This window comes from Haliotis rubra, unplaced genomic scaffold, assembly GCF_003918875.1.
Source record: "Haliotis rubra isolate DU_JTF1 unplaced genomic scaffold, ASM391887v1 Scf47, whole genome shotgun sequence".
Taxonomy (NCBI): Eukaryota; Metazoa; Mollusca; class Gastropoda; order Lepetellida; family Haliotidae; genus Haliotis; species Haliotis rubra.
Genome location: NW_025767157.1, coordinates 1,026,198 through 1,127,485, shown reverse-complemented (window position 1 = coordinate 1,127,485; position 101,288 = coordinate 1,026,198). Strand labels below are relative to the sequence as shown.

Here is a 101,288-nt window from a genome sequence, read left to right as displayed (position 1 = left end):
AAAGGACTGAAGGAGTCCCCCTGGAAAATTCCCCTTCTGATTGGAATAGATTCCGAAGTCTGCACCTGCCCTTGCGAGTACATCTCAAGTTGAGTCGACCAGCAACTCATTAAAGACTTGAGTAAATCAAGTAGTCGCTCAGGGAGGTCAATACAACAAAGAGACTTCAGAATCCATTCATGAGGGACAGAGTCGTATGCTTTTTTGTAGTCAATCCAGCACATGGAGAGGTTGCGGTGATATGTTTTAGCCTCTTCCAAAATCATTTTCTGTACAAGAAGTTGATCCTTGCACCCCCAACATCCCTTTCTCGCTCCCTTCTGCTCTCTGTAAATTATATCATTAGCAGAGCAGTATGATGACACGAGTAGATTTGGACTTTTGATAACACTTCTCAGGCAATCTGGTGAGATGTAACAGACAAACGACCTAGTTACTTTCTCATGCATTGCATGGTCATAATCACGGGCCCATGGTGCCTCCAGGTTACAGTCGCCGGGTACAGACCACAACTGTTTCCAGAACCTTTCATTGGCATCCACGGGAGGCCGCTTATCATGCTCACTATCATCGTTTGTTTTAAGTTGCCTGTAGAAGTGTTTTTCATTATTTCTAAAAGGTTTATTCTGTTTGATGAATTTATTTTTATTTTCCCATTTTTTCTTTCTTTCAGTCCAAACCTTTATTTTGGCCTTAAGGGAATCGACAATTTGGAGAAGTATCTCCAAATTGACTTTTGTCGTTTTGACATGGGACTCCCTGATGATCTTGACTTCAGGCACAGCTCTATCCAGGAAATGTATTTTCTAGTTTCTGTTAATTTTACTTGAAACCGGTTTTTTTGGGTGTATTGTTCTTAGGACTGGATGTGTTTTCTGTGTGAAATTCCTCCAAGGTTCGAGCGGCAGCATAGACACAATATTTCACTTCATGTAACGAACAGTCCGCAGAAAGTTTCATAGAAATAATATCATTTAATAAAATAATTTCATTTTGGGGAAAAGCTTCAGTTCTTTGTTTAATTGGCCTCCGTTCTTCTAAAGGTATGTCAGATATTTCATCATAAATAGAATGAAACAAAATATACACAGTATTTTCGGAAAGATCTGCAACTGGGGAAGAGGAGGAGAAAGAGTGAGGTTCCGAAATTTCGGGGCCAATTGACTCTACGCCGGAAGAGTTTCCACCTGGAAGAGGAGAGAGGTTAACGCGGACGTCCATTAGAAGTTTTGGGTCTGCTGCCACTTGAGCATTCTGCTCATGCAAAGGTTCCTGACGGGCACCAGTTGTGGGTTGAACTGGCTCACGGGGCATCAGCTTTTGAAGCCAACGGAATTGATCTCGGAGATTTTGCTCCGTCAGGAAAGCATACATGGGCATGGCATTGTCCCAATGCAGCTTGAGCAACTTGCCGTTTATGCGTGGATTATCAGGCCATCCTGTCGCTTTCGCACACTCTAGTAGTGTGGTTTTGAGATGGTTTGACCAAGATATTCTTGGTCAGGTTCTGTGCCTTCCCCTGGGGCAAGTCCCATCTCCAGTGTGGTTGGTTTGACTACCGGAGGAAGGCTGACTGGGCTGCGGAGTTGAAAGATGGTTTGCTCCTTGTTTGTCTCTAACCCAGTGAAAAACCAGCTTCGGGGGGTCAGCCCTAACTGGGTGATGTACGTTCAGTTCAGGGAATATAATTCCCCTATCTAGGCCCACCACGGAGAGGCGTACATCATCAGGCTCTTATTATTATTTTATTATTGGATATTTATATAGCGCACATATCCAGGCAACTAGTGCTTGCTCAAGGCGCTGGTAGTTGTTCCCTCGATCATTGGATGTCAATCTCATCGTCACATCGTATTATCAATCTCAACTCCCTGGGGAGTATACAACTCTTGCAGCCACTAGGCGCACCGAGTTATTGTGGCTTTCTCACCCTAACGAGGTACATAACATACTGTAACTCGCAGAGTTTTCCGATATGGCTACATTGAGACACTTTCTGTGATCTGCAACACGTTCTTGAAGTAGAATCGGTAGACGACTTCCAAGCGGGTTTACGGGGCGGTGGGGTAGCCTAGTGGTTAAAGCGTTCGCTCGTCACGCCGAATGTCCGGGTTCGATTCCCCATATGCGTACAATGTGTGAAGCCGATTTCTGGTGTCCCCCGCAGTGATATTGCTGGAATACTACTATGTGTAATTCTCAATGCGTAATCTGGGCCTACGGCCTATATTACCTTTCCGAAATATACTACTACCATCTACCATCTACTAAAAAGGCGTAAAACCAAACTCATTCACCCCAACCGGGTTTGCGAAAGATGTGCTTGCAGCGATCAGTGAAGCTACGGTTTCCCGGTCATTCAAAACCACCGAATGTCGTCATGGTATGAAGGCAGGGTGAAGGGTTGTGAGCCTAACCACAAAGGTTCCTTTGTACAGTACAACGTTCACTTTTGTACAACGCTTTAAAGTACAATACTTTCCAAGGTCAGTCAGTCGTATTTTTCTTTGTAGTGGAGGCCATAGGCCCAGGATACATTTCAGGATTTCAGAGCGCTACATATGTGCATATATAGATTGGTTGACTGAGAAAAAACCCAAAAAACGTTCCAAGGTAACAGGTGACATTTAAACCAAATACAATAATGTTCTATTTATACAAGCATCAAAGTCAATAGGTGTTCCCTGTTGATGAAATTGGCCACCACACTGTCATCAGATATCTCCAGATACTTAAAACCCCATCAGCCATCCACGTGGAAATGGTGTCAACTTTATGGGATGATGCCTCTCTCTTCGTCAGTGCGGAGAGGTGGGCTGTAGAGTTGAAGAGGGGAAGAGGGAACCCCGAAGATGACCCAATATCAGGATGACCTTCAACTGCCACCACAAAGGAAAATATTGATGAAATGAATGATATGGTTGTGGATGATCTTCGACTCACTGCCCCTCACTTACCACATGTCACGGAGCCAATGCATGAACGTCCCGCAGTTGCCGGCTAGGAATTCTATTATTTTAAAAGTGAGATGCTGTAATAGGGATAATCTTGTATTGACAGTCGGTTCAGTCTATTTGTATAGTAATTCAAATCTTGCCAGTGAGGTAATCTGGTTTTGATTATAATCCATTTCAATCAATTCCATTTACTGGCTTAGTTTCTTTCATCTTTAGCTCCAATTATATGTCGTCTCACTCTTTGATCTGGTGCTGTTAAATACATTCCTGGTTTCTTAATAATCTATTCATACTTGAGTCGTGCGATAGATTCACAGAGCCTTCACCGTCTAACCAGAAGAGAGACGAGCGGTTTTTAAAGAGACGCTCCATGTATAACGAGTGTGATGCCAGCTCGTTGTTCTAGAAGTTCTGTGCGATGATGCTCGATTTGATGTGCGGAGCGCGCGTGTTCGTGTGCCGGTAGCTTGGTGTGTGGGCCTAAATGAGTCTTCAGTATCTTTCGTTTAACAGCTCAGTTAAATTTAACTAAATGCTCACTGTGGTTATAACACTGATATACCTTCTGTCATAGAAACAAGAAACACATTTATGGCTGTTTGAAAGTCACGTCTTCAGTCTCATTCACGCTAAACTATCTGTACAGGGGCGGATACAGCTTTTTGATAAAGTGTGTGTGTGTGCGTGTGTGTGTGTGTGTTACACACTTCATTTTCACCCGAGTTTCAATGGTCATTTAATAAACTTTCAGGACAAAAGAGGGGGTGGTGTGTGTGTGTGTGCGCGCGCGCGTGTGCGTGTGCGCGCACCCCCGTCTGGATCCGCCTATGCTGTAAGCTATATGAGTGACTACTTCGTTTCTTAATAATTGTTGCTTTTGTCAAAGAGTGTTTTCCATTCAATAGGATTTATTTCATTTTTAATTATTATATCACGGTTTTTGCGAAATGAAGTTTGCATCAGTCATTTATGTAGTTAGGAATAAGATTAACTGAATGAAGTCGAATAACCTCACCTTACCACAATTATTGAAGTCGAAATGGATGTACAGACAAAATGAACTGTAGTCCAATGAAAACCAAAACATTGAACCTACGTTTGACAATCTCAGACGAGCTGATCTTTCCATGTGCTTTGAGAACCTAAGGAAACGTATGCTCAAATCACAACGAATTCTGTCTAAAGCCTCTCTGTGAAGAATGCCAGAAGATGATGTTGGAGTTGCAGTGCAGCCAAATATTTCGCTTCCAGAGGGCAAACTGTCCTCACTGACGTGCAGTTGCAATTGCAAACATTAACTATATAATGTACAGCGGCTTACCAAGACAAAATCCCTACGTCCTGTGTTTTTTAAAAAGGTGAGTGAGTTGTATAACGCCGCTCACAGACCTACTCTAACCCGGATCTTCAAGGGTGTGTTTTTAGACGCCCTGGCAGATTAACTATAGTAGCATAAAAAGGTGATGTGTAGTATACATGCATAGACATGTACAGATTTCACACTCACTCACTCACACATTCCCGTGCAGTTTAACGGAGATTTGTGCAAAATATTTCTGAACTCTTGACAGGGATACAGCGATGGCTCCAAGTGTCTCTCCGGTTAGTTTAACTTGAAACGAAGCTGAATACGTTAGTTCCATGGCGATGCTATTCATATAATGACATCTCTCGGCCATAAATCAGATTCATTCCTCATCTGGGCCCTCTTAATAACCCCATCACAAGTTAAGGAGAATATTATAATACATCTGGATTAAATCGACCATAAAGTCACATTTGGCAGTGCGTAAGCCGACTACAACTACCTCGGGGCTAGTCTTCGGTAGTCTTCGGTAATCTTCGCTGTAATAAGAACTCTCAATTTGTCAAAACAAATTATCTTGGGCAATGTATTTATCGAAAATACAAAATACAGTCGGCTGATCAGTACGTGCATGTTGTACAGAATATATCACGAGCTTATACAAGAGTAAGATGCCAGGACCGAGCCCTGATCAAGGATACATGTAGATGTATATCTTTACGCAAAAAATAACTGTACTTCATATAAAAATCAATACAAATATATTGTAATTTGATATGAAATACATTTCTGACATCCCCCGACGTGATATTGCTGGAAAGCAGCGTAAAACCATACTCACTCACTCACTGATATGAAATAATGCATCTTTCAATTCATATTTATCAATATTCTAGCCATATGAAGGCGTTATGTATTCAGTGAGTCAATCCTTAGACTGACATTATGAGTGAGTTAGTGACTCTAGTTTTTACGCCGCTTTTCATCAATATCACTGCGGGGGACACCAGAAATGGGGAATCGGTTCACTCCCAAAAGACAGGCCTCCATAAGACAGGCTCAATGAGTACACTAATTAGCTGAGCCATGCTGTCCACCCCTATTTAATTAATGAGCTGACCCAGGATATTTTCTATCGCCATAAGTAGGCTAAAGTAGTTTCTTATCCCCACACTTCTGAATCATGCAGTGATATGAGTTGTACAAGTTGGTCAAACAGTTTTAATCTAGTAGCATCCCTAACACTGTTATTTTTCTCAATACTGCATACATGGCTCTGGAAGCTTGGGCAGTTCGTCGTTTAATACCTTTACAAAAACGTCCATTATTGTTAAACAAAATATTGTGATTACACAATGCCATTTAGAAAGTGGTCAAATGCAACATGTGTTATATTTGGGATTACACTTTCTTAGTAAAGTACAAATTCTAGTACTTTTTGAGTTGAGCCCCATCCGGGATTCGAACTCACACCCTCAGAGTCAGGCACCCAATCGCCAGCACACAAAGTCAGCCGCCTAACCCACTCAGCTACCGCGACTTCCACAAAAATGGAAGTCGGACAACTGGTAGTCTAGACTGCGGGCTTTGTGTACCCCTCTGATAAATGTTAATTGGCACGGCTCCCACGGCCGAAAGCTATGATTACACAATGCCATTTAGAAAGTGGTCAAATGCAACATGTGTTATATTTGGGATTACACTTTCTTAGTAAAGTACAAATTCTAGTACTTTTTGAGTTGAGCCCCATCCGGGATTCGAACTCACACCCTCAGAGTCAGGCACCCAATCGCCAGCACACAAAGTCAGCCGCCTAACCCACTCAGCTACCGCGACTTCCACAAAATATTCACAAACAAATGTGACCTGGTAAATATATGTTGATGTACATATATACGTTGATGCAATATGTCTTATATCCATTACATGAATTAACAAGAAGACAAAGTCCCCCGCAACGGCAAAATACTCTTTATGAATATGTCTACTAGTTATGATTATGTCAAGTGTTTTGGAGTGTATATGGCAAAGTGGAAGGAGAGTATTGAAGGTTATTTTTTAGATCTGCTCCAGAAAGGAGCACTACCACCAAATTCAGTTGAAGCCTAACTTGTTGACATAGAAATGCAACAAGATGACATCCTCATAGTCACAGCCTAAGTCATGTTTCCATGAAACCACAAAAAATAAAATTCATATCTGGGTCCAACCCCAAAAGGCACATCTAGGGATCATGCATAACATATGTACCAAGTTTGATGGAAGCTAGCATGTATAGTTTGGGAGATCTGCTCCGGACATGATGACATCCTCATCGTCACAGCATAAGTCATGTTTCAATGAAAACCGCAACAAAAATTATAAAATATTCATATCTGGGTCTAACCCCCAAAAGGCACATCTAGGGATCATGCTTGACATGTGTACCAAGTTTGATGAAGCTAGCATGTATAGTTTAGAAGATCTCCGGACAAGATGACATCCTCACAGCTACAGGCTAAGTCATGTTTCCATGGAAACAGCAAAATATAAAATTCTTATCTGGGTCTAACCCCCAAAAGGCACATCTAGGGATCATGCTTGACATGTGTACCAAGTTTGATGAAGCTAGCATGTATAGTTTAGAAGATCTCCGGACAAGATGACAAGATGACATCCTCAAAATATAAAATTCTTATCTGGGTCTACAGCTGCTTGACAGGCTATGAAGAGCATGTTTTTAGAAGATCTCCATGGAGCCAAGGCTAAGTCATGTTTCCAAAACATAAAAATTAAAATTATCTGGGTCTAACCCCCAAAAGGCACATCTAGGGATCATGCTTGACATGTGTACCAAGTTTGATGAAGCTGGCATGTATAGTTTAGAAGATCTCCGGACAAGATGACATCCTCACAGCCATAGGCTAAGTCATGTTTCCATGGAAACAGCAAAATATAAATTCATATCTGGTTCTACAAAAAGGCATCTAGGGATCATGCTTGACATGTGTACCAAGTTTGATGAAGTCATGTATCCATGGAAACAGCAAAAGTCATGTTTCCATGGAAACAGCAAAATATAAAATTCTTATCTGGGTCTAACCCCCAAAAGGCACATCTAGGGATCATGCTTGACATGTGTACCAAGTTTGATTAAGAAAACAACCAATGGATTAGGAGATATGCTTCGGACAAAGTGTGAAGGACGCACGGACGGACGGACGCACACACGGACGCATGGACGGAACTCGTTTCTATATCCCCCGCAACTTAGTTGTCGCAGGTGATAATAAAACTACAGTTAATACCTAATCATTTTATCCATCTCACGTATTTTAATGCTCTTTAAGTCTCTTATAGCCCTTTGTCGGCTTGTGCATGCACAGCTCTATAAATTTATGTATACATTATTTGTATGTACAAGATGAGACTAAAATAAACAAACAACAACAACTGCTACTCCTACTACTACTACTACTACTACTACTACTACTACTACTACTATTACTAATGTCTTTTTTATCTGGGCACATACCATTATTATCAAGGGTACAGCTTAATTAAGCCTTATGGAACCAATCATAAAAATGTGTTGTTTTAGGCGGTCTGTCTTATGGGAAGATACCGGGGAATCGAACTCGGGTCTTCGGCGTAACGAACCAACCCCTGTGCAATATGAACATCGATCATGACAACACCTGTGTTTGACAGTAAACAACACTTACGTTGTTAATTAAAGTCAGCGTCTACATGGATATGTTGCAAATAGAAAATAAATTTCAAATTTGCGGTCCTTTATCGTCGATTTAAGACCGCTAAATGTTATTTAAAAACCGAACGCGTTAGGGACGGTCAGATTAGGACGTATGGGCTGATGTGCCTGTGTGGTCGACGTCATGCCCGCTACATCTAGACCCGGTTTGAAAATGGCGGAATACTGCCGCTTTTGAGCTGCTGACGAATTTTCCAGCTTCGAAGTTTCTTCACTGGGATTAGGGTCAAGAAATTCTTCTTCAAATCATTCGCTTTTTAGTTCAAAAACATCAAAGATGCTGCCGAGGTAGAAATAGCCGATGTCCGACATGTTTGTTTACAAACAAAAGGCTCAACGAGTTCATTGTATTCATACGCGGTGTTTCGGTCACTTTAATTAGCGGTCCTTAAACTGCCATTTAAGTACGGTTTTGATGACCTCTCAGCCAATCAGAATCGAGTATCACACAATGTCGTGCTAGAATCAGAAGTGAAACTGCAACACATTTCAACTTTCGCTGAAATACAATACCATCTCTTTAAGGAGTTATCTACAACAGAGCCACACTCTTGACATGTCCACATGTGACGTCACGTCAATACGACAGTCATTAACAGAATCGATACCACAATGACACATATGCGGAACAACATCCGGTCAGAAGTCCAGCTCTACGCCAAATTTCGCTTCCACGTCACCGTAAGGCGAACCGTATATGGTATGGTCGGCATCAGAGGTTCATGAGTCTTCAATGGAACACTACACCGTCCACAGATAAATACATGTTTTATCTCCACGGCGCTGTGGGCGTACGACGATGGACATCCAGGACAAATTTAAGAGACCTTTGCGTTCCATGGAGTGACATGCCAAGACGTGGGAGTACACAACTCATTGTTAATAGCAGTTTGAAACGCGTACACTACATGGAAGACATTGATAGGGATCAGTTCCACCCTTAATCAATCGCAACGAACAGCAAGATTGCCCATGCGGCGTTAAACAATAATCACTCACTCACTCCATCCCTGGAAATGCGGTTGGCTGTCACACCCGATACTGACATCGTTAATTGACTTGTTTTATCACTTCTCTATATATGGTTTTTGAGTTTCCCCATCAGGTTTTTCTAATTACCTTACTTGAACATCGTTTGGGGAAATACTGTAACACAACAATATTCAAATATTTTGCGGAGCCTTTTAAGGATTATATAAATATTTGAATATATTTATTAGATTCGCTTTACTTGATGTATTTTGATATATTTCCCATCGCTTTTCACCCAAAATATGAAATCATTCGTACGAGTGTCAAAGTAAATGATCGTTCCGTTAATTCCATGTGTACAATCAGTGTAATGTGGGTTCAAGGTAATTCGGGCGTGACTAATTGACAACCAACTGTCCAATCGTGAAATGTGATGAATCGTTTAAACAGCAAAGAGAGGCAGAGAAGTGATCTATCATGAGCAGGGAGCTTGGGTAACATACAACGGCTATGTTCATACATGGAACACGGAACAGGCACAAGAACGGACACCGCCTTTTTATTTAAACCGGGACTCCAATGCCTATGTAATATTTCACAGAAAATAACACCAAATAGTCTTATCATTAATCAAACCCATAAGCTAAGATACAAGTGAAAATCCGGGTTAGAATTGGTTTTCAGCAGCACATGCTTGTTGTAAGAGGCGACTAACGGGAGAGGGTGATCAAGCTCGCTGACTTCGTTGACAAATGTCATTGTATCCCAATTGCGTAGATTGATGCTCATGATGTTGATCACTGGATTGTCTGGACCAGATTCGATTATTTACAGACCGCCGCCATATAGCTGGAATATTGCTGAGTGCGGCGTTAAACAACAAACATGAACACCATAAGCTACGAAAGAGAAGCATTATATGTGGAGGTGGCCTTAATAACCTGATCTTGACCATCTTCTGATTCGTCATTTGTGGAACAACGTCAGAATCTCAGTTAGAACCGACCTTCAGCTCACCATGAATCTCGTAAGACTAACAGGATCGGGTGGTCAGATTCGATGACTCGAGTAATGCATGTCATGGTATCCTTGCTGATAATTTGCGTAGATAGGTGTCCACGCCGTCACTCACTGGTTCCGACTCGACCATTTACAGATAGCTGGAATATTGCTGAGTGCGGCGTTAAACAACAAACAAATATGACCAATTAAACAACACAGTAAAACAAACCTCAACAACAGGTGTAATCAGTCATGTGAGTGAAACAATGAGTATTTATAGAAAGTATTGGTGGTGCTGTGTGTGGGTGCGTGCGTGCGTGCCCATGCGTGTTCGCTGCTATTTTGCGCCCAGTTGAGTCTTGTTCGTTGAATGGTTGGGACTGGTTGCTCCTGTAGTCGACGCGTGTGTGATTGTTTACATGTGCGTGCGTGCGTGCGTGCGTGTCTGTTTTCGCTACTATTTTGCGCCCAGTTGAGTCTTGTTCGTTGGATGGTTGGGACTGGTTGCTCCTGTAGTCGACGTATTGTAAGTCCTACCTATTACGCAACTTATTATGCAGTGAACACAGGTTTCTATAACATGTATCACGTGTCTTATATATACTATGACAAAATACTACCGAGTTTATCAACAGCCTTTTAATTCACGACAGCTTTACCCTTTGTTAACCACGAGGTATATTCTCAAACGTGTAACTGCGCAATTTTCAATGCAATTTTTTTGCCTTGTATTCATTCGTACCGGACATGTCTGCCCTATTTCAGCTCAAGGAAGTCTGTTTGACTCGCATTACCTCCAGCGCCGAAACGAACAGAAATGAAGGTATGTTGAGCTAAATAATCTCATGTACACTTCTCCACTTACATAAATGACATGTGACATCATTGAATCGTATCAAATAGCCCATACATACTTGGTTTGACTTAAACGATTGACTTCACTAGTCTTAGTAAATATTACATATAGGTCAAACTTGGTGTTCAGCAACAGTCTTGTAAGAGGCGTCTGGTGAGATCGGGTGGTCAGGTGATTTGGTTTATTCATCGTATCGCAGCTGTGTAGATCCATACTCATGATGTCGGTCATCTGGTCAAGACTCAAGAGTGGGATACAGCTCGTATACTGCTAAATGTGGGGTTAAGTAAAAATAAACAAACAGTCCAAACATAAAAACAAAACCCAAAACAAAACAAATAAAACAAAGCATTGCAACAAAGTCAGCCCTTTGTTGCAAATGCTGAAAAGATTCTTGAAAGTAAATTACAATATTTATGACGATTCAGTGTTTAGTCCCTAATATCGACACCTTCGCTGAAATCTCTTGCATCATCAATCTCTACCACTGTGTGTTATTCATCTTATTACTTATCTTTTACAGATAGTCTGTATATTTAACGGTTAAACTCCGGTTCACTTCTTTGTGGTTGCCATCCAGTTGGTGGGTAGATCGAAAACTTGATTGTTTATAACTTGTAATGAATACTGTCAGTGTGGTATTGTTGTGTCAACTCATTCATTTGTACACATAGAAACATGGGCTCTTGTACAGCACATTCACAACAAGCAAAAGTTCTGAATAGATTACTCTTATTTCCAACATACATCCCGCGTACATGGTCACAACGACTGTCAACGTCACACACCCTAGTGATATCCCGTATACATGGTCACAACGACTGTCAACGTCACACGCCCTAGTGATATCCCGTATACATGGTTACAACGACTGTCAACGTCACACGCCCTAGTGATATCCCGTGTACATGGTCACAACGACTGTCAACGTCACACGCCCTAGTGATATCCCGTATACATGGTCACAACGACTGTCAACGTCACACACCCTAGTGATATCCCGTGTACATGGTCACAACGACTGTCAACGTCACACGCACTAGTGATATCCCGTATACATGGTCACAACGACTGTCAACGTCACACACCCTAGTGGTATCCCGTATACGTGGTCACAACGACTGTCAACGTCACACACCCTAGTTATATCCCGTGTACATGGTCACAACGACTGTCAACGTCACACACCCTAGTGATATCCGATATACATGGTCACAACGACTGTCAACGTCACACACCCTAGTGATATCCCGTATACATGGTCACAACGACTGTCAACGTCACACACCCTAGTGATATCCCGTATACATGGTCACAACGACTGTCAACGTCACACACCCTAGTGATATCCCGTATACATGGTCACAACGACTGTCAACGTCACACAGCCCTGAGTTATATCCCGTATACATGGTCACAACGACTGTCAACGTCACACGCCCTAGTTATATCCCATATACATGGTCACAACGACTGTCAACGTCACACACCCTAGTGATATCCCGTATACATGGTCACAACGACTGTCAACGTCACACACCCTAGTGATATCCCGTATACATGGTCACAACGACTGTCAACGTCACAAGCCCGAGTGATATCCCGTATACATGGTCACAACGACTGTCAACGTCACACGCCCTAGTGATATCCCGTATACATGGTTACAACGACTGTCAACGTCACACACCCTAGTGATATCCAACGTCGTATACATGGTCACAACGACTGTCAACGTCACACCCTAAGTGATAACCCTAGTGATATCCCATATACATGGTTACAACGACTGTCAACGTCACACACCCTAGTGATATCCCGTATACATGGTCACAACGACTGTCAACGTCACAAGCCCGAGTTATATCCCATATACATGGTCACAACGACTGTCAACGTCACAAGCCCTAGTTATATCCCGTATACATGGTCACAACGACTGTCAACGTCACAAACCCTAGTGATATCCCGTATACATGGTTACAACGACTGTCAACGTCACACACCCTAGTGATATCCCGTATACATGGTCACAACGACTGTCAACGTCACAAGCCCTAGTTATATCCCATATACATGGTTACAACGACTGTCAACGTCACACACCCTAGTTATATCCCATATACATGGTTACAACGACTGTCAACGTCACACATAGTGGGAAAATAATCCTAATGATATCCCGTATACATGGTCACAACGACTGTCAACGTCACACACCCTAGTGATATCCCGTATACATGGTCACAACGACTGTCAACGTCACAACGACTGTCAACGTCCACTAGTTATATCCCATATACATGGTTACAACGACTGTCAACGTCACACACCCTAGTTATATCCCATATACGAGTGTGTTTTTTCTGTCGACAAGCAAATGTCAACGTCACGGTGTCAACCTAATGATTATCCCGTATTTAAAAAATCAGCAAGAAAACATGGTCACAACGACTGTCAACGTCACAAACCCTAGTGATATCCCGTATACATGGTTACAACGACTGTCAACGTCACACACCCTAGTGATATCCCGTATACATGGTCACAACGACTGTCAACGTCACAAGCCCTAGTGATATCCCGTATACATGGTCACAACGACTGTCAACGTCACAAGCCCGAGTTATATCCCATATACATGGTCACAACGACTGTCAACGTCACACGCCCTAGTTATATCCCATATACATGGTCACAACGACTGTCAACGTCACACGCCCTAGTTATATCCCATATACATGGTTACAACGACTGTCAACGTCACACACCCTAGTTATATCCCATATACATGGTCACAACGACTGTCAACGTCACACACCCTAGTGATATCCCGTATACATGGTCACAACGACTGTCAACGTCACACGCCCTAGTTATATCCCATATACATGGTCACAACGACTGTCAACGTCACACGCCCTAGTTATATCCCATATACATGGTCACAACGACTGTCAACGAGACAAATCGCAGTCAAGTCAGAGGTTTCAGATACCAATTTCTTTAAAAATACCCCCAAAGAAAGAGATATCCAAATCATTGGTATGAATTGATACAAGAAGGGGTGTTTGGAAATGTCCTATTCTGATTGGGGAATTGTACCGTCCAAGTAGAGAATTGTCCATGTGTTGGAAATATGGACTCAGCAATAGAATATATCTCATCTTGCTTATTTTGGTCTTTCGGAAAGGACAACAATGAACTGACCGTACCAGTCGTAAACGAATTTGCACAATTTAGTTAAGACTCTTTTTTATAAAAAGCACGCAGTTTTGTATAATAAATGCAGATTTAAAAAGTCCTGCTGATTTTATAAAGGCATTCAGTCTTCTGCACACTGAAATATTTCTCAATCTCACTGTGAGTTTGTGTGTACGTGCCTCTGCGGGAATCTGCGAGTACAAGGGGTTATGATTTTACGCCGCTTTTAGTAATGTTTGAGCAATATCTCAACACAGGCTTCACACATTTAACTCATGTAGGTAATCAAACCCGGCCTGTCGTCAGGTGTGTAGATGGATGGGCCAGATGTTTTCCATTCATTATCACACGTTATAAACAACCATGACGTTTTCCATAACCATCCGAGTACGAGCGTTCGTGGCGGCATCCCGATTATATCTCTAGAAACACAATTATGGAAAACAATTACAATAGTACCACTTTCATGTCGATCAGATCACGTGACTTCCTCACCGTCTCCAAGGAGACGGAACATCCGTTCATACCTGTGAAGGTAAAAGCTGGTTTTAAGTCCATTCCTATTCCCACCGCGACACTGTACTTCGTGTGTATTTCCTGAGCTGTGGGATGCCGATTCCCTCCTGGATACAAGCACGGCCATGTCAACAGAGCTCTGCTGGTCACTGGGTCAGAGGCTGCTTTAACTGTCCATCAGAGTCAGGCTCTGCTAGGCCAGGTAGAGTTGTCTCCCCTGTGCTCTTATCTGGCGGTGCTATCGTTAATTCAAGATGGTTTATCTTCTCCAAAACCTGCGATAGGAACAATTATTACTGAATTATTCTTACGTTATCTTCTCATTTACCAAAATATATGTACACAATATTATTATTAAATATTCACAAGTATGACTAAGCTGACCTCGGTATTTCTGTACATGTTTTAATCTATAACAATATGGCATGGGTAACATTAATGTATTTATTACGTAATAATTATGATAGTGATGATTACAATGACAGCAACAATAATGCAATGGTCAAATACAATGAATGCATTAATGAGTATCATTTTATTTTTATATGTACTGAATATAACTCCCTTAGATTAAAATACTTGCCATATGCATATCAGAAACAACCAAACTACTATAAATTTAAGTCCCTGTTATCAACAAATAATGAAACACTTTTAAGAAATTTATGTAAATATATCTTACATGCTTATAACATCAGAGCAATCAAACTCCAATAAATTTTCTTTAAACCACACATTTTTCCATTTTAAATGTTTATAAAAGTGTGTATATATGTTTATATTAAATATTATATTTATACTGACAAGAAATCTGTTTGAACAAATAACACGTGTATTATTGATATGTATGCCCTTTAAAGTGTATCTATATTTGTAAACAAATGTATGTATGTTGTATATGGGCCTGTGGCCTACATACGGAACAAAAAATACTTGACTTGACTCACCTGCGTCTCGGCTGCCTGACGCCGATAGTCTGGTCGAACAATCGCTGGATATAGAAAAATGAAGATAATGTAGAATTGGAACACTATGAATTCACGAGACAAACTTTACTGTATGTTCGCTTTGCGCTGTTATATGCCTGCTAGCACTCTCATTACGGTAAACCATTTTCGTAAACTTAGTATCACAATCCACTAAACCTGCGGAAAAGTGGAATAGTAGGAACTACCTGTAATAAGCTTCGCACATCGAATGGACGCCCATTCTCTAAACAAATATTGCTTCAAGTCTCCAATAAGATTTGCTGTGAACAGCTGGAAAATTTGTCATGCGGAGTAAATCAATATGTATTATTTCATTACCTGATAGGATAGGGGAGCCGTGACGTTTAACAAGAATAATATGGAACTATATGGTTTAACGTCATTATTAGGGAGTCGCAATATCTACTGTAGGCTTAAAAAGATCGATATATAGAAAAGGTAAATTTGATAAAACACTCCGGCATGTTGCATTAAAGTAAAACGATCACAAGAATGACGACCGAGCACAGTGTGATGTTGTAGGTGTTAACATACCTGTTAGGATGACGCCAACAAAGACGACCGAGCACAGTGTGATGTTGTAGGTGTTAACGTACCTGTTAGGATGACGCCGACAAAGACGACCGAGCACAGTGTGATGTTGTAGGTGTTAACATACCTGTTAGGATGACGCCAACAAAGACGACCGAGCACAGTGTGATGTTGTAGGTGTTAACGTACCTGTTAGGATGACGCCGACAAAGACGACCGACCACAGTGTGATGTTGTAGGTGTTAACATACCCGTTAGGATGACGCCGACAAAGACGACCGAGCACAGTGTGATGTTGAAGGTGTTAACATACCCGTTAGGATGACGCCGACAAAGACGACCGAGCACAGTGTGATGTTGAAGGTGTTAACATACCCGTTAGGATGACGCCGACAAAGACGACCGAGCACAGTGTGATGTTGTAGGTGTTAACATACCTGTTAGGATGACGCCAACAAAGACGACCGAGCACAGTGTGATGTTGAAGGTGTTAACATACCTGTTAGGATGACGCCGACAAAGACGACCGAGCACAGTGTGATGTTGAAGGTGTTAACATACCTGTTAGGATGACGCCGACAAAGACGACCGAGCACAGTGTGATGTTGTAGGTGTTAACATACCCGTTAGGATGACGCCGACAAAGACGACCGAGCACAGTGTGATGTTGAAGGTGTTGTAGAAGTGTTAACATACCTGTTAGGATGGCGCCCGACAAAGACGACCGAGCACAGTGTGATGTTGTAGGTGTTAACATACCTGTTAGGATGGCGCCGATGACCGAGCACAGATGTGATGTTGTAAAGGTGTTAACATACCTGTTAGGACAGTGATGTTGTAGGTGTTAACATACCTGTTAGGATGATGCCGACAAAGGCGACCCGAGCACAGTGTGATGTTGAAGTTGTAGGTGTTAACATACCTGTTAACATACCTGTTAGGATGACGCCGACAAAGACCGACAGTGTGATGTTGTAGGTGTTAACATACCTGTTAGGATGGCGCCGACAGTGTGATGTTGTAGGGTGTTAACATACCTGTTAGGATGACGCCAACAAAGACGACCGAGCACAGTGTGATGTTGTAGGTGTTAACATACCTGTTAGGATGACGCCACAAAGACGACCGGTTACAGTGTGATGTTGAAGGTGTTAACATACCTGTTAGGATGGCCGACAAAGACGAATCGGTTACACAGTGTGATGTTGAAGGTGTTAACATACCTTAGGATGACATACCATACCTGTTAGGATGACGCGCCGACAAAGGCGACCGAGCACAGTGTGATGTTGTAGGTGTTAACATACCTGTTAGGATGACGCCGAAGGCGAATCGAAAGCACAGTGTGATGTTGAAGGTGTTAACATACCTGTTAGGATGATGACGCCAACAAAAGACGACCGGCACAGTGTGATGTTGAAGGTGTTAACATACCTGTTAGGATGACAAAGACCGACCGAGCACAGTGTGATGTTGAAGGTGTTAACATACCTGTTAGGATGACGCCCGACAAAAGACGACCGAGCACAGTGTGATGTTGAAGGTGTTAACATACCTGTTAGGATGACGCCTGTTAGGACAAAGAGCGACCGAGCACAGTGTGATGTTGTAGGTGTTAACATACCTGTTAGGATGACGCCCGACAAAGACGACCCGAGCACAGTGTGATGTTGAAGGTGTTAACATACCTGTTAGGATGATGCCGACAAAGACGACCGAGCACAGTGTGATGTTGTAGGTGTTAACATACCTGTTAGGATGACGCGCCAACAAAGACGACCGAGCACAGTGTGATGTTGTAGGTGTTAACATACCTGTTAGGATGACGCCGACAAAGACGGCGACCGAGCACAGTGTGATGTTGAAGGTGTTAACATACCTGTTAGGATGACGCCCGACAAAGACGACCGAGCACAGTGTGATGTTGAAGGTGTTAACATACCTGTTAGGATGACGCCAACAAAGAAATGTTGACGACCGAGCACAGTGTGATGTTGTTGTAGGTGTTAACATACCTGTTAGGATGACGCGCCGACAAAGACGACCGAGCACAGTGTGTGATGTTGTAGGTGTTAACATACCTGTTAGATGACGTTAACAAAGATGTTGACCGAAAAGCACAGTGATGATGTTGAAGGTGTTAACATACCTGTTAGGATGGCGCCAACAAAGACGACCGAGCACAGTGTGATGTTGAAGGTGTTAACATACCTGTTAGGATGGCGCCGACAAAGACGACCGAGCACAGTGTGATGTTGTAAGGATGTTAACATACCAGTTAGGATGGCGAACAAAGACGAAAGACCGAGCACAGTGTGATGTTGTAGGTGTTAACATACCTGTTAGGATGACGCCCGACAAAGACCGAGCACAGTGTGATGTTGTAGGTGTTAACATACCTGTTAGGATGATGCGCCAACAAAGACTGACCGAGCACAGTGTGATGTTGAAGGTGTTAACATACCTGTTAGGATGACGACCGACAAAGACGACCCGAGCACAGTGTGATGTTGAAGGTGTTAACATACCTGTTAGGATGACGCCAACAAAGACTAATCGCGAGCACAGTGTGATGTTGAAGGTGTTAACATACCTGTTAGGATGACGCCGACAAAGAGACGACCGAGCACAGTGTGATGTTGTAGGTGTTAACATGTTAGGATGGCCCGACAGGATGACGTGTGATGTTGAAGGTGTTAACATACCTGTTAGGATGGCGCCCAAAAGACGACCGAGCACAGTGTGATGTTGTAGGTGTTAACATACCTGTTAGATGGCGCCGACAAAGACCTAATCGACCGAGTGTGTTGTAAGGTGTTAACATACCTGTTAGGATGACGTGATGTTGTAGGTGTTAACATACCTGTTAGGATGACCTTGAGACGACCGACAGGTGTGTATGTTGAAGGTGTTAACATACCTGTACCTGTGTGATGTTGTAGATGTTAACATACCTGTTAGGATGACGCCAACAAAGACGACAAAGACGTTAACATACCTGTTAGGATGGCACAAAGATGACCCGACAAAGAGCACAGTGTGATGTTGAAGGTGTTAATACCTGTACCTGCACAGTGTGAGTTGATGTTAACATACCTGTTACAAAGACGCGACCGAGGATGGCACAGTGTGATGTTGAAGGTGTTAACATACCTGTTAGGATGGCGCCGACAAAGGCGACCCGAGCACAGTGTGATGTTGTAGGTGTTAACATACCTGTTAGGATGGCGCCCGACAAAGGCGACCGAGCACAGTGTGATGTTGAAGGTGTTAACATACCTGTTAGGATGACGCCAACAAAGACGACCGACAGCACAGTGTGATGTTGAAGGTGTTAACATACCTGTTAGGATGGCGCCGACAAAGAGGCGACCGAGCACAGTGTGATGTTGTAGGTGTTAACATACCTGTTAGGATGACGCCGACAAAGACGACCGAGCACAGTGTGATGTTGTAGGTTTGGATGGCGCCAGGTGATAACATACCTGTTAGGATGACGCCAACAAAGAGCACGACCGAGCACAGTGTGATGTTGAAGGTGTTAACATACCTGTTAGGATGATGACGTTAGGATGACGCCAACAAAGACGACCGAGCACAGTGTGATGTTGAAGGTGTTAACATACCTGTTAGGATGACGCCAACAAAGACGACCGAGCACAGTGTGATGTTGAAGGTGTTAACATACCTGTTAGGATGACGCCAACAAAGACGACCGAGCACAGTGTGATGTTGAAGGTGTTAACATACCTGTTAGGATGACGCCAACAAAGACGACCGAGCACAGTGTGATGTTGAAGGTGTTAACATACCTGTTAGGATGACGCCAACAAAGACGACCGAGCACAGTGTGATGTTGAAGGTGTTAACATACCTGTTAGGATGACGCCAACAAAGACGACCGAGCACAGTGTGATGTTGTAGGTGTTAACATACCTGTTAGGATGACGCCGACAAAGACGACCGAGCACAGTGTGATGTTTGCTGCAAGGATGCGACCGAGCGCGGTTCTGCAAGAATGCTGACGCGGTTCATGACAGCTCACAGCTCTCATACCCAGTGTCAGCATCATTCCACAAAACTGGAAAATTGGAAAATATTTCAATATCCTTCTAATTAACACCAGTGTTTTTATGTATAAATATTTTATAAAACTAATCTGTGAACACAAGGTTCTCTGGAGGCCATGTATTGTGAGGCGCCAACAGTTGCTGTGTGCTCAACCGTTCATTGAGACTTCCAGCAGTAGTTTGGCCGTGATTGAGATGTTGAGCACTGTGGCTTTGGGCAGAAATGCCGCGGAAATATTTTTGAAAGCAGCGTCACCAAGTAGTCTGTCATATAGACCCTGAAACAAATATACCCCATGTAGCCCATGCAAGTCTAGAATGTGTGGCAAGTCTAGATTACCGCAGTTTCAGGAAATGAAAAACGTCTCTGGGCTCCTTTTTATTATATTTTATTTTAATTTGAAAAATATTATTTTATGTAAAATATGTTCATTTCTGAGACTAGCTGTTAGTATACGTCTCCAACATATGACCCCTGTTAGTTTGAAGAACTATATATCTGGAACGGTTTTACCTAGCATGACAAAATTGAAATTGTTTGGTTACTAGTGGACTTTGTCGGGTAGCTAGGAATTTTTGTTTTGCAGAATGATATTGTAAAATGGCACCTGAGGGGATTGTGTGGTATCTGATGGCGACTGTCTGACAACTGCGGTAGCTGGGGACGATTGTGCGGTAATCGACTGGCATTGTGCCGTGGCATGTGCATACTTTACAGTGTAAGAAGAATAGGGGACTGTGCGGTATTTGAGGAGCTTATGCGGTAATTGACCGCGATTTTGCGCTAAGTGACGGAGATTGTGCGGTAACTGAGGTGCATTTTGCTGTAAATGATGGAGAATTTTCAGTAACTGACATACATGTAGTTGTGCGTTATAGCTGATGTAGATTGTGCGGTAACTGACGGAAATTGTGCGGTAGCTGATATTGTCTGTGCGGTAACTGACGGAAATTGTGCGGTAGCTGATAGAGATTGTGCGGTAGCTGATGTAGATTGTGCGGTAACTGACGGAAATTGTGCTGTAGCTGATATTGTTTGTGCGGTAACTGACGGAAAATGTGCGGTAGTTGATAGAGATTATGCGGTAACAGCCGGAGATTGTGCTGTAAATGATGAAGATTTATCCGATAATCGATGAAAATTAGTCATTGATATCTGATCAGTCGTGAAGACCGGAGACAATCACACAACCACTTACCATTGCTGAACCTGTTAAAATGCCGGACGATGTAGCCTCAGACTCGGGGTACGTGATCTCGGCAGCAAACTCGTACCCCACGGGCAGGTAGCCAGTCATAAAGAACCTGAGACATGCAGAAACAAGGTTAAATCGAGGAAACGAGCAGATTCAGTTAAATCTTGAACATGACTGAACGACTCTAAAATATACGACGAGAATACGCATGAGAGAGCAAATTCACGTCCACAAACTGTAGGATATGCGTTATCTGGACTTCATTGGGGACACATATGCACTGAAATACCAGTAGGAGATGTATACATCTGAATGTAGAACTTATATAAGTTAGATCCTAGGTTTCAGTATGTCATTTCATCTTGTGGATCCTATACCTGCTATTGACAGGTGTTGTGTACATGTCAATGATATGCAAAATGGTTGATTGGTGCCATGAAAACCATTTTGATAGTTACTCATGTATCAAGTGCATAAGGATAGATTAAGGTGAGTGTTTGCCTAAAGAGGGGTTACCATATCATTATTTATCCAGTTATAAATGGATAAATTTCAAAATATAAATCTACGTTTAATTAAAGTGAATTTTTGTGATCCTTAGCAAAGTGTGAGTAGTATACATAGCACTGAATGTTGGACATGTGTACATGGGACTGGATGCGGGATATGTATAGATAGGATAAAGGACATTTTCAGAAAAGATTGAACGTATGGTATGTATACACTAGACAGAATTTGTGTTTGTGTGTGCGTGTACGTGTACCTGCGCGTGTGTGCATACTTATAACGCCGCACTCGACAGTAGTCAAGCTTCCACGATGATAAGGCCAGTAAGTAATCGAGTTCGGACTAGACAATCGAGTGACTAATATTACCAGCAACGATCCACGGTGTCGCATTATTAACCAAGTCACCGAGAACACTCATCCATATAACTAACTCAGTATCCCCTCGAGTTTATTTGACAGAATCAGTGGCAGTTGGCAGGTCTGACACAGATAGGCTCACTGATTAATGGCTCAAAGCCCATGGGATGTAACAGGTGACTATCTTTATGTTATTTCACATGAAGCTGTTCACATCAAGTTACAGGCCGAGTAAGTCAAGTTCGTTGTGTAACGGAAAATCCGGGTCATGAGTGTTACTCCCCATACTCGTCTACACAAACAAATTCGTTTTGTGTTTTGATGTTTTAGAAGCAATAAACTGAAGGGATGGTTTTATAACAGATTAGGTCATAGTCTGTGTTCAGATACTACAGAATGAATACAGAAAGTGTTCAGATACTACAGAATGATCGTAACTCCCATAGACTTACGACAGTCGTAGCGTTACGATCGCTTTGAGGAACGGGACCCAGGTTGGCAAGTCTTAATAGCGTCATCTTTAGGCGGAAGTTAAACATTATTCGCACCTCCATTTTCAATTTTCTTACTTTCTGGATATAAATTATTTCATATTATTTCTGAGATAAAATATCATTCAGGAAAACACATATCCAATACATCGGCGATCAAAACCAAACAATCTGGTTACTGACCTCACGAACATCGATCTAAGCATTTATGATACGATGACATGTATCCACAGTGTCAGCGAGCCTGACCACCCGATCCCCTTAGTCGCCTCTTACGACAAACATGGGCTGCTGAAGACCAAATGTAATAAGATCTCCAGGAGGTGATGCCAAACTGAAGCATGGAGATTGGAAGTGACAGAGATTTATATACCCAAGAAATCCGGCGACGAGGTAGATTATCCAGATACGGTTGAGGTCGCATTCGATGATGGCAGCGAACGCTACCATTCCCACCAGCGACAGAGCATAGATCCCCACCGACGTCCACCTACAGAACGGGGATATAACATATCATGTCCATGTCATACAGATAAGTATACCCTGAATGAATCCCAAATACTACTTAACACAAATCTGAGAAAAACATATATAATTCCCAAAAGCACAAAAAGGCATACGAAAACTTACAGAATGCGTTCCTAGGTATGAAAAACAATTTAAACAGATTTGAAGTTACAATACTGAAAAATAAATATATAAAACTATCTTAATACCAAATACAATCCCGCCTACAAATACCCTCAAAATAGAATCCTGAATGTCCCCTTAGCGAAAGTATTCGAGTTGGTTTTAACGACGAGTTGGTCTTAATGATGTCTATAATACGGCGTGTCAGTTTCACGAGACAGGGAAACACCAACTGTACAAATTTCATACGTTTATCACTTGGGCAAAACAATCCATTCTGACCATGATTCGAACCTACGTTATGACGTCCCCAAGGGACGCAACTCTGCACAGCAAACAGCGGCGCAAAAGCCTGCACTGTATGGCGCAAGGGAAGCGTGCTAAAGCTCTTTGTGTAATTTTACACAACGAAGACATCTCGGAATATTGTAGAAAAGACGTCATTTCTATCCGTATCATACTTGCCACAGACATTTGGGTCATGATGGAGAGTCGCTACGTACTTGAACGCCTTCGTCTTGTCCAGCCACAGCCCCGCCATGATGGCTCCTGCTATACCAGCCAGGACGATCGTGAGACCAATGCGCCCTGTGTTTTCTTCCTCACCCTGGGAACAGGGACAGCATTATCTACTGATGGTCTGACGTTACACCCTCACCCTGGGAACACGGACAGCATTATCTACTGGGGGTCTGACGTTACACCCTCACACTGGAAACAGGGACAGCATTATCTACTGGTGGTCTGACGTTACACCCTCACCCTGGGAACACGGACATCATTATCTACTGGGGGTTGACGTTACATCCTCACCCTGAAAACAGGGACATCATTATCTACTGGGGGTCTGACGTTACACCCTCACACTGGAAACAGGGACAGCATTATCTACTGGTGGTCTGACGTTACACCCTCACCCTGGGAACACGGACATCATTATCTACTGGGGGTTGACGTTACATCCTCACCCTGGGAACAGGGACAGCATTATCTACTGGTGGTCTGACGTTACATCCTCACCCTGAAAACAGGGACAGCATTATCTACTGGGAGTCTGGCGTTACACCCTCACCCTGGGAATAGGGACATCATTATCTACTGGGAGTCTGGCGTTACACCCTCACCCTGGGAACAGGGACATCATTATCTACTGGTGGTCTGACGTTACACCCTCACACTGAAAACAGGGACAGCATTATCTACTGGGAGTCTGGCGTTACACCCTCACCCTGGGAATAGGGACATCATTATCTACTGGTGGTCTGACGTTACATCCTCACCCTGGGAACAGGGACATCATTATCTACTGGGAGTCTGGCGTTACACCCCCACCCTGGGAATAGGGACATCATTATCTACTGGGAGTCTAGCGTTGCACCCTCACCCTGGGAACAGGGACATCATCATCGACTGGGAGTCTGGCGTTACACCCTCACCCTGGGAACAGGGACATCATCATCGACTGGGAGTCTAGCGTTACACCCTCACCCTGGGAACAGGGACATCATCATCGACTGGGAGTCTAGCGATACACCCTCACACTGGGAACAGGGACATCATCATCGACTGGGAGTCTAGCGTTGCACCCTCACACTGGGAACAGGGACATCATCATCGACTGGGAGTCTGGCGTTACACCCTCACCCTGGGAACAGGGACAGCATTATCTACTGGGAGTCTGGCGTTACACCCCACCCTGGGAACAGGGACATCATCATCGACTGGGAGTCTAGCGTTACACCCTCACCCTGGGAACAGGGACATCATCATCGACTGGGAGTCTAGCGTCGCACCCTCACACTGGAAACAGGGACATCATCATCGACTGGGAGTCTGGCGTTACACCCTCACCCTGGGAACAGGGACATCATCATCGACTGGGAGTCTGGCGTTACACCCTCACCCTGGGAACACGGACAGCATTATCTACTGGGGTCTGTCGTTACACCCTCACACTGGAAACACGGACAGCATTTTCTACTGGGAGTCTAGCGTTACACCCTCACCCTGGGAACAGGGACAGCATTATCTACTGGGAGTCTGTCGTTACACCCTCACCCTGGGAACACGGACAGCATTATCTACTGGGGGTCTGTCGTTACACCCTCACACTGGAAACAGGGACAGCATTTTCTACTGGGAGTCTAGCGTTACACCCTCACCCTGGGAACAGGGACAGCATTTCCTACTGGGAGTCTGTCGTTACACCCTCACCCTGGGAACACGGACAGCATTATCTACTGGGGGTCTGTCGTTACACCCTCACACTGGAAACAGGGACAGCATTTTCTACTGGGAGTCTAGCGTTACACCCTCACCCTGGGAACAGGGACAGCATTATCTACTGGGAGTCTGTCGTTACACCCTCACCCTGGGAACACGGACAGCATTATCTACTGGGAGTCTGTCGTTACACCCTCACCCTGGGAACAGGGACATCATCATCGACTGGGAGTCTAGCGTCGCACCCTCACACTGGGAACAGGGACATCATCATCGACTGGGAGTCTGGCGTTACACCCTCACCCTGGGAACAGGGACAGCATTATCTACTGGGAGTCTGGCGTTACACCCTCACCCTGGGAACAGGGACATCATCATCGACTGGGAGTCTAGCGTTACACCCTCACCCTGGGAACAGGGACATCATCATCGACTGGGAGTCTAGCGTCGCACCCTCACACTGGAAACAGGGACATCATCATCGACTGGGAGTCTGGCGTTACACCCTCACCCTGGGAACAGGGACATCATCATCGACTGGGAGTCTGGCGTTACACCCTCACCCTGGGAACACGGACAGCATTATCTACTGGGGGTCTGTCGTTACACCCTCACACTGGAAACACGGACAGCATTTTCTACTGGGAGTCTAGCGTTACACCCTCCCCTGGGAACAGGGACAGCATTATCTACTGGGAGTCTGTCGTTACACCCTCACCCTGGGAACACGGACAGCATTATCTACTGGGGGTCTGTCGTTACACCCTCACACAGGAAACAGGGACAGCATTTTCTACTGGGAGTCTAGCGTTACACCCTCACCCTGGGAACAGGGACAGCATTTCCCTACTGGGAGTCTGTCGTTACACCCTCCTCACCCTGGGAACACGGACAGCATTATCTACTGGGGTCTGTCGTTACACCCTCACACTGGAAACAGGGACAGCATTTTCTACTGGGAGTCTAGCGTTACACCCTCACCCTGGGAACAGGGACAGCATTATCTACTGGGAGTCTGTCGTTACACCCTCACCCTGGGAACACGGACAGCATTATCTACTGGGGGTCTGTCGTTACACCCTCACACTGGAAACAGGGACAGCATTTTCTACTGGGAGTCTAGCGTTACACCCCTCACCCTGGGAACAGGGACAGCATTATCTACTGGGAGTCTGTCGTTACACCCTCACCCTGGGAACACGGACAGCATTATCTACTGGGGTCTGTCGTTACACCCCTCACACTGGAAACAGGACAGCATTTTCTACTGGGAGTCTAGCGTTACACCCCTCACCCTGGGAACAGGGACAGCATTATCTACTGGGAGTCTGTCGTTACACCCTCACCCTGGGAACACGGACAGCATTATCTACTGGGGGTCTGTCGTTACACCCTCACCCTGGAAACAGGGACAGCATTTTCTACTGGGAGTCTAGCGTTACACCCTCACCCTGGGAACACGGACAGCATTTTCTACTGGGGGTTGACGTTACACCCTCACCCTGGAAACAGGGACAGCATTGTCTACTGGGAGGCTGGCGTTATATACTGGGGGTTGACGTTAAACCCTCACCCTGGGAACAGGGACAACATTATCTACTGGGGGTTGACGTTACACCCCCACCCTGGGAACAGGGACAACATTATCTACTTGGGGTCTGATGTTACACCTCACCCTGGGAACAGGGACAGCAGTATTATTATCTACTGGGGTTGACGTTACACCCTCACCCTGGGAATAGGGACAGCATTATCTACTGGGGGTCTGATGTTACACCTCACCCTGGGAACAGGGACAGCATTATCTACTGGTGGTCTGGCGTTATACCCTCACCCTGGGAACAGGGACAACATTATCTACTGGTGGTCTGACGTTACACCCTCACCCTGGGAACAGGGACAGGATTATCTACTGGTGGTCTGGCGTTATACCCTCACCCTGGGAACAGGGACAGCATTGTCTACTGGGGGTTGACGTTACACCCTCACCCTGGGAATAGGGACAGCATTATCTACTTGGGGTCTGATGTTACACCCTCACCCTGGGAACAGGGACAGCATTATCTACTGGGAGTCTAGCGTTACACCCTCACCCTGGGAACAGGGACAGGATTATCTACTGGTGGTCTGATGTTACACCCTCACCCTGGGAACAGGGACAGCATTATCTACTGGGGGTTGACGTTACACCCTCACCCTGGGAACAGGGACAGCATTATCTACTGGGGGTCTGACGTTACACCCCTCACCCTGGGAACAGGGACAGATTATCTACTGGTGGTCTGACGTTACACCCTCACCCTGGGAACAGGGACAGCATTATCTACTGGTGGTCTGACGTTACACCCTCACCCTGGGAACAGGGACAGGATTATCTACTGGTGGTCTGGCGTTATACCCTCACCCTGGGAACAGGGACAACATTATCTACTGGTGGTCTGACGTTACACCCTCACTCTGGGAACAGGGACAGGATTATCTACTGGTGGTCTGGCGTTATACCCTCACCCTGGGAACAGGGACAGCATTGTCTACTCGGGGTTGACGTTACACCCTCACCCTGGGAACAGGGACAACATTATCTACTAGGGGTTGACGTTATACCCTCACCCTGGGAATAGGGACAGCATTATCTACTGGTGGTTGACGTTACACCCTCACCCTGGAAACAGGGACAGCATTATCTACTGGGGGTTGACGTTACACCCTCACCCTGGAAACAGGGACAGCATCATCTACTGATGGTCTGACGTTACACTCTCACCCTGGAAACAGGGACAGCATTATCTACTGGGGGTTGACGTTACACCCTCACCCTGGAAACAGGGACAGCATTATCTACTGATGGTCTGACGTTACACCTCACCCTGGAAACAGGGACAGCATTATCTACTGGGGGTTGACGTTACACCCTCACCCTGGAAACAGGGACAGCATTATCTACTGATGGTCTGACGTTACATCCTCACCCTGGGAACAGGGACAGCATTATCTACTGGTGGTCTGGCGTTATACCCTCACCCTGGGAACAGGGACAGGATTATCTACTGGGGGTTGACGTTACATCCTCACCCTTTGAACAGGGACAGGATTATCTACTGGGGGTTGACGTTACATCCCCACCCTGGGAACAGGGACAGCATTATCTACTGGTGGTCTGACGTTACACCCTCACCCTGGGAACAGGGACAGCATTATCTACTGGTGGTCTGGCGTTATACCCTCACCCTGGGAACAGGGACAGGATTATCTACTGGGGGTTGACGTTACATCCTCACCCTGGGAACAGGGACAGCATTATCTACTGGTGGTCTGGCGTTATACCCTCACCCTGGGAACAGGGACAGGATTATCTACTGGGGGTTGACGTTACATCCTCACCCTGGGAACAGGGACAGCATTATCTACTGGTGGTCTGACGTTATACCCTCACCCTGGGAACAGGGACAGCATTATCTACTGATGGTCTGACGTTACATCTTCACCCTGGGAACAGGGACAGCATTGTCTACTGGGAGTCTGGCGTTACATCCTCACCCTGGGAACAGGGACAGGATTATCTACTGGGGGTTGACGTTACACCCTCACCCTGGGAACAGGGACAGCATTGTCTACTGGGGGTCTGGCGTTACATCCTCACCCTGGGAACAGGGACAGGGTTATCTACTGGGGATTGACGTTACACCCTCACCCTGGGAACAGGGACAGGATTATCTACTGGGGGTTGACGTTACACCCTCACCCTGGGAACAGGGACAGCATTGTCTACTGGGGGTTGACGTTACATCCTCACCCTGGGAACAGGGACAGCATTGTCTACTGGGGGTTGACGTTACACCCTCACCCTGGGAACAGGGACAGCATTGTCTACTGGGGGTTGACGTTACACCCTCACCCTAGGAACAGGCACAGCATTATTCTGCACTTGGGGTCTGACGTTACATCCTCACCCTGGGAACACGGACAGCATTGTCTACTGGGAGTCTGACGTTACATCCTCACCCTGGGAACAGGGACAACATTATCTACTGGGGGTTGACGTTACACCCCCACCCTGGGAACAGGGACAGCATTGTCTACTGGGGGTTGACGTTACACCCTCACCCTGGGAATAGGGACAGCATTGTCTACTGGGAGTCTAGCGTTACATCCTCACCCTGGGAATAGGGACAGCATTGTCTACTGGGGGTCTGACGTTACATCCTCACCCTGGGAACAGGGACAGCATTGTCTACTGGGAGTCTAGTCTTACATCCTCACCCTGGGAATAGGGACAGCATTGTCTACTGGGAGTCTGACGTTACATCCTCACCCTGGGAATAGGGACAGGATTATCTACTGGGGGTTGACGTTACACCCTCACCCTGGGAACAGGGACAGCATTATCTACTAGTGGTCTGGCGTTACACCCTCACCCTGGAAACAGGGACAGCATTATCTACTGGGAGTCTGGCGTTACACCCCCACCCTGGGAACAGGGACAGTATTATCTACTGGGGGTCTGACGTTATACCCCCACCCTGGGAACAGGGACAGCATTATCTACTGGGGGTTGACGTTACACCCTCACCCTGGGAACAGGGACAACATTATCTACTGGGGGTTGACGTTACACCCCCACCCTGGGAATAGGGACAGCATTATCTACTGGGAGTCTGACGTTACACCCTCACCCTGGGAACAGGGACATCATTATCTACTGGGGGGCTGACGTTACACCCTCACCCTGGGAACAGGGACAGCATTATCTACTGGGGGTCTGACGTTACACCCTCACACTGGAAACAGGGACAGCATTATCTACTGGGGTCTGACGTTACATTCTCACCCTGGAAACAGGGACAGCATTATCTACTGGGAGTCTGACGTTACACCCTCACCCTGGGAACAGGGAGAGCATTATCTACTGGGAGTCTGACGTTACACCCTCACCCTGGGAACAGGGACAGCATTATCTACTGGGAGGCTGACGTTACACCCTCACCCTGGGAACAGGGAGAGCATTATCTACTGGTGGTCTGACGTTACACCCTCACCCTGGAAACAGGGAGAGCATTATCGGCTGGGGGTCTGACCTTATATCCCCACCCTGGAAACAGGGACAGCATTATCTACTGGGGTTCTGACGTTACACCCTCATCAACCTGCGAGGGCAGGGAGTTCTGTTTGTTTGTTTGTTGTTTAAAGCCCCACTCATCAATATTCCAGCCACGTGATGGCAGACTGTAAATAATCACTTCTGGACCAGACAATCCAGTGATCAACAGCATGAACATCGCTCCACGCAACTAAGATACGATGACCTGGTCAATCAAGTCAGTGAGGATGGGGAGTGAGTGAGATTATGGGCAAGTGGGGCTGTGAAAGAGGGGCTCGCTGTGCGTGCATTAATTGCCAAAATGTCGTGTTTCGTTAGTACAAACTTTAGATATTCATTTGTTCTTATACTTCAATGAATGAATCATTAATGACTAAATAAAACGAACGTTGGGTTACAAAAGTAGTATACATGACAATACATCCATTATTTCATTAGAATCTATTAGTCTGCTGATACTTCATCTGTGATACAAAGTTAATCAAATCATATTTCAATAATTCCAAACTTGACAATAACTGGTCCCTCGGCGTGGACACGAGTCACGCGAGGGCACCTCCGTGCTGCTAATGGGGAAAAAGATACTGATTCAAGTACATGATTCAAAAGTAATTCGACACCAGGTTCGTAAAAAGATCTTTAGTAGTCTCACAACATCAGGATAACAGTGGAGATGTGGGTTAATATGTGTTCCCGAACATGACACACTAAGTGAGTGAGTGAGTAAGTGCATGAGTGAGTGTATGGGTGAGTATGTTAGTGAGAGGGTGAGTGAATGAATGAGTGAGTTGGTGGGCGAAGGAGAAATTCTGGCAATACAAGCCTACCGGGAAGTAATGGAGCATGATGCCGTTCAGGAGGGTGGAGATGGCGTAGAAGGCACCCGTCAGAATGCCTGCAAAACAACGAAGACGTGCGAGACAGTGCTGGGTAGGCCAGGCAGTACAGGAGGAACAGTGGAACGGCAACACAGAGATAGCAACACCACTTTGGGGGAACTGACACGGGCCTTCATTTACAGAGAAATAATGTTCAGGTTATATATATATACACTGGGCGATATATGTTTGATGGAAAACTCAATTTATTAACAGATATGAAGGAAAGATGAACTAAAACATTCGCAACCATATATCCCCACCATATCTTCAAAACCCCGCCCAAAACCATAGACCTCGCTCATTCACGGACACCGCCCAGACATAGAATCCCGCTCAGTACCGGCCCCAGCCCAGCATCCGGACCCAAACCAGCCACAAACTCCACTCAGTCACAGACCCCGCCCAGCCAGGGACAGCCCTTAGCCGCAGACCTCGCCCTAGCCGTAGACCCCACTCAGCCAAGGACACCGCCCAGCAACAGACCCGCCCAGCCAGGGACCGCCCTTAGCTTAGCCCCACTCAGCCAGACAGACAGCGGACCTGCCCTAGCCGTAGCCATAGACCCCACTCAGCCAAGGACACCGCCCAGCAACAGACCTCGCCCAGCCAGGGACCGCCCTTAGCCGCAGACCTGCCCCTAGCCATAGACCCACTCCAGCCAAGGACACCGCCCAGCAACAGACCCCGCCCAGCCAGGGACCGCCCTTAGCCAGCCAGGGACCTCTTAGCCCTAGCCCTAGCCATAGCCCCACTCAGCCAAGGACACCGCCCAGCAACAGACCCCCCCCAGCCAGGGACCGCCCTTAGCCGCAGACCTCGCCCTAGCCATAGACCCCACTCAGCCAAGGACACCGCCCAGCAACAGACCTCGCCCAGCCAGGGACCGCCCTTAGCCGCAGATCTCGCCCCTAGCCAGTAGACCCCCACTCAGCCAAGGACACCGCCCAGCAACAGACCCCGCCCAGCCAGGGACCGCCCTTAGCCGCAGACCTCGCCCTAGCCATAGACCCCACTCAGCCAAGGACACCGCCCAGCAACAGACCCCGCCCAGCCAGGGACCGCCCTTAGCCGCAGATCTCGCCCTAGCCATAGACCCCACTCAGCCAAGGACACCGCCCAGCAACAGACCCCGCCCAGCCAGGGACCGCCCTTAGCCGCAGATCTCGCCCTAGCCATAGACCCCACTCAGCCAAGGACACCGCCCAGCAACAGACTCCGCCTAGCCATAGATAGATCCCGCCCAGCCACGGAATCCGCCCGGCCATACTCCCCACTCAGACACACACCCCGCACAGCCACGGACCGCCTCAAGCCACATGCTCCTCTCAGCCAATGACACCGGAGAAGCCATTAGATCCCTGATGCAACAGTGACTCCCTTGCAGCAGACCTCTCCCAGAACAAGCCCTTATGCCTTGATTAGTCTGTGAAAGAGTCATATCTGGCTTGTTTACGGATAAGTGTTTGAAAAAACGCCTATACACGCCAGGGGCCTTCTCAACAGACATAAACGTCTATTTACCACCGTAATATAGATTATGGTGGGCCCCTATGTAGCATTACCATAGGATACAGCGAGCAGCATAAAGTTGACGTTGGTGATGAGCGTGTGGAGAGACTGCCTGTAGTTCTGGTTCCGGCTGGACTGACGAGCCAATAGCCTGGCCCTGCTGGGTGGGATTTGGGGTTCTGCTTGGTAACCTAGCAACACGCGAAATCGTAGTCAGCGAGTAGGTGTGATATGAACACTGAAACAAATTGCTGCAAATGATCCCACAATGCATTGTCACCAAATAATACGCTTGATTTGTTGTTGGAAGACGACGTCGTTTCTCGAAAATTTAAAATAGGAAATGAAAATCAGTAATAAGTACAAACACGATTTAGCAGCAAACATACACATGTGAATTTCACAAGCCCTTAGTGTATACGATATGTTTACATGAAAAGTAGAACCGGTGCAATGGGAAACTGTGGAAAGTCTACATCTGCTGCGTCAGGGAAAATTATATCATTCAGGGACTGAGGCAGATTAATGTAAAATAAAAATCAGTTGAACTGTACGGTGCTGTTCCCTTTTGAAATTCATGGAGGTGAGGTGAGGTGAAATTGGGTTTAACGTCGTACTTAGAGAATATTTCGCTCATATGACGACGTGCATGCGCGTGTATGTGTATGTGTATGTGCGGCTGCTTGTACTAGCCCAAACTGAAGCTGGTTTTATAGTGCTAGCCCACTGAGATACCATGCCGCAGTGAAGCATGAATACCCCACTCAGACACATTATACTGACTCCGAGCCGACCAGTCCTTGTTGTACCCATTAATGCCGAGCGCCAGGCAGGGACCTGACGCGGTCGGGGATCAAACCTGCGACTTCATGGAATGCCAGCCGGGCAGACGAATATTTGTTAATAACTAAAATCCTTTAAAATACTTTTTATACATTTCGAGTGAGTGAGTGAGTTCAGTTTTTAATGCCGCTTTTACAGTATATCAGTGCTTAATGGAAATAAGTGGTGAAGGGCTCACACGTTTACCACTTCAGTGAAACACACGTGCATTCGCGATGGTATGTTGCGGACATATTCAACACTAGCTGTGATGCAAGAAATGGCATTCCACTGTATAATCAGTTCATATTGTCATGGCAACATATATCTGTCGTATTAACATTATCGATTTCCTCGGAATTTCCAACTTTTAAATTCGTTACTCAAACGGTTTAATAGTATATTGATGACTGAAAGAATTACTGGGGTTCCGAGCGAGGTATGGCGACATGTGGAGTAATTCCATCACACTGACACGACAGGGGAACTAACATCTGTCTTTCTATAGGCAAGGAAAGTTCACGAAACGCCGTAAATCTAAAGCTGTTTCAGTAGCGCCATGATCCAGCTGTCAGGGGGTCGATACATATTTCGTTAACGTGATATCTGTGCTGGCTGGTTTCGCCACGCTAGTAAATGTTTAATGCATCCATCACCTTGACGTTTTAACTAAGCTAACTGACTGTCGATTTAGTAAATACTTCTGATTGGGCCACCTCATTAAAGGGGCACTAATCCAGAGCGATTGATGTTTCGCCAATCAAACAAGCAATCACCTAGCTGCTAGGTGGTCAGTGCCTGCTCCCTCGACCGTGACAGACACAGGAACTAGGCAACTGTCCACCTTTGCAGAATTTCTTCAACCTAAACAATGGGACAATAAGAACGGTGGATGCCCATCAAGTGCCGTTATTTGAAAATACATGTATCCCCGATAGTTGACTGATTAATCAACTTCTTTATTGCAACTGATGCAACGTGTCGGTGTAGATGCTAACGTTGCATCGATTGCAGTAAAGAAGTTGTCCAGCCATAAAAAATGTCTCTGTTCATCACTAGTTATAACGATTTATACATTTTTTTTAGCATTTTAGACTGAAAAAAGATACATAACATGGAACAGGTTTCTTTGTCAGCTGCAGATAAATGGTATATCGTTCCTTCATGTGGATATTGATGGATGCATTCCTCGAACAAGGTAATGGCCTGATATTATTGTTCTAACTTTAGTCGATTTTAATTTTAATATTTGTATTTTGGTTTTATTCATTTGTTGTAATCCAAAAGAATCATGCCACTTCATTTTTTTCGCCGTGAAGTTCGATGAGACAGACAACATACTCAAGGTCGCACTGAGGGCGTGTGTGTGAAATATGATGCACGTCGGCAATCTATAAAATGTCTAGATATTACAGTCACGTTATAAATTCACTAACAACATATGAAGTTCCGAAAATGCATACAAATATAAAAATAAATTACTTTTTTCAGTCCTAACATATTTTACAACTGGCAAATGAAGTTAAACTTCAAAATAGTTTCATTTGTTGTCATAATAATGAAGAGTGAGTGAGTGAGTTTAGTTTTACACCGTTTTTAGCAATATTCCAGCAATATAATGGCGGGGGACAACAAAAATTGGCTTCACTAATAATGAAGATGGAAATATGAATGAGTGAAAAAAGATTTCATCTTTGTTGATCAATGTCGGGATATCCACATCATACATATACTACCAATTGCGGTTGCGGCCGCCGCAGCAAAGATGGCAACCCAGTAAAGAAATCTGGGATATCATCCGGGTACTCGCGGTGGAGAAACAATAACATTAGCAACAACCAGTCACGGGGAATTGCTCCGAATCAATGTCCCTTTAAAAACACGAAGAGGGTATTTTTGCGTTTACATCATCGGAGGTAAACCCGGTGTTTTGGTGACAGTGTTTTGGCCCTTTTCACGACGGACATTGCCGTTTTCTTTTGGACATCGTCTACCGGTATAAGTCGTCACCTCTCGACTCTTTCCGTAACTTGCCTTCGTCTAGTTCGAAGTGATAGACTCTCGCATGCGGATTGTTTCATACTTTTGCCTTTCTGCGCATGCCTGATTTCACGGACTGTTTACAGAACAAAGCTGATCTAACGCATGTCATCTGCTGTCATATAGTCTAATATGCATTCTCATTAAATATCGCATTGATAACAGTAGTAACGACAGTCAGAACCTTTATCAAAGTGCGCGATTTGGGACGGCCAAGAAAAGCATAGACAATAGTTAGTCCGTTCACTGTCAAACACAACCAACATACATAGGCCATTAAACTGCAACTGAATAGCTTAAAACAACTTTCTTTGTAAGACGTACACTTTGGTCTAAAATTATTTTAATTGTTATATAAAACATTTTAATTTACATTCATAAAAGTCTACCTTTCTTAGCATGGCTAATAATTGATTATAACAATTTATTGATTGATAATTTAATACAATTTTAAGTAAATTATTACCAGAATCAATATCATACTTTATATTGTAATATCGGGGCGGTGGGGTAGCCAAGTGGTTAAAGCGTTCGCTTTTCACGCCAAAGACATGGATTCGATTCCCACATGGCAACAAGGTGTGAAACCCATTTCTGGTGTCCTCCGCCGTGATATTACTGTAATAATTTAAAAGCGGCGTAAAACTAAACTCAGACACTCACTTTAATTGTTATATCAAACATTTTAATTTACATTCATAAAAAGTCTACTTTCCTTAGCATTGCTAATAAGTGAATATAATGATTTATCGATTAATATTTGAATAAAACTTAGGATAAAAGCTGTTTAACAAACGATCATAGTTTCAAATCGCTATTATTGGTTTGTATTACAAGGGGGTAAGCGCAGTAGTTGGAACACTGAAACAAATGCACGTGCGGTACGTGATGAGCGTTAACTTGGACCAACCGTACTTGTTCTCGGTGTTTCATGTAATGTGCATACACCCTTCTAATACAAACCAATAATAACGATTTGAAACTATGATCGTTTGTTAAACAACTTTTATCCTAAGTTTAATAATATTCTGATATTTAAATGTTCAGTTGGCAAGGTAAAATTATGAGGATTCGCAATGTTAATTTCATTTTATTCGATTTACTTTCTTGTTTAAAGAGAAATTCATCGGTACGTTTTCACTGCAAACAGACTATAAAGGTTGTGTTCACGAGCCTTACAATCCTAACAAACAGCATGTCCAATAATCAACCAGATCACCTATCAAAATAACCAAAAGTAGAACGTCAAAACGTCATGTCAATACGTCACGTCAAAACGTCATGTAAAAACACCACGTCAAAAGTCAAGTGAAAACGTCACGTCAAAACGCCATGTCAAAACGTCAAGTAACAGTGTCACGTCAAAGTCATGTGAAACGTCACGCCAAAACGTCAAAAGTCATGTGAAAACGTCCGTCAAAACGTTACGTCAAAACGTCAGGTCAAAACATCATGTCAAAACATGTCAAAACGTCACGTTAAAACGTCATGTAAAAACGTCACGTCGAAACGTCATGTCAAAACGTCACATCAAACGTGTCGTGTGAAAAGGTCACGTCAAACGTCATGTCAAAACGTCACATCAAAGTCACGTGAAAAGGTCACATCATAACGTCATGTAAAAACGTCACGTCAAAAGCCATGTGAAAGGTCACGTCAAACGTCATGTCAAAACATCACATCAAAAGTCATGTGAAAGGTCACGTCAAACGTCATGTCAAAACGTCACATCAAAAGTCATGTGGAAAGGTCACGTCAAACGTCATGTAAAAGCGTCACGTCAAAACGTCACGTCAAAAGTCATGTGAAAACGTCACGCCAAAACGCCAAGGGAGGGTTGTTCACACTTTATTCTCGAGTTCCTGTAAAGTTATAGATTTGCACTAAAAATTAGATATTTTGGATGCTACACTTTTCTGTCGTTTTTTCTAGCAATCCTTTGTATGGATATAAATGACTTTTCCGTGTCCGAAACACTGTAGTTAATGCCATCTTCTCAACCACATGCAAGCTACATCCAATAGCCGTACAGAATGGGTTCGTAGGCTGACTTGATTATTTACAGACCACCGCCATTAGGCTGGAATACTGTGATTGCGGCGTTACACAACAAACAAACAAACAAACAAACAAATCGTAGACTGAGCAAAATAATTCCGCCTTTTCACATTTATCTTTAGTGTCACTATTGTGAAAAAGTATTAAATAGAGTATACATTTTAAAAAACCAATAACACATTACGCACTTATATTCAAACCTGTTTCATCCGGTATGTTGCTGATGCAACTGAGATAATTAGTTTCTAGAATAAAAATTGTTGTATAAATTATACGTCTGAATACTTCTTGCACACACAATTGTACAGCCAATGCTCATGTGTATGAATAATTGTTTGATATGGTGATGTGAACACAAAACAAGATGAGACGCTGTCACTGAAATACTTTAGGGCAATATTTTATTATCGGCAACCGATGTTTGTTAGGGGTATTTGAAAACCGCTGGTCTCGTTTCACAAAGCGATCATAGCTCAACAAAAACCTAAATGTTAAGCATAATATTTTGTCTTGTTTGTTGTTTAACGCCACACTCAGCAATATTCCAGCTATATGGCGGCGGTCTGTACATAATCGAGTCTGGACTAGACAATCCAGTGATCAACATCATGAGCATCGATCTACGCAATTGCGATAAGATGACGTGTGTCAATCAAGTCCGTGAGCCTGACCACCCGATCCCGTTAGTCGCCTCTTACGACAAGCATGGGTTGCTGAAGATCAGGGTGCCGTTCCACTAACCGATCTTAACTAAGATCAATCTTAGCAAGTTACGCCAATTTTACAATCGTCTTAGCTAAAAGTTACACCCGTTCCACTAACCGATCTTAGGCCGATCGTAGCCGGTCCCGATCTTACGATCCGATCCAAGCTTAGATCGAGACTCTTTCGTGCGAGAATGCGAGGCACGAGTTATCTCCCTTTGCATAGTCTAGCAAATGATGGAAGTAGTTTACGAACCAACTGAGTGAGTGAGTGAGTTTAGATTTACGCTGCCCTCAGCAATAGTCCAGCTATATGGCGGCGGTCTGTAAATAATCTAGCTAAGATGCATAGCGTTCACTAGCATGAGCGTTCATGTTAGTGAACGCTATGTATCTTAGCTATAAATAATCGAGTCTAAACCAGACAATCCAGTGATCAACAGCAAGCGCATCGATCTGCGCAGTTGGGAACCGATGACATGTGTCAAGCAAGTCAGCGAGCCTGACCACCCGATCCCGTTAGTGGCCTCTTACGACAGGCATGGGTTATTGAAGTTCAATATTCTAACCCGGGCCTTCATGGGTATTTTTCCAACCATGTGTAAACGTGGAGAAAAAAACCTAGAGCAAAATATTAGGGTAGTGAGCACCTTGGTTTCAGGTGCAAGTGCGTGAGAACGCTGGGTATCAAGCATAATATAATAATAATAAATGCATATTTATAGTGCGCCTATTCCTCATCCTTGGGCATGCTCAAAGCGCTGTGTACAGATAATTTACACGAGAGTATTTACAGCCGAGATTATAAGTAATATACTGAGAACAGGTTTTAAGTCTGGACTTTAAAAAATGTCAATTGTGTCAAAGCTTTTAATATGTGCCTGAACCTTGTCAATCAGAATAAACAAGGCGTGAAGAGGCTATATATAACGTATGTAGAATCTGTCAGTGGTCTTGAATAACACGCGGCCTGTCTTTAGAATCCCACACCAAATATGCGCAGTGAAATCAAACATATTTGTATCTTTTTGCTTCAGAACATTGTTCACTTCACGGCTGTCCCTATTCTTAACCATGACATTGCAATATTGTTGTACAAATGTGTTACACCGACTCGCTCAGTTGTGTTCCCATGACGACAGTGGTCAGACTGGCCTGACATCTGTAAGGCTTCAGTGCAGTGTTTGTTTACATCACAGAAATATACAAATTCATTTCATGGGGGACTTTAGGGGACGCTTACGGTGAAATGCTCGCTCTTATTTTTCACAAAGAATAGGAAAGTCACCATTTTGGTTTCTCTACGATTGATTTTAGCTATCCTAAGTTGGTCATGAGCAACTTAGACTTTGAATCTTAACTTTACGATTGACTTAGGTAAGATTGGTTAGTGGAACGGTATGCCGATCGTAACGTCACGCTAAGATTGGGATTTTAGGGGTTTACGATTGGCATAGGGCTAAGATCGGTTAGTGGAACGGCACCCAGTTCTAATCCGGATCTTCACGGGTTAAGCATAGGAGTTATATTCTCAGCATTATGATCCCTTTGTGAAGCCGGTCACATGTAAATTGGCCTATAGTAAGGACGGTTAAATATAAGTTTGTGGTGTCAAACTGAGCCTTATATGTTTTATTGCCTTTTGTATATGATTTCCTGCAAATATCTTACCTATATGTGATCGCATTCACTGGTATGTGGATCATATGTGATCCCTTTCATAGGTTTCGTTTGGCTGTGTGATGGTACTATTTGTCTGGCATGAAAACACTGACGTTAAATGAAATATTTGTTTACCTGTGATAGTTGTTAAGCCACACAGTGCGTGTGTATGACAGTTTGACATGCTTGCAGTTGTGTCAGTACATGTGGGTCAACCTGCCATCGCAAAGTAAACAAGCTGTCCGACCTATAGCCTATTCTCACCAAACTTAGTCCCGTAAATCGTCAAATTCTCCTTCCCTCCCACTCTCCCTTCCATCTCTCTCCCCTAAATCTGTCTCCATTATAAAGGCGAATTATGCTCACCTACAAGCATGAGGAGAAAGATGACGGTGGTGACTGTCGCTGTGCCGTAGTTCATGACGGTGAGCCCAGCGCCGATGTCTGTGATGTTGGGGGAGTTGTCCACAAGTATGGGAGGGATGAGAAAGCCCACTGCCACGCCTATCTGAGGAGGGGAAGAAAAACAGAAACTGGTCAACTTCTATACAATGTCTTCCAAGTCCTGGGGTTTAGGTGAGGTTAGTTCGACCCACCCCTCACCCCTAAAACCCAACAACCCGCGGATGCTGCTATAAGACCAAGGAGCTGGTATCTAACCTTATGGCCCTTGAGTAGAGATTTGATTCCTACCAACCGACTGTTTAATCCAGTAGTTTGAACATCGACAATACACAATATACGCCATAAACGTCACACACACCATCACCACCACCAAGAACCACAACAAAACCGAAACCCCCTACTTCCTTCACTTAGTAAACATCATGAGCATACATACTACAAACAGTATCATACTACTCACACAACCAGAGAGAGAGAGAGAGAGAGAGAGAGAGAGAGAGAGAGAGAGAGAGAGAGAGAGAGAGAGAGAGAGAGAGAGAGAGAGAGAGAGAGAGAGAGAGAGAGAGAGAGAGAGTGATATGTTCAATATTATTTGTAGCGGCACGCCATTTTTACAGCGCTTCAGAGTTGTATCCCTTGGCTGGCTTGTTTATATTGTTGACTTTCGGATTTCGTCATGCCGTGGAGTATCCGTGAGTTTTCCATAACGTTCTGAGAGAATAATGATGGAGCCTAGCTTTGCTAGAATGCTCGAGAACTGTGTAGGAGCTATAATAGGCTGCTTGTTGTGTTGTGCGACGGGACTTTCACATGACTGGATTTATACACATCTGTCATCCATCATCAAGTTGTTCAACGTTTCAAGACTGACCGTGCTTGTCTATTCAACCGCTGTTATTGTAAACAACCTTCAATCAGTATATCTGTTCTCACTGTGAATGTCAAAACCTGGTGAGTTAATATCTTATATTTGTGTGTGTGTGTGTGTGTGAGAGAGAGAGAGAGAGAGAGAGAGAGAGAGAGAGAGAGAGAGAGAGAGAGAGAGAGAGAGAGAGAGAGAGAGAGAGAGAGAGAGAGAGAGAGAGAGAGAGAGAGAGAGGTAGAGAGTATCATACTATTCAAACACAAAACCACAGAGGGGGAGAGAGAGAGAGCGAGCGAGGGAGAGTCAAACTATTCACTCACATAACCACAGAGAGAGAGAGGTAGGGTGAGGTGAAATTGGGTTTAACGTCGTGCTTGAGAATATTTCGCTCATATGACGACGTGCATGCGTGTGTATGTGTATGTGCGGCTGCTTGTACTAGGCCAGACTGAAGCTGGTTTTATAGTGATAGCCCACTGAGATACCATGCCGCAGTGAAGCATGAATTTAACGAGAGAGTATCATACTTTTCACTCACAAAACCACAGAGAGAGAGAGAAGCTACGTGAAGATCATTATTTACATTCATAGTTTTAATGCCTTGCCTTTTTTTTGTTGTTGACACAACTAAAAAATAATCTGAGATCGTGACGAAGCCTTCATGAGGCTGACATTGCTATACGTTGACTTAACTCGTTCTAACACGTACCAACCAAATCCATTCACGCCAAGACAATACATCAACAATAAGTGTAATACGTGTAATTTAGCATATATACTATAACGTATACTGTTCATTCATACTTCAGGTGCCCGATCATAGGAGTCGGGTACTGTTCATAAAAATGCGACATTTTCGTCCAAATGTTTGTTGCAAGTTTTTTTTATGACTTTCTTTGTTTCTAATTAATAATGAATAATACCTAAATATATGGTTGAAGGATCGTGGGTTATAAGATTCTGATATCTACATTTTAGCGAGTTTCAGTGCTGATTGGTCGACTGAAGCCATATCATGTCACAGTGCTTCACCACTGACAAACATACGATTTGAGGACATCCATTGTTCAGGACTTATAAGACTGATTACATGACGTCATCTGAACAATAGGCTGCCTTGAGTGAGGTTTCTCTGTTGGGTTGACATTTCCTTATGTTTTCTTCATTTTCTCTCTTAAAATGTACCTTGTGAATACATTTTGGTCCCTCGGCAATGGCTCGGACACCAGTCTTTCACTAGGGACAGATGGCCCTGAAGAATTTCTCTATATTTGTCACTGGCGACGTTTAAAAAAATGAATGATCTGACATACATACACGGTGAAAGGCCATAGGTTAATCCAACGACATAAATATATCAGTAGCAGACGACACGCTGTGAAGGGCAAGGTCACAGATTAGATTCAAGATGTACTGACTGCCTGTCTATGGCTCTAGGTTAACTACATACATCTTCAGTGAATGTTTTACAGAAGCGTCTCGGCATACGTTTTGTGACAAATGTATAAGGCCCATGCCCAGGTGATACGTTTGTTGCTTATCCCATGCATCTACTTTTTATCAAATGTCGGTAAATACAAAACGGTAACGCCCGAGGATAACCATTCTCAATCCAGCTTTCTCCGTTTAGTGCGGAAGATACATTAATATATAATTATATAAACCTGCATATTTTATACTTTCGTTAATACTGTAACATGAAAAGTTAAAAAAGAAACACATATGACGCACTATATCATCACTGATGTTTAACATTGCCTTTTCGAAATACTGAAAAATCGAATTTGTTAATTTTAGAATAACATGTGCAAGGTATCAATGCACGTCCCATTTGAAAGGATGTTGAGATATTATTGTGTGAACATCAGACATAATTTCAGATGATTGTTTCCTGGTTGAAAGGTTCATTTTGCCCTTAACGTTAATGGATATAGGGTGTCGTTGTACAAAGCATCTTAACGCTAAGGTGATCATAACTCCCCAACCTTAGCACAGACAGTACAACGGTACCCTGGCGTACAGGCTCAGACGGAGTGAACCATCAAATATAACGTCTACCGTCAAACAAAGGTTAAAAGAGAATCCGAACCCACGATCTTCAAATCCTGGACTAGCAAAGCGGCGCGACTCTGCACAGCAAATTCCCGTTGCAACTTAGCATCTCTTGACTTCTGGAAGAACCCAACTGATGTGAATTATTTAATATGGATAGAAAACCTTACCGGATGGCGGAACATGGAGTTACCTGATTTCCAAAGACGCCCAGAGAAGTTGCAGTAGATACTTGGTCAGGTCCGAACCAGACAGCCGCCAACCGGGGTGGAATACTGACCACAAACACTTCAGCCAGACCACACAGAACCTGACCCGTCATCAACACCGGGAACCGCTCCGGCCCCAGCGCTCCCACCTTCAACCACGCCCCCATTGTGTTCAGGAAGCTCCCAACGATGTTGTTGACGCGCAACCCTTTGCTGTTGAGGAGCATCATGGCGGGGATGATTGTGGGGACGTAGACCAACATGTAGACGAGAGAGAGCCAGTCTACGGCAGTTTCCTGTTGTAGGGAGTCGCCGGGGAGGCTGCTGTTGTAGTAGCGGACGACGATGTTGGCGATGATGTTCAGGTGGATCCACTGGTAGGCGGATGTTACGGAGAAGGAGCAGAACAAAGTTAGCATCAGCCAGCGTCTCAGGTACACTTTCGTGGATTCGTCAGCTTGGATGAGGAGACCGGACTTTTCGGCCTTCTCGGGCACTTCCTTGGCGTGCAATGCATCCCCCTCACCTTAAAAACGAGATGGGTTTGGAACACTTAATGCAGGAACACGTAAATTCAAACTCAGTTAACAAATATCATGTAATATGATATAGATTCGAAGTCTCGAAAAAGACACTGTACATTTGGCCATCATGGGAGCTCCAAAAACGGAAAAGTTGACATATGCTTAATACAATGGGCAAACATGAAGACAAGTCATCAATATCCCCCGCAATGGTAAAATACGCTTCATGAATATGTCAACTAGTTATGACTAATGTTACATTGTTCTTCACATTGATCTAACAAAACATATATATGTAAACTATTCATGTACTAGCATGCTTGTATGAACACCACACTGCCTGAGTGCTTCCACGGTTTGATGTACCTCAGTAAGATTCATACTGGAAATAGTGGTACTGTGGATGTTTGTCATTTGGTTCTTGAATACCCACAAAGTAGAAGAAGAGTATTGAATCACTATCACCAATTTCAGTCAAAGTAAAACCTGTTGCCATGGAAATGCAAACATTATTTTATTCAGAACACCAAAACTATTAAAAGTGACCAGTTCACCACCAGACCTATCTATGTGACAAATGTTGTGAAGAAACATTGTAGGTTTTTTAAGTTCTTCTCCGGAAAAGAGCACCAACACCAATATCAGTCGAAGTCAAACTTGTTGCCATGCAAATGCAAAACATAATTTATTCAGAATCCAAAACTACATAGAGGCACCTGTTCATTACCAGACCTAACTATGCGCCAAGTGTGGTAAGAAACATTTACGGTTTCCAAAATTCCTGCACCGGAAAAGAACACTACCAAAAATTTCTGTCGAAGTCAAAGTTATTGCCATGGAAATACATACACAAAAATATTCAGAATCCAAAACTACCAAAAGGCACCAGTTCACCACCAGTCTTATATAAGTGCCAAGTTTGGTTAAGAAATATTGAACGGTTTTAAAGTTCTGCTCCGGAAAAGACAAATTTGCACGGACGCACGGAGTCCAATACAATACAACCACTCAGAGTTAAATACGCGACAGCATATCTTTAGATCCTCGGATTTGGCTATTGAAGCATATACAAGTGTGTAGAACCTGCATAAAGAAAGTGGGTGGTGCTTGATTTATGCTGATGTGTTTACTTCGCTATAACCGTAGTTCGTTATACACATTTCAGCTGGAACATATAGGAAGTAACCGGGACTAGGAGGGTGAAGTGATACCACTCTCTCTTGACTCTCTCTATTTACGTCCATTACTTATACGTTCTGGACCATTTCATTGACATGTCCTTTGTAACACTGTGGACTTTGCTCATAGTTGACTCTTCGTCTGTCCATTGTGGAACCTGAAGCTCACTTGTCACTGGAATGTCAAGACCATGCCCCCAGCCCAAGTTCGGTTAAAACGAGAAGAGCACCCCTTTCCCCCAGAATAAAAAAAATAAATAAAACTAAATAAAAATAAATTAATATAAAAAATAAAAAATATGTAAACAATAAAATAAATAAAATTCATCAAATGATATCACAATAACATTAAAAGCCAATACAGATATATGGCCCCTGGTCACACACGAGTCCAAAAGAGGGACAGGTCAGCCAGAGTTGGTAAGCCAGAAGGGCCATCTTAAACACATTAGGAAACGCCTTCAGGTTGAGTTGGAAATCCGTTCACTTCGAGTTCGTATTTGTTTATTATTTTGTATTAAACGTTCCGGAATAGTGAAGGAGATTTTGTCCTTGTTCTTGGATTTTATATGTTGAACGAGAATGTGTCAAGGTAGATTAGTTCGAGTTGTGTCTCTTCTACCATGACATCTTTGTGTTATATTTATTGCATACCATTTTCTTGACACAGACTGTTTGCAATACGGAAACTCAGCCAGGAAATGTTTTGATGACATTTTAATTGTTATGCTAAAAACGTTTTTTTTCAAGTGCATGAAATGGTTTCCCGACAATACAGTCCGGATAATTATGGGATGTTTGGACTAATTTATCATATATACGATATGATATGGCTCAGAAAACAAACTTAATGAGTCGTGAAACCGCAGGCATATTATGTAAGCGTGTCTGGAAACTGGGACGCCATTGTGATAGTTAAACCTCAGAGTTATTGCAAGGTAGCGAGGCCATCGTGAAATCCCAGATTCGTTCTTATGAATGTTTGTGGGCGTCAGCTGACTAGCATTGTAGTGAGAGAATGGGCTGTTCCCTATTTTATTCCGTATTTTGTGTGTTTATGATTAAACGGGAAGGTGTGGACTTCTTAGCATATTCTATCTTCAGACTTGACTTCGTTATGTTTGCTTTGCGTTTATTGGGCGTTTATCAAAGTAAAAATCGGTGTGCATAGTTTTGAGGGTAAATACATACATAAAATAATGTTGTCATTGACTTCCGTTTTTAAATAGCATTTTTATGACGAAATAATATGATACCGTTTAAAAATCAGTGTGCATTGACATATTATTATTAAAATATTATTCGATTGTCTTGTATCGTAAATATCATTTCTGGAAATATATATTGTATTTTGCGAGCCTGTGATATTGAGCATTCGGAAACAACCTTGACTAACAATTTTTCTTACCGTACAGCACCTTATAATACTTATAACCGTAATTGCACTGTGTTTTGCTGAATTGTCCAGCTATCCACACAGTTCCAGAAGCCATGTTTGTTTCTTGTTTTGGCGAAACGGTGGATACCCTCTATCTAAGCTTATTAGAAGCATCATTAGTGACTTGAGCTTGACAGTATTGGCTACTGGGCGACGTCAATTCCATACGTATCGGATCCTGGTACCAAGTTTATCGGTTCTTCGCGGGAATACCGGAAGCCTCTCATTGTTAAAAAGCACGTTTTTACATTTGATCATTGTCATCTGTGATTGCCCTTTGGCTGGGTTGTGATGATTAGGTTGAGCTGGTGCCAGTGTTGTACCTGGGTATCTCCAGGGCATGTTCTGTTGAGGTTTAATCCTGAAGAAGGAATCAGTGTCTGGTGTCTGCTCAGCTCCCGTCTTCATTCAGCATACCAGTAAAGTTTTGACATTAGAGCCTGAGGTCGCCAAGCGATGACGTTCTGGAGCTGGGGCACCTTTCACAGAGCACTAAGGTGATCGTAAGTCAATAAGGTAACTTTAGTACAATGTTAAAGAATGGGAGGTAAGGTCAACCTTAGTAAAGGTTGCTTCGTGAAAGGAGCCTCTGGTCCCAGAGCCCCGTCCTTCCTCTCATGTGTGGAGGACTCTGAGGAGTCAGCAAGTCTCTCCGTTTCAACCTTTATTAGCTCTGTTATTCCCAGTTCTTGACAGCAAAGCCGACGGTTGTCTTTCTGGTTTGATCAGCTCCTTTTAGTAGTCCCTCTCACAGAGTAACAATGGTCCGATTCATGTGACAAAGAGACTTGCAGTTAAAGAGCTGTCTCGTTTATCTTATCTAGTTCAGAGTTACTTCACGCGGGTCAGGCTTTGGTCCTAAGCCTGTCACCCAGACCAGGATCCCAACGACCATCAAAAACAGCCCCTAGAGCCAAGAACAAGGTTTATCACCAGTAGAGTCCTGCTTCCAGGAATGCGTCGTCACTGTAGTCGACACCGGAGTTACCCATACGAGATTGTTGATTGATTGATTGTTGTATAACGCCGCCCTCTGTAATAATCCAGCTATACAGCAGCAGCAGCAGAATCGATCTACACATTTGGGATACGGTGACAACCAAGTCAGTTAATAAACTTTCAGGACAAAAGGTGGGGTGCGCACCCCTGCACACACACATACACACGCACACACGCACGCGCGCGCACACACACACACACCGCCTGTGAATTGTACAAAAATTGCTTTCGTTAGATATATTCGACATATTCAGCTTTGTTATGTGATCTCATTCACTGGTTGGTCACGTTGAAATCTCATAACGTGCTAAGCTCTATTTTACTTAAAAATCATATTATATGTTTAGAAACTAAAATCATGAGGATATTTCACAACAGAGACATAGATGAGCTATGTGACGCACGTGACGACATCCGAACCACGTATGGACCCGTCTGGGCGACAAACTCACAGCTGTTACCCCTGACAATCAGTTTCCTCTGGCTATCCACAAAAAGAGATTACAGTACGACCATAGTACATTACATTTACATTAGTCATACTGAAAAACAACGATTGCAGCAAACAGCTGCGTCATTATCACAGTTTCCCTTACAAAAACAAGCTACAAGTGTATAAATTAATCAAGCACACCGATGCGACATTTGGGACATTTTTTGTATTCTACCAAAGCGCGACAATGCTACAGGTTTCTAGGTCAAAGTATGTCACATTGTGCACTGTCAACCCATTAAAAATATGTTGAAATAACTTAAAATGCTTGAGATTCCACATAACGACTAATGTCCAAATGACAGCTACACACACTGTGACTAGATAGTACACACACTATGACAACTACACACACTATGACAGCTACACACATTATGACAGCTACACACTGTGACAGCTACACACTATGACAGCTACACACACTATGACAGCTACACACTGTGACTGCTACACACTATGACAGCTACACACACTATGACTGCTACACACTGTGACTGCTACACACTATGACTGCTACACACACTATGACTGCTGTGACTGCTACACACTATGACTACACACACTGCTACACTGCTACACACTATGACAGCTACACACTATGACTGTGACTGCTACACACACTATGACAGCTGCTAAATTGGCACACACTGTGACTGCTACTACACACACTGACAGCTACACACACTATGACAGCTAACACACATGACTGCTGTGACTGCTACACACTGTGACTGCTACACACACTGTGACAGCTACACACACAGCTACACACACTATGACTGCTACACACTATGACAGCTACACACACTGACAGACTGCTATATGATGACAGCTACACACACTGTGACTGCTACACACACTGTGACAGCTACACACACTATGACAGCTACAAACACTATGACAGGTACACACATTATGATAGCTACACACACTGTGACAGCTACACACACTATGACAGCTACAAACACTATGACAGGTACACACATTATGATAGCTACACACACTGTGACAGGTACAAACACTATGACTGCTACACACACTATGACTGCTACACACACTGTGACAGCTACACACACTATGACAGCTACACACACTATGACTGCTACACACACTGTGACAGCTACACACACTGTGACAGGTACAAACACTGTGACTGCTACACACACTGTGACAGCTACACACACTATGACTGCTACACACACTGTGACAGCTACACACACTGTGACAGCTACACACACTATGACTGCTACACACACTATGACTGCTACACACACTGTGACAGCTACACACACTATGACTGCTACACACACTGTGACAGCTACACACACTATGACAGGTACAAACACTATGACTGCTACACACACTGTGACAGCTACACACACTGTGACAGGTACAAACACTGTGACTGCTACACACACTGTGACAGCTACACACACTGTGACAGCTACACACACTGTGACAGGTACAAACACTGTGACAGGTACAAACACTATGACAGCTACACACATTATGATAGCTACACACACTGTGACAGCTACAAACACTATGACAGCTACACACATTATGATAGCTACACACACTGTGACAGGTACAAACACTATGACTGCTACACACACTGTGACAGCTACACACACTGTGACAGCTACACACACTGTGACAGGTACAAACACTATGACAGCTACACACACTGTGACAGCTACACACACAATGCGATTGTCCAGACTCCATGGATGTTGTTTGAAACAGACTGTAGCCTGGTCGATTACCTTTCTACTACTGACTCCGATGACCTACATATATACATCATCCTAAGGTTACTGATACAATGGCACGCGTTGTTTAGCTAATAGAGTATAATCAGAGAGGACAAAACACAAGCTATTTTCGGAATCTGTCACTGTCCGCATCTGACCGAATCACTACCTACCGTCAACCCCTGTCATCTGACTGAATGGCAGTACCGTACGTTTGCATGTGTGTGTATGGGTATGTGTGTGTGTGCGTGCGCGTGCGTGCGCGCGCGTATGTGTGTGCGCTTTTATGAGTGCATGCATGTGTATGTATAACTAATGGGTTTGAAGCTATGTGGTAGTTATAGCGTGGAACAGCAGTTGCCGCATCAATTTTTATTTTGACCTAGACAGGTCCATATGATTGGGTAAAGATATTTACAGACAGACAGACAGACAGACATGTTTCTCCTGATTGCATCAAAATGTTATCAGTTCGTGACACTCAGAAATGAACGGCAAGTGAGATGCACGTGCATTAGTGACGTCAGACACATGTGATTACTGCGGATTGACAAAGTGAGAGAAAATGAAAGTCTATAATTTACAAAGTCTATGATTTTTTCAAGGATGAAAATGACCGGGGGTGACCCTAGTATGCAATTACTAAGTACATACAGCGCACTGCCTGTGCAGCTGGGGTACGTGTCATCTCTCCAGCTCAAAAGTTTGTTGAGAACCCGTTAACGCACGTGCATCTCGCTTTTCGCGCTGTTCCTTTAGGTGCCAATGCGCCTTTGTAACAAACTAGGAAAACGCACAAATAAATGATGACAGTTTCTGAAACAACTTTTTTATTTTGTGACACAAATTATGCAATTTTTTTCTAGAGTTGGTCTGTTAAACGGTTTTTTGCAGTCCGCGTTGGTTTGATTCTTTTATGTCTATTTGTTTTTGTGTTAGATTGCAATTCATCGGTATCATTTTGTCTCAAACGGACTGTAACAAAAAATAGCATATCTAGGAGACAAGGAATGGCAAGAATGTATGGAGAAATCGGATTTATATCTGATTATGCCAGGCTATATCTGACTATATCATGCTTCACGTACATTGACAGAGCTACAGATAACTTTTTAAGTCATTGAGTGATGTACTCGCTTGTGTTCATTTCAATTGGGTATCCTAATTTGCCTTTGAGCAACCAAATAAATTGTACCCACCAGACTCAAACTCATTTGGGGATTTTGCTGTTTTCTATTAATTGTAAAAATGTAATAAAGTTTAAATGTTGGTTTACGTGCCTACGTGTTATTTGCTCTGTAATATGAAAAACCATAAGAAAGACTGCAAGTTGCCAAGTACATGTGCTGAAAAAGAACCTCTCAATATACCTCAGTTATTTTATCTATCCTCAGTAACACCCAAGCTAAGATTTGACAGTTTTGTGTGTACGCATGTAAGATCAAATATATTGAGCATTTACAAAAATTCAAGCGTACTTGTACGCAACAGACATAATAGGAATTCGGTTTTCACATAAATATATGCGTAATTTACGCAGATCTATACGCAGCTTATCTGTACCTCCGGTGAAGGGTGTTGTTAACAAGGGTGGGGTGGTAGGGATGGGTGTCCACAGAGGATGGTCAGGGTGGGTGGGTGAAGGGTGCTGTTACCAAGGGTGGGGTGGTAGGGATGGGTGTCCACAGAGGATGGTAAGGGTTGGAGGGTGAAGGGTGTTGCTAGCAAGGGTGGGGTGGTAGGGATGGGTGTCCACAGAGGATGGTCAGGGTGGGTGGGTGAAGGGTGCTGTTACCAAGGGTGGGGTGGTAGGGATGGGTGTCCACAGAGGATGGTCAGGGTGGGTGGGTGAAGGGTGTTGTTACCAAGGGTGGGGTGGTAGGGATGGGTGTCAACAGAGGATGGTCAGGGTGGGTGGGTGAAGGGTGCTGTTACCAAAGGGTGGGGTGGTAGGGATGGGTGTCAACAGATGATGGTCAGGGTGGGTGGGTGAAGGGTGCTGTTAGCAAGGGTGGGGTGGTAGGGATGGGTGTCCACAGAGGATGGTCAGGGTGGGTGGGTGAAGGGTGTTGATAACAAGGGTGGGGTGGTAGGGATGGGTGTCAACAGAGGGTGGTCAGGGTTGGTGGGTGAAGGGTGTTGTTAACAAGGGTGGGGTGGTAGGGATGGGCATCAACAGAGGGTGGTCAGGGTTGGTGGGTGAAGGTGTTGTTAACAAAGGTGGGGTGGGGGCGTCCACGGAGGATGGTCAGGAGTGGGTTGGTGAAGGGTCCCACGGTGGGGTGGTAGGGATGGGTGTCCACAGAGGATGGTCAGGGTGGGTGGGTGAAGGGTGCTGTTACCAAGGGGTGGGGTGGTAGGGATGGGTGTCAACAGAGGATGGTCAGGGTGGGTGGGTGAAGGGTGCTGTTAGCAAGGGTGGGGTGGTAGGGATGGGTGTCAACAGAGGATGGTCAGGGATGGGTGGGTGAAGGGCACAGAGGATGGTCAGGGTGGATGGGTGAAGAAGTGTTGTTAACAAGGGTGGGGTGGGTGAAGGGGTGGTGAAGGGTGTTGTTAACAAGGGTGGGGTGTGGTAGGGATGGGTGTCAACAGAGGGGATGGTCAGGGGTTGGTGGGTGAAGGGTGCTGTTACCAAGGGTGGGGTGGTAGGATGGTGTCCACAGAGGGGTCAGGTAGGGATGGGTGTTGCTACAGTGAGGAGGTGTTGCTAGCAAGGGTGGGGTGGTAGGGATGGTGTCAACAGAGGATGGTCAGGGTGGGTGGGTGAAGGGTTGTTGTTACCAAGGGTGGGGGTGGTAGGGATGGTTGTTTATACAGAGAATGGTCAGGGTGGGTAGGTAAAGGTTGTTGTTAACAAGGGTGGGGTGGTAGGGATGGGTGTTCACAGAGGATGGTCAGGGTTGGTGGGTGAAGGGTGTTGTTAACAAGGGTGGGGTGGTAGGGATGGGTGTCCACAGAGGATGGTCAGGGTTGGTGGGTGAAGGGTGTTGTTACCAAGGGTGGGGTGGTAGGGATGGGTGTCCACAGAGGATGTCAACAGAGCTTGGTGCGTGAAGGGGTGTTGTTAGCAAGGGTGGGGTCGTAGGGATGGGTGTCAACAGAGAGTGATCAAGGTTGATGGGTGAAGGGTGTTGTCAACAAGGGTGGTGGGGAGTGGTGTTTACAGAGAGCAGTCCGGGTTGGTGGGTGAAGGTTGTCGCTAACAAGGGTGGGATGGTGGGGATGGTTGTTTATACAGAGAGTGGTCAGGGTTGGTGGGTGAAGGTTGTTGTTAGCAAGGGTAGTAGGAATGGGTGTTCACAGAGAATGGTCAGGGTTGGTGGGTGAAGGTTGTTGTTAGCAAGGGTAGTAGGAATGGGTGTTCACAGAGAATGGTCAGGGTTGGTGGGTGAAGGTTGTTGTTAACAAGGGTAGTAGGAATGGGTAGGTCAGGGTTGGTGGGTGAAGGTTGTTGTTAGCAAGGAGGAATGGGTGTTCACAGAGAATGGTCAGGGTTGGTGGGTGAAGGTTGTTGTTAACAAGGGTAGTGGGGTGGTAGGAGATGGGTGTCCACAGAGGGTAGTAGGATGGTCAGGTTGGGTGGGTGGGTGTCAAGGGTGTTGGTCAGGGTGGTGAAGGTTGTTGTTAACAAGGTTGGGGGTGGTAGGGATGGGTGTCCAACAGAGGATGGTCAGGGTTGGTGGGTGAAGGTTGTTGTTAACAAGGGTGGGGTGGTAGGGATGGGTGTCAACAGAGGATGGTCAGGGTTGGTGGGTGAAGGTTGTTGTTAACAAGGGTGGGGTGGTAGGGATGGGTGTCAACAGAGGATGGTCAGGGTGGGTGGGTGAAGGGTGTTGTTAGCAAGAGTGGGGTGGTAGGGATGGGTGTCCACAGAAGATGGTCAGGGTCGGTGGGTGAAGGGTGTTGTTAACATGGGTGGGGTGGTAGGGATGGGTGTTTACAGAGAGTGGTCAGGGTTGGTGGGTGAAGGTTGTTGTTAACAAGGGTGGGGTGGTGGGGATCGCTGTTTTCTGAGTGTGAAGCGCAGCTGAGTATGATGTGTTGTTTACAAGAGGAGGTTGAAATGACGATGATCTTCGGATGGTTATTGTGATGCTGTGAATCATTATGGCATGATGGATGCACGCAAAGTTGGTTGTAGACAAAATAGTTCAGTTTGGCTAACAACATACAACTTTGCTGTGGGTATATACAGCTGCATTAATGTTGTATTGCTGAAGCGTAAACATAAATGAAGTGTGATATTGTTGGAGTATAACAACCGTGGATACTACCTGCTTGGCGAGAGTTTATATACGTGAGACGCTATGTCCCAGATTGTCTTGAGCGAAACATTACAGTCTCACTCCAAACGTACCCCCATAGCTGTGATTCAAGGCAGTGGAGCTGCCATTGGTATTCAACCTTCACAACACGCTGTGTATATTGTATGACCTACGTGCGAAGCCTGGTATTAAGGGCCCTAAAATGGGTCACAGACTCAAAAAGTACTCACGTTTTGCAAAGTGCTACAAGGGGGTGTTCTCTCGGTTCAATTTTGGAGTGACGTAATATATCTGCCAATATCGATCGATCTTGTCTGGGTCTGGCCACAACCTAAACAAACCTCTGAACTACAAAAAATACCGACCTCCTTAATTACTCCAACTAATCCCATGGTTCTAAAATACCCTGCACAACTCTGCACCCGGAACTGATGCCACATACCCGTGTCTTCAGTGCCTTAACCCTAACGGTAAACAAGCATGCTAGTGATCTAACTGTACTCCGGCACATACAGTCCAGAGTCGCTGACTGTCAGAATGTAGACAGAATACAGAAATACTCACTCATGTTGGCTGCTCGGTCCTCGTAGACCTCCCGACAGCTGTGACCGTCTCAGCGATCCGAAATTGAGTATGCTGTAAAATCCACAATCATAGGTACAGAAATACATGCGGCTTCGGTCAGGGAGCGGTCCTTGTTTGGGAATTCACGATAGCACATGGAACTGAAGAGAAATGTGAAGCGTGCATATACTTGACTACACAACTACAGGACTATGAAACGTCGGTTATATAAACCTAACCAGTATGATGACGTCACGTTATTGTCAATTCTGTTGATTAGGAAGGAATTCATAGGCCAATCTGAACGTGCAACTATTGGTTACCCAAAGCTACGGGGAAACCAAAACAGGTACATGTACCTTTAACTGCTACACACACGGACTGTGACTGACACACACTATCACAGCTACAAACAATACCACAGCTACATACATTATGACTGCTACACAGAATATGACTGCTACACACACTATGACTTCTAAACACACTATGACTGCTACACACACTGTGACTCCTACACACACTATGACTGCTACACACACTATGACAGCTACACACACAATGACTGCTACACACACTATGACTGCTACACACACTATGACTGCAAAACACTATGACTGCTAAACACACTATGACAGGTACACACACTATGACTGCTACACACAGTGTGACTGGTACACACACTATGACAGCTACACACAATGACTGCTACACACACTGTGACAGCCACACACACAATGACGGCTACACACTGTGACAGCTACACACATAACGACTGCTACACACACTATGACTGCTACACACAGTGTGACTGTTACACACACTATGACTGCAACCACACTGTGACAGTTACACACACTGTAACTGCTACACACACTACGACTGCTACACACACAATGAATACCACACACACTAGATGACTGTTACACACACTGTGATAGCTGCACACAGTAGATGACTGCTATACACACTATGACTGTCACACACACTGTGACTTCTACACACACTATGACTGCTACACATACTACGACTGCTACACACACTAGATGACTGCTATACACACTATGACTGTCACACACACTGTAACTTCTACGCACACTATGCCTGTTACACACAATGACAGCTACACACACTACGACTGCTACACACACAATGACTACCACACGCACTAGATGACTGCTATACACACTATGACTGCCACACACACTGTAACTGCTACACACACTACGACTGCTACACACACAATGACAGCTACGCACACTATGACTGCAACACATACTATGGTTGCCATAGACACTATCTCCATCCTAACCAACAGTATGATGGTCTAGATCTTATAGCTCTCCATCATAACCACCAGTGTGATGGTCTAGATCTTATCGCTCTCCATCCTAACCTCCAGTATGATGGTCTAGATCTTATAGCTCTCCATCATAACCACCAGTATGAAGGTCTAGATCTTATAGCTCTCCATCATAAGCACCAGTATGATGGTCTAGATCTTATAGCTCTCCATCCAAACCTCCGGTATGACGGTCTAGATCTTATAGACCTCCATCCTAACCACCAGTATGATGGTCCAGATCTTATAGCTCTCCATCCTAACCACCAGTATGATGGTCTAGATCTTATAGCTCTCCATCCTAAGAACCAGTATGATGGTCTAGATCTTTTAGCTCTCCATCCTAACCACCAGTATGATGGTCTAGATCTTATAGCTCTCCATCCTAACCTCCAGTATGATGGTCTAGATCTTATAGCTCTCCATCCTAACCTCCAGTATGATGGTCTAGATCTTATAGCTCTCCATCCTAACCACTAGTATGATGGCCTAGATCTTTTAGCTCTCCATCCTAACCTCCAGTATGATGGTCTAGATCTTGTAGCTCTCCATCCTAAGCACCAGTATGATGGTCTAGATCTTGTAGCTCTCTATCCTAACCACATAAGCACCAGTATGATGGTCTAGATCTTGTAAGTCTCCATCCTAACCACCTAACCACCAGTATGATGGTCTAGATCTTATAGCTCTCCATCCTAACCTCCAGTATGATGGTCTAGATCTTGTAGCTCTCCATCCTAACCACCAGTGTAATGGTCTAGATCGTGTAGCTCTCCACCTAACCACCAGTATGATGGTCTAGATCTTTTAGCTCTCCATCCTAACCTCCAGTATGATGGTCTAGATCTTGTAGCTCTCCATCCTAACCACCTAAGCACCAGTATGATGGTCTAGATCTTGTAGCTCTCCATCCTAACCACCAGTATGATGGTCTAGATCTTATAGCTCTCCATCCTAACCTCCAGTATGATGGTCTAGATCTTGTAGCTCTCCACCTAAGCACCAGTATGACGGTCTAGATCTTATAGACCTCCATCCTAACCACCTAGCCACCAGTATGATGGTCCAGATCTTATAGCTCTCCATCCTAACCACCAGTATGACGGTCTAGATCTTAAAGCTCTCCATCCTAACCACCACTGTGCGAGCACGTGCCTATGCGTTAAGGATCGTCATCTTCATCATCATCAGCCTAGGTACGGTGGCTACCTTCACAAGCGATACATCAACCATGGTTGATGCAAGTTGTGTGTTTTTGTTCTCCTGCCTCCATAGCTTCATATAACAGTATTGATCTGGTTGGTGGTTTGTATGACAATGTTGCATGTATTACTGTGTGACTGCTGTAGGCAGATTCATAATGCTGCAGTCTGTCTCCGTGGCTTAATGAACTACATCACTACATGCAATACGTGTTCACAGCCTCAGAGATGGGGTAGCCTAGTGTTTAAACCGTTCCCTCGTCACGCCGAAGACCCGGGTTCGATTCCCAACATGGGTACAATGTGTGAAGCCCATTTCTGGTGATCCCCGCTTCGATATAGCTGAAATATTGGTAAAAGCGGCGTAAAACCATACTCTCACTCACTCGTAGATTAATGTGCTATCAACGGCCTTGCTATACGTTTTTTACCAGACTGGAAAACCTTAAATTTTCATGTCGCCAGGATGTATGTCCACAACGATCTCCAACGCCATGTTAATCGAAACAGTTTTGTGTTGATGATCATAGAACAGTCGCGCAAATGCAATTGCTGATGAGTTGATATTCATCCTCGTGAAAAACATTTCAACCTCGTGAATCGATAGACATAATGATTGCATAAACACGAAAGCCTGTTGATGCTGGAAACATCGTTGAAATTCACTCTTTTACTCTAAGTTAAAGTAGCGATGCTTCTCTGAAGAGCTGCTGTGCGTCTGAAGAACGATTTTATAGCCGCATCACCTATCTCAAACCATTTGGATCGTATCGTTAACGGGCGTATTACCAACCACCTTCAGTAGGTCTGAAGTATCATAAAATAGAGTGACTGAGTGAGTTTAGTTTTACGCCGCACACAGCAATATTCCAGCTATATGACGGCGGTCTGTAAATAATCGAGTCTGGATCAGACAATCCAGTGATCAACATCATGAACATCGATCTACGCAACTGCGATACTATGACGTGTGTCAACCAAGCCAGCGAGCCTGACCAGTCGATCAGTCGCCTTTTACGACAAACATGGGTTTCTGAACATTCATTCTAACCCGGACCTTCACGGGTCCATAAAATAGAAGTTCAGCTAGAGTTAAAAATATATGTGCCCAAAAAATCTGTTGGTCAATTTCTGAATTAAATAATAATGCTAATTACAATGGAAGAGTTGGATGTTTACAACATCTTGTATATGTATTTTATCTGTATCAGAGAGCCATGACAGTAAACACAGGATTCGGTTACAGGCGGTTACAAGCCTTTTAGAATGGCATGTTGTAATTTCATAGTTCATGAACTATAGAGTAGCGTTGTAAATGCAATCAATTTCGAATTTCAAAATGTATTCAGAGGTAATGTTTTTTGTCTCATTTGATGAAATAGGTAAACCGAACGTTTGTAACATGACGCGCTGTGAGACGAAGGCTGCTCACTTGGTTGTTCCATTCTGATGTTGGAAGGTTGGGATGTAAATTATTATTCTTGGTTTGTCAGAACAATTCCCGTGCTCAAGTTGTAAATGTCTAAGAAATCCACATAAACCCGTGAAGATCCGGGCTAGAATTGATCTTCATTAACCCATGCTTGTCGTAAGAGGCGACTAACGGGCGGTCAGACTCGCTGACTTGGTTGACACGTGTCATTGTATCCTAACTGCGTAGATCGATGTTCACGCTGTTGATCCTTAGATTGTCTGGTCCAAACTCGATTGTTTACAGACCGCCGCCATATAGCTGAAATATGCTGAGTGTTGGATAAAACTAAACTCACTCACTCACTCACTCCACTCACTGACATGAAGGTGACACCTTGTTATAACTAGGATACTGTTATAAAGCCCAAGCAATCACTCTATTCTGACGATACTGTCAGGTGTGTGTTGTGTTGTATGCTTAATTACATATAATCTATCGTTTGTACAGGCATCGTGTCCCAACTGCGTAGAAGGATGCTCATGATGGCAATCACTGGATTGTCTAGTCCACACTCGATAATAAATTTTATACCGATCGCCGTCATATAGCTGGACTATTGCTCAGTGGATCTTTAATTAAACAACAAACAAACTAAACAAACTAGCGTTTAACGGGCACCGTATTTCTCAAATTGACGGCCAGAAACTCTATTCTAGTAAACATCTTTAAGGTCTTCAAGATGTGTGTACAGAGATTGTTGATATTCTTGGAGCGTCACGGAATACCCGGGTGCTGATCCATACGTGATGTAGGATGGTATAACGCCGGACATTGTCTTGGTCATTTGAGTTTGACGCACATTGTTCGGTCATTCATTAATATTTTCAAATAAAAACCAATTTTTGTCCCTGGGTATTCGTAGAGTACGTGAAGCGTATAGTTCCATGGAGTCGCCTCTTTGCATGCCAAGTAGACTAACAGAAAGTCTCTGAAATGAACATATTTTACAGAAAATAAAAGTTTTTACATTAAAGTCATAAATACAATAAAAAGGAGCCCAGAGACTTCTAGACTTGCCACATTTTCTAGATTTGCGTGGGCTTCTTGGATATATTTGCTTCAGGGTCTGTATGACAGACTACATGCCAAGTGAATAGCGTCATGTTTGTAGCCTCTTTGCCCGTCAGCTGGATAGCGTCATGTTTATAGCCTCTTTGCCTGTCAAGTGAATAGTGTCATGTTTGTAGCCTGTTTTCCTGTCAACTGGATAGCGTCATGTTTGTAGCATGTTTGCCTGTCAGGTGAATAGCGTCATGTTTATAGCCTCTTTGCCTGTCAGGTGAATAGCGTCATGTTTATAGCCTCTTTGCCTGTCAGGTGAATATCGTCATGTTTATAGCCTCTTTGCCTGTCAGCTGGATAGCGTTATGTTTATAGCCTCTTTGCCTGTCAGGTGAATAGCGTCATGTTTATAGCCTCTTTGCCTGTCAGGTGAAGAGCGTCATGTTAGTAGCCTGTTTGCCTGTCAAGTGAATATCGTCTTGTTTGTAGCCTCTTTGCCTGTCAAGTGAATAGCTTCATGTTTGTAGCCTGTTTGCCTGTCAAGTGAATATCGTCATGTTTGTAGCCTCTTTGCCTGTCAGCTGGATAGCGTCATGTTTGTAGCCTGTTTGCCTGTCAGGTGAATATCGTCATGTTTGTAGCCTCTTTGCCTGTCAGGTGAATAGCTTCATGTTTGTAGCCTCTTTGCCTGTCAGCTGAATAGCGTCATGTTTGTAGCCTGTTTGCCTGTCAGTTGGATAGCGTCATGTTTATAGCCTGTTTGCCTGTCAGCTGGATAGCGTCATGTTTGTAGCCTCTTTGCCTGTCAAGTGAATAGCTTCATGTTTGTATCCTGTTTGCCTGTCAGTAGGATAGCGTCATGTTTGTAGCCTGTTTGCCTGTCAGCTGAATAGCGTCATGTTTGTAGCCTGTTTGCCTGTCAAGTGGATAGCGTCATGTTTGTAGCCTCTTTGCCTGTCAGCTGGATAGCGTCATGTTTGTAGCCTCTTTGCCTGTCAAGTGAATAGCGTCTTGTTTGTAGCCTGTTTTCCTGTCAGGTGAATAGCGTGATCTTTGTAGCCTCTTTGCCTGTCAGCCCTGAAATATAGGCATGCATGCACACAAATGTCTTTGAGGAACAATCTAGATTCGTTTATATGGAACATTACAACGAATCGTTTTCTCGTGCAAATACAGACGTGTTAAATATAAAACATTTAGCGTCAGTCACTGGTCGCAACGCCATACTGTTATGGTTATTAGCCGTTGATTAAAAGTGGAAACGCATTAAAACGTATTTAGGAACAAATAGAAACTGCTAAAAGTTCGTCCCCCTTCCTCCGACTTCAGAGCGTCATGTAATCACGGTCCGTTTAATACGATTCCTTTTTTTGATACAACTGCTAATTACCATAACCAAAATGGTGAATAGCGTCATGTTTGTAGCCTGTTTGCCTGTCAGCTGGATAGCGTCATGTTTATAGCCTCTTTGCCTGTCAAGTGAATAGCTTCATGTTTATAGCCTGTTTGCCTGTCAAGAATAGCTTCATGTTTGCCCTCTTTGCCTGTCAAGTGAATAGCTTCATGTTAGTAGCCTGTTTGCCTGTCATGAATAGCGTCATGTTTGTAGCCTCTTTGCCTGTCAAGTGAATAGCTTCATGTTAGTAGCCTGTTTGCCTGTCAAGTGAATGGCGTCATGTTTGTAGCCTCTTTGCCTGTCAGCTGGATAGCGTCATGTTTATAGCCTGTTTGCTTGTCAGCTGAATAGCGTCATGTTTGTAGCCTGTTTGCCTGTCAGCTGGATAGCGTCATGCTTATAGCCTGATTGCCTGTCAGGTGGATAGCGTCATGTTTGTAGCCTCTTTGCCCGTCAAGTGAATAGCTTCATGTTTGTATCCTGTTTGCCTGTCAGTTGGATAGCGTCATGTTTGTAGCCTGTTTGTCTGTCAGCTGAATAGCGTCATGTTTGTAGCCTCTTTGCCTGTCAGCTGGATAGCGTCATGTTTGTAGCCTCTTTGCCTGTCAAGTGAATAGCTTCATGTCTATAGCCTGTTTGCCTGTCAGTTGGATAGCGTCATGTTTATAGCCTCTTTGCCTGTCAGGTGAATAGCGTCATGTTTGTAGCCTGTTTGCCTGTCAAGTGAATAGCTTCATGTTTGTAGCCTGTCTGCCTGTCAGTTGGATAGCGTCATGTTTGTAGACTGTTTGCCTGTCAGGTGAATAGCGTGCATGCCAAGTGAATAGCGTCATGTTTGTAGCCTCTTTGCCTGTCAAGTGAATAGCTTCATGTTTGTAGCCTGTTTGCCTGTCAAGCGAATAGCGTCATGTTTGTAGCCTCTTTGCCTGTCAAGTGAATAGCGTCATGTTTGTAGACTGTTTGCCTGTCTGGTGAATAGCGTGCATGCCAAGTGAATAGCGTCATGTTTGTAGCCTCTTTGCCTGGCAAGTGAATAGCGTCATGTTTGTAGCCTCTTTGCCTATCAGGTGAATAGCGTCATGTTTATAGCCTGTTTGCCTGTCAGGTGAATAGCGTGCATGCCAAGTGAATAGCGACATGTTTGTAGCCCTGTTTGCCTGTCAAGTGAATAGCGTCATGTTTGTAGCCCGTTTGCCTGTCAAGTGAATGGCGTCATGTTTGTAGCCTCTTTGCCTGTCAGGTAAAATGGCGTCCCTTATGCAGCTTCTTTGCCTGTCAAATGAATAATGTTATGTTTGTACCTTCTTTCCCCTTAATTTAAAACAGGGTTATGTATGTAGCCCCTTTACCTCTCAAATTAGTAGCGTCAAGCATTAACCCCTGTCCTTGCCAAGTGAATAGGATCATGTTTAAGCCTCTTTATCCGTCAAGTAAATATCTTCAAGTATGTAGCCTTTTTATCTGTCAAGTGAATAGCATCAATTACGGTGGTGAGAGCTTGCCCACCCTGCGCACGTCTTTAACTGAATGTATATAAGTATAAATATAATATTCTACACAAAAGAAGTAATGGTCAGTATAGATTATCTATAGCAATATGAAAAAATCCAGTGCTCATTCACTCCATTGAAGGGGCGGTAGAATATTGTTCAGAGCGGCACAAAACCATACTCACTCAGCCCTGAAATATAGGCATGCATGCACACAAATGTCTTTGAGGAACAATCTAGATTCGTTTATATGGAACATTACAACGAATCGTTTTCGCGTGCAAATACAGACGTGTTAAATATAAAACATTTAGCGTCAGTCACTGGACGCAACGCCATACTGTTATGGTAATTAGCGGTTGAATAAAAAGTGGAAACGCATTAAAACGTATTTAGGAACAAATAGAAACTGCTAAAAGTTCGTCCCCCTTCCTCCGACTTCAGAGCGTCATGTAATCACGGTCCGTTTAATACGATTCCTTTTTTTGTTACAACTGCTAGTTACCATAACCAAAATGGTCGACAAATGTTGGAATGTTGGTGGGGGTCTTTATGTTTCAGGTCATTTAGTAATAAAGTGAGTCGATTTTAGTGGAGGTAAGTGTCTCGTTTTGAAGACGATTGTTTGTTTTAGTAATGCATGCACATGCATTAGTCGATAGGTTGAGTCTTCATTCTTGTTTTTGCCTAAAAACTGTTCCGCTCAAATTTCTTGCGGAAAGGTGCGTCAAAGAAAATGCACTCGCCGTATAAACTCTGTGTAGGCCTTGGCTGGAATACGAGTTTATTCATATGAACTATTTGAAGGTGTATGTTCGGGCCCTACACGGCTGCTACTGTTTCGAGTCCGCATTAAGGGAACTGTTTGCGTGTATTCTGTGTAAATATTGTCATAACGTTCCATACACCATGCAATCGCCGTGTTTTGTTACTTGACATGGATTTGTGTCATTAGGTAGGTTTGTGGCATTGGTTAGATGTGGTCATTAGATTTATGTCGTTGGTTAGATTTTGTCATTACTTAGGTTTGTGTCGTTGGTTAGAATTGTCATTACTTGAATTTGTGTCACAATATTTAAACTGAATGCTTAGTAAAGCTACGCATTCCAGGGTCCAGGATAACCCATGGGTTGGTATTTCAAACTATTAATTAGCAAGGGTCAGTCTCTGTTAAATACGACCTAAGAACATTCATATATGGCCTCCTGTTCATGTAACCCTCGCCAGAGAAACACCAGCTGGATATTAGGAGGATTAAAGTAGTTGTCCCGCTAGGAATTGATGGCCAAACTTCACCGCTTCCAGATAACCCGGCTCCATGCAGCCGTTGCTGCCGACGTACTTATCAGGTGAGAAGTGAATGAATGAGGCTGGTCTGCATTGCAGGGCCCCAGTCCTCCCTTCCCCCACTCCCGGAAGCGGCTGGGCTATGTCTGTCAGCGCGCTGTGAGCTACAGAGTGCGACTCCGCTCACTGTCACTACTCGACTCAGTACCGTCAGCTGAAGCTGTCATGGCCTCCGTACGTCAAGGAGACTCCCTGTCGCCAGACTTCTCCACAGTACTACAGAAAGTCGAGGTAAGAAGGTTAGATGGATGACATTCCACAGATTTGAGCATTCCATGTCGCACGCTCTGACCTCTGCCCCATGACCTCTTTGTTTGTAAGTTTCGTGGAACATGGGGAAGGCTAGTACTGCAGATAACATACCTGCTAAGCGAGGGAATGTTTTATGTGAGCGCGGACATCAGGTTTTGGAGGTGAGGTGAGGTGAAATTGGGTTTAACGTCGTACTTGAGAATATTTCGCTCATATGACGACGTGCATGCGTGTGTATGTGCGGCTGCTTGTACTAGCCCAGACTGAACCTGGTTTTATAGTGCTAGCCCACTGAGACAGCATGCCGCAGTGAAGCATGAATACCCCACTCAGACACATTATACTGACTCCGAGCCGACCAGTCCTTGTTGTACCCATTAATGCCGAGCGCCAGACAGAGACCAACAAGTACCATATTTTAACGTCTTTTGGTATGACGCGGTCGGGGATCGAACCAGCGACCTTCCGCTCTCCGACATCAGGTTTTGGAGAAGATGACTATTGTGATCACGAAGTACAATTTAAGACGAATGGAGACATAAAGTGCACAGAGTTGCATGTGTAATACATTTACGAATATATACCCAAAATACTTATGAGGAGTTGTCACGCTTCCCCAACTATGCCAATATTACCAATACGCACGTTTTGTACACATCCTCACCCCTTCGTTTGGTCAGCAATATCGTATTACTTTCGGGGGCATGTCTGGTCAGCTCAGAGGTTGTAGTGGTATCATTGGGTTAGCAATGTAAAGCAGGCATTAGACCGGACTAGTACAAGTAGTCTGTCTCACAGTCCCTGAACCATCATATATTCCCTACAGCCGTGCCTTCCCTGGTCTCCCTGGGTCTCCTTTTCGGTTTAAATGGGTTTATTTGTTACAATCACAATTATATATAATCAGAGACTAAGCGTTAGTCTATAGTACAAGCAGCGAGGCACACGACACAAGCACGCACGCACGCACGCACGCACAGTCAAACACAAACAAGAGAGTGAGAGTGTTGAAGCTGTATAGCGTATCGTGTATCATGGAGAGAGACGAACGCACGCGCGCACACACGCACGCACGGCGAACTGAAATAACCGGATATTCATTGCTCAACGTCGAACAATACATATAAAAGATATGCTAAGCTTATCGCAACTAGTCGTTACGAGACTGTTTGTATGAATGACATGACAAGTCTTCCCTAGGGGTAGTGAAGAAACGCACAAGGCCGCCATTGAGTTCATAAACAGACAAAGATGATTTATGACAGCATAAGGCCAGCTTAAAAAATATTCAGGGCAAACGTGTTAGTGAGTTAATGGACACATCGGCAATATCTCAGCCATATTGTGACTAAAACAACTCGCACATGATTATAAGGACAGTTGAACTGTACAATCTGTAGACAAACAGCAGTAAAACAACTCGACTATCACAGACATTTAAAACTACCCTGAAAAATTAAAATTATACCACTTCTCAGGACACCACCCTATATAAACGGCTGTACATCACCAGCAACTGAAGGTAGATCACCATACTAGGGACCATGGGGACTTACAGTACTATTGCCACAGTCATTGCCCTGGCTGGATTTACATCATTCCTTCGGGTGTTGGCGTTTTGTGCTCAAATTTACCATACATTAAAATAACATAATTTTTACGATAAAAATACTTTGAATGAAATGAGACTTACGTCCACTCTGAGAGGGGCAATATTTTATGCTGCGTCATCCCACTTTCAAGGTACACTAGCTAAGTAAGGTAATTTATTCATTCTAACAAGACATAAATCATTTATTAATTACAATACACATCGAAATTAATCAATTAAATCATATTTTTACAAAACCAAGAAATTAATGAGAATGAACTTTGCCAAAAAGGTGTTGGCGTTTTTTTGGACATCCAAATATATATCCCCTGTAATGGAAAAATCAACACATTCAAGCAGGACATTGTTGACAGAGATTCTTTCATCACAAGGGACACCCTCATCTTTTATTGATGCGTATATCTGCTGTGGCCAAATCGGCATCGTCTCAATATGACCTCTTTAAATCGGGACTGACGGCCCAAATATACTCCTCATAAAAAAATAAGCAACAAGTATTTTCAGTGTAATATCTTTATTAATCTCGATAGCGATTTTTACCGACATGTTACTGAAAGGTAAATATTCGAAGAATACATAACCTTTATTCTACCATGGCTACGTGAAATGCTCGATTTTGATTGGTCAATCAATAAAATTAGACGCTATCAATTTTGGATTGAAAATTCGTCTGATTTCATGACCGCTTCACTGCGCACGTATACAACACTGCCGCATCAGCTTGACCACCAACATGGCTAATATCAACACAACAGTCAACAGACGTGATGGAAATGCTGATAAAACATTTATTAAAACTCGAAAAATACAATTATTATATGATTTTTCCTCCACAATTATTATGGAACCTCACTATCATATAACCTTCTATAATAACAATATTCAAACTCAATTACAATACACAGCCCCAAACATAAACAAACAATATCTAACATGTAAATCAGAAAGGCTTGTAAATTTCATCCCTGTCTATACAAAATGTGCAGCAAATCCTTACTAAACACTTACCTACCTGGTAAATGGTATATTTGTTTCCGTTTAGAATCATAAGAATGGGAAATTCGCAAGATAACGGTCAGGCGAAACACACAGTCAGTCAAGTATTTTCCACTTTCACTCAAAATGTAAACACTGGCTGGCCGCCATTTCAAACTGTTGCGTAACTGTCAACAACTACAGACTGCACTTCCGAGAAAAATAAGTAGGTCAGACGATTATAGTGTGGCCAGGGGGTTAGAGTAAGACGGCACGCAATAGGCTGGTTTCGGTCGTGTGGAGTTGGGATTATATAAACCAGAGACCATATAATATTATATGGTCTCTGTATAAACCAAGCTTTTAGGTATTACATTATTGCATTGAATAAACTGTAGTTAGTTTTCTTTGGCCAGAATATTATATACGTTGCAATGTTTAAAAAAATACGAACGGCACCTTCCCCTCCCTTCACAGACGAGTTCAATTCGCCTCTCGCGGATTTCGCTGTGTCTTCCGCGGAAGGAAGGAGTTCGATTTTAAATCGGTTATGGTAGAATGGAGATAAACGTATTGTGTTGGAAAATTAGATGAATGTTAGGCAGAAAATGTGGCAAGTCTAGATTTCCTCAGCTTCTGAAAATGAAGAAAGTCTCAGGGCTCCTTTTCATTATATATTTTTACTATGAACTTTTTTTCAGTAAAATATGTTCATTTCAGAGACTAGTTACAATAGTCTTAACAATAGATAGCTGTTTATTTTTCATTTCAACCTCTTGTGACGTCATCACCGGTTGCTTCTGTAATATGGCTTTAACGGATAACGTTACAAGAAATCAGTCTAAATAGCCTGACAAACGTATCCTCGTCTTCTCACTCACATCTGTACTACAGTCAGTAGTTGCTGTTGCCCGGGCCGGAGAAATGTTAATCACGTCGCTGACCTCTATCTTCTGGCCTTCTGATGTCCGTTTGTAGTTAAAACTTGCAAAATAAAGAGTTGGATGTTAATTTGTAGTATATGTGTTATTCAAGATATGACCATTAATTTTGATAATGATTAATTACAATGGGTTTTTCTATGCAATTTGTGACAAACATGAACATGACTAAACGATACTATATGAACATATTAACTCAGTCCACATACGCCAATTTTTAAAGTTCAAACAAGTTCATTGATACTTATACTTAGGTATGGAGGCAATATTATTTCTTTCCGCCTCCCGATAAAAAACCCCAAATCTTAAATAGTAATATTTCAAATACATGTAGTTTCATGTTGTCAAATCAAAAGGATTTAGCATGAACTGTGTATATTTGTTAATCAAACAAGAAACAACGTACCTTTAACACTCCTGTGCCCAGTTCGTTCCATTATGAGTTGTTCGGGGATCCCTTTCTCGTAGAGTTTGATCGCCGTTGTCTCCCTCACGAACCTAATCATAGTTGTGCGTCATCCATGAGATCAAGCATGGTAAGAATGTTCTCTTCATTAAGGCGGTTGTTATTCCTCCACATAGCCCAGTCGCTGAAGGTATTCCCTGCCCATTTGTTCCTCCGACGTGTGTTCTTGGGTACGGCGTCCTGTGCGCGCTCTTCAATATCCAGTCAGTTGACAGGAGCTTGTAAAGGGTATTTTCAACGACGTCTTCATCGTCACTAATATCGGAATGATTAGACAAAATATCCATGGTAGTCTGCGGTCCCAAAACTTGACTTAAATGCTCAATATTCTGTCTAGCTGCAACCAGCTCATCATTCGACTCAGTCGCCATCTTGCACACGAATGATCTTGACTATTCTAAACACCATGTGCTCCCAACTGAGTTGTATTTCTGTGATTTGTTTTTGTTTTCGTTTCCTTTTAAAATGTTGTATTTCGTTTAGTTATAGAAATGTAAACAACCTAAAACTATTATCCCACAATGGCAACATTTGTTTTCTTTCAAAATCGAAATAACATGATGATAAGAACTCCCCAAATGTATAACTTATTGCGGTGTTAGCAAATTGCGAGGACTATCCCAACGATGTTTAGAACTATGTCTGAGCGCCTTGGGATGAGTTGCTATTTACTACGTATCCCAGAATGACGTCCTGTCGAACTAAAATAGCAGCGAAACCAGTTGCTTTCCGGAGGGGAAAATAAATGGGGATGTTTGTACTGCCTCAGTTGAAATGTATCAACTTTTAAGATACGTCTCTTGGAGACATATTGCTGACGGTATATATTCTTGAGCTAATAATTGTTACCTCATTAAAATCCCTTCTGTCCTCAGCAATTCCATTGCTTTATAGTGACACATGAGTAAATAAGACTCAATTGTTGATCTCCCTCGTGAATGTGAGGAGGAAGTGTTCATCCCTCTGTCCCCTGAGGACAGTGTAACCTCCATGTCTAGAGGAACCCTCTGAAGGGGAATAGGTGCTTGGGGGTCTTTTCTATTCTTCTTTTGCCTTACGTAAATTCTTAGTCGAGTGAATTGTGGCTGGTTGTTTGATAAACGTTTGTGACTGTATCGTAGACCGATTCTCTGTCTGAGATTTAGAAGAACGAATAGCTGGGGAAGTAGTTAGGGTGGCTGTGGCTGAGGATGTGGATATGGATATTGCTGAGGCTGGGTCTGTGTCTGTGGCTGAGGGTGTGTGATGAGGGTGGATATTGATATTGCTGATATGGATATTGCTGAGGCTGTGTCTGTGGCTGAGGGTGTGGATATGGATATTGCTGAGGCTGTGTCTGTGGCTGAGGGTGTGGATATGGATATTGCTGAGGCTGTGTCTGTGTCTGTGGTTGAGGGTGTGGATATGGATATTGCTGAGGCTGTGTCTGTGTCTGTGGCTGAGGGTGTGGATATGGATATTGCTGAGGCTGTGTCTGTGGCTGAGGGTGTGGATATGGATATTGCTGAGGCTGTGGCTGTGGCTGAGGGTGTGGATATGGATATTGCTGAGGCTGTGTCTGTGGTTGAGGGTGTGGATATGGATATTGCTGAGGCTGTGTCTGTGGCTGAGGGTGTGGATATGGATATTGCTGAGGCTGTGTCTGTGGCTGAGGGTGTGGATATGGATATTGCTGAGGCTTTGTCTGTGTCTGTGGTTGAGGGTGTGGATATGGATATTGCTGAGTCTGTGTCTGTGGCTGAGGGTGTGGATATGGATATTGCTGAGGCTGTGTCTGTGGCTGAGGGTGTGGATATGGATATTGCTGAGGCTGTGTCTGTGTCTGTGGCTGAGGGTGTGGATATGGATATTGCTGAGTCTGTGTCTGTGGCTGAGGGTGTGGATATGGATATTGCTGAGGCTGTGTCTGAGGGGTGTGGATATGGATATTGCTGAGGCTGTGTCTGTGGCTGGGATATGGATATTGCTGTCTGTGGCTGAGGGTGTGGATATGGATATTGCTGTGTCTGTGCTGAATTAGTGGGATATGAGGGTGTGGCTGAGGGTGTGGATATGGATATTGCTGAGGCTGTGTCTGTGGCTGAGGGTGTGGATGTGGATACGGATATTGCTGAGGCTGTGTCTGTGGCTGAGGGTGTGGATATGGATATTGCTGAGGCTGTGTCTGTGGCTGAGGGTGTGGATATGGATATTGCTGAGGCTGTGGCTGAGGGTGTGGATATGGATATTGCTGTGTCTGTGGCTGAGGGTGTGGATATGGATATTGCTGTGTCTGTGGCTGAGGGTGTGGCTGAGGGTGTGGATATGGATATTATTGAGGCTGTGTCTGTGGCTGAGGGTGTGGATATGGATATTGCTGAGGCTGTGTCTGTGGCTGAGGGTGTGGATACGGATATTGCTGAGGCTGTGTCTGTGGTCTGAGGGTGTGGATATGGATATTGCTGAGGCTGTGTCTGTGTCTGTGGCTGAGGGTGTGGATATGGATATTGCTGAGTCTGTGGCTGAGGGTGTGGATACGGATATTGCTGATACGGATATGTGTCTGTGGCTGAGGGTGTGGATATTGCTGAGGGTGTGGATATTGCTGAGGCTGTGTCTGAGGGTGTGGATATGGATATTGCTGAGGCTGTGTCTGAGGGTGTGGATATGGATATTGCTGCTGTGGCTGTGGCTGTGTGGATATGGATATTGAAGGCTGTGGCTGAGGGTGTGGATGGATATGTGGCTGAGGGTGTGGATATGGATATTGCTGTGTCTGTGTCTGTGGCTGAGGATGTGGATATGGATATTGCTGTGGCTGTGTGTCTGAGGATGTGGATATGGACATTGCTGAGGCTGTGTCTGTGGCTGAGCCATGTCAAGTCAGTCTGCTATGATGTAGATGATGTTGCAACAGGTCGAGAGATTGCAGCGGAGTAGGATATAGTCGTCGTTGTTGTCTGAGTTTAAATAGTTTCTTTGCCTCAGGTACGATATGTTTTTTGACATTTCAGTTTCATTATTGTAGATATCTTCTGCCACACGGGGAAATATTTCGATGATGTGTACCATCACAATTGGAACCATTCACGAACTGTTGATATTTGTAGCATCGGAGTGGATTAGGGACATACACCTCCACTCCGAAATTGAAATAGCCTGCTGTGTTTGATTCTGGAAGGGCTGAACGCGCAGATGTCCTTAGATACGAAAATGGAATTGCATACATATTCTTTATTTAAGATAACACCCCCTTTTTTATGGTGAAACGTTTAACAGCGGTTATCGCATGTTCCTTTAATTCTCCAGACATGTCAGAAAGGCAACGAGCAATGTCACGAACAATGCCTCGACAAGAATTTAATGTCCTGTGCACAGACAGAACAACCTCAGTATTGGCAAATGTCTGGCTTGATGACAATATAGAGATTTCTGTCTCGGTGGACACTCCACCAGCAGTGAACCACTACGGAGGCGCGTGACATTGTTGTCTTCACCACAAATAAGAGGCTCAACCTTGGAAATAGCAAACGGGTTTAGTTTGATCGGTAGAAAATCAGCAGGCTCAATTACCAGAAATCGAGACGAGGACTCACTGCTTGAAGAAATATTTTTAAGTTGAGAGCTCTAAATGCTTTTCTTTTCATATCGAGATGAACCAGCACCCCTGCTCCCCTCCCTCCACGGAATGTCAACAAGGACAGTGTCAAATTGCACCGGATTTCCATGAAGCTAACACCAGGGGTACAGGGGTGTTTTACTATGGCCAATATGACACGAATAGCTGTAATTGTCCACCAACTCAATGCCAGACTTGTTCGGCCCATGACAAGAAATTGGAGACATGCATTGTTCGGAGGTCAACATCTCCATATTGGCCCATGAGCCATCTCCTACAGGCATAAGACTCGGTAATGTCATATATATTATTTCAAATCATTCACTTATGGCCAAGACCAAAGGTGGCTGGGGACCTCGTACCCAGAATTCCCGGCAGTTTAACATGCTTTTATACGTATAATATTCCGATTAGTGTAATTTGCAGTGCTTGTTCGCCGTTTATATGAGTGAGTGAGTTTTGTTTTACACCGCTTTGAGCAATAGTCCAGCAATTTCACGGCGGGGGACATCAGACATGGGCTTAACACACTGCAACAATGTGGGGAATTGAACCCGGGTCTTCGGCATGACTAGCGACCGCTTTAACCACTAGGCTACCCCACCGCCCCTGTTCACTGTAAAGAACGTAATACATCTCTTGCTCAATATCTTTAGGGTAGCCTACTGGTTAATGCGTTCGCTCGTCACGCCAAAGGCCAGGGTTCGATTCCCCATATGGGTACAATGTGTGAAGCCCATTTCTGGTGTCCCCCGTCGTGATATTGCTGGAATAATCCTAAACGTGGCGTAAACCATACTCACTCAGTCACTCTTTTATCATTTAAACCCGTTGCGGCGAAGATCGTTGATCATACTATTAACCACTGGTGTGTCAGCACATGTTTAAATACCACTTTTACTGCTGATTGTTTCGTGGACAGATTTGTCACTCACTAAATAGCTCCCTTGAAATACTGTAGGTTTTGACAACGTTGCCGTATAACGTGACCCAACATGATAACGTTGTCACATGAAGTTGACCACGTTCCCCTACAAAACTAAACAGCATTGTCCTCTAGGGCGACTTAACATGACAGCGTAACCCTTCAGTGCAAGGCAACATGACAACGATTTCAGTCGGGTGGAAACAGTACGCTCTTACCACGGTACCTCGTTTATTGCTGTTTGTGTTAACTATGATGAGGATGATGATGATGTCAGTGTCAGTGTTATTACACGGCCGTTTAAAGTAGACGGTGTATATCTAGTTTTTTAACACAGCGTGAATGCCGCAGATGTTAGTTTTGTCATATAACCTTTTACCGTTGATGACTCAAATTAACAATACTATTAGTAAGCTATTGTTTCACCAACCGTTATATTCTATCAAAATGTTTTGATTAACATCCACGGACGGTACATAATTTCTCGAGATTGATCGCAGCTGTCTCTCTGTATGTCGTTTGATTGATGTAGCTGACATTTTGTTATTTTCGTGTCAACGGTTGCAAACCTCATTCAACTTCCATCATCCCTTGAACAAAATAATAACAGTAAGTATATGATAACTCAGTTTGGTGTTGACGTTTACATGCTCATGACGAAGTTGAAATCGTGAAAGAGCATTAAATCTTTCAGAAGAGGTTTCTTATGATTGTGGAAAGGGTTTGGTTTCATGTACTAACATTCCTAGGTTACTAACTGTGAGAGGTTATAAACTATAAGTGTTTCGCTAGTTAAACACTACGCGTAGATTTACAGCTTATACTCAAATATAGCAGATGATACGTGGGTAAACCTGTGTTTATAACACCCAGTCTAACCGGCATGAACCGGAGTCTAGTCTCACGCAGGTCACTGTGATGTTGTGTACATATGTCACGGTGACATTTCGTCAAATTACTTATCAAGGGATACTGAAATGTCACTGCTCAAACTGCTGCATCAGCTGTTTTGAACGATTGAATTGAATGTCTAAAGTACATAACGACCTGGTGCATCTCCCTGAAACAGATGATGGTAGAGTAGCCTTGTGGTTAAAGCGGTTGCTCGTCACGCCGAAGACCCGGGTTCGATTCCCCACATGGGTACAATGTGTGAAGCCCATTTCTGGTGTCCCCCGCCGTGATATTGCTGGAGTATTGCTAAAAGCGGCGTAAAACCATACTCACTCGCACTGAAACAGATACATTCTAACACGGTTGTGTCGAAGGTTAACGGACCTCCACCGCCGTGGTACACAAACGCAAAATCCTGACTAAACAAGGAGTTATCGGGGACCAAACCTTTACTTCGAGTAAACCGTATATTCGACATATGAAAGTTCGACTCAAACGATGTTTAACTTTTCTTCGTCCTTCGGCCTGGAATTTGAGGTACGTAATCTCTTGTTATCAGTATTGAATATTGAGCTCTTCTACAAAGTCGAGTAGTCCTACAGTTCACAGATGAGTTTGTGCTTCACACACAGGCTTTTCTTCGTCCCCCGTCATGGAACGTTCAAAATCTCTCAATACAGACTCGTATTCTGGGCTGTTCTATTAAGACGCTGTGGACATACATATAATTTGATACTTGTAAATACCGAGAGAGACCTTGAAGCTGTGTAGTGTGTCCTCCTTGTACACACATAAACCCCTGGTGACAAGCACCTGAATATGCGATGTTTGATGTTTGCACTCTTTGTGCCGTGTGATGTTGCACACACACTATCTCAACATACCAAGTCTGTATAACCCGTAGGTACATTTTCATATATGACACACTGATTCTAACCCCTCGATAACTAGGGCACAGGTGACCCTGTTTTGGAAGGCTGCGTACAGTTGCCTCCCTTTGGTTGGTCTGGATCGTGTGTTCCAAGTTTTTCCTGATTTTGATTTTTGTGTTCGGATCAAAACTTCCTTCATGTGAATCAGTGTTACTCCACTTTAGGTCAAACCCCAAACAACATATTGCAGTCACTACCACCGTCACCAACGTTTCAGGCAACGTCATCCTCACCACTGAACCAACACCAGTCCGTTACTTCAATATTCATACTGTAAAATGTTGTCCCTGTACCACCGATGGTGGTTTGTTGGAATACAGAAATTGAATTTAAAATTGAATTATCAGCGCTAAAACGAACACAAAAAGAATCCATAGCGTGACAAAAAATGAATACGCTAAGCATTGTATATGTATTTTTTTCTATAACACATTTCAATTAATGAAAATGGGCAAGTTTTGCCCGGCATTTTATGAGCTACTGTATATATGTGACAGCCGCTCGAGGTTTATGGCTTAAAACTATACTGTATAGATATCGATTCGGTAGCAGTGTAGGTACGTTGTCCAATAACAGCGAGAGACAGCTGACACACTGTGTATTGCTGGTGTGTCTGCTGTAGTCACTGTCCGGGAGGAGTGGACCGCGAGTATCTGGACACTGGGCAGCGGTGATTTGGGTTGGCCTTCACCGAGTGGACGATAGTAAGTTGTAGGAAGGGTGATTGATGCTACCGGTGACAAGTGATGGCTTTGAAACAGGGGGAAGCCTACATAGATGGAGGGTGTATACCTTTAAGATTCAGGGGTCATAAACGGTCGGAGTATGAACCTACAATCCTCCAGATCCGGGCACACGGAACACAGCCATACTGAATGCCTCTTGTCGCTGGATCACAATGACTCGGATGTCAACGGACATAAGTGATTATATTATCACACCACTACTAACCTCTCATAAAACGCTCTCATCACATGATAGGATGTACCTGTACTTTCATTGATATGTTATCTGAATGTTTTTCAGTCTGTTCTTAACCTGGTCAATCTGATTCTGTGCCACTGCGAACTCATTGCTGTGCAACACTGATATCTTCGTGGCCTGTACATTGACCCTTGCGTGGATGACTTCAGCCTCGCATCAGGGGCAGTGGGGTAGCCTAGTGGTTAAAGCGTTGGCTCGTCACGCCGAAGACCCGGGTTCGAATCCCCACATGGGTACAATGTGTGAAACCCATTTTCTGGTGTCCCCCGCCGTGATGTTGCTGGAATATTGCTAAAAGCGGCGTAAAACCGAACTCAGTCAGTCAGTCAGCCTCGCATCAAGGGATTGTTTCAGTTATAGCGATTGATTTGTATAACTGTGCAAAGATGATTTTGCAAATATTTCTAATATTCAACAAACATGTCACTTTCCTTCATATAAATAACTATTTGTTTATTTACAGAATAACGACATCCCTGGGAAGAATGCAGGTAAACCTTGCACGACTCGCGGTATTTGCAGCAATAATTATAAATCGATTTAAGATAATACTGAAGACATGTCATCAACTGAAAGGCTGATATATAGTTAAATCTCTTCCTCATCTATGTGCTTCCTCATGACTTCCTCCCTAGCTATAGAGACATATATAACATATATTAACACTGTACATTCCATATATATCAGCAATGTTGATTATCAGCAGCGGCTGACACGCTAAGGTTGAGGTGATGATTGGCTATTTGCTGATCGATTTGTACTGCTATGTATGCTACTGTGAACGTGATGGTTGAGTGCAGTGTTGCAACCTCGAAAACATTTTAAATTTTTCACTTTTCAAGACCATTATATGATGGTGAGTGAGTTAGGTTTTACGCTGCATTTGGCGATATTCAAACAATATTACGGTGGGGACACCAGAAATGGGTTTTGGGGAATCGAAAGGGGTCTTAGGCGTGACGGGCGTACTCTTTAGCCACTAGACTTTCCCCGCCTTCTTTGTATGATAACATAGTATTTTGATGATCCAGTAGACTCGAGGGGCGACAATGGACTGCAGATGAAGATACACGCTGGGTCCGATGACACACAACAGCTGACCACGCCCCCTCCTGTTGCATCAGCTGAGGCTGGAGATGAAAATGTGGAGACCCGGGTATTCAAGAGGCGCTGGCTGATGCTGGGACTCTTCTGCCTCTACTCCTTCAGCAACTCCTTCCAATGGATCCACCTCAACATCATCGCCAACGTCATCCTGCGCTACTACAACACCAGCCTCCCAGGAGACACGCTGCAGCAAGAGACGGCCGTGGACTGGTTGTCTATGGTCTACATGCTGGCGTATGTACCGCTCGTCTTCCCTGCCACGTGGCTGATGGACAGTAAGGGGCTGAGGGTGTGTAACGTCGTGGGGTCGTTCCTCAACGCTGTGGGAGCGTGGGTCAAATGTGCCAGCGTCAGCCCTGACCGCTTTGGCGTCCTCATGTTTGCTCAGACTATCTGCTCAGTTGCTCAGATATGGGTTCTGGGTATGCCAGCGCCCCTAGCGGCGGCCTGGTTTGGCCCGAATGAAGTTTCGACAGCGACATCTTTAGGCGTCTTTGGAAATCAGGTAAGTCATCTTAAATCATGAACTACAAATTGACATTAAAACTATTCCACATTTTATACAGTGTATTTCCCCTCCATTCAGCATTGGGTGAGTGAATATCTTTTACGCTTTTATGCTCACGGCCGGAGATACCGGAAATAGGCTTCATACATTGAACCCACGCAGGAATGAACCCTGGCCTTTGGCGTGTCGAGCGAACGCATGAACCAGTATCCCCCTCTTCTGCCTCAAATACAGCAGTGATGTGATATGATGTGATGGGTTGTAATAGGTCTCTTTTGGCCCAAATACACCACCACCACCACCAACAGCTGCTGCTGCTGCTGCTACTACTACTACTACATGTACTACTACTACTACTACTACTACTACTCAACTACTTACTTTTACTTCTACAGCTACTGCTACTGTTGAGGTAAATGAGCTTACCATTTCATATTCCTAAGGAGACATTAAATGAAAGAATATAGGGTTAGTGTAAGGTCCAGCATCGCAGTTTGTTGCCATGACTACAACAGAAAGTCTACAGAACAAAACTTGTCCATTCACTCATCCAGGTAGGTGCAGCAGTTGGGTTCCTCCTCCCCCCAGTCCTCGTGCCCAACTCCCCCGACCTGGACCAGGTGGGCTGGGACATCAGCATCATGATGTACGTGACAGCAGGCGTGACGACGGCCATCTTTATTGCAATACTCATAGGTAAGCAACCGGATGTCCTCTTTGGGGATACAGCGTTACGACCCACTGACCCAAACTGTCCACCATTATACCAGTGCTGTCTTACACATTGACTCGATCACTTACCCAATCTCACCCGCTCATTCACCCAATCTCACCCGTTCATTCACCAAATCTCACCCGTTCATTCACCACAATCTCACCCGTTCATTCACCCAATCTCACCCGCTCATTCACCCAATCTCACCCAATGACTCACTCAGCCTGTCATCAACTCTTACAAATAATGTAAAAATAATCTGTATAATAATAATATGCTCTTAATCAATGATATATTTATGAAATATGATTCTTAAACGCTGAGACAAATATGCACCGTTTCCAGGGTAACGCATTGCTACGTGTAATTACTGCGAGACAAAAACTGCTAGTTTTGTCGACCCCCGGAGACCGGATAACTGGAAACAAAACCTCCATTGTGAAGGTTGTCAGTGATGTAAACAACCACGGATGTACTATGATGTTCCGGGTAGAAGAGGTGAGGTGAAATTGGGTTTAACGTCGTGCTTGAGAATATTTCGCTCATATGACGACCTGGTAGAAGAGTCGAGTAGAGGGTGACATCCTTTAATACTTACTGTCAACCCAACACCATATAGCTACTGCCCCACTAGCCTATGCCGATAATCTCTAGCCAACACTATGTCAGTACTGTCTGACCAACTCTATGTCAGTACTGTCTGACCAACTCTATGTCAGTACTGTCTGACCAACTCTGTCAGTACTGTCTGACCAACTCTGTCAGTACTGTCTGACCAACTCTATGTCAGTACTGTCTGACCAACTCTATGTCAGTACTGTCTGACCAACTCTATGTCAGTACTGTCTGACCAACTCTATGTCAGTACTGTCTGACCAACTCTGTCAGTACTGTCTGACCAACTCTATGTCAGTACTGTCTGACCAACTCTATGTCAGTACTGTCTGACCAACTCTATGTCAGTACTGTCTGACCAACTCTGTCAGTACTGTCTGACCAACTCTATGTCAGTACTGTCTGACCAACTCTTTGTCAGTACTGTCTGACCAACTCTGTGTCAGTACTGACTATCACTATGTCAGTACTGTCTGACCAACTCTATGTCAGTACTGTCTGACCAACTCTATGTCAGTACTGTCTGACCAACTCTATGTCAGTACTGTCTAACCAACTCTATGTCAGTACTGTCTGACCAACTCTATGTCAGTACTGTCTGACCAACTCTTTGTCAGTACTGTCTGACCAACTCTGTGTCAGTACTGACTATCACTATGTCTATGTCAGTACTGTCAGTACTGACCAACTCTGATGTCAGTACTGTCTGACCAACTCTATGTCAGTACTCTATGTCTGACCAACTCTTTGTCAGTACTGTCTGACCAACTCTTTGTCAGTACTATCTGACCAACTCTATGTCAGTACTGCCTGGTCAACTCTAAGTCAGTACTGTCTGACCAAAACTATGTCAGTACTGTCTGACCAAAACTATGTCAGTACTGTCTGACCAACTCTATGTCAGTACTGTCTGACCAACTCTATGTCAGTACTGTCTGACCAACTCTTTGTCAGTACTGTCTGACCAACTCTATGTCAGTACTGTCTAACCAACTCTATGTCAGTACTGTCTGGTCAACTCTATGTCAGTACTATCTGACCAACTCTATGTCAGTACTGTCTGACCAACTCTATGACAGTACTGTCTACACTACTAAGACAATCTGTGTATATAATGATGCTTGTGTGGTTCATGCGTAGCCAGAACATGGGACTCACCATATATATAAAACTTACATACAGATATAGAACCTGATGCACGGTCCTGTATAAAATCGTAGTCGCCATTAAAAAAGAGAATACAAAGCAAAGTTGTAAAGGAAGAGTAGCTGTGTCCAGGGGCTATTCGTTGTTCTTGTATCCAGTTGTCGTCTGCACCACTACAGGTTCCCCTACACAAATCAGCATCACATGCTCCCTAAGGAAGTAACGTACGTAACATCTGAAGAGATAGAGTGATTGGATGAAATAGTGCAAGATGTTTATGTTTTAAAAAAGCAATCAATCCAGTAATTAAAACTGACCACGATTTTAAGTAGTTAGTGCTGTCATTTTTAACACCGGGTCTTTATGCTTAATGGGTGTACATATATTTTTAAGTAGGTGACATTTGGTGCGGAACTGGGGTTGATGTGTTCAGCTTCCTGTGCTCGGAAAATTGGCAGGATACGTTAGCCGGAATTTGTGTTTTTATTGTAGTTTAAAGGCCAGTCTCTACTCATGTGTACATGGAATGGCTATTGACAGCCTGGATGATTTTCAGAAAAATATAACGCTACTATAGAAGTCAATGGGAAAACATTTGGTGTTGTGTAACCTGTACCAGCTCCTGGCATGGATCAGACTTCAGCCCCGTGATTGGCATTTCTCAGTGTTTTACTGTGTGCAGCCTCCATTATCAAGGGTAGAGGTTCTCTGATCGCCACCCTTGACAAATACAGGGATAACCGAAAAGAAATTACATTTAAAAAGTAGTGAAAGATACTAGTTTCTTGTATGATAATTACGAACGAATCGGGAACACGTTACTGCCAACAGCTAGTAGAGTATGACAGGATAATAACAATAATATGGACATTTGTAGAGCGCAGTAGTAACTCTACACCTCAAGGGCATGCTCTTTGCGCAACAGTAGATATGTACACTATATACAGGAAGAAGTTTTATAAGATTTAGTTGTAGTTGAACAAGAATGTTTTGAGTCTTGATTTAAAGATGGAGATGGAAGGAGATGACTTGACATGGAGAGGTAGTGAGTTCCAGAGGGAAGCTGAGTGAACGCTGAAAGATCTGCCGCCAAAAGTTTGCAACTTATATTTTGGGACACTGAGAAGACCTTTGTCTTGAGATCTGAGAGACCACGCTGGTGTGTAGGGTGTTGTAAGATCTTGCATGTAGGAGGGCGATGAACAGTTTAGTGCTGGATATGTTATAATCGCCCACTATCTTGAAGGACATCAGGGGTAGGATTCGAAATGGTAGAGGTTTTGGAGTAAAGTCTTGCAGTATACCGTAACAAATATCGCACATTCGTTAACAAGGTACACTGTGTACGAGTCTACAAATGTCGAGTTGAGGTAGTCTTCCTCACTCTTCTTGCCCACGTTCAGCTAAAACGATTTGCGTCCTTTGGCCCCATCGTGTGCTGTGTGGGAAAGCTCGGGGCTCATGAATGGCGAGCACATTCTATGGATGTCGTGCTGCTGGAGGTAGCTCAACAGTGAGGATTAACGCACGGTGAGGGCAGGGGTAGTCGTCCTGAAAGAAGGTCCATCCACATGCCTTGTAAACGGGACAACAAACAAAGAGTGATGGCATGTTGTCCCGATTGTACCTTCCAGTGAGAGTACAACGAGGATTCGCTGAGTCACGGGGATGCTACCCTACGTTATAACCGATATTTCCAGGAGACACTGACATCGATTTCGACTTCGATATGACCTCGCATATCAAGGACGTTCAAATAGACAGTATGACATGGGGACAGCGACGGTTATCTAAGTTTCGACGTTCTGTTTAACGTAAATGTACGTTGGCAATATGGCGATTTGTAAGGGGTGGCACAACACGTGATCGTCGAGTATGGCGATTATCAGCAGGTAGACAATTTTAATCGCCTGACACTGAATCGTATTGTAGATTACAGCAATCTGATTCCCGTTTGAGCGAAGCGAACCTGTTCTGTTGTCGTTGGCGATTGGAAATATTATGGGTTTCTTCGTACCTGTTTTAAAGTTTCTTCATCTCTGAATAGCATAGCCACTGCAGGGTCACGTCTACCAGTTTCAAGCATGCTAACAACCCACATTGCTAGTAGACAGAAAAAATTATCCATTGAGATCAATCCAATTCCGTGAAAGTGTTAAAACCAGGAATGGCACCATACCCATCTTGGGCTACTGCGTCTTGACACCAGCAACCAATCGGATAGCTTCTGGTGCTAAATGTAGACACACACGTTCTTGCATTGTCGTCTAAACCGATCTTTATTCTTCTAATATTTGGTATTAACATTTATATTACATAATTCCCCACACTTAGTTTGTATGTATTTTATATCAATATATCAGGTAAATCGTTACAACAGCTTTGCTTAATTCAAGTATCATCGCTAATGAGTAGGGGGAGTTCCATGGCGGCCATGCCTGTGTTACTAAAATTGGAAAACTATTTTGTCAGAATAATGTGACAAAAGACATGTTTTGTGCGTATTCATGTCTGGCATGAAAAGTTTTCCTTCATGTATAGTGTTAGTGATGGGAGTACAGCGGTGACGTCACTTTCTATAGGCTCCAGGGTATTTATCGTACAGAGTTGATGGAGCGTGTGTAGCATGTCAGCTGTATGTACTGAAGGACCAAAGACTGTAGTAAGACGACAGATGTGGACAACTGTTGGGTGTGTTGAGTATTTGGAGCCTTCCCATGGATAGTTGTCTCAGTACTTGAGAACCGAATTCACTAGACTATTCCGACACATGGTACCATTGACACACCGTGTAGCATATTATGTGAGTAAACGTTGAATGTGTGACGGGGCTTAAACTCCTCCTATAGTAACACTCGGAAGATTTGCTAGTGCACTGAAAGTGGATCGTTCTGTTTGGCGCTGTGTGTAACCAAATACCGGTTTCCTATCAGTACATCTCTTATCTGCATCAATGATCCGCATCTGTTATTATTCTGATGTTTCTTCGAGAAACCGCCATTGTTGCTTTCACACGACTACCCGGAACATCAAACTACATGTGCTACTTCATGTACAACTTTCACAATGGATATTTTTGTCCGCTCAGGGCTTTCTGTTTCCGACTTGGAAGATTAGCAATAATTGTTGTTTCATTGTTGTGTTCGGCCAAAGTTAGAACTGTCTATGTATTGTTTGAGCGTTCAAGACTCATGTTTCATAAATCTTATATGAACGGTAGACTCTTAATGATTTGAGTGGATATTGAGAGAATGACTGACTTGATTTGTTGAGTGAGTGAGTGAGTGAGTGAATATACATATTGAAAGTTTAAGGTATAAGGACTAAATTCGCCCTCAGATATCTGCGTAAAAGCGTCGTATCAAATAGTGTAAGTAAAGTTAGGCTCAGTATATTTATTATTCGTTACACTGCTTATACTGAGTCTAACAAACCCTAGAAGAAGGTCGCGACAGCTAACCTTTTAAATTGACCAATCAGAACACAGCTTACCAAATCGCGAAAGTTGACATTCGCACATACATTTTGAACTTTTACCTCGAAAAAGTTTGTTTACGAATGCTATTTTCCGTACGATCGGTTCGGAGTGATGCACAAGGAGCATGCCACAACCGTGAGTAAACGGTTGCTGAAAATAGCGTTTTTGTCAATATTCAAGGATGTTAGCTCGTGGAAATATACTAGGCAGCAAAAGAAACGTCAGTTTGGAATTTTCCTTCGCAGAAACGGATAACTGTAAACTCATTGAATGTTTTGATTGTTTATTTTTGACAACATCTCCAACTTTACTTGAGTAAAGACATTCCTTCCCAAACTCAGAATGGAACCCAGGAAATAGTCTCAAATACGCAACCGGATCTCGGAGATGGTACGGTGTCCTCCATGTTTTTCATGCAACTCATGCTGCACGTGCACAAGGACCAGCCCTATCAAATGCACCACCAAACCTGGTTGAAACATTCACATTACAACGTCAGCAGGATGCCGCGACTCACGACAGCTCAGAGGAACCAGGCGCTAGAAAGACTTGAAGCTGGCCACACTGCACAAGCCGCTGCCAATCCCTTCCAGGTCAACGTTCGGACCATCTACAGGCTGCAGCAACGTTTCCGGGTCACTAACAGCACAAATAATCGACCCGTACTGGCAGATCAAGGGTGACCACAAGACGACAAGACCGCCATGTTGTGCGACAGTATGTACAGGATGCCTTCATACAGGCATCCGAAACAGCACGCCAGACAGTGGGAACACACGGAAGACCAATCAGTACTGATACAGTAGGCCGACGTCTTAACAGAGGGAACCTCGATTGCCGTAGACCTTATCGTGGACCTATCCTCACCCCTCGTCATCGGCGTGAACGTCTACAATTTGCCCTACAACACCAAAACTGGTGATACAGGCAATGGAGAACTGTTCTGTTCACAGATGAGAGTCGGTACTGCGTATCAACTACAGATGGCAGAACAAGAATATGGCGACGACGTGGCCAGAGTTACTCAGACCAATGTGTTATGGAAAGAGACTCATGTTGAGGTGCAAGCATAATGGTATGGGGTGGAGTGGGTCATGTGGTGTTCCAGAACCAGGGAGAGGAGGCGGCATCACAGCGGTGCGCTACATCGACCAAGCTCTCAGACCCCACGTCATACCACATTTCGCACGTCACCGGAACAACATTTTCCATCATGATAACGCCCGGGCCCATACAGCCAGAGCTACACGGGACTTCCTACAGCAGAACGGTGTCAACATTATACAGTGGCCAGCCCTTAGTCCTGATTTAAACCCAATTGAACATCTTTGGGATGAAATTGAATAATGTCATACCAAGGCCGAACACAGCCGATTTATTGCGCCAGGCCTTTCTCAGAGTGTGGTTCCAGGTGCCAATGGCCTTCATCAATCGATTGTTGCACTCCTTGCATAGAAGCTGTGCTGCAGTTATTGCCGCTCGTGGTGGTCACACTAGATACTGAAGTGGTTTAGCCTGATGGTTAAAGCGTCCGCTCGTGACGCCGAAAACCCGGGTTCGATTCCCCACATAGGCACTTGGACTCATACTGTGCGAAATGTGTGATCGAGGCCAGCCGCAGTGGTCGGCCTTGGTTGGAGGTCATTCAGTCTTCTTGAATCTCCTTCCAAAGGTGTTCTATTGGATTTACATCTGGAGTGAGTGCAGGCTATTGTAGGGTTTGGATGCCATGTTGCCTGAGGAAGTCTACTCTTGCTCTGGCAGTGTGGGCACGAGCGTTGTCTTGCTGGGAGATATGATTTCTGTAACGACCAAAATGTGGTACAAGGTGGGGTCTTATGACTTGGTCAGTATAGCGAGCAGCTGTCACGCCATTTCCTCATTCTGGACCACGATTCTGGAATACCACAGAATCAACTAACTGGTTCAGACCGATTGCACCCCGACGCCATGATGCCTGGACCAAACCACGAGTCTCTTTCAACAATACCCTCATTGGAAAACAGTTCCCCACGCCTTCACCGTACTCTCACTCTGCCATCGACTGTCGAAACACAATTTCGGCTTTCATGAGATAAAAGCACAGTTCTCCATTGTCGATAACGCCAATTCCCATGCCTATTGCCCATCGGTTTTGGCGGTGATGAGCGGGGAGGACATGACTACGATATGGTCTGTGACAGCAGAGGTTTCTTCCGCGCAAACGTCGATGCACTGTATCGGCACTGATGGGTGCTGTTTCCGTCGCTCTGGGGAAGCGATCCTGCAGATAGTTGCGCACAATCTGTCAGTCTTGATGTTGTGATGTTACTGGAGGTCGCCCAAAGCGTGGACGGTCTTGGATGCTGTTAGTGACCTGATACCACACCTGCTGTCGGTGGATCCTAACATGAACATTAAAATGATTGGCTACCCTCTGTGTAGTCTGGACAACTTGCAATCGTCCCAAGACTTGGTTCCTCTGATCTCTCGTAAGTCGTGGCATGGTGATTGTGTCAAAACAAAATGATTTCAGGCGTGTTTGAAACTCGCTTTCATTGGTAGGGTTGTCACGAGATGCACGTGCATTTCATTTTCACGAATGCCATACGGAACCTTTTACCATGTCTGCCTTTTTCGGTGCGTTTGGTCGATATGCTTTTTCTTCAGAAAACACGCTGATGTTGGTAATAACTGTCAGTTTGGATTGAACAACATGTTACCAACACGGTACAATCATAATGCAAACACCATCTTGTAAGAACAAAATTTTGCATTTGGTTTTGAAAGGCGACGTTTCTTTTGTGGTTCAGTATATATGATGACCTTTTTTTAAGATGAATATTATAAGTTGTTCATTGGTCGGGGGTGGGGTGGGGGTGGGTGGTGGGGTGTGATGTACCTTGACGACAGATGTTTGTTTCAACAAATTGTTAAACGAGGAAACATCGGGGGTACATCAACCCATGGGCCTCGAGGGACCAGCGAACAACGTATTTATCTTACCGATCACACCAATGGTTATTTTGAACTGTTTGAAGTACGGGTATCGAATCATAGTATGGAGTACCAGACTACAGGACGACAAGAAAAACAAATTTAGAGTTATCTCCCTTCCGTCGATTAGCATTCGCAAAACATCGGTAATTTCCGTACATCATACGTGATTCAATGTTATTCGAAATAAAGAATTGCTACTACGAAGTACCAATTGAGTTCGGCATTCCCAGCGGGGTACATAGAAAATGTTACTCGCTTGTAAGCGGGGTACATTGAAAATGATAGAAGAGTGCTCAGCCAATCAGAAAACGACATTTATGTGTGAAGCAAGATAATATTCATTTTCTGATGTTTTTGTGTCGACATTTCCGTAGGTTAAAATTTACATCCGCACTTACATACGGTGTTGAGTACCATTGATTTCTATGTCATCTTCGAGGCTGAAAAATTAGCTAGCGTTGCACTGTTCATGTGAATAATAGTTATTTCCTGAAATCGTTCAAAGACGTTTTGGAGCGGGCAACCAAGTCAATTGTGACAGTAATTATCAAATATTTTCAAGAAAAATACTAATTTATTGTCCTCTCTATACGCAGGGTACAGAGACAAACCACCCGTCCCCCCGAGTCGGGCACAGCTAGTTGCTATCCAGACGACGGAGGGGCAGAATTATCTTTCATCACTCGGGCGGCTCATTAAGACTCTCCCTTTCGTCGTCCTCGTCATATCCTATGGTGAGATAACATGACGTCATTGCTAGATGTCTATATCAAATATGACGTCATTGCTAGATGTATTACTAGAAACCTTCATCACACATGACGTCATTGCCAGATGTCTACATCACGCATGACGTCATTGTTTGATGTCAAGATGACACATGACGTCATTTCTAGATGTATTGCTTGATGTCCATATCACACACGGCATTGTCAGATGTCAATGTATCACACATGGCGTCATTGATATACGTCTATGTCACACATGGCGTCATTGCTAGATGTCTATATCACACATGGCGTCATTGCTAGATGTCTATATCCCACATGACGACATTGCTAGATGTCATATCACATATGGCGTCATTGCTAGATGTCTAAATTACACATGACGACATTGCTAGATGTCTATATGACACATGACGACATTGCTAAATGTCTATATCACACATGGCCACATTGCTAAAATGTCTATATCACACATGGCGTCATTGCCAAATGTCTATATCACACATGGCCACATTGCTAAATGTCTATATCACACATGGCGACATTGCTAAATGTCTATATCACACATGGCCACATTGCTAAATGTCTATATCACACATGGCCACATTGCTAAATGTCTATATCACACATGGCGTCATTGCTAAATGTCTATATCACACATGGCCACATTGCTAAATGTCTATATCACACATGGCCACATTGCTAAATGTCTATATCACACATGGCGTCATTGCTAAATGTCTATATCACACATGGCGTCATTGCTAAATGTCTATATCACACATGACGACATTGCTAGATGTCTATAACACACATGACGACATTGCTAGATGTCTATATCACACATGGCGACATTGCTAGATGTCTATATCACACATGGCGTCATTGCTAAATGTCTATATCACACATGGCGTCATTGCTAAATGTCTATATCACACATGGCCACATTGCTAAATGTCTATATCACACATGGCGTCATTGCTAAATGTCTATATCACACATGGCCACATTGCTAAATGTCTATATCACACATGGCCACATTGCTAAATGTCTATATCACACATGGCCACATTGCTAAATGTCTATATCACACATGGCGTCATTGCCAAATGTCTATATCATACATGGCCACATTGCTAAATGTCTATATCACACATGGCCACATTGCTAAATGTCTATATCACACATGGCCACATTGCTAAATGTCTATATCACACATGGCGACATTGCTAGATGTCTATATCATACATGGCCACATTGCTAAATGTCTATATCACACATGGCGTCATTCCTAAATGTCTATATCACACATGGCGTCAGTGCTAGATGTCTGTATCACACATGACCACGTTGCTAGACATTAATAGACACCTGCATCTCATATGAAGACATATTTGGCAAGATGTTTATCTCGATGTTTGTCAACATAAATTAATTCGTGTACACCTTCAACAAGGGAAGTAACTCCTCTCGTCATATTACTCATATGGGAAGGAGGGCACAGGATAGTATTTTTCTTGTAAGTCCCCAGGGAGGTTACACCTTTTGGTGAACGTTGAATGGTTCTTTCAGAAAATAAACAGCCACACGCGTAGGAATATGGGGATTCCCCACATCGCGGATTTCCTAAAAGGGAAACTGCTGTTTTGATTTTAACGTTTATTAGATCGAAAACTGATATGGGTAATAAAAACAATAACCAGCTCGTGACTGGGAATGACAGAATATATTTCCCTCGTTATGTTAATTATGTGATTACGTAATTAATATTACTCGGGAAAGATAATCTGTTATTCCCCTTCAGTCGTTAGTTATCGTATAAATGTAGTGTGGTCCATGCAGTATATGTGCGGGATACGTGCCCTGACGAGCCCTCCCACGATCTTTGTTTCATATAGAGTTGCACAGCAAAAAGTGCGAAACTGTATGAAACCATATGAAACTAACAATCATTCAACACACGCAAACGCATTGGTGTTTTTCAGGAGTGAACGTCGGCTGCTATTACGCCATTGCTACTCTGCTGAATGCTGTCGTGCTGGAATACTTCCCCGTGAGTATAGGGCTGACATGCAGCGTATAAGTGATGTGGGGATATGCAGCAAACAGATACAGTGAAATAGTGATATATGAACATGAAGTGAATACTTGATGCGAATATCTGCAGTGAATGCATGATGCAAATATCTGCAGTGAATGCATGATGCAAGTATATGCAGTGAATACATGATGCGAATATATGCAGTGAATGCATGATGCAAATATCTGCTGCGAATGTATGATGCAAGTATATGCAGTGAATACATGATGCGAATATCTGCAGTGAATGCATGATGCAAGTATATGCAGTGAATACCTGATGCGAATATATGCAGTGAATGCATGATACAAATATCTGCAGTGAATGCAAATGATGAATGCAATGCAAGTATATGCAGTGAATACATGATGCGAATGCGAATATCTGCAAATGAATGAATGCATGATGCAAATATCTGCAGTGAATGCATGATGCAAATATATGCAGTGAATGCATGATGCGAATATATGCATAATGCAGACGAATACAAGATGCGAAAAATATGCAGTAAACACATGCAGCTAAAACATAATGTAAATACCGACATGCAGCTAATGCATAATGTGAATTGGTGAAGCAGTTACATGATATGACAACATGCACCAACTACATGATCTGTATCAATGATGTGCTGCGAATGCAGACATGGAAGACGCGTTGTCAATAAATGCTGTGAGTACATGCTTACGAATTTATGACGCGAAAACGTGCGGAGAATTATGATGTGAATACAGAAAATGAATACATATATCAAATACATGCGGTGAATATATGGTGCGAATGTATTCATTTAAGACATGATCTTCATTCCTGCATAGCTTATGTAATATGAACACATGTAGTGAATACAAATGTAAAGATATATTACTAGTGAATGCATATAGCGAATATGATGTGAATGTATTCAGTGAATACATGCAGTGAATGCGTGATGCTGACACATGCAGGCGAACACATGCAGCGATGAGTGAGTGAGTGCTTGTAGCAATATTCCAGCAAAATCACGGCGGGGGACACCTGAAATAGGCTTCACACATTGTACCCATTGGGGGAATTGAACCCGGATCCTCGGCGTGACGAGCGAATGCTCTAACCACTAGGCTACCCCACCTTCATGCAGCGATGAGATGATGCAACTACATCCAGTGAATACATGTACACGATGTAAATATATGTGAATACCTAGTGTGAATGTGTGATGTGAATACCTATTGTGAATATGTGATGTGAATACCTATTGTGAATATATGATGTGAATATCTATTGTGAATATGTGATGTGAATACCTAGTGTGAATATGTGATGTGAATATCTATTGTGAATATGTGATGTGAATACCTACTGTGAATGTGTGATGTGAATACCCATTGTGAATATATGATGTGAATATCTATTGTGAATATGTGATGTGAATACCTAGTGTGAATGTGTTATGTGAATACCCATTGTGAATATATGATGTGAATATGTGATGAATATGTGATGTGAATACCTAGTGTGAATGTGTGATGTGAATACCTATTGTGAATATGTGATGTGAATACCTAGTGTGAATGTGTGATGTGAATATCTATTGTGAATGTGTGATGTGAATACCTAGTGTGAATGTGTGATGTGAATACCTAGTGTGAATATATGATGTGAATACCTATTGTGATTATGTGATGTGAATACCTATTGTGAATATGTGATGTGAATACCTATTGTGAATATGATGTGAATACCTATTGTGAATGCCTAGTGTGAATATGTGATGTGAATACAGACAGTGAATATGTGATCTGACTACATACAGTCAATATGTAATGTGAATGCCTGCATTTAACACATACTGCGAAAACCTTCAGTAGTAATATGCAGCAAAATGTAACATATATATTTGCTGTGAATACATGCACTGAACACAGGCAGCGACTACTTGATGTGATATTCAGCCCTGTACAGCATTATCATTCGTAGTTGTTATCTTTATATGTCGTCTGCAACTTGTATATCTCTCGTCTGCTGTATTGATGTCGTCTGAGACAACATCTCGACAAACTGCGTGTTACATCTACGCCGCAGTCTGTCAGGATTTTAACATCCTGGTTATTTTTCTCAATAATCTGATATTGTCGGAAATGTTCTTTTGTTATGGTAGCGGTTGGGTAGCCCAACAGTCCGGGCGTCACCTCGCTACACTTAAAAGTCCGGGTTTAGTTACCAACATGGGCAAAATAAACTAGCGTCCAAAAGAAACTCCACCAAACAGTATTCTTCACTAAAACACAACAAAAGCAAATTATGGTAACAAGAGGTGTTGTATTGTAAAACACAATCATTCAGCAACAGTTCTTGAAACTTTTCAGTTAGAAAAACGAAACAGTTCGTGTTCTGAAGGCACATGGATGACACAGGGGTGCAGTGTCCAGTATTCGATCGCCAACGCTTAAAGGTCTGTCCTGAACAACACAGATGATTCAGTATCGTATGTGGTCACCCGTAGCAGTAATGCAGGCTCTAACGCGGCGTCGAACTGAGTATGTGAGCCTTCTGACGTCATCGTTAGGAATTCGGCGCCATTCTTCTTGCAGGGCAACTGCCAAAGCGTCCCTTGTCAATGGCGGCTGTTGACGTTTCCGAATACGTTGCCCCAGTTGGTCCCAGAGGTATTCGATTGGAGACAGATCGGGTGATCGCTGGCCACTGTCCGAGTCACTAGTGATCCGTTGCGTTGTCCTGTTGAAACAGAGTCCTGGTCGTTGCAGGTAAGGCAGCACCACAGGCCGTAAACTCTCGAACGACGTTGAGATTACCGTCGAGATCCAGTTCCGCCCCAGACCATAACGCTAATGCTCCACTTCTTGCAAGCACCGTCCGTTCGCCCCGACGTCGGTAGATTCGAACACGACCGTCAGATTTGAAGAGCTGGAACCTGCCGTCACTGAAGAGCACTTTTCGCCAGTTTCGCTGCTGCCACTGCATTACGGTCTTGGCCCACCTCAATCTGGCACGTCGGTGTCGGGGCGTTAACGTCATGCCCTTGAAAGGTCGATAGGCATGAATACCATGCTGAAGGAGTCGTCTTGCTACGGCCTGTCTGCTGACTGCATGTCCAAGGCTATTGGCGCTTGATGACGTCACAGTGAGGTAGCGGTTTTTCAGATGAAGCACCCGTTAATATCGATCTTCCTGTGGGGTCGTGACCTTAGGTCTGCCACTCCTTGTACTGCCAGTCTGTCTGTCACGTGTGACAAGCCTGGCGATGGTGGACTTGCAGCATCCCATGATCCTGGCCACGTGCTCCTGTGTTGCGCCCATCTGAAGCATACGAATTGCTCTTTCCCTCTGTTCTTTTGTCAATCGAGGCATGTTAGCTGCTTTCAATCGAGTCACATGATCAGAGAGAACAAATCTCGTCAGGTTTTACAACTTCATGTCATACGGGTAACTTTGTGCACAATTTCCATTTTTTCTGTGCGAATTCATTTAACTCACCAATCATCAAAATCTCTGGGAATAGACAGGTTGCGTTCGAGGGATGTGTTTTCAGCCGTTTTTCAGCACATTGGCAATTATTTTGACAATTTATGATAATTTTTATTTTGGTGGCGTTTCTTTAGGACGCTAGTTTATAAGCGTTTCTGGCACACTTGAGTGCAGTGAGATGGAGGGAGCGTCAAGCACGATTCATTCACATGTCCTGAATGAACATTGTCTATAAAATCTTTGTTACACAATACTTTCATCCACTATGAGTGAGTGAGTGAGTGTGAGTTTAGTTTTATGCCGCACTCAGCAATATTCCAGCTATATGGCGGCGGTCTGTAAATAATCGAGTCTGGACCAGACAATTCAGTGATCAACAGCATGAGCATCGATCTGCGCAATTGGGAACCGATGACATGTGTCAACCAAGCCAGCGAGCCTGACCACCCGATCCCGTTAGCCGCCTCTTACGACAGCCATGGGTTGCTGAAGGTACAATTTAACCCGGACCTTCACGGGTTTCATCCACTATGAGATGTTTCCTGATGTTCGTGTGGACGAGAGCTGGCTAGGTCTGCTGTTGTTTAGTCAACTCGCCGCGAATAGATGTAGAACTGCTGATGTGGCGTTATGCAATACTCACTCACTCACTCATATAGTCAAACACCGTTGTTACATATTTGATGTGTGGAACATTCGGTTGTCTAGAAGTACAAACCTGATCCCTACGTATTCCTTGTTACTCATCATTTTCCGGTTGCGCCGAACGTCGGATAACTCGAAGTATTTACGTAGATCAGGATGGTTTTTGATTAAAGAAAACATCATGTATTATATTCTACTTGTTCGTACCTTGCTATAAACAGACAGGCGTTGATTTCAGGGAGAAGAGGTGAACGCAGGGAGGATTGGCCTCACAATTGTTATAACAGGGATAATTGGGGCCGTCTTGGCCGGGATTTGGCTGGATAAAACAAGAACATTCAAGTAAGCAATGGTGCACGACGATACTGGAAACGATGAAAAACCCTTCTCTGCATGTCTGCCCCGCCCAGTTCCTGTCAACAGGATGTATTTCCCTGTCATGGGTGCTTTTGGGCTCATTCTTCCCTTCTGGTTTTCGCATTTTGAAAGGAGAGCACTAACTGGGTCCAAAATTGCCGAACATGATTTCAGGGCAGATCCAGATGTGTAATCCTAGGAAGCATCTGTAAGATACAAAGACATTCGTGTTATAAATTATAACATGCACACAATATTTATGTTATTTATTCAATATGTAAGACTTGTCTTCCCGGAATATCAACAAATGTTCCACAAATTGTAGGAGACAGTTCATGTTTTATCAACTTGTTTTAACACTTTCAGGGGCACATCACTGGGTATTTACTTCATGTCCATGGCGTGTATGGTGGTGTTCACCTTCACCATGGATACAGGGCACATCTGGGTGGTGTTCATCACGGCTGGGTCCTTTGGGTAGGTATTCAACATTCTGGTTGTTACCTTCTGCTTTAAGTTTCAAAGCACTATTGATACTACATCAGACCAAAGCGATCCTTACTGATTAGACAAATAATATGCCTTGAAAAGCGAACAGCTGTCAGGCGTTTCTTTCAGCAAAGGTGTTTAATCGCGAATTGTAACAAACATCAGTTTTGATTAAATATGAAAAAAACCTCTACTTAACTAGATGTGAATGAACTATTCCTGATATGACACTTGAGTTTAATTTAAGTATGTGAGTTTCACTCGAGTATATGCCACATACCATGTTTGACTGCAAGTATATCAAGTCCAACCCCAGTTGCCGTATTATGCTCTAGAAGGTGAACTGTCCTATTACCATCCCATGATACTGAATTCACTACTAGAAAGATATTTCTTATACCGAAGGAGACAGCACATATTACCTGTGTTTTAGTAGCAGACAGGACCAAAGGTAAAGGGGGTAGAATAGGTCTTCAGCATCCCATGCTTGCTACAAAAGGCGACTATGCTTGTCGTAAGTATGGTGGCTGATTAGGGCTTTCTCGCCTCCGCTTTCTCGCCTCCGAATTTTAAGACGAGAAAGCGATGGCCCTAATCAGCCACTATACGTAAGAGGTGACTAACGGGATCGGGTGGTCAGGCTCGCTGACTTGGTTAGCACATGTCATCGGTTCCCAATTGCGCAGATCGATGCTCATGCTGTTGATCACTGGATTGTTTGGTCCAGACTCAATTATGTACAGACCGCCGCCATAAAGCTGGAATATTGCTGAGTGCGGCGTAAAACTAAACTCACTCACTCACTCACGTCTCGAGTACTTTTGACTACTCCCTCCAATCTCTGTTCATAGATTCTTCATGACTGGCTACCTACCTGTCGGCTTCGAGTTTGCAGCTGAGCTCACGTTTCCCGAACCAGAAGGAACATCCTCCGGACTTCTAAACGCGTCAGCACAGGTCTGTGTTCTTCTGAACTCAGACATCCACATGTTATATTTGGGATCACACCTTCTCAGTAAAGTACAACCCAAAGAGGTACTAGAATCTGTACTTTACTGAGAAAGTGTAATCCCAAATACAACATGTGTTTCATGTGACCACTTTTTAAATGGCGTTGTGTATTCATTAGCCTATTGACCTACTGTTCTGTAACCTATTGTAAATGCTGACAGTATTTGTTGCGATATATCGAACTAACTGACTATTCGTCTTACAGTAGAATATGTCTAACCTCAAAGTCAGCTGAACTATTTGACCCTCGTCAGATCATCATTTTCGTCATTTGCCGTTAATATAATACATGGCAATTTGTTATGGCAGATTTTTGGAATAATCTTCACCCTGGGCATGCGAGCCATGATGAACAGACTGAGTGTCCTTGGTGCCAACATTGCCGTCTGTGTTGCGCTTCTGCTAGGGACAGTGCTTACAGGTAAGGAGACAAGTCCATTCCATTTGCTGCTAGAAACGGTGCTTACAGGTAAGTGGACAACTCCATTCCGGTTCCTTTAGGTTATTACAGGTAAGTGGACAACTTCATTCCGGTTCCTTTAGGTTATTACAGGTAAGTGGACAAATCAACTCCGGTTCCTTTAGGTTATTACAGGTAAGTGGACAACTTCATTCCGGTTCCGTTAGGTTATTACAGGTAAGTGGACAAATCAACTCCGGTTCCTTTAGGTTATTACAGGTAAGTGGACAAATCAACTCCGGTTCCTTTAGGTTATTACAGGTAAGTGGACAACTCAATTCCGGTTCCTTCAAGGAACGGTGCTTACAGGTAAGTGGACGACTCCATTCCAGTGCCACAGGGACTGTGATACCCCCATAACCGGGTAATAATTTAAAGTTTTTGCTCGGCATAAATTGAAGGATAGTTACACATTGTGCTTCTTCGTGTTGGAGGCACTGGGCTTTATGTTACACAGCATTTGGCTGGGGCTTCCAAACCGGAAGTCATAGAGCGGAAGTACATATAACTTTCTTATCAAGGTAGCAAGATAACAGGGTCTGATACATATGATGCGGAAATCTGTAAAACATATTTTCTTTGGCAATGAAATGAATAACGCACAGGAAACAAAGTTTCATGTTTTAAGTTTTATTTTTCTGAAATGATAATATGCTTCTCAGATACTAGTTTTGATTAAAATTTACATCATATTATATATTCAGGGCAAATGAAAAATACCATAAAAGGCAAACATATTATCTTCAGTGGCGTCCTGAGAGAGTATCACCAAGGTAAACGGGATGAGGTGATGATGATTATTGGTATATTTGTTTGGATGTTTAAAATACACACATTAAGTGACATATCCTTTGCGTAATAATAAGGGCAGAATATTGTGTTCATTTCATGTCCAAATTAGAGGGTCTCAAAATGAAGACGGTGCATAAGTTAATTCCGAGAATGGTTCATTTGCACATGCAGTCAATTATTGAGTTATGATTATAAAATCGAACCCGATCTTCAGCGTGACAATTTAACCATTAGGCTAGCCCACCGTCTCGCGCATTCAGCGGTGCGGTGCCTAGTGGTTAAAGCGTTCGCTCGTCACGCCGAAGACATATGGGTACAATGTGTGAAACCCGTTTCTGGTTTCCCCCGCCAAGATATTGCTGGAATATTGCTAAAAGCGGCGTAAAACTAAACTCACTCGCATTCAGCAATATTACAGCTGTACGGCGTGGCCAGTACACAGCCGAGTCTGGACCAGGCAATCCAATGACACCTCAACCTAATCTGGCACATTCTTCACGGTATGTTGTTTATCAATATGGATTCATAAAGAATGTCATGTAAGTGTTACATGAGTTTAATCAGTGGCCGGAGACGTAACGTACAGTACACTTCTTTTGGACTGACGGAACTTAAACAAAGATATTGGTATCAGAATTGGTGTGTATTGTAGAGACAATGGTGACGTAGGGGGCGCTTTTCCAGCAGGAATGCAACTGTTATGCCACCTCGTTTTAATTTTTCAGCCTTGATTCGAGCCAACTACAAACGCCAGGCGGCTGGAGGAGAAGAAAAGGTAGGTAGTACTGATTCCACAGATATTTGTCAAAACTCGCTTCCAAAATGTGCCCTTCCGTGTTTATGAATGATGGCTGACCCAGTGCAAAAGTGTCAACACGCTTCTTTTCTTTTCTTGTTTTTCTTTTTTTTCATGTCACTGAACTTTTATCTCTTATTGTAGAATAGGTTTTCGTCATATTATAGTTTGTGATCAGACAATGAACGCCTTTAAAACTAGTCCTTGTAATTTTGATCTAGAAAGTAACGGATTTCCAGGCATAACATTTTTTATCTTTATGTTTCCAGGGCAACCGGCTACGGGAGTTGTTTGGCTGGTGCTGCTGCTTCAGACACAAATTAGACATCTCAAACAAACAATGATAACAATCAGCCTCGATCTGACAATCTCCTTCACTGTAACCAAGAACAACCTTCACTGTAACCAAGGGCAGTTTTCATAAAACAAACGTCCTTCATTAAAGTCAAATTAGGCAAAACATTACCCATGTTCTGAAAAGGTCACTGATCTGAACAGAAGGTCATCTGTTCCATGAACTGAAACAACAGTAGTTAACACGGTTGTAGGAAGTGATAACAAGGCTTCAAGATTCACCGGGACGGATGACGTTCATCCAGGAAAGTGAGGGTATCGCTCCTATAGCCTACATGCAATGAGAACATGAGACATTACCTTATTGACACGAATTGTCGTGCCCGTAGCCCTTTTCTCTAATGTTTTTGTTGGAAGTAAAACTTCTTGTGAATGATCTTGTATCTTGCTGAATTTTAGTCCGATTTAAACAAAGCCTGTAACGTCTTACTTCCTTCTCAGAGGAACTTCGGATCCTGATGGTTGTATTGTGATGTATATATGGTTCATATTTTGTGTATATATTTCTATATACAAACAGATCTTCTTCAAAGAATATATTTATTTTTCAACCTGTCAAGGGAATGTTTTCTGAATTTAAATATTACTTATATTATTGTAGTATTGTCATTAGCGATCTGATTTCGCATATCAAGCCTTCCTAATTACTCGATGGTGTTAAATATGTGGTATCTATTGTTTCTAAGTTCATTTATACACTTATATACTTTGAGAACTATATACAGTACATGTATTTGTTAAAAATATTTTTTTCTGGCTTTTCATTCATATTGAAAATTAAATGTTTTTGACACTACCACTGACTACTTTCTGTAGAACTATTTAAAACGAATTGGTATGCTTACATACGCCTAGTACGTGTTAATATCTTTTTTGAAAAGTTTTTTTTTATAATCAAATTTTGTCTAAAACGCCCCTGTTGACAGGTAAATTGTTTAATCAATAGCTAAAGATTCCCTATGTACCACTTTTACATGGGGTTGGCCCAGTTGTTAAAGCGGTCGCCCGCCACGTCGAATACCCCGATTCCATTCGCCCTATTGGTACAACAATTCCAGTCGTTCTCAGCCGAGATATTACTTGAATATCGCTACAAATGTGGCCAAAGTCGCTCAGGTTCCATAATACCTTTGAGCTGGATGGAGTTACATAGCCTGATCATGAATATGTCCAGAGGATATGTTTAGTAGTGTGTGCGTGTGTGTGTGTGTGTGTGTGTGTGAGAGAGAGGGAGTGAGAGAGAGAGAGAGAAAAGTATTTAAGAGTTCACAGGTAAACAGTTAGATACGTTTAAATAGATTGGTAGAAAAATACAATTTCCCGCCTACATTTAGTTAAGAAATTAAAAGGAAATTAATTAAATATGTAGGAGTGAAACAGTTTTTTTTTCAATCTATTTAACACACACACACACACACACACAAAAGACAAAAGTCTGAAGATCCTTAGTACAGATATAATTTCTTCAATTCTTATATATAAATATACATACATACATACATTCATACATTCACATACACACACACACACACACACACACACACACACACCTGTTCGTGTCTTCCTTCTACCTGAACGTGTGAACGTGTAATCGTCCACCTGAAATGTGTTCATTGTTGGCAGTACAAGTCTCTCTGAACGCTGTACACGCCTAGGTATGCAAAGATCGTTGTTGTTCCTTTATTTGGTCGGAATAAACTGTATTTTTGAATTTTTGCAACAATAAAGTCCCTTTGGAAAAAATATCAGTTAGTTGTGCTTTCTGTCATCCAGTACATGATGTATAGTGTCATGACTGTAGAGTAGAAACAGCCAGAAAATAATGGGGGCAGTGGTAGTGGTTACCCCTCCCTGCACAGATCTGAGTTCGTATCCAAACATCCTTCAAGGTCGTGTCATGAATTATTACACTCATAGAAGTGCATGTGTGTTCCACTTTTGTCTGTGTGTGTGTGTGTGTGTGTGTGTGTGTGTGTGTGTGCGCGCGTGTGTGTTACACACGAGACAGTAGTCAAACATGCCCAATACACAAGATGGGAGTCACACATGCCCGATACACGAGATGGAAGTCACACATGCCCGATACACGAGATGGGAGTCACACATGCCCAATACACGAGATGGGTGTCACATGTCTGATACACGAAATGGGAGTCACACATGCCCGATAAACGAAACGGGTTTCACACATGCCCGATACACGAGATGGGAGTCACACATGCCCGATAAACGAGAAGGGTTTCACACATGCCCGATACACGAGATGGGAGTCACACATGCCCGATACACGAGATGGGAGTCACACATGCCCGATACACGAGATGGGAGTCACACATGCCCGATACACGAGATGGGTGTCACACATGTCTGATACACGAAATGGGTGTCACACATGCCCGATACACGAGATGGGTGTCATACATGCCCGATACACGAGATGGGAGTCACATGCCCGATACACGAGATGGGAGTCACACATGCCCGATACACGAGATGGGAGTCACACATGCCCAATACACGAGATGGGAGTCATACATGCCCGATAAACGAGATGGGAGTCACACATGCCCGATACACGAGATGGGTGTCACACATGTCTGATACACGAAATGGGAGTCACACATGCCCGATAAACGAGTAGGGTTTCACACATGCCCGATACACGAGATGGGAGTCACACATGCCCGATACACGAGATGGATGTCACACATGCCCGTACACGAGATGGGAGCCCGATACACGGATGGGTGTCACACATGCCCGATACACGAGATGGATGTCACACGAGATGGGTTTCACGATACACGAGATGGGTGTCACACATGCCCGATACACGAGATGGGAGTCATGCCCGATACACGAGATGGAGTCACACATGCCCGATACACGAGATGGGAGTCACATGCCCGATACATGCCTACACGAGATGGGAGTCACACGATACCCGATATGGATGGAGTCATACATGCCCGATAAACGAGATGGGAGTCACACATGCCCGATACACGAGATGGGTGTCACATGCCAATACACGAGATGGATGTAAACGAGATGGGATGTCACACATGCACACATGCCCATACATGCCCGATGGATCACGATACACGAGATGGATGTCACTAATGCCCGATACACGAGATGGGAGTCATACATGCCCGATACACGAGATGGGAGTCACACATGTCCGATACACGAGATGGGAGTCACACACATGCCCGATACACGAGATGGGAGTCACACATGTCACACATGCCCGATACACGAGATGGGTGTCATACATGCCCGATACACGAGGTGGGTTTCACACATACGCCATACACGAGATGGAGTCATCACATGCCCGATACACGAGATGGGTGTCACACATGCCCAATACACGAGATGGATGTCACACATGCCCGATACACGAGATGGATGTCACACATGCCCGATACACGAGATGGGAGTCATACATGCCCGATACACGAGGTGGGTTTCACACATGCCCGATACACGAGATGGGAGTCATACATCCCGATACACGAGATGGGTGTCACACATGCCCAATACACGAGATGGGAGTCACACATGCCTAATACACGAGATGGGAGTCATACATGCCCGATAAACGAGATGGGAGTCACACATGCCCGATACACGAGATGG

General features: G+C 43.7%; 2 protein-coding genes and 1 long non-coding RNA gene across 9 annotated transcripts; 1 reads left to right on the top strand and 2 right to left on the bottom strand.

Annotated features, from left to right (window-relative positions):
• Window positions 1-14,065: 14,065 nt before the first annotated feature.
• On the bottom strand, window positions 14,066-16,195 carry LOC124290592. Its single transcript, XR_006901981.1, has 3 exons — window positions 16,150-16,195; window positions 15,512-15,555; window positions 14,066-14,839 (listed from the first exon to the last, which is right to left on the bottom strand). It is a non-coding gene; the product is annotated as an uncharacterized LOC124290592 (long non-coding RNA).
• A 3,766-nt stretch (window positions 16,196-19,961) lies between these two features.
• LOC124290566 (feline leukemia virus subgroup C receptor-related protein 1-like) lies at window positions 19,962-55,254 on the bottom strand. The gene is made up of 9 exons (XM_046727312.1): window positions 55,084-55,254; window positions 43,850-44,391; window positions 40,701-40,842; window positions 33,102-33,239; window positions 31,486-31,553; window positions 23,841-23,944; window positions 23,081-23,197; window positions 21,354-21,459; window positions 19,962-20,165 (listed from the first exon to the last, which is right to left on the bottom strand). The coding sequence occupies exons 1-9, from the start codon at window positions 55,085-55,087 to the stop codon at window positions 19,962-19,964; spliced, it is 1,425 nt and encodes a 474-aa protein (XP_046583268.1). The 5' UTR covers window positions 55,088-55,254.
• Window positions 55,255-64,364: 9,110 nt separating this feature from the next.
• Window positions 64,365-99,388, top strand: LOC124290591 (feline leukemia virus subgroup C receptor-related protein 2-like). 7 transcript variants are annotated; one of them, XM_046727350.1, is made up of 12 exons: window positions 64,365-64,567; window positions 76,379-76,406; window positions 76,947-77,527; window positions 78,085-78,226; window positions 87,060-87,197; window positions 89,177-89,244; window positions 93,623-93,726; window positions 94,108-94,218; window positions 95,082-95,187; window positions 95,551-95,662; window positions 97,219-97,268; window positions 97,559-99,388. In XM_046727350.1, the coding sequence occupies exons 1-12, from the start codon at window positions 64,502-64,504 to the stop codon at window positions 97,631-97,633; spliced, it is 1,581 nt and encodes a 526-aa protein (XP_046583306.1). In that variant the 5' UTR covers window positions 64,365-64,501; the 3' UTR covers window positions 97,634-99,388. The 7 variants fall into 7 exon arrangements, with proteins under 7 accessions (XP_046583306.1, XP_046583300.1, XP_046583301.1 ...); XM_046727344.1 differs by having other exon boundaries at window positions 64,373-64,567; window positions 76,950-77,527; XM_046727345.1 differs by lacking the exon at window positions 64,365-64,567 and adding an exon at window positions 73,243-73,327.
• Window positions 99,389-101,288: the final 1,900 nt, after the last annotated feature.

What these genes read in the sequence shown, in the direction of transcription:
- LOC124290591 (XM_046727350.1), top strand. Translation starts at nt 64,502, where the DNA reads ATGGCCTCCGTACGTCAAGGAGACTCCCTGTCGCCAGACTTCTCCACA. An exon ending in CAGTACTACAGAAAGTCGAG is followed by an intron (nt 64,568 to 76,378) that starts GTAAGAAGGTTA and finishes GTTTATTTACAG; the next exon opens with AATAACGACATCCCTGGGAA. An exon ending in CGTCCTCGTCATATCCTATG is followed by an intron (nt 87,198 to 89,176) that starts GTGAGATAACAT and finishes GGTGTTTTTCAG; the next exon opens with GAGTGAACGTCGGCTGCTAT.
- LOC124290566 (XM_046727312.1), bottom strand. An exon ending in TGGGCGTCTTTGGAAATCAG is followed by an intron (nt 40,843 to 43,849) that starts GTAACTCCATGT and finishes TCCCCTCCTCAG; the next exon opens with ATAGGCGTGGCAGTGGGCTT. An exon ending in TCATGCTCCATTACTTCCCG is followed by an intron (nt 23,945 to 31,485) that starts GTAGGCTTGTAT and finishes CCCTGTTCCCAG; the next exon opens with GGTGAGGAAGAAAACACAGG.